Source organism: Syngnathus typhle, linkage group LG8 (genome assembly GCF_033458585.1).
Source record: "Syngnathus typhle isolate RoL2023-S1 ecotype Sweden linkage group LG8, RoL_Styp_1.0, whole genome shotgun sequence".
In the NCBI taxonomy this organism is placed as follows: Eukaryota; Metazoa; Chordata; class Actinopteri; order Syngnathiformes; family Syngnathidae; genus Syngnathus; species Syngnathus typhle.
The window spans coordinates 9817-131712 of NC_083745.1; the positions used below are offsets into that span (position 1 = coordinate 9817).

The following is a 121896-nucleotide window of genomic DNA, read 5'->3' on the forward strand; positions in this document are numbered from 1 at the left end:
ATTTTAGACGTCTACGTTAGGTCTATAAATCAACCTAAGGGTCTATAAATCAACCTAATTTAGGCGTCTATTTTAAGTCTATATATCAACCTATTTTAGATCTAAAAAATCAACCTATTTTAAACGTCTACTTTAGGTCTATAAATCAACCTAAGGGGTCTATAAATCAACCTAATTTAGGCGTCTATTTTAGGTCTATATATCAACCTATTTTAGATCTAAAAATCAACCTATTTTAGACGTCTATTTCTGGTCTATAAATCAACCTATTTTATATCTAGTTTAAACGTCTACTTTAGGTCTATAAATCAACCTAAGGGTCTATAAATCAACCTAATTTAGGCGTCTATTTTAGGTCTATATATCAACCTATTTTAGATCTAAAAATCAACCTATTTTAAACGTCTACTTTAGGTCTATAAATCAACCTAAGGGTCTATAAATCAACCTAATTTAGGTGTCTATTTTAGGTCTATATATCAACCTATTTTAGATCTAAAAATCAACCTATTTTAGACGTCTATTTCTGGTCTATAAATCAACCTATTTTAGATCTATAAATAAACCTATTTTAAACGTCTACGTTAGGTCTATAAATCAACCTAAGGGTCTATAAATCAACCTAATCTAGCCGTCTATTTTAGGTCTATATATAAACCTATTTTAGATCTAAAAAATCAACCTATTTTAGACGTCTATTTCTGGTCTATAAATCAACCTATTTTAGATCTATAAATAAACCTATTTTAAACGTCTACTTTAGGTCTATAAATCAACCTAAGGGTCTATAAATCAACCTAATTTAGGAGTCTATTTTAGGTCTATATATCAACCTATTTTAGATCTAACAATCAACCTATTTTAGACGTCTATTTCTGGTCTATTTTAGATCTATAAATAAACCTATTTTAAACGTCTAGTAAATTGAGCCAAGATCAAGATTTTGCAAATTAATAAAGGTTGGGAAACTTTTTTGAATGACCCTACCTCGACAGTTTAGTTTTGACTATTTTAGGTCTATAAATCAACTTATTTTAGGTCTATAAATCAACCTATTTTAGATCTATAAATGAACCTATTTTAAACGTCTACTTTAGGTCTATAAATCAACCTAAGGGTCTATAAATCAACCTAATTTAGGCGTCTATTTTAGGTCTATATATCAACCTATTTTAGATCTAAAAATCAACCTATTTTAAACGTCTACTTTAGGTCTATAAATCAACCTAAGGGTCTATAAATCAACCTAATTTAGGCGTCTATTTTAGGTCTATATATCAACCTATTTTAGATCTAAAAATCAACCTATTTTAGACGTCTATTTCTGGTCTATAAATCAACCTATTTTAGATCTATAGATAAACCTATTTTAAACGTCTACGTTAGGTCTATAAATCAACCTAAGGGTTTATAAATCAACCTAATCTAGGCGTCTATTTTAGGTCTATATATCAACCTATTTTAGATCTAAAAAATCAACCTATTTTAGACGTCTATTTCTGGTCTATAAATCAACCTATTTTAGATCTATAAATAAACCTATTTTAAACGTCTACTTTAGGTCTATAAATCAACCTAAGGGTCTATAAATCAACCTAATTTAGGTGTCTATTTTAGGTCTATATATCAACCTATTTTAGATCTAACAATCAACCTATTTTAGACGTCTATTTCTGGTCTATTTTAGATCTATAAATAAACCTATTTTAAACGTCTAGTAAATTGAGCCAAGATCAAGATTTTGCAAATTAATAAGGGTTGGGAAACTTTGTTGAATGACCCTACCTCGACAGTTTAGTTTTGACTATTTTAGGTCTATAAATCAACTTATTTTAGGTCTATAAATCAACCTATTTTAGATCTATAAATAAACCTATTTTAAACGTCTACTTTAGGTCTATAAATCAACCTAAGGGTCTATAAATCAACCTAATTTAGGCGTCTATTTTAGGTCTATATATCAACCTATTTTAGATCTAAAAATCAACCTATTTTAAACGTCTACTTTAGGTCTATAAATCAACCTAAGGGTCTATAAATCAACCTAATTTAGGCGTCTATTTTAGGTCTATATATCAACCTATTTTAGATCTAAAAATCAACCTATTTTAGACGTCTATTTCTGGTCTATAAATCAACCTATTTTAGATCTATAAATAAACCTATTTTAAACGTCTACGTTAGGTCTATAAATCAACCTAAGGGTCTATAAATCAACCTAATCTAGGGGTCTATTTTAGGTCTATATATCAACCTATTTTAGATCTAAAAAATCAACCTATTTTAGACGTCTATTTCTGGTCTATAAATCAACCTATTTTAGATCTATAAATAAACCTATTTTAAACGTCTACTTTAGGTCTATAAATCAACCTAAGGGTCTATAAATCAACCTAATTTAGGTGTCTATTTTAGGTCTATATATCAACCTATTTTAGATCTAACAATCAACCTATTTTAGACGTCTATTTCTGGTCTATTTTAGATCTATAAATAAACCTATTTTAAACGTCTAGTAAATTGAGCCAAGATCAAGATTTTGCAAATTAATAAGGGTTGGGAAACTTTGTTGAATGACCCTACCTCGACAGTTTAGTTTTGACTATTTTAGGTCTATAAATCAACTTATTTTAGGTCTGTAAATCAACCTATTTTAGATCTATAAATAAACCTATTTTAAACGTCTACTTTAGGTCTATAAATCAACCTAAGGGTCTATAAATCAACCTAATTTAGGCGTCTATTTTAGGTCTATATATCAACCTATTTTAGATCTAAAAATCAACCTATTTTAAACGTCTACTTTAGGTCTATAAATCAACCTAAGGGTCTATAAATCAACCTAATTTAGGCGTCTATTTTAGGTCTATATATCAACCTATTTTAGATCTAAAAATCAACCTATTTTAGACGTCTATTTCTGGTCTATAAATCAACCTATTTTAGATCTATAAATAAACCTATTTTAAACGTCTACGTTAGGTCTATAAATCAACCTAAGGGTCTATAAATCAACCTAATCTAGGCGTCTATTTTAGGTCTATATATCAACCTATTTTAGATCTAAAAAATCAACCTATTTTAGACGTCTATTTCTGGTCTATAAATCAACCTATTTTATATCTAGTTTAAACGTCTACTTTAGGTCTATAAATCAACCTAAGGGTCTATAAATCAACCTAATTTAGGCGTCTATTTTAGGTCTATATATCAACCTATTTTAGATCTAAAAATCAACCTATTTTAGACGTCTATTTCTGGTCTATAAATCAACCTATTTTAGATCTATAGATAAACCTATTTTAAACGTCTACGTTAGGTCTATAAATCAACCTAAGGGTTTATAAATCAACCTAATCTAGGCGTCTATTTTAGGTCTATATATCAACCTATTTTAGATCTAAAAAATCAACCTATTTTAGACGTCTATTTCTGGTCTATAAATCAACCTATTTTAGATCTATAAATAAACCTATTTTAAACGTCTACTTTAGGTCTATAAATCAACCTAAGGGTCTATAAATCAACCTAATCTAGCCGTCTATTTTAGGTCTATATATAAACCTATTTTAGATCTAAAAAATCAACCTATTTTAGACGTCTATTTCTGGTCTATAAATCAACCTATTTTAGATCTATAAATAAACCTATTTTAAACGTCTACTTTAGGTCTATAAATCAACCTAAGGGTCTATAAATCAACCTAATTTAGGAGTCTATTTTAGGTCTATATATCAACCTATTTTAGATCTAACAATCAACCTATTTTAGACGTCTATTTCTGGTCTATTTTAGATCTATAAATAAACCTATTTTAAACGTCTAGTAAATTGAGCCAAGATCAAGATTTTGCAAATTAATAAAGGTTGGGAAACTTTTTTGAATGACCCTACCTCGACAGTTTAGTTTTGACTATTTTAGGTCTATAAATCAACTTATTTTAGGTCTATAAATCAACCTATTTTAGATCTATAAATGAACCTATTTTAAACGTCTACTTTAGGTCTATAAATCAACCTAAGGGTCTATAAATCAACCTAATTTAGGCGTCTATTTTAGGTCTATATATCAACCTATTTTAGATCTAAAAATCAACCTATTTTAAACGTCTACTTTAGGTCTATAAATCAACCTAAGGGTCTATAAATCAACCTAATTTAGGCGTCTATTTTAGGTCTATATATCAACCTATTTTAGATCTAAAAATCAACCTATTTTAGACGTCTATTTCTGGTCTATAAATCAACCTATTTTAGATCTATAGATAAACCTATTTTAAACGTCTACGTTAGGTCTATAAATCAACCTAAGGGTTTATAAATCAACCTAATCTAGGCGTCTATTTTAGGTCTATATATCAACCTATTTTAGATCTAAAAAATCAACCTATTTTAGACGTCTATTTCTGGTCTATAAATCAACCTATTTTAGATCTATAAATAAACCTATTTTAAACGTCTACTTTAGGTCTATAAATCAACCTAAGGGTCTATAAATCAACCTAATTTAGGTGTCTATTTTAGGTCTATATATCAACCTATTTTAGATCTAACAATCAACCTATTTTAGACGTCTATTTCTGGTCTATTTTAGATCTATAAATAAACCTATTTTAAACGTCTAGTAAATTGAGCCAAGATCAAGATTTTGCAAATTAATAAGGGTTGGGAAACTTTGTTGAATGACCCTACCTCGACAGTTTAGTTTTGACTATTTTAGGTCTATAAATCAACTTATTTTAGGTCTATAAATCAACCTATTTTAGATCTATAAATAAACCTATTTTAAACGTCTACTTTAGGTCTATAAATCAACCTAAGGGTCTATAAATCAACCTAATTTAGGCGTCTATTTTAGGTCTATATATCAACCTATTTTAGATCTAAAAATCAACCTATTTTAAACGTCTACTTTAGGTCTATAAATCAACCTAAGGGTCTATAAATCAACCTAATTTAGGCGTCTATTTTAGGTCTATATATCAACCTATTTTAGATCTAAAAATCAACCTATTTTAGACGTCTATTTCTGGTCTATAAATCAACCTATTTTAGATCTATAAATAAACCTATTTTAAACGTCTACGTTAGGTCTATAAATCAACCTAAGGGTCTATAAATCAACCTAATCTAGGGGTCTATTTTAGGTCTATATATCAACCTATTTTAGATCTAAAAAATCAACCTATTTTAGACGTCTATTTCTGGTCTATAAATCAACCTATTTTAGATCTATAAATAAACCTATTTTAAACGTCTACTTTAGGTCTATAAATCAACCTAAGGGTCTATAAATCAACCTAATTTAGGTGTCTATTTTAGGTCTATATATCAACCTATTTTAGATCTAACAATCAACCTATTTTAGACGTCTATTTCTGGTCTATTTTAGATCTATAAATAAACCTATTTTAAACGTCTAGTAAATTGAGCCAAGATCAAGATTTTGCAAATTAATAAGGGTTGGGAAACTTTGTTGAATGACCCTACCTCGACAGTTTAGTTTTGACTATTTTAGGTCTATAAATCAACTTATTTTAGGTCTGTAAATCAACCTATTTTAGATCTATAAATAAACCTATTTTAAACGTCTACTTTAGGTCTATAAATCAACCTAAGGGTCTATAAATCAACCTAATTTAGGCGTCTATTTTAGGTCTATATATCAACCTATTTTAGATCTAAAAATCAACCTATTTTAAACGTCTACTTTAGGTCTATAAATCAACCTAAGGGTCTATAAATCAACCTAATTTAGGCGTCTATTTTAGGTCTATATATCAACCTATTTTAGATCTAAAAATCAACCTATTTTAGACGTCTATTTCTGGTCTATAAATCAACCTATTTTAGATCTATAAATAAACCTATTTTAAACGTCTACGTTAGGTCTATAAATCAACCTAAGGGTCTATAAATCAACCTAATCTAGGCGTCTATTTTAGGTCTATATATCAACCTATTTTAGATCTAAAAAATCAACCTATTTTAGACGTCTATTTCTGGTCTATAAATCAACCTATTTTATATCTAGTTTAAACGTCTACTTTAGGTCTATAAATCAACCTAAGGGTCTATAAATCAACCTAATTTAGGCGTCTATTTTAGGTCTATATATCAACCTATTTTAGATCTAAAAATCAACCTATTTTAGACGTCTATTTCTGGTCTATAAATCAACCTATTTTAGATCTATAGATAAACCTATTTTAAACGTCTACGTTAGGTCTATAAATCAACCTAAGGGTTTATAAATCAACCTAATCTAGGCGTCTATTTTAGGTCTATATATCAACCTATTTTAGATCTAAAAAATCAACCTATTTTAGACGTCTATTTCTGGTCTATAAATCAACCTATTTTAGATCTATAAATAAACCTATTTTAAACGTCTACTTTAGGTCTATAAATCAACCTAAGGGTCTATAAATCAACCTAATTTAGGTGTCTATTTTAGGTCTATATATCAACCTATTTTAGATCTAACAATCAACCTATTTTAGACGTCTATTTCTGGTCTATTTTAGATCTATAAATAAACCTATTTTAAACGTCTAGTAAATTGAGCCAAGATCAAGATTTTGCAAATTAATAAGGGTTGGGAAACTTTGTTGAATGACCCTACCTCGACAGTTTAGTTTTGACTATTTTAGGTCTATAAATCAACTTATTTTAGGTCTATAAATCAACCTATTTTAGATCTATAAATAAACCTATTTTAAACGTCTACTTTAGGTCTATAAATCAACCTAAGGGTCTATAAATCAACCTAATTTAGGCGTCTATTTTAGGTCTATATATCAACCTATTTTAGATCTAAAAATCAACCTATTTTAAACGTCTACTTTAGGTCTATAAATCAACCTAAGGGTCTATAAATCAACCTAATTTAGGCGTCTATTTTAGGTCTATATATCAACCTATTTTAGATCTAAAAATCAACCTATTTTAGACGTCTATTTCTGGTCTATAAATCAACCTATTTTAGATCTATAAATAAACCTATTTTAAACGTCTACGTTAGGTCTATAAATCAACCTAAGGGTCTATAAATCAACCTAATCTAGGCGTCTATTTTAGGTCTATATATCAACCTATTTTAGATCTAAAAAATCAACCTATTTTAGACGTCTATTTCTGGTCTATAAATCAACCTATTTTATATCTAGTTTAAACGTCTACTTTAGGTCTATAAATCAACCTAAGGGTCTATAAATCAACCTAATTTAGGCGTCTATTTTAGGTCTATATATCAACCTATTTTAGATCTAAAAATCAACCTATTTTAGACGTCTATTTCTGGTCTATAAATCAACCTATTTTAGATCTATAGATAAACCTATTTTAAACGTCTACGTTAGGTCTATAAATCAACCTAAGGGTTTATAAATCAACCTAATCTAGGCGTCTATTTTAGGTCTATATATCAACCTATTTTAGATCTAAAAAATCAACCTATTTTAGACGTCTATTTCTGGTCTATAAATCAACCTATTTTAGATCTATAAATAAACCTATGTTAAACGTCTACTTTAGGTCTATAAATCAACCTAAGGGTCTATAAATCAACCTAATTTAGGTGTCTATTTTAGGTCTATATATCAACCTATTTTAGATCTAACAATCAACCTATTTTAGACGTCTATTTCTGGTCTATTTTAGATCTATAAATAAACCTATTTTAAACGTCTAGTAAATTGAGCCAAGATCAAGATTTTGCAAATTAATAAGGGTTGGGAAACTTTGTTGAATGACCCTACCTCGACAGTTTAGTTTTGACTATTTTAGGTCTATAAATCAACTTATTTTAGGTCTATAAATCAACCTATTTTAGATCTATAAATAAACCTATTTTAAACGTCTACTTTAGGTCTATAAATCAACCTAAGGGTCTATAAATCAACCTAATTTAGGCGTCTATTTTAGGTCTATATATCAACCTATTTTAGATCTAAAAATCAACCTATTTTAAACGTCTACTTTAGGTCTATAAATCAACCTAAGGGTCTATAAATCAACCTAATTTAGGCGTCTATTTTAGGTCTATATATCAACCTATTTTAGATCTAAAAATCAACCTATTTTAGACGTCTATTTCTGGTCTATAAATCAACCTATTTTAGATCTATAAATAAACCTATTTTAAACGTCTACGTTAGGTCTATAAATCAACCTAAGGGTCTATAAATCAACCTAATCTAGGCGTCTATTTTAGGTCTATATATCAACCTATTTTAGATCTAAAAAATCAACCTATTTTAGACGTCTATTTCTGGTCTATAAATCAACCTATTTTAGATCTATAAATAAACCTATTTTAAACGTCTACTTTAGGTCTATAAATCAACCTAAGGGTCTATAAATCAACCTAATTTAGGTGTCTATTTTAGGTCTATATATCAACCTATTTTAGATCTAACAATCAACCTATTTTAGACGTCTATTTCTGGTCTATTTTAGATCTATAAATAAACCTATTTTAAACGTCTAGTAAATTGAGCCAAGATCAAGATTTTGCAAATTAATAAGGGTTGGGAAACTTTGTTGAATGACCCTACTTCGACAGTTTAGTTTTGACTATTTTAGGTCTATAAATCGACTTATTTTAGGTCTATAAATCAACCTATTTTAGATCTATAAATAAACCTATTTTAAACGTCTACTTTAGGTCTATAAATCAACCTAAGGGTCTATAAATCAACCTAATTTAGGCGTCTATTTTAGGTCTATATATCAACCTATTTTAGATCTAAAAATCAACCTATTTTAAACGTCTACTTTAGGTCTATAAATCAACCTAAGGGTCTATAAATCAACCTAATTTAGGCGTCTATTTTAGGTCTATATATCAACCTATTTTAGATCTAAAAATCAACCTATTTTAGACGTCTATTTCTGGTCTATAAATCAACCTATTTTAGATCTATAAATAAACCTATTTTAAACGTCTACGTTAGGTCTATAAATCAACCTAAGGGTCTATAAATCAACCTAATCTAGCCGTCTATTTTAGGTCTATATATAAACCTATTTTAGATCTAAAAAATCAACCTATTTTAGACGTCTATTTCTGGTCTATAAATCAACCTATTTTAGATCTATAAATAAACCTATTTTAAACGTCTACTTTAGGTCTATAAATCAACCTAAGGGTCTATAAATCAACCTAATTTAGGAGTCTATTTTAGGTCTATATATCAACCTATTTTAGATCTAACAATCAACCTATTTTAGACGTCTATTTCTGGTCTATTTTAGATCTATAAATAAACCTATTTTAAACGTCTAGTAAATTGAGCCAAGATCAAGATTTTGCAAATTAATAAAGGTTGGGAAACTTTTTTGAATGACCCTACCTCGACAGTTTAGTTTTGACTATTTTAGGTCTATAAATCAACTTATTTTAGGTCTATAAATCAACCTATTTTAGATCTATAAATGAACCTATTTTAAACGTCTACTTTAGGTCTATAAATCAACCTAAGGGTCTATAAATCAACCTAATTTAGGCGTCTATTTTAGGTCTATATATCAACCTATTTTAGATCTAAAAATCAACCTATTTTAAACGTCTACTTTAGGTCTATAAATCAACCTAAGGGTCTATAAATCAACCTAATTTAGGCGTCTATTTTAGGTCTATATATCAACCTATTTTAGATCTAAAAATCAACCTATTTTAGACGTCTATTTCTGGTCTATAAATCAACCTATTTTAGATCTATAGATAAACCTATTTTAAACGTCTACGTTAGGTCTATAAATCAACCTAAGGGTTTATAAATCAACCTAATCTAGGCGTCTATTTTAGGTCTATATATCAACCTATTTTAGATCTAAAAAATCAACCTATTTTAGACGTCTATTTCTGGTCTATAAATCAACCTATTTTAGATCTATAAATAAACCTATTTTAAACGTCTACTTTAGGTCTATAAATCAACCTAAGGGTCTATAAATCAACCTAATTTAGGTGTCTATTTTAGGTCTATATATCAACCTATTTTAGATCTAACAATCAACCTATTTTAGACGTCTATTTCTGGTCTATTTTAGATCTATAAATAAACCTATTTTAAACGTCTAGTAAATTGAGCCAAGATCAAGATTTTGCAAATTAATAAGGGTTGGGAAACTTTGTTGAATGACCCTACCTCGACAGTTTAGTTTTGACTATTTTAGGTCTATAAATCAACTTATTTTAGGTCTATAAATCAACCTATTTTAGATCTATAAATAAACCTATTTTAAACGTCTACTTTAGGTCTATAAATCAACCTAAGGGTCTATAAATCAACCTAATTTAGGCGTCTATTTTAGGTCTATATATCAACCTATTTTAGATCTAAAAATCAACCTATTTTAAACGTCTACTTTAGGTCTATAAATCAACCTAAGGGTCTATAAATCAACCTAATTTAGGCGTCTATTTTAGGTCTATATATCAACCTATTTTAGATCTAAAAATCAACCTATTTTAGACGTCTATTTCTGGTCTATAAATCAACCTATTTTAGATCTATAAATAAACCTATTTTAAACGTCTACGTTAGGTCTATAAATCAACCTAAGGGTCTATAAATCAACCTAATCTAGGGGTCTATTTTAGGTCTATATATCAACCTATTTTAGATCTAAAAAATCAACCTATTTTAGACGTCTATTTCTGGTCTATAAATCAACCTATTTTAGATCTATAAATAAACCTATTTTAAACGTCTACGTTAGGTCTATAAATCAACCTAAGGGTCTATAAATCAACCTAATCTAGGCGTCTATTTTAGGTCTATATATCAACCTATTTTAGATCTAAAAAATCAACCTATTTTAGATCTATAAATAAACCTATTTTAAACGTCTACTTTAGGTCTATAAATCAACCTAAGGGTCTATAAATCAACCTAATTCAGGTGTCCATTTTAGGTCTATATATCAACCTATTTTGGATCTAAAAATCAACCTATTTTAGACGTCTATTTCTGGTTTAAAAATCAACCTATTTTAGACGTCTAGATTTGGTTTAAAAATCAACCTATTTTAGACGTCTATTTTTTGTTTAAAAATCAACCTATTTTAGACGTCTACGTTAGGTCTATAAATCAACCTAAGGGTCTATAAATCAACCTAATCTAGGCGTCTATTTTAGGTCTATATATCAACCTATTTTAGATCTAAAAAATCAACCGATTTTAGACGTCTATTTCTGGTCTATAAATCAACCTATTTTAGATCTATAAATAAACCTATTTTAAACGTCTACTATAGGTCTATAAATCAACCTAAGGGTCTATAAATCAACCTAATTTAGGTGTCTATTTTAGGTCTATATATCAACCTATTTTAGATCTAAAAATCAACCTATTTTAGACGTCTATTTCTGGTTTTAAAATTAACGTATTTTAGACGTCTAGTTTTGGTTTAAAAATCAACCTTTTTTACACGTCTATTTTTGGTTTAAAAATCAACCTATTTAAGACGTCTATTTTTGGTTTAAAAATCAACCTATTTTAGACGTCTATTTTTGGTTTAAAAATCAACCTTTTTTAGACGTCTATTTTTGGTCTAAAAATCAACCTATTTTAGACGTCTATTTTTGGTTTAAAAATCAACCTTTTTTAGACGTCTATTTTTGATTTACAAATCAACCTTTTTTAGACGTCTATTTTTGGTTTAAAAATCAATCTATTTTAGACGTCTATTTTTGGTTTAAAAATCAACCTTTTTCAGACGTCTATTTTTGGTTTAAAAATCAACCTTGTTTAGTCAATTTTTGGTTTAAAAATCAACCTTTTTTAAACGTCTATTTTTGGTCTGAAAATCAACTTAATTTTATCTTTATCAGTGGTACAGGAATAACCAATTCACATGTACGGATCAATATGCTTGTTAAACGCAAACAACTTCTGTGCATTATTTATACAACTTACGGCTTGTTCAGACTTCAAAATTCCAAAATATGATCATATTTAATGTTTAATTATTTTAAACCTATTTTAAAAGTCTACTTTAGGTCTATAAATCAACCTAAGGGTCTATAAATCAACCTAATTTAGGCGTCTATTTTAGGTCTATATATCAACCTATTTTAGATCTAAAAAAATAAACCTATTTTAAACGTCTACTTTAGGTCTATAAATCAACCTAATTTAGGCGTCTATTTTAGGTCTATATATCAACCTATTTTAGATCTAAAAATCAACCTATTTTAGACGTCTATTTCTGGTCTATAAATCAACCTATTTTAGATCTATTTTAAACGTCTACTTTAGGTCTATAAATCAACCTAAGGGTCTATAAATCAACCTATTTTAGGCGTCTATTTTAGGTCTATATATCAACCTATTTTAGATCTAAAAATCAACCTATTTTAGACGTCTATTTCTGGTCTATAAATCAACCTATTTTAGATCTATTTTAAACGTCTACTTTAGGTCTATAAATCAACCTAAGGGTCTATAAATCAACCTAATTTAGGCGTCTATTTTAGGTCTATATATCAACCTATTTTAGACGTCTATTTCTGGTCTATTTTAGATCTATAAATAAACCTATTTTAAACGTCTACTTTAGGTCTATAAATCAACCTAAGGGTCTATAAATCAACCTAATTTAGGCGTCTATTTTAGGTCTATATATCAACCTATTTTAGATCTAAAAATCAACCTATTTTAGACGTCTATTTCTGGTCTATAAATCAACCTATTTTAGATCTATTTTAAACGTCTACTTTAGGTCTATAAATCAACCTAAGGGTCTATAAATCAACCTAATTTAGGCGTCTATTTTAGGTCTATATATCATCCTATTTTAGACGTCTATTTCTGGTCTATTTTAGATCTATAAATAAACCTATTTTAAACGTCTACTTTAGGTCTATAAATCAACCTAAGGGTCTATAAATCAACCTAATTTAGGCGTCTATTTTAGGTCTATATATCAACCTATTTTAGATCTAAAAATCAACCTATTTTAGACGTCTATTTCTGGTCTATAAATCAACCTATTTTAGATCTATTTTAAACGTCTACTTTAGGTCTATAAATCAACCTAAGGGTCTATAAATCAACCTAATTTAGGCGTCTATTTTAGGTCTATATATCAACCTATTTTAGACGTCTATTTCTGGTCTATTTTAGATCTATAAATAAACCTATTTTAAACGTCTACTTTAGGTCTATAAATCAACCTAAGGGTCTATAAATCAACCTAATTTAGGCGTCTATTTTAGGTCTATATATCAACCTATTTTAGATCTAAAAATCAACCTATTTTAGACGTCTATTTCTGGTCTATAAATCAACCTATTTTAGATCTATTTTAAACGTCTACTTTAGGTCTATAAATCAACCTAAGGGTCTATAAATCAACCTAATTTAGGCGTCTATTTTAGGTCTATATATCAACCTATTTTAGACGTCTATTTCTGGTCTATTTTAGACCTATAAATAAACCTATTTTAAACGTCTACTTTAGGTCTATAAATCAACCTAAGGTTCTATAAATCAACCTAATTTAGGCGTCTATTTTAGGTCTATATATCAACCTCTTTTAGATCTAAAAATCAACCTATTTTAGACGTCTATTTCTGGTCTATAAATCAACCTATTTTAGATCTATAAATAAACCTATTTTAAACATCAACTTTAGGTCTATAAATCAACCTAAGGGTCTATAAATCAACCTAATTTAGGTGTCCATTTTAGGTCTATATATCAACCTATTTTAGATCTAAAAATCAACCTATTTTAGACGTCTATTTCTGGTTTAAAAATCAACCTATTTTAGACGTCTATTTTTTGTTTAAAAATCAACCTTTTTTAGACGTCTATTTTTGGTTTAAAAATTAACCTATTTTAGACGTCTATTTTTTGTTTAAAAATCAACCTTTTTTAGACGTCTATTTTTGGTTTAAAATTCAACCTATTTAATACATCTATGTTTGGTTTAATAATCAACCTTGTTTAGTCAATTTTTGGTTTAAAAATCAACCTTTTTTAAACGTCTAATTTTGGTCTGAAAATCAACTTAATTTTATCTTCATCAGTGGTACAGGAATAACCAATTCACATGTACGGATCAATATGCTTGTTAAACCCAAACAACTTCTGTGCATTATTTATACAACTTACGGCTTGTTCAGACTTCAAAATTCCAAAATATGATCATATTTAATGTTTTTAATTTAGACGTCTAGTAAATTGAGCCAAGATCAAGATTTTGCAAATTAATAAGGGTTGGGAAACTTTGTTGAATGACCCTACCTCGACAGTTTAGTTTTGACTATTTTAGGTCTATAAATCAACCTATTTTAGGTCTATAAATCAACCTATTTTAGATCTATAAATAAACCTATTTTAAACGTCTACTTTAGGTCTATAAATCAACCTAAGGGTCTATAAATCAACCTAATTTAGGCGTCTATTTTAGGTCTATATATCAACCGATTTTAGATCTAAAAATCAACCTATTTTAGACGTCTATTTCTGGTCTATAAATCAACCTATTTTAGATCTATTTTAAACGTCTACTTTAGGTCTATAAATCGACCTAAGGGTCTATAAATCAACCTAATTTAGGCGTCTATTTTAGGTCTATATATCAACTTATTTTAGATATAAAAATCAACCTATTTTAGACGTCTATTTCTGGTCTATTTTAGATCTATAAATGAACCTATTTTAAACGTCTACTTTAGGTCTATAAATCAACCTAAGGGTCTATAAATCAACCTAATTTAGGCGTCTATTTTAGGTCTATATATCAACCTATTTTAGATCTAAAAATCAACCTATTTTAGACGTCTATTTCTGGTCTATAAATCAACCTATTTTAGATCTATTTTAAACGTCTACTTTAGGTCTATAAATCAACCTAAGGGTCTATAAATCAACCTAATTTAGGCGTCTATTTTAGGTCTATATATCAACCTATTTTAGACGTCTATTTCTGGTCTATTTTAGATCTATAAATAAACCTATTTTAAACGTCTACTTTAGGTCTATAAATCAACCTAAGGGTCTATAAATCAACCTAATTTAGGCGTCTATTTTAGGTCTATATATCAACCTATTTTAGATCTAAAAATCAACCTATTTTAGACGTCTATTTCTGGTCTATAAATCAACCTATTTTAGATCTATTTTAAACGTCTACTTTAGGTCTATAAATCAACCTAAGGGTCTATAAATCAACCTAATTTAGGCGTCTATTTTAGGTCTATATATCATCCTATTTTAGACGTCTATTTCTGGTCTATTTTAGATCTATAAATAAACCTATTTTAAACGTCTACTTTAGGTCTATAAATCAACCTAAGGGTCTATAAATCAACCTAATTTAGGCGTCTATTTTAGGTCTATATATCAACCTATTTTAGATCTAAAAATCAACCTATTTTAGACGTCTATTTCTGGTCTATAAATCAACCTATTTTAGATCTATTTTAAACGTCTACTTTAGGTCTATAAATCAACCTAAGGGTCTATAAATCAACCTAATTTAGGCGTCTATTTTAGGTCTATATATCAACCTATTTTAGACGTCTATTTCTGGTCTATTTTAGATCTATAAATAAACCTATTTTAAACGTCTACTTTAGGTCTATAAATCAACCTAAGGGTCTATAAATCAACCTAATTTAGGCGTCTATTTTAGGTCTATATATCAACCTATTTTAGATCTAAAAATCAACCTATTTTAGACGTCTATTTCTGGTCTATAAATCAACCTATTTTAGATCTATTTTAAACGTCTACTTTAGGTCTATAAATCAACCTAAGGGTCTATAAATCAACCTAATTTAGGCGTCTATTTTAGGTCTATATATCAACCTATTTTAGACGTCTATTTCTGGTCTATTTTAGATCTATAAATAAACCTATTTTAAACGTCTACTTTAGGTCTATAAATCAACCTAAGGGTCTATAAATCAACCTAATTTAGGCGTCTATTTTAGGTCTATATATCAACCTATTTTAGATCTAAAAATCAACCTATTTTAGACGTCTATTTCTGGTCTATAAATCAACCTATTTTAGATCTATTTTAAACGTCTACTTTAGGTCTATAAATCAACCTAAGGGTCTATAAATCAACCTAATTTAGGCGTCTATTTTAGGTCTATATATCATCCTATTTTAGACGTCTATTTCTGGTCTATTTTAGATCTATAAATAAACCTATTTTAAACGTCTACTTTAGGTCTATAAATCAACCTAAGGGTCTATAAATCAACCTAATTTAGGCGTCTATTTTAGGTCTATATATCAACCTATTTTAGATCTAAAAATCAACCTATTTTAGACGTCTATTTCTGGTCTATAAATCAACCTATTTTAGATCTATTTTAAACGTCTACTTTAGGTCTATAAATCAACCTAAGGGTCTATAAATCAACCTAATTTAGGCGTCTATTTTAGGTCTATATATCAACCTATTTTAGACGTCTATTTCTGGTCTATTTTAGATCTATAAATAAACCTATTTTAAACGTCTACTTTAGGTCTATAAATCAACCTAAGGGTCTATAAATCAACCTAATTTAGGCGTCTATTTTAGGTCTATATATCAACCTATTTTAGATCTAAAAATCAACCTATTTTAGACGTCTATTTCTGGTCTATAAATCAACCTATTTTAGATCTATTTTAAACGTCTACTTTAGGTCTATAAATCAACCTAAGGGTCTATAAATCAACCTAATTTAGGCGTCTATTTTAGGTCTATATATCAACCTATTTTAGACGTCTATTTCTGGTCTATTTTAGACCTATAAATAAACCTATTTTAAACGTCTACTTTAGGTCTATAAATCAACCTAAGGTTCTATAAATCAACCTAATTTAGGCGTCTATTTTAGGTCTATATATCAACCTCTTTTAGATCTAAAAATCAACCTATTTTAGACGTCTATTTCTGGTCTATAAATCAACCTATTTTAGATCTATAAATAAACCTATTTTAAACATCAACTTTAGGTCTATAAATCAACCTAAGGGTCTATAAATCAACCTAATTTAGGTGTCCATTTTAGGTCTATATATCAACCTATTTTAGATCTAAAAATCAACCTATTTTAGACGTCTATTTCTGGTTTAAAAATCAACCTATTTTAGACGTCTATTTTTTGTTTAAAAATCAACCTTTTTTAGACGTCTATTTTTGGTTTAAAAATTAACCTATTTTAGACGTCTATTTTTTGTTTAAAAATCAACCTTTTTTAGACGTCTATTTTTGGTTTAAAATTCAACCTATTTAATACATCTATGTTTGGTTTAATAATCAACCTTGTTTAGTCAATTTTTGGTTTAAAAATCAACCTTTTTTAAACGTCTAATTTTGGTCTGAAAATCAACTTAATTTTATCTTCATCAGTGGTACAGGAATAACCAATTCACATGTACGGATCAATATGCTTGTTAAACCCAAACAACTTCTGTGCATTATTTATACAACTTACGGCTTGTTCAGACTTCAAAATTCCAAAATATGATCATATTTAATGTTTTTAATTTAGACGTCTAGTAAATTGAGCCAAGATCAAGATTTTGCAAATTAATAAGGGTTGGGAAACTTTGTTGAATGACCCTACCTCGACAGTTTAGTTTTGACTATTTTAGGTCTATAAATCAACCTATTTTAGGTCTATAAATCAACCTATTTTAGATCTATAAATAAACCTATTTTAAACGTCTACTTTAGGTCTATAAATCAACCTAAGGGTCTATAAATCAACCTAATTTAGGCGTCTATTTTAGGTCTATATATCAACCGATTTTAGATCTAAAAATCAACCTATTTTAGACGTCTATTTCTGGTCTATAAATCAACCTATTTTAGATCTATTTTAAACGTCTACTTTAGGTCTATAAATCGACCTAAGGGTCTATAAATCAACCTAATTTAGGCGTCTATTTTAGGTCTATATATCAACTTATTTTAGATATAAAAATCAACCTATTTTAGACGTCTATTTCTGGTCTATTTTAGATCTATAAATGAACCTATTTTAAACGTCTACTTTAGGTCTATAAATCAACCTAAGGGTCTATAAATCAACCTAATTTAGGCGTCTATTTTAGGTCTATATATCAACCTATTTTAGATCTAAAAATCAACCTATTTTAGACGTCTATTTCTGGTCTATAAATCAACCTATTTTAGATCTATTTTAAACGTCTACTTTAGGTCTATAAATCAACCTAAGGGTCTATAAATCAACCTAATTTAGGCGTCTATTTTAGGTCTATATATCAACCTATTTTAGACGTCTATTTCTGGTCTATTTTAGATCTATAAATAAACCTATTTTAAACGTCTACTTTAGGTCTATAAATCAACCTAAGGGTCTATAAATCAACCTAATTTAGGCGTCTATTTTAGGTCTATATATCAACCTATTTTAGATCTAAAAATCAACCTATTTTAGACGTCTATTTCTGGTCTATAAATCAACCTATTTTAGATCTATTTTAAACGTCTACTTTAGGTCTATAAATCAACCTAAGGGTCTATAAATCAACCTAATTTAGGCGTCTATTTTAGGTCTATATATCATCCTATTTTAGACGTCTATTTCTGGTCTATTTTAGATCTATAAATAAACCTATTTTAAACGTCTACTTTAGGTCTATAAATCAACCTAAGGGTCTATAAATCAACCTAATTTAGGCGTCTATTTTAGGTCTATATATCAACCTATTTTAGATCTAAAAATCAACCTATTTTAGACGTCTATTTCTGGTCTATAAATCAACCTATTTTAGATCTATTTTAAACGTCTACTTTAGGTCTATAAATCAACCTAAGGGTCTATAAATCAACCTAATTTAGGCGTCTATTTTAGGTCTATATATCAACCTATTTTAGACGTCTATTTCTGGTCTATTTTAGATCTATAAATAAACCTATTTTAAACGTCTACTTTAGGTCTATAAATCAACCTAAGGGTCTATAAATCAACCTAATTTAGGCGTCTATTTTAGGTCTATATATCAACCTATTTTAGATCTAAAAATCAACCTATTTTAGACGTCTATTTCTGGTCTATAAATCAACCTATTTTAGATCTATTTTAAACGTCTACTTTAGGTCTATAAATCAACCTAAGGGTCTATAAATCAACCTAATTTAGGCGTCTATTTTAGGTCTATATATCAACCTATTTTAGACGTCTATTTCTGGTCTATTTTAGACCTATAAATAAACCTATTTTAAACGTCTACTTTAGGTCTATAAATCAACCTAAGGTTCTATAAATCAACCTAATTTAGGCGTCTATTTTAGGTCTATATATCAACCTCTTTTAGATCTAAAAATCAACCTATTTTAGACGTCTATTTCTGGTCTATAAATCAACCTATTTTAGATCTATAAATAAACCTATTTTAAACATCAACTTTAGGTCTATAAATCAACCTAAGGGTCTATAAATCAACCTAATTTAGGTGTCCATTTTAGGTCTATATATCAACCTATTTTAGATCTAAAAATCAACCTATTTTAGACGTCTATTTCTGGTTTAAAAATCAACCTATTTTAGACGTCTATTTTTTGTTTAAAAATCAACCTTTTTTAGACGTCTATTTTTGGTTTAAAAATTAACCTATTTTAGACGTCTATTTTTTGTTTAAAAATCAACCTTTTTTAGACGTCTATTTTTGGTTTAAAATTCAACCTATTTAATACATCTATGTTTGGTTTAATAATCAACCTTGTTTAGTCAATTTTTGGTTTAAAAATCAACCTTTTTTAAACGTCTAATTTTGGTCTGAAAATCAACTTAATTTTATCTTCATCAGTGGTACAGGAATAACCAATTCACATGTACGGATCAATATGCTTGTTAAACCCAAACAACTTCTGTGCATTATTTATACAACTTACGGCTTGTTCAGACTTCAAAATTCCAAAATATGATCATATTTAATGTTTTTAATTTAGACGTCTAGTAAATTGAGCCAAGATCAAGATTTTGCAAATTAATAAGGGTTGGGAAACTTTGTTGAATGACCCTACCTCGACAGTTTAGTTTTGACTATTTTAGGTCTATAAATCAACCTATTTTAGGTCTATAAATCAACCTATTTTAGATCTATAAATAAACCTATTTTAAACGTCTACTTTAGGTCTATAAATCAACCTAAGGGTCTATAAATCAACCTAATTTAGGCGTCTATTTTAGGTCTATATATCAACCGATTTTAGATCTAAAAATCAACCTATTTTAGACGTCTATTTCTGGTCTATAAATCAACCTATTTTAGATCTATTTTAAACGTCTACTTTAGGTCTATAAATCGACCTAAGGGTCTATAAATCAACCTAATTTAGGCGTCTATTTTAGGTCTATATATCAACTTATTTTAGATATAAAAATCAACCTATTTTAGACGTCTATTTCTGGTCTATTTTAGATCTATAAATGAACCTATTTTAAACGTCTACTTTAGGTCTATAAATCAACCTAAGGGTCTATAAATCAACCTAATTTAGGCGTCTATTTTAGGTCTATATATCAACCTATTTTAGATCTAAAAATCAACCTATTTTAGACGTCTATTTCTGGTCTATAAATCAACCTATTTTAGATCTATTTTAAACGTCTACTTTAGGTCTATAAATCAACCTAAGGGTCTATAAATCAACCTAATTTAGGCGTCTATTTTAGGTCTATATATCAACCTATTTTAGACGTCTATTTCTGGTCTATTTTAGATCTATAAATAAACCTATTTTAAACGTCTACTTTAGGTCTATAAATCAACCTAAGGGTCTATAAATCAACCTAATTTAGGCGTCTATTTTAGGTCTATATATCAACCTATTTTAGATCTAAAAATCAACCTATTTTAGACGTCTATTTCTGGTCTATAAATCAACCTATTTTAGATCTATTTTAAACGTCTACTTTAGGTCTATAAATCAACCTAAGGGTCTATAAATCAACCTAATTTAGGCGTCTATTTTAGGTCTATATATCATCCTATTTTAGACGTCTATTTCTGGTCTATTTTAGATCTATAAATAAACCTATTTTAAACGTCTACTTTAGGTCTATAAATCAACCTAAGGGTCTATAAATCAACCTAATTTAGGCGTCTATTTTAGGTCTATATATCAACCTATTTTAGATCTAAAAATCAACCTATTTTAGACGTCTATTTCTGGTCTATAAATCAACCTATTTTAGATCTATTTTAAACGTCTACTTTAGGTCTATAAATCAACCTAAGGGTCTATAAATCAACCTAATTTAGGCGTCTATTTTAGGTCTATATATCAACCTATTTTAGACGTCTATTTCTGGTCTATTTTAGATCTATAAATAAACCTATTTTAAACGTCTACTTTAGGTCTATAAATCAACCTAAGGGTCTATAAATCAACCTAATTTAGGCGTCTATTTTAGGTCTATATATCAACCTATTTTAGATCTAAAAATCAACCTATTTTAGACGTCTATTTCTGGTCTATAAATCAACCTATTTTAGATCTATTTTAAACGTCTACTTTAGGTCTATAAATCAACCTAAGGGTCTATAAATCAACCTAATTTAGGCGTCTATTTTAGGTCTATATATCAACCTATTTTAGACGTCTATTTCTGGTCTATTTTAGACCTATAAATAAACCTATTTTAAACGTCTACTTTAGGTCTATAAATCAACCTAAGGTTCTATAAATCAACCTAATTTAGGCGTCTATTTTAGGTCTATATATCAACCTCTTTTAGATCTAAAATTCAACCTATTTTAGACGTCTATTTCTGGTCTATAAATCAACCTATTTTAGATCTATAAATAAACCTATTTTAAACATCAACTTTAGGTCTATAAATCAACCTAAGGGTCTATAAATCAACCTAATTTAGGTGTCCATTTTAGGTCTATGTATCAACCTATTTTAGATCTAAAAATCAACCTATTTTAGACGTCTATTTCTGGTTTAAAAATCAACCTATTTTAGACGTCTATTTTTTGTTTAAAAATCAACCTTTTTTAGACGTCTATTTTTGGTTTAAAAATTAACCTATTTTAGACGTCTATTTTTTGTTTAAAAATCAACCTTTTTTAGACGTCTATTTTTGGTTTAAAATTCAACCTATTTAATACATCTATGTTTGGTTTAATAATCAACCTTGTTTAGTGAATTTTTGGTTTAAAAATCAACCTTTTTTAAACGTCTAATTTTGGTCTGAAAATCAACTTAATTTTATCTTCATCAGTGGTACAGGAATAACCAATTCACATGTACGGATCAATATGCTTGTTAAACCCAAACAACTTCTGTGCATTATTTATACAACTTACGGCTTGTTCAGACTTCAAAATTCCAAAATATGATCATATTTAATGTTTAACTATTTTAAACCTATTTTAAACGTCTACTTTAGGTCTATAAATCAACCTAAGGGTCTATAAATCAACCTAATTTAGGCGTCTATTTTAGGTCTATATATCAACCTATTTTAGATCTAAAAATCAACCTATTTTAAACGTCTACTTTAGGTCTATAAATCAACCTAAGGGTCTATAAATTAACCTAATTTAGGCGTCTATTTTAGGTCTATATATCAACCTATTTTAGATCTAAAAATCAACCTATTTTAGACGTCTATTTCTGGTCTATTTTAGATCTATAAATAAACCTATTTTAAACGTCTACTTTAGGTCTATAAATCAACCTAAGGGTCTATAAATCAACCTAATTTAGGCGTCTATTTTAGGTCTATATATCAACTTATTTTAGATATAAAAATCAACCTATTTTAGACGTCTATTTCTGGTCTATTTTAGATCTATAAATAAACCTATTTTAAACGTCTAGTAAATTGAGCCAAGATCAAGATTTTGCAAATTAATAAGGGTTGGGAAACTTTGTTGAATGACCCTACCTCGACAGTTTAGTTTTGACTATTTTAGGTCTATAAATCAACTTATTTTAGGTCTATAAATCAACCTATTTTAGATCTATAAATAAACCTATTTTAAACGTCTACTTTAGGTCTATAAATCAACCTAAGGGTCTATAAATCAACCTAATTTAGGCGTCTATTTTAGGTCTATATATCAACCTATTTTAGATCTAAAAATCAACCTATTTTAGACGTCTATTTCTGGTCTATAAATCAACCTATTTTAGATCTATAAATAAACCTATTTTAAACGTCTACGTTAGGTCTATAAATCAACCTAAGGGTCTATAAATCAACCTAATCTAGGTGTCTATTTTAGGTCTATATATCAACCTATTTTAGATCTAAAAAATCAACCTATTTTAGACGTCTATTTCTGGTCTATAAATCAACCTATTTTAGATCTATAAATAAACCTATTTTAAACGTCTACTTTAGGTCTATAAATCAACCTAAGGGTCTATAAATCAACCTAATTTAGGTGTCTATTTTAGGTCTATATATCAACCTATTTTAGATCTAACAATCAACCTATTTTAGACGTCTATTTCTGGTCTATTTTAGATCTATAAATAAACCTATTTTAAACGTCTAGTAAATTGAGCCAAGATCAAGATTTTGCAAATTAATAAGGGTTGGGAAACTTTGTTGAATGACCCTACCTCGACAGTTTAGTTTTGACTATTTTAGGTCTATAAATCAACTTATTTTAGGTCTATAAATCAACCTATTTTAGATCTATAAATAAACCTATTTTAAACGTCTACTTTAGGTCTATAAATCAACCTAAGGGTCTATAAATCAACCTAATTTAGGCGTCTATTTTAGGTCTATATATCAACCTATTTTAGATCTAAAAATCAACCTATTTTAAACGTCTACTTTAGGTCTATAAATTAACCTAAGGGTCTATAAATCAACCTAATTTAGGCGTCTATTTTAGGTCTATATATCAACCTATTTTAGATCTAAAAATCAACCTATTTTAGACGTCTATTTCCGGTCTATAAATCAACCTATTTTAGATCTATAAATAAACCTATTTTAAACGTCTACGTTAGGTCTATAAATCAACCTAAGGGTCTATAAATCAACCTAATCTAGGGGTCTATTTTAGGTCTATATATCAACCTATTTTAGATCTATAAATAAACCTATTTTAAACGTCTAGTAAATTGAGCCAAGATCAAGATTTTGCAAATTAATAAGGGTTGGGAAACTTTGTTGAATGACCCTACCTCGACAGTTTAGTTTTGACTATTTTAGGTCTATAAATCAACTTATTTTAGGTCTGTAAATCAACCTATTTTAGATCTATAAATAAACCTATTTTAAACGTCTACTTTAGGTCTATAAATCAACCTAAGGGTCTATAAATCAACCTAATTTAGGCGTCTATTTTAGGTCTATATATCAACCTATTTTAGATCTAAAAATCAACCTATTTTAAACGTCTACTTTAGGTCTATAAATCAACCTAAGGGTCTATAAATCAACCTAATTTAGGCGTCTATTTTAGGTCTATATATCAACCTATTTTAGATCTAAAAATCAACCTATTTTAGACGTCTATTTCTGGTCTATAAATCAACCTATTTTAGATCTATAAATAAACCTATTTTAAACGTCTACGTTAGGTCTATAAATCAACCTAAGGGTCTATAAATCAACCTAATCTAGGCGTCTATTTTAGGTCTATATATCAACCTATTTTAGATCTAAAAAATCAACCTATTTTAGACGTCTATTTCTGGTCTATAAATCAACCTATTTTATATCTAGTTTAAACGTCTACTTTAGGTCTATAAATCAACCTAAGGGTCTATAAATCAACCTAATTTAGGCGTCTATTTTAGGTCTATATATCAACCTATTTTAGATCTAAAAATCAACCTATTTTAGACGTCTATTTCTGGTCTATAAATCAACCTATTTTAGATCTATAGATAAACCTATTTTAAACGTCTACGTTAGGTCTATAAATCAACCTAAGGGTTTATAAATCAACCTAATCTAGGCGTCTATTTTAGGTCTATATATCAACCTATTTTAGATCTAAAAAATCAACCTATTTTAGACGTCTATTTCTGGTCTATAAATCAACCTATTTTAGATCTATAAATAAACCTATTTTAAACGTCTACTTTAGGTCTATAAATCAACCTAAGGGTCTATAAATCAACCTAATTTAGGTGTCTATTTTAGGTCTATATATCAACCTATTTTAGATCTAACAATCAACCTATTTTAGACGTCTATTTCTGGTCTATTTTAGATCTATAAATAAACCTATTTTAAACGTCTAGTAAATTGAGCCAAGATCAAGATTTTGCAAATTAATAAGGGTTGGGAAACTTTGTTGAATGACCCCACCTCGACAGTTTAGTTTTGACTATTTTAGGTCTATAAATCAACTTATTTTAGGTCTATAAATCAACCTATTTTAGATCTATAAATAAACCTATTTTAAACGTCTACTTTAGGTCTATAAATCAACCTAAGGGTCTATAAATCAACCTAATTTAGGCGTCTATTTTAGGTCTATATATCAACCTATTTTAGATCTAAAAATCAACCTATTTTAAACGTCTACTTTAGGTCTATAAATCAACCTAAGGGTCTATAAATCAACCTAATTTAGGCGTCTATTTTAGGTCTATATATCAACCTATTTTAGATCTAAAAATCAACCTATTTTAGACGTCTATTTCTGGTCTATAAATCAACCTATTTTAGATCTATAAATAAACCTATTTTAAACGTCTACGTTAGGTCTATAAATCAACCTAAGGGTCTATAAATCAACCTAATCTAGGCGTCTATTTTAGGTCTATATATCAACCTATTTTAGATCTAAAAAATCAACCTATTTTAGACGTCTATTTCTGGTCTATAAATCAACCTATTTTATATCTAGTTTAAACGTCTACTTTAGGTCTATAAATCAACCTAAGGGTCTATAAATCAACCTAATTTAGGCGTCTATTTTAGGTCTATATATCAACCTATTTTAGATCTAAAAATCAACCTATTTTAGACGTCTATTTCTGGTCTATAAATCAACCTATTTTAGATCTATAGATAAACCTATTTTAAACGTCTACGTTAGGTCTATAAATCAACCTAAGGGTTTATAAATCAACCTAATCTAGGCGTCTATTTTAGGTCTATATATCAACCTATTTTAGATCTAAAAAATCAACCTATTTTAGACGTCTATTTCTGGTCTATAAATCAACCTATTTTAGATCTATAAATAAACCTATTTTAAACGTCTACTTTAGGTCTATAAATCAACCTAAGGGTCTATAAATCAACCTAATTTAGGTGTCTATTTTAGGTCTATATATCAACCTATTTTAGATCTAACAATCAACCTATTTTAGACGTCTATTTCTGGTCTATTTTAGATCTATAAATAAACCTATTTTAAACGTCTAGTAAATTGAGCCAAGATCAAGATTTTGCAAATTAATAAGGGTTGGGAAACTTTGTTGAATGACCCTACCTCGACAGTTTAGTTTTGACTATTTTAGGTCTATAAATCAACTTATTTTAGGTCTATAAATCAACCTATTTTAGATCTATAAATAAACCTATTTTAAACGTCTACTTTAGGTCTATAAATCAACCTAAGGGTCTATAAATCAACCTAATTTAGGCGTCTATTTTAGGTCTATATATCAACCTATTTTAGATCTATAAATAAACCTATTTTAAACGTCTAGTAAATTGAGCCAAGATCAAGATTTTGCAAATTAATAAGGGTTGGGAAACTTTGTTGAATGACCCTACCTCGACAGTTTAGTTTTGACTATTTTAGGTCTATAAATCAACTTATTTTAGGTCTGTAAATCAACCTATTTTAGATCTATAAATAAACCTATTTTAAACGTCTACTTTAGGTCTATAAATCAACCTAAGGGTCTATAAATCAACCTAATTTAGGCGTCTATTTTAGGTCTATATATCAACCTATTTTAGATCTAAAAATCAACCTATTTTAAACGTCTACTTTAGGTCTATAAATCAACCTAAGGGTCTATAAATCAACCTAATTTAGGCGTCTATTTTAGGTCTATATATCAACCTATTTTAGATCTAAAAATCAACCTATTTTAGACGTCTATTTCTGGTCTATAAATCAACCCATTTTAGATCTATAAATAAACCTATTTTAAACGTCTACGTTAGGTCTATAAATCAACCTAAGGGTCTATAAATCAACCTAATCTAGGCGTCTATTTTAGGTCTATATATCAACCTATTTTAGATCTAAAAAATCAACCTATTTTAGACGTCTATTTCTGGTCTATAAATCAACCTATTTTAGATCTAGTTTAAACGTCTACTTTAGGTCTATAAATCAACCTAAGGGTCTATAAATCAACCTAATTTAGGCGTCTATTTTAGGTCTATATATCAACCTATTTTAGATCTAAAAATCAACCTATTTTAGACGTCTATTTCTGGTCTATAAATCAACCTATTTTAGATCTATAGATAAACCTATTTTAAACGTCTACGTTAGGTCTATAAATCAACCTAAGGGTTTATAAATCAACCTAATCTAGGCGTCTATTTTAGGTCTATATATCAACCTATTTTAGATCTAAAAAATCAACCTATTTTAGACGTCTATTTCTGGTCTATAAATCAACCTATTTTAGATCTATAAATAAACCTATTTTAAACGTCTACTTTAGGTCTATAAATCAACCTAAGGGTCTATAAATCAACCTAATTTAGGTGTCTATTTTAGGTCTATATATCAACCAATTTTAGATCTAACAATCAACCTATTTTAGACGTCTATTTCTGGTCTATTTTAGATCTATAAATAAACCTATTTTAAACGTCTAGTAAATTGAGCCAAGATCAAGATTTTGCAAATTAATAAGGGTTGGGAAACTTTGTTGAATGACCCTACCTCGACAGTTTAGTTTTGACTATTTTAGGTCTATAAATCAACTTATTTTAGGTCTATAAATCAACCTATTTTAGATCTATAAATAAACCTATTTTAAACGTCTACTTTAGGTCTATAAATCAACCTAAGGGTCTATAAATCAACCTAATTTAGGCGTCTATTTTAGGTCTATATATCAACCTATTTTAGATCTAAAAATCAACCTATTTTAAACGTCTACTTTAGGTCTATAAATCAACCTAAGGGTCTATAAATCAACCTAATTTAGGCGTCTATTTTAGGTCTATATATCAACCTATTTTAGATCTAAAAATCAACCTATTTTAGACGTCTATTTCTGGTCTATAAATCAACCTATTTTAGATCTATAAATAAACCTATTTTAAACGTCTACGTTAGGTCTATAAATCAACCTAAGGGTCTATAAATCAACCTAATCTAGGCGTCTATTTTAGGTCTATATATCAACCTATTTTAGATCTAAAAAATCAACCTATTTTAGACGTCTATTTCTGGTCTATAAATCAACCTATTTTATATCTAGTTTAAACGTCTACTTTAGGTCTATAAATCAACCTAAGGGTCTATAAATCAACCTAATTTAGGCGTCTATTTTAGGTCTATATATCAACCTATTTTAGATCTAAAAATCAACCTATTTTAGACGTCTATTTCTGGTCTATAAATCAACCTATTTTAGATCTATAGATAAACCTATTTTAAACGTCTACGTTAGGTCTATAAATCAACCTAAGGGTTTATAAATCAACCTAATCTAGGCGTCTATTTTAGGTCTATATATCAACCTATTTTAGATCTAAAAAATCAACCTATTTTAGACGTCTATTTCTGGTCTATAAATCAACCTATTTTAGATCTATAAATAAACCTATTTTAAACGTCTACTTTAGGTCTATAAATCAACCTAAGGGTCTATAAATCAACCTAATTTAGGTGTCTATTTTAGGTCTATATATCAACCTATTTTAGATCTAACAATCAACCTATTTTAGACGTCTATTTCTGGTCTATTTTAGATCTATAAATAAACCTATTTTAAACGTCTAGTAAATTGAGCCAAGATCAAGATTTTGCAAATTAATAAGGGTTGGGAAACTTTGTTGAATGACCCTACCTCGACAGTTTAGTTTTGACTATTTTAGGTCTATAAATCAACTTATTTTAGGTCTATAAATCAACCTATTTTAGATCTATAAATAAACCTATTTTAAACGTCTACTTTAGGTCTATAAATCAACCTAAGGGTCTATAAATCAACCTAATTTAGGCGTCTATTTTAGGTCTATATATCAACCTATTTTAGATCTAAAAATCAACCTATTTTAAACGTCTACTTTAGGTCTATAAATCAACCTAAGGGTCTATAAATCAACCTAATTTAGGCGTCTATTTTAGGTCTATATATCAACCTATTTTAGATCTAAAAATCAACCTATTTTAGACGTCTATTTCTGGTCTATAAATCAACCTATTTTAGATCTATAAATAAACCTATTTTAAACGTCTACGTTAGGTCTATAAATCAACCTAAGGGTCTATAAATCAACCTAATCTAGGCGTCTATTTTAGGTCTATATATCAACCTATTTTAGATCTAAAAAATCAACCTATTTTAGACGTCTATTTCTGGTCTATAAATCAACCTATTTTATATCTAGTTTAAACGTCTACTTTAGGTCTATAAATCAACCTAAGGGTCTATAAATCAACCTAATTTAGGCGTCTATTTTAGGTCTATATATCAACCTATTTTAGATCTAAAAATCAACCTATTTTAGACGTCTATTTCTGGTGTATAAATCAACCTATTTTAGATCTATAGATAAACCTATTTTAAACGTCTACGTTAGGTCTATAAATCAACCTAAGGGTTTATAAATCAACCTAATCTAGGCGTCTATTTTAGGTCTATATATCAACCTATTTTAGATCTAAAAAATCAACCTATTTTAGACGTCTATTTCTGGTCTATAAATCAACCTATTTTAGATCTATAAATAAACCTATTTTAAACGTCTACTTTAGGTCTATAAATCAACCTAAGGGTCTATAAATCAACCTAATTTAGGTGTCTATTTTAGGTCTATATATCAACCTATTTTAGATCTAACAATCAACCTATTTTAGACGTCTATTTCTGGTCTATTTTAGATCTATAAATAAACCTATTTTAAACGTCTAGTAAATTGAGCCAAGATCAAGATTTTGCAAATTAATAAGGGTTGGGAAACTTTGTTGAATGACCCTACCTCGACAGTTTAGTTTTGACTATTTTAGGTCTATAAATCAACTTATTTTAGGTCTATAAATCAACCTATTTTAGATCTATAAATAAACCTATTTTAAACGTCTACTTTAGGTCTATAAATCAACCTAAGGGTCTATAAATCAACCTAATTTAGGCGTCTATTTTAGGTCTATATATCAACCTATTTTAGATCTATAAATAAACCTATTTTAAACGTCTAGTAAATTGAGCCAAGATCAAGATTTTGCAAATTAATAAGGGTTGGGAAACTTTGTTGAATGACCCTACCTCGACAGTTTAGTTTTGACTATTTTAGGTCTATAAATCAACTTATTTTAGGTCTGTAAATCAACCTATTTTAGATCTATAAATAAACCTATTTTAAACGTCTACTTTAGGTCTATAAATCAACCTAAGGGTCTATAAATCAACCTAATTTAGGCGTCTATTTTAGGTCTATATATCAACCTATTTTAGATCTAAAAATCAACCTATTTTAAACGTCTACTTTAGGTCTATAAATCAACCTAAGGGTCTATAAATCAACCTAATTTAGGCGTCTATTTTAGGTCTATATATCAACCTATTTTAGATCTAAAAATCAACCTATTTTAGACGTCTATTTCTGGTCTATAAATCAACCTATTTTAGATCTATAAATAAACCTATTTTAAACGTCTACGTTAGGTCTATAAATCAACCTAAGGGTCTATAAATCAACCTAATCTAGTTGTCTATTTTAGGTCTATATATCAACCTATTTTAGATCTAAAAAATCAACCTATTTTAGACGTCTATTTCTGGTCTATAAATCAACCTATTTTATATCTAGTTTAAACGTCTACTTTAGGTCTATAAATCAACCTAAGGGTCTATAAATCAACCTAATTTAGGCGTCTATTTTAGGTCTATATATCAACCTATTTTAGATCTAAAAATCAACCTATTTTAGACGTCTATTTCTGGTCTATAAATCAACCTATTTTAGATCTATAGATAAACCTATTTTAAACGTCTACGTTAGGTCTATAAATCAACCTAAGAGTTTATAAATCAACCTAATCTAGGCGTCTATTTTAGGTCTATATATCAACCTATTTTAGATCTAAAAAATCAACCTATTTTAGACGTCTATTTCTGGTCTATAAATCAACCTATTTTAGATCTATAAATAAACCTATTTTAAACGTCTACTTTAGGTCTATAAATCAACCTAAGGGTCTATAAATCAACCTAATTTAGGTGTCTATTTTAGGTCTATATATCAACCTATTTTAGATCTAACAATCAACCTATTTTAGACGTCTATTTCTGGTCTATTTTAGATCTATAAATAAACCTATTTTAAACGTCTAGTAAATTGAGCCAAGATCAAGATTTTGCAAATTAATAAGGGTTGGGAAACTTTGTTGAATGACCCTACCTCGACAGTTTAGTTTTGACTATTTTAGGTCTATAAATCAACTTATTTTAGGTCTATAAATCAACCTATTTTAGATCTATAAATAAACCTATTTTAAACGTCTACTTTAGGTCTATAAATCAACCTAAGGGTCTATAAATCAACCTAATTTAGGCGTCTATTCTAGGTCTATATATCAACCTATTTTAGATCTAAAAATCAACCTATTTTAAACGTCTACTTTAGGTCTATAAATTAACCTAAGGGTCTATAAATCAACCTAATTTAGGCGTCTATTTTAGGTCTATATATCAACCTATTTTAGATCTAAAAATCAACCTATTTTAGACGTCTATTTCTGGTCTATAAATCAACCTATTTTAGATCTATAAATAAACCTATTTTAAACGTCTACGTTAGGTCTATAAATCAACCTAAGGGTCTATAAATCAACCTAATCTAGGGGTCTATTTTAGGTCTATATATCAACCTATTTTAGATCTAAAAAATCAACCTATTTTAGACGTCTATTTCTGGTCTATAAATCAACCTATTTTAGATCTATAAATAAACCTATTTTAAACGTCTACTTTAGGTCTATAAATCAACCTAAGGGTCTATAAATCAACCTAATTTAGGTGTCTATTTTAGGTCTATATATCAACCTATTTTAGATCTAAAAATCAACCTATTTTAGACGTCTATTTCTGGTCTATTTTAGATCTATAAATAAACCTATTTTAAACGTCTAGTAAATTGAGCCAAGATCAAGATTTTGCAAATTAATAAGGGTTGGGAAACTTTGTTGAATGACCCTACCTCGACAGTTTAGTTTTGACTATTTTAGGTCTATAAATCAACTTATTTTAGGTCTGTAAATCAACCTATTTTAGATCTATAAATAAACCTATTTTAAACGTCTACTTTAGGTCTATAAATCAACCTAAGGGTCTATAAATCAACCTAATTTAGGCGTCTATTTTAGGTCTATATATCAACCTATTTTAGATCTAAAAATCAACCTATTTTAAACGTCTACTTTAGGTCTATAAATCAACCTAAGGGTCTATAAATCAACCTAATTTAGGCGTCTATTTTAGGTCTATATATCAACCTATTTTAGATCTAAAAATCAACCTATTTTAGACGTCTATTTCTGGTCTATAAATCAACCTATTTTAGATCTATAAATAAACCTATTTTAAACGTCTACGTTAGGTCTATAAATCAACCTAAGGGTCTATAAATCAACCTAATCTAGGCGTCTATTTTAGGTCTATATATCAACCTATTTTAGATCTAAAAAATCAACCTATTTTAGACGTCTATTTCTGGTCTATAAATCAACCTATTTTATATCTAGTTTAAACGTCTACTTTAGGTCTATAAATCAACCTAAGGGTCTATAAATCAACCTAATTTAGGCGTCTATTTTAGGTCTATATATCAACCTATTTTAGATCTAAAAATCAACCTATTTTAGACATCTATTTCTGGTCTATAAATCAACCTATTTTAGATCTATAGATAAACCTATTTTAAACGTCTACGTTAGGTCTATAAATCAACCTAAGGGTTTATAAATCAACCTAATCTAGGCGTCTATTTTAGGTCTATATATCAACCTATTTTAGATCTAAAAAATCAACCTATTTTAGACGTCTATTTCTGGTCTATAAATCAACCTATTTTAGATCTATAAATAAACCTATTTTAAACGTCTACTTTAGGTCTATAAATCAACCTAAGGGTCTATAAATCAACCTAATTTAGGTGTCTATTTTAGGTCTATATATCAACCTATTTTAGATCTAACAATCAACCTATTTTAGACGTCTATTTCTGGTCTATTTTAGATCTATAAATAAACCTATTTTAAACGTCTAGTAAATTGAGCCAAGATCAAGATTTTGCAAATTAATAAGGGTTGGGAAACTTTGTTGAATGACCCTACCTCGACAGTTTAGTTTTGACTATTTTAGGTCTATAAATCATTTTATTTTAGGTCTATAAATCAACCTATTTTAGATCTATAAATAAACCTATTTTAAACGTCTACTTTAGGTCTATAAATCAACCTAAGGGTCTATAAATCAACCTAATTTAGGCGTCTATTTTAGGTCTATATATCAACCTATTTTAGATCTAAAAATCAACCTATTTTAAACGTCTACTTTAGGTCTATAAATCAACCTAAGGGTCTATAAATCAACCTAATTTAGGCGTCTATTTTAGGTCTATATATCAACTTTTAGATCTAAAAATCAACCTATTTTAGACGTCTATTTCTGGTCTATAAATCAACCTATTTTAGATCTATAAATAAACCTAATCTTAAACGTCTATGCGTTAGGTCTATAAATCAACCTAGAAGGGTCTATAAATCAACCTAATCTAGGCGTCTATTTTAGGTCTATATATCAACCCTTTTTAGATCTAAAAAATCAACCTATTTTAGATCTATAAATAAACCTATTTTAAACGTCTACTTTAGGTCTATAAATCAACCTAAGGGTCTATAAATCAACCTAATTCAGGTGTCCATTTTAGGTCTTATATATCACCTATTTTAGATCTAAAAATCAACCTATTTTAGACGTCTATTCTTGGTTTAAAACTTCATCCTATTTAGACGTCTAGATTTGTTTAAAAACTCTAACCTATTTTAGACATCTTATTTTTGTTTAAAAATCAACCTATTTTAGACGTCTACGTTAGGTCATAAATCAACCTAAGGGGTCTATAAATCAACCTAATTTAGGCGTCTATTTTAAGTCTATATATCAACCTATTTTAGATCTACTAAAAATCAACCTATTTTAAACGTCTACTTTAGGTCTATAAATCAACCTAAGGGTCTATAAATCAACCTAATTTAGGCGTCTATTTTAGGTCTATATATCAACCTATTTTAGATCTAAAAATCACCTATTTTAGACGTCTATTTCTGGTCTATAAATCAACCTATTTTAGATCTATTTTAAACGTCTACTTTAGGGTCTATAAATCAACCTAAGGGTCTATAAATCAACCTAATTTAGGCTGTCTATTTTAGGTCTATATATCACCTATTTTAGATCTAAAAATCAACCTATTTTAGACGTCTATTTCTGGTCTATAAATCAACCCTATTTTTAGATCTATTTTAAACGTCTACTTTAGGTCTATAAATCAACCTAAGGGTCTATAAATCAACCTAATTTAGCGTGACTATTTTAGGTCTATATATCAACCTATTTTTAGATCTAAAAATCACCTATTTTAGACGTCTATTTCTGGTCTATAAATCAACCTATTTTAGATCTATAGATAAACCTATTTTAAACGTCTACGTTAGGTCTAGAAATCAACCTAAGGTTTATAAATCAACCTAATCTAGGCGTCTATTTTAGGTCTATATATCAACCTATTTTAGATCTAAAAAATCAACCTATTTAGACGTCTATTTCTGTCTATAATCAACCTATTTTAGATCTATAAATAAACCTATTATTAAAGTCTACTTTAGGTCTATAAATCAACCTAAGGGTCTATAAATCAACCTAATTTAGGTGTCTATTTTAGGTCTATATATCTAACCTATTTAGATCTAACAATCACCTATTTTAGACGTCTATTTCTGGTCTTATTTTAGATCTATAAATAAACCTATTTTAAACGTCTAGTAAATTGAGCCAAGATCAAGATTTTGCAAATTAATAAGGGTTGGGAAACTTTGTTGAATGACCCTACCTCGACAGTTTAGTTTTGACTATTTTAGTCTATAAATCAACTTATTTAGGTCTATAAATCAACCTATTTAGATCTATAAAAAACCTATTTTAAACGTCTACTTTAGTCTATAATCAACCTAAGGGTCTATAAATCAACCTAATTTAGGCGTCTATTTTAGGTCTATATATCAACCTATTTAGATCTAAAATCAACCTATTTTAAACGTCTACTTTAGGTCTATAAATCAACCTAAGTGTCTATAAATCAACCTAATTTAGGCGTCTATTTTAGGTCTATATATCAACCTATTTTTAGATCTAAAAATCAACTCTATTTTAGACGTCTATTTCTGGTCTATAAATCAACACTATTTTAGATCTATAAATAAACCTATTTTAAACGTCTACGTTAGGTCTATAAATCAACCTAAGGGTTCTTAAATCAACCCTAATCTAGGGGTCTATTTTAGGTCTATATATCAACCTATTTTAAGATCTAAAAAATCAACCTATTTTAGACGTCTATTCTTGGTCTATAAATCAACCTATTATAGATCTATAAATTAAACCTATTTTAAACGTCTACTTTAGGTCTATAAATCAACCTAAGGGTCTATAAATCAACCTAATTTAGGTGTCTATTTTAGGTCTATATATCAACCTATTTTAGATCTAACAATCAACCTATTTTAGACGTCTATTTCTGGTCTATTTTAGATCTATAAATAAACCTATTTTAAACGTTTGTAAATTGAGCCAAGAATCAAATTTGCAAATTAATAAGGGTTAGGAAACTTTGTTGAATGACCCTACCTCGACAGTTTAGTTTTGACTATTTTAGGTCTATAAATCAACTTATTTTAGTCTGTAAATCAACCTATTTAAGATCTATAAATAAACCTATTTTAAACGTCTACTTTAGGTCTATAAATCAACCTAGAGGGGGTCTATAAATCAACCTAATTTAGGCGTCTATTTTAGGGTCTATATATCAATCACCTATTTAGATCTAAAAATCAACCTATTTTAAACGTCTACTTTAGGTCTATAAATCAACCTAAGGGTCTATAAATCAACCTAATATAGGGCTCTATTTTAGGTCTATATATCAACCTATTTTAGATCTAAAAATCAAACCTATTTTAGACGGTCTATTTCTGGTCTATAAATCAACCCTATTTTAGATCTATAAATAAACCTATTTTAAACGTCTACGTTAGTCTAAAAATCAACCTAAGGGTCTATAAATCACCTAATCTAGGCGTCTATTTTAGGTCTATAATATCAACCTATTTTAGATCTAAAAAATCAACCTATTTAGACGTCAATTTCTGGTCTATAAATCAACCTATTTTAGATCTATAAATAAACCTATTTTAACGTCTACTTTAGGTCTATAAATCAACTAAGGGTCTATAAATCAACCTAATTTAGGTGTCTATTTTAGTCTATATATCAACCTATTTTAAGATCTAACAATCACCTATTTTAGACGTCTATTTCTGGTCTATTTAGATCTATAAATAAACCTATTTTAAACGTTTGGTAAATTGAGCAAGATCAAGATTTTGCAAATTAATAGGGTTGGGAACTTTGTTCAATGACCCTACCGCGACAGTTTAGTTTTGACTATTTTGGTCTTAAATCTACTTATTTTAGGTCTATAAATCAACCTAATTTAGGCGTCTATTTTAGGTCTATATATCAAACTATTTTAGAGATCTAAAAATCAACCTATTTTAAACGTCTACTTTAGGTCTATAAATCAACCTAAGGGTCTATAAATCAACCTAAGTTTAGGCGTCTAATTTTAGGTCTATATATCAACCTATTTTAGATCTAAAAATCAACCTATTTTAAACGTCTACTTTAGGTCTATAAATCAACCTAAGGGGTCTATAAATCAACCTATTTTAGATCTATAAATAAACCTATTTTAAACGTCTACGTTAGGGTCTATTAAATCAACCTAAGGGTCTATAAATCAACCTAATCTAGGCGTCTATTTTAGGTCTATATATCAACCTATTTTAGATCTAAAAAATCAACCTATTTTTAGACGTCTATTTCTGGTCTATAAATCACCTATTTTAAGATCTATTTTAAACGTCTACTTTAGGTCTATAAATCAACCTAAGGGTCCTATAAAATCAACCTAATTTAGGCGTCTATTTTAGGTCTATATATAAACCTATTTTAGATCTAAAAATCATCCTATTTTAGACGTTATTTCTGTCTATAAATCAACCTATTTTAGATCTATAAATAAACCTATTTTAAACATCTACGTTAGGTCTATAAATCAACCTAATCTAGCGTCCTATTTTAGGTCTATATATCAACCTATTTTAGATCTAAAAAAATCAACCTATTTTAGACGTCTATTCTTGGTCTATAAATCAACCTATTTTAGATCTATAAATAAACCTATTTTAAAACGTCTACTTTAGGTCTATAAATCAACCTAAGGTTCTATAAATCAACCCTACTTCAGGTGTCCATTTTAGGGTCTATATAGCAACCTATTTTAGAATCTAAAAGACAACCTATTTTAGACGTCTATTTCTGGTTTAAAAATCAACCTATTTTAGACGTCTAGATTTGGTTTAAAAATCAACATTTTTTAGACGTCTATTTTTGGTTTAAAAAATCAACCTATTTTAGACGTCTATTTTGGTTTAAAATCAACATATTTTAGACGTCTATTTTTGGTTTAAAAAGATCAACCTTGTTTAGTCAATTTTTGGTTTAAAAATCAACGCTTTTTAAACGTCTATTATTGGTCTGAAAATCAACTTAATTTTTATCTTTATCCAGTGGTACAGGAATAACCAATTCACATGTACGGATCATATGCTGTTAAACCCAAACAACTTCTGTGCATTATTTATACAACTTACGGCTTGTTCAGACTTCAAAATTCCAAAATATGATCATATTTAATGTTTAACTATTTTAAACCTATTTTAAACGTCTACTTTAGGTCTATAATCAACCTAAGAGGGCTATAAATCAACCTAATTAGGCGTCTATTTTAGGTCTATATATACCTATTTTAGATCTAAAAATCAACCTATTTAGACGTCTATTTCTGGTCTATAGAAATCAACCTATTTTAGATCTAAAAATCAACCTATTTTAGACGTCTACGTTAGGTCTATAAATCAACCTAAGGGTCTATAAATCAACCTAATCTAGGCGTCTATTTTAGTCTATATATCAACCTATTTTAGATCTAAAAAATCAACCTATTTTAGACGTCTAGTTTCGGGTCTATAAAATCAACCTATTTTAGATCTAGTTTAAACGTCTACTCTTAGGTCTATAAACAACCTAAGGTCTATTAAATCAACCTAATTTAGGCGTCTATTTTAGGTCTATATATCAACCTATTTTAGATCTAAAAATCACCTATTTTAGACGTCTATTTCTGAGTCTATAAATCAACCTATTTTAGATCTATAGATAAACCTATTTTAAACGTCTACGTTAGGTCTATAAATCAAACTAAGGGTTTATAAATCAACCTAATCTAGGCGATCTATTTTAGGTCCTATATATCAACCTATTTTAGATCTAAAAAATCAACCTATTTTAGACGTCTATTTCTGGTCTATAATCAACCTATTTTAGATCTATAAATAAACCTATTTTAAACGTCTACTTTAGGTCTATAAATCAACCTAAGGGTCTATAAATCAACCTAATTTAGGTGTCTATTTTAGTCTATATATCAACCTATTTTAGATCTAACAATCTAACCTATTTTAGACGTCTAATTCTGGTCTATTTTAGATCTATAAATAAACCTATTTTAAACGTCTAGTAAATTGAGCTAAGATAAAGATTTTGCAAATTATAAGGGTTGGAAACTTTGTTGAATGACCCTACCCTCGACAGTTTAGTTTTGACTATTTTAGGTCTATAAATCAACTTATTTTAGGTCTATAAATCAACCTATTTTAGATCTATAAATAAACCTATTTTAAACGTCTACTTTAGGTTCTATAAATCAACCTAAGGGTCTATAAATCATCCTAATTTAGGCGTCTATTTAGGTCTATATATCAACCTATTTAGATACTAAAAATCAACCTATTTTAGACGTCTATTTTCTGGTCTATAAATCAACCTATTTTAGATCTATAAATAAACCTATTTTAAACGTCTACGTTAGGTCTATAAATCAACCTAAGGGTCTATAAATCAACCTAATCTAGGCGTCTATTTTAGGTCTATATATCAACCTATTTTAGATCTAAAAAAATCAACCTATTTTAGATCTATAAATAAACCTATTTTAAACGTCTACTTTAGGTCTATAAATCAACCTAAGGGTCTATAAATCAACCTAATTCAGGTGTCCATTTTAGGTCTATATATCAACCTATTTTAGATCTAAAAATCAACCTATTTTAGACGTCTATTTCTGGTTTAAAAATCAACCTATTTTAGACGTCTAGATTTGGTTTAAAAATCAACCTATTTTAGACGTCTATTTTTGGTTTAAAAATCAACCTATTTTAGACGTCTACGTTAGGTCTATAAATCAACCTAAGGGTCTATAAATCAACCTAATTTAGGCGTCTATTTTAAGTCTATATATCAACCTATTTTAGATCTAAAAATCAACCTATTTTAGACGTCTATTTCTGGTCTATTTTAGATCTATAAATAAACCTATTTTAAACGTCTACTTTAGGTCTATAAATCAACCTAAGGGTATATAAATCAACCTAATTTAGGCGTCTATTTTAGGTCTATATATCAACCTATTTTAGACGTCTATTTCTGGTCTATAAATCAACCTATTTTAGATCTATTTTAAACGTCTACTTTAGGTCTATAAATCAACCTAAGGGTCTATAAATCAACCTAATTTAGGCGTCTATTTTAGGTCTATATATCAACCTATTTTAGATCTAAAAATCAACCTATTTTAGACGTCTATTTCTGGTCTATAAATCAACCTATTTTAGATCTATAAATAAACCTATTTTAAACGTCTACGTTAGGTCTATAAATCAACCTAAGGGTCTATAAATCAACCTAATCTAGGTGTCTATTTTAGGTCTATATATCAACCTATTTTAGATCTAAAAAATCAACCTATTTTAGACGTCTATTTCTGGTCTATAAATCAACCTATTTTAGATCTATTTTAAACGTCTACTTTAGGTCTATAAATCAACCTAAGGGTCTATAAATCAACCTAATTTAGGCGTCTATTTTAGGTCTATATATGAACCTATTTTAGATCTGAAAATCAACCTATTTTAGACGTCTATTTCTGGTCTATAAATCAACCTATTTTAGATCTATTTTAAACGTCTACTTTAGGTCTATAAATCAACCTAAGGGTCTATAAATCAACCTAATTTAGGCGTCTATTTTAGGTCTATATATCAACCTATTTTAGATCTAAAAATCAACCTATTTTAGACGTCTATTTCTGGTCTATAAATCAACCTATTTTAGATCTATAAATAAACCTATTTTAAACGTCTACGTTAGGTCTATAAATCATCCTAAGGGTCTATAAATCAACCTAATCTAGGCGTCTATTTTAGGTCTATATATCAACCTATTTTAGATCTAAAAAATCAACCTATTTTAGACGTCTATTTCTGGTCTATAAATCAACCTATTTTAGATCTATAAATAAACCTATTTTAAACGTCTACTTTAGGTCTATAAATCAACCTAAGGGTCTATAAATCAACCTAATTTAGGTGTCTATTTTAGGTCTATATATCAACCTATTTTAGATCTAACAATCAACCTATTTTAGACGTCTATTTCTGGTCTATTTTAGATCTATAAATAAACCTATTTTAAACGTCTAGTAAATTGAGCCAAGATCAAGATTTTGCAAATTAATAAGTGTTGGGAAACTTTGTTGAATGACCCTACCTCGACAGTTTAGTTTTGACTATTTTAGGTCTATAAATCAACTTATTTTAGGTCTATAAATCAACCTATTTTAGATCTATAAATAAACCTATTTTAAGCGTCTACTTTAGGTCTATAAATCAACCTAAGGGTCTATAAATCAACCTAATTTAGGCGTCTATTTTAGGTCTATATATCAACCTATTTTAGATCTAAAAATCAACCTATTTTAAACGTCTACTTTAGGTCTATAAATCAACCTAAGGGTCTATAAATCAACCTAATTTAGGCGTCTATTTTAGGTCTATATATCAACCTATTTTAGATCTAAAAATCAACCTATTTTAGACGTCTATTTCTGGTCTATAAATCAACCTATTTTAGATCTATTTTAAACGTCTACTTTAGGTCTATAAATCAACCTAAGGGTCTATAAATCAACCTAATTTAGGCGTCTATTTTAGGTCTATATATCAACCTATTTTAGATCTAAAAATCAACCTATTTTAGACGTCTATTTCTGGTCTATAAATCAACCTATTTTAGATCTATTTTAAACGTCTACTTTAGGTCTATAAATCAACCTAAGGGTCTATAAATCAACCTAATTTAGGCGTCTATTTTAGGTCTATATATCAACCTATTTTAGATCTAAAAATCAACCTATTTTAGACGTCTATTTCTGGTCTATAAATCAACCTATTTTAGATCTATAAATAAACCTATTTTAAACGTCTACTTTAGGTCTATAAATCAACCTAAGGGTCTATAAATCAACCTAATTTAGGTGTCTATTTTAGGTCTATATATCAACCTATTTTAGATCTAACAATCAACCTATTTTAGACGTCTATTTCTGGTCTATTTTAGATCTATAAATAAACCTATTTTAAACGTCTAGTAAATTGAGCCAAGATCAAGATTTTGCAAATTAATAAGGGTTGGGAAACTTTGTTGAATGACCCTACCTCGACAGTTTAGTTTTGACTATTTTAGGTCTATAAATCGACTTATTTTAGGTCTATAAATCAACCTATTTTAGATCTATAAATAAACCTATTTTAAACGTCTACTTTAGGTCTATAAATCAACCTAAGGGTCTATAAATCAACCTAATTTAGGCGTCTATTTTAGGTCTATATATCAACCTATTTTAGATCTAAAAATCAACCTATTTTAAACGTCTACTTTAGGTCTATAAATCAACCTAAGGGTCTATAAATCAACCTAATTTAGGCGTCTATTTTAGGTCTATATATCAACCTATTTTAGATCTAAAAATCAACCTATTTTAGACGTCTATTTCTGGTCTATAAATCAACCTATTTTAGATCTATAAATAAACCTATTTTAAACGTCTACGTTAGGTCTATAAATCAACCTAAGGGTCTATAAATCAACCTAATCTAGCCGTCTATTTTAGGTCTATATATAAACCTATTTTAGATCTAAAAAATCAACCTATTTTAGACGTCTATTTCTGGTCTATAAATCAACCTATTTTAGATCTAGTTTAAACGTCTACTTTAGGTCTATAAATCAACCTAAGGGTCTATAAATCAACCTAATTTAGGCGTCTATTTTAGGTCTATATATCAACCTATTTTAGATCTAAAAATCAACCTATTTTAGACGTCTATTTCTGGTCTATAAATCAACCTATTTTAGATCTATAGATAAACCTATTTTAAACGTCTACGTTAGGTCTATAAATCAACCTAAGGGTTTATAAATCAACCTAATCTAGGCGTCTATTTTAGGTCTATATATCAACCTATTTTAGATCTAAAAAATCAACCTATTTTAGACGTCTATTTCTGGTCTATAAATCAACCTATTTTAGATCTATTTTAAACGTCTACTTTAGGTCTATAAATCAACCTAAGGGTCTATAAATCAACCTAATTTAGGCGTCTATTTTAGGTCTATATATCAACCTATTTTAGATCTAAAAATCATCCTATTTTAGACGTCTATTTCTGGTCTATAAATCAACCTATTTTAGATCTATAAATAAACCTATTTTAAACATCTACGTTAGGTCTATAAATCAACCTAATCTAGGCGTCTATTTTAGGTCTATATATCAACCTATTTTAGATCTAAAAAAATCAACCTATTTTAGACGTCTATTTCTGGTCTATAAATCCACCTATTTTAGATCTATAAATAAACCTATTTTAAACGTCTACTTTAGGTCTATAAATCAACCTAAGGGTCTATAAATCAACCTAATTTAGGCGTCTATTTTAGGTCTATATATCAACCTCTTTTAGATCTAAAAATCAACCTATTTTAGACGTCTATTTCTGGTTTAAAAATTAACCTATTTTAGACGTCTAGTTTTGGTTTAAAAATCAACCTATTTTAGATGTCTATTTTTGGTTTAAAAATCAACCTTTTTTAGACGTCTAGATTTGGTTTAAAAATCAACCTTTTTTAGACGTCTATTTTTGGTTTAAAATTCAACCTATTTTAGACGTCTATTTTTGGTTTAAAAATCAACCTATTTTAGACGTCTATTTTTGGTTTAAAAATCAACCTTTTTAGACGTCTATTTTTGGTCTAAAAATCAACCTACTTTAGACGTCTATTTCTGGTCTATAAATCAACCTATTTTAGATCTATAAATAAACCTATTTTAAACGTCTACTTTAGGTCTATAAATCAACCTAAGGGTCTATAAATCAACCTAATTTAGGTGTCTATTTTAGGTCTATATATCAACCTATTTTAGATCTAAAAATCAACCTATTTTAGACGTCTATTTCTGGTTTAAGAATTAACCTATTTTAGACGTCTAGTTTTGATTTAAAAATCAACCTTTTTTAGACGTCTATTTTTGGTTTAAAAATCAACCTATTTTAGACGTCTATTTTTGGTTTAAAAATCAACCTATTTTAGACGTCTATTTTTGGTTTAAAAATCAACCTTTTTTAGACGTCTATTTTTGGTCTAAAAATCAACCTATTTTAGACGTCTATTTTTGGTTTAAAAATCAACCTTTTTTAGACGTCTATTTTTGGTTTAAAAATCAACCTTTTTTAGACGTCTATTTTTGGTTTAAAAATCAACCTATTTTAGACGTCTATTTTTGGTTTAAAAATCAACCTATTTTAGACGTATATTTTTGGTTTAAAAAATCAACCTTTTTTAGACGTCTATTTTTGGTTTAAAATTCAACCTATTTAATACAGCTATGTTTGGTTTAAAAATCAACCTTGTTTAGTCAATTTTTGGTTTAAAAATCAACCTCTTTTAAACGTCTATTTTTGGTCTGAAAATCAACTTAATTTTATCTTTATCAGTGGTACAGGAATAACCAGTTCACATGTACGGATCAATATGCTTGTTAAACCCAAACAACTTCTGTGCATTATTTATACAACTTACGGCTTGTTCAGACTTCAAAATTCCAAAATATGATCATATTTAATGTTTTTAATTTAGACGTCTAGTAAATTGAGCCAAGATCAAGATTTTGCAAATTAATATAAATCAACCTAATTTAGGCGTCTATTTTAGGTCTATATATCAACCTATTTTAGATCTAAAAATCAACCTATTTTAGACGTCTATTTCTGGTCTATAAATCGTCTATTTTAGGTCTATATATCAACCTATTTTAGATCTAAAAAAATAAACCTATTTTAAACGTCTACTTTAGGTCTATAAATCAACCTAAGGGTCTATAAATCAACCTAATTTAGGCGTCTATTTTAGGTCTATATATCAACCTATTTTAGATCTAAAAATCAACCTATTTTAGACGTCTTTTTCTGGTCTATAAATCGTCTATTTTAGGTCTATATATCAACCTATTTTAAAACGACAATATTAGGGTCAGGGCTTCCAGGTGGACAACTGCGACTACCACCTGGACAACAGTTGGAGTCCTTATCACCAGAAATTTGTCTTACAATTGGTATTATACGTACGTGTCCATACATGTTGACATGCATGTCGGACTTATAGGCCAACATCAAAAGCCTGTGTAGTTAAAGACAAATTAAAAACGTATTTTCTCTATCAGGCTACATAAAAAGAAAAGAAAAGTCCGAATGTCTCCTCTTTGTTGCTGTCCGATGTCAACATCTTGAATCCAGCAGGGAAGCCTGCACGAGAGGAAAACCACTGGCGCCACAAAGTACACCATAGGAAGAGCAATTTTTCCTGGTTTAACCAGTGTCCTCAACTGCATTTCATCTTACTGTCATAAAGTGACCAAATGCAGCTTGGACCAGCTTGCTTTCTTGGAGAACTCCAAAGACAGACAGACTATAAGAAGCTCGACTAGGGACGAACGAGAAGAACTGAACAAAAAGACAAGGACGACGAGAGACGAGAGCAATCTTACAGGGGTGTGACACGCAGACAGGTAAGGAGAGAGAGAGAGAGAGAGAGAGAGAGGGAGAGAGAGAGGCAGGTGACTGGGATTAGCACATAGATTGAGAGGGGAAGGGAGGGGCGAGCACACAGACACACACAACCAATGACAACCTCCACATGATGGACTGACCGGGGGCGAGTCGTGACACTTACAGACAGTTTGGACCAAGTCGGTGCGAAGAAGGTCTTCGCCCCCCTATAGCAAGGAGGAATCATTTGGAATGTGCCCTTACATTTATTTCACGTTGTACAATATTTTATCCACTAAATCTGCACGTGTTGTTCTCCAAGCAATTTCTTTCTTTCTTTCTTTCTTTCTTTCCTTCTTTCCTTCTTTCCTTCTTTCCTTCTTTCCTTCTTTCCTTCTTTCCTTCTTTCCTTCTTTCCTTCCTTCCTTCCTTCCTTCCTTCCTTCCTTCCTTCCTTCCTTCCTTCCTTCCTTCCTTCCTTCCTTCCTTCCTTCCTTCCTTCCTCCAAAGTTGCACTGGTGATCAATAACCTGCAGGATATACAATACCTGGTGCTGGGTCACCCCCCAGAACTGAACTGAGAGTGACCTGGTTGGCAGAAGCACAGATCCGACGGAAGGAATGTACCCCCTCCCCCCCTCCCTTCTGATAATAGTCGTCCCCCCCCCCCCCCTCCTCATCCATCCGGCAGTCTTCTCGCCCAGCTGGACCGAAATGGTGGCGTGCAAAGGATGCCTTTTATCTCTGGAAACCCATCCCGACTTTCAGCTGGAACTCGGGACAACAAATAGCGAGAAAAAGAGCAGCAAGAAGGGAAAATGATTCCCGTTGAAAGCTCCCATATCCATAATAATCATTCATCGGTGTCTCGCCGCCATCCATTTGAACGAAAGTGAGCGAGTGGCCTGCTATTTTGGTGTAATCCTGCTAATTGCAGCAGTGATGTGATGACATAACTTCCCGGGCAAAGGTTCAAATAACTGAGCGCAGTCCCAAAGTGGGAGGGAGGTCTCAAGCTGGATTTACTCGACAGGTCCAATGCCAATAGCCTTTGACTGTCTATTTCCACGTTGATTTCCAAGGACATCCATCCGATACGTCTGTATTCAATTCACATTTGGAATCATCACAACCATTTTAGACCAATGGATTCTATTCCAATGAGCTTTTCTTTGATATTGTGCAATTTGGGGACTTCTCATCACTACTCTACTCTGAGACTCTCATCTTTCAAGGATAAAAGAAGAAGAACTTTGGACACGTTTGCATATGAAAACTGCAACTCAGCTTTAATTGGACAGTTTGACCGGAAATAGTAGCACCGGCTTATATGGCTATATCGTTAAAGAAACGTAAGCACGATGGTCTCCGTTGCTCTTCCACGAAAATGTCAGCTTGATTGCAGAATGACATACTGTAGCTAATGCTAGCATGTGGCAACGTGCCCTGCCCTGCGAGAGGTTTTCGAGGTTCAGCTGTTTGGCCGGCCCGTGGATTTGCAGAGCTGTCGTCTGGATGCCTCCTGCCCCAGACTCCCTCGACGGTGTCCCCTTTCTTTCCCGGCAGCCTTTTATTGGCTTCCTGTGATCCTCAAAGGCGCTCCATGAGCTCATCCCTGCCACCCTGACTTCCAACCTATGTGCTACCATAGGAAAGAAAAAGCCTGAAGCTGCGAGACACTGCCAAAGTATTCATCTCATTTCTTCTGGAAATCACACAGGTGAATCTTTCGGGTTCCATGTTTGCCTGACTAATTCCAATTGCCCCTTACATTCAATGATCAAATAAAATCATTCTCGACATTCGTTATAATTAGACATGTTCCGTCTTTGCTTGAAGCCTGGCATGCAAAGTGTCTCAAGACTCCAGAGCGTGCCAAAATCCAGCACGTAGCTCTCGGGGAAAACCCCACATGCTTTCTGTACGCCGACGTTTCGATTTTTTTTGAGTCTCTTGTGTGTCGATCGGCAGATGAGCAGCGGCATTTCCATGTGACTGCATCACAAATAAAGTCGTGATACAAATACTTTTCGCAGAAGAACATTTGTGAAGTTTCGGTTTAATTAACTGGGGACAGTCGTATTGAAAGTAAAAGCGACATTTTCCTTCCAATGCTTTCTTCGCAAAGAGATGTTCGAAATGGCCGTCATTCTACTAGTGGGTTCAATTGACTCACTCGTGAGAATGATCCATTTAGATTTCTTGTGAATCAGCTAATTCTCCATTTGAATTCTTCAGCTCTCTGTATTTCCATTGTGCATTGATGTTGATGCGCGCCCCATGTCTAATGTCTACGTGTCTACTGTAAGTTACATCATCGGTCAGTGGTGCTAACCCTGCTCTGATCCCCAGCGTGCCAACCCTGACCTTCCACCCAGCAGATGCCTGGACATCACTCATCTGACGTGCCTCCACCTGTCTGCGTCCGCAACTTAACACATATGTTGTACGGCTGTACTTCAAATTGATTTGCTTTCAATACAATTAGCACACTTTGGTTTGGGCTTTAGAGTTGTAAAAAGTATCACGATATCTCCATATCCCGTTTTTGCACAGAATTCCTCTCCAGTGGAGCCAAAGCTCAAGTTCCTGATGGTGCCAGCAGCAGCATCCACACCCAGAACAGCTGGAATGGGGACAGAAGCGCACAGATGGGAGGGAGGGAGGGAGGGAGGGAGGGGGGTAAAGAGCGTCAACACAGCTTGCACAGAAAGAGGGAGAGCTTTGAGAACATGCAGAGGATACATTGTTAATGCTTGAAAAGAAATTGGAGGCCACATTCCAAATGATTCATATTTGTTATATAAAAAAAAAAAAAAAAAGTTACAATGTGATGTGAATGGAAACAATGCAGCCATTTATGGAGCAGATAGGGAAGCCTTTAATGCGTGGGACTCACTTCAAATCGGAGAATGCACTGGGACAACTCAACGAAGCTTTCCTGTGATCCGCCCTTAGTCAATAAAATTCTCCTTTGTACATGCAAGTTTCATTAACTTTCTGCTGCAATATTTGGTTTACTCACATCCGCGACTTGTGAGTCATCCCGCCTGACAACAAGGCCTTCTTTATAGCTCACGCCAAAATCACATAATGGCTATGAAGGTTGGACTTATGATTTATTTTTATAACATTTGTCCAACTTCCTCACGCTTTCATCTATGTGTCTGACGTATGTGCACTCGTTGCCAGCAATGAGGCACTCGAAATTAGTACTGTCACAGGACCTTTAGCTGCTGCCTCGCTTTGCCCTGTTTTAGCCGAGCCCCAAAATGCAGAGAACTGAAATGGCAAAGTTCACAAATGTCTTATTAAAATAAAATCATAAATATGTCAATAATAATGAAATAAATAATTATAAATAAATAAAAATGTAATAATAAAATACTCGGAAATAAATAACTGGATGCTATTCACTGCCACATAGTTTAAATATCCCATTCAAATGTTTTTAATCTTCAAGTGAATGATTGACACACAGGTCTTACATGTGAAAATTGGGAGCAGTCGTGACCTCTGACCTATTGCGAACGTTCTGTATCAGGCTGCCCAATTGAGGCTGTGATGTCACCCTAAGTACACAATGGGAGAAAAAAGGCTGAAAAAAGAACTGCCTAGAAGAATAATTATAGGAGGGAGGGAGGGAGGGGGTCAGGAAATAGCTTCTGGGTTGGGAAAGTCAAGAGTTCGAAGGAGCACTGAAAACAGAATTTGGAGAAAGGGAATGCAAATAACACACACACACCTTTAAAAAAAGGCTGGCATTTTCGCCAGTGGTCAGCAAAGAAAGCATGCACTCCCCCTCTTGTGCTTTTCTTTCTTTAACTTTCCTCCACTAAACTCATTTCCATCCACTCCTCCGCCTTCTTTTCTTTTCTTTTCCTTTCCTCATTATTCCGTGCATGTGTGTGTGCAGAAACGCTGGTGTCTTTCCTCTTCCCTCACACATTTGAATGGGTATCTTCTCAATAACCTTTTCAGAGCAGGAAATTTCAGCACACCACATTGCGTGAGCAGAGCTGGAGGAGTGCTCCATTCTTAGCTCGGCGCTGGCTGCTGAGTGCCAGGGTGTGTGAGCGACTTGGACTTTGAAAAGGGGGAGGTGAAGTGGAGTGGGTGGCAGCGGTGTCAGTTTGGGTTCCACAGTTACAGCCCTTCTTTCGGCTTTTGCTCAGGGTGGTAACGCCCAAGCGCTGTACCGTAACTTGAGGAATCTTCCCCCCACCCCGCATTCCACTCCATTGGCAAGAATTGAAAGTCCTCTCCATCTCCACATTTCTCTTCCTTCTCGTCTTTGAAATAACAAACCTCGGTTTTAGGCCTGCGGTTTCATTGCAATCCTATTTGCTGTTCTCCACTGGCACCATTCTCTCTTAACAAGGCCCATTCTTTTTAGCCACTGTGAGCTGACTTGTGTCATTTCCTGTTGTTCTGGTACTGGTGGGCGCAAGTTCAGACTCAAACACTCAGTGCCTCCATGCTTTGCTTCAGGACGTTCTTAAAACGTTCTCGTTTCGCAAAGTCGCGTTAAATAAGAGGTTTTGAACAGGCCCTGGCAACTCCATACAATTCCTCCTCTTTGGCTGGATTGGAGCCATCTCAACAAAGACCCCAAACTAAAACAGGACCACCCACCCGCAGGCAGGCAGGAGGCAGGCAGACAATTTTTGTACAGTAGACTATACAGCTCCTTCTACAAATATACATTGTACAGGGAGCAGAATGTGTGTATGCATCATGGCAGCAGCTGCGTATGAGATCTTCAATGAAATAAAAATGCTGGGCTGTGATCCAAAGTTGGACCCATGGGGAATTTGGTGACTAGGTCTCTTTTTAGATCTTCTTATGTCGTCATGATTTTAACTTAGCACCGAAACACGGAGCTTATTTAGCAACTTCCTTCTGTTGCTATTGTTGTTGGCAAAAGACTGGATCCAACCACCCAATGGCCAACCTTAGTTTGGTTGATTTCTTCCACATTTTAAAAGGACTACAAACATAACAGAATTAGACCCGCTGAATTTTGCAGCTGACTGAATTAGGAAAAGGTCTGTTAGTAAATGCATGAAATGATTCTGGAGTCAATGGAAGGGTCAGTTGACCAGATTCAAAACTTCATTTGTGTCACGAGCCAAGGTTGGCCTAGTCTAAACCAGTGACCCAGGCAAAGTCAACAGAAAGCTCAATCATCCTTCCACCGCATGACAAATGGGAAGAGCGCAGCCTGGTCGCATCCGCCACAGAAGGTACAGGTCCGGCTGCGAGACCCGGAGAGGCTCCACCGCACGGCCTCTACGTGCACTGGCAACCAGGGATTAAATATAATGCTCGCATGTCAAGTCTGCAACTCAAGAAAGGGAGCGAGGAGGAAGGAATTTGTCAGAGCTCCATAAACACATGCATGGATTCAGATGGTGGTGCCAGCCAGCCAGCCAGCCAGCCAGCACTCTGCTCTGAGTGGTGAGGAGAACTTTCCAGGGGGTGAGAGTAGAAGCAGGGCTGCTGGGCAGACTGAGGGTTTATCCAAAGGCCAGCCAAGCGCCAATGATAACCTCGGCTGAAGGAGAAGGACACAAGGCTGTGTATTTGTGTCAAAGTGAGAGAGGGAGGACGCAGCTTGCAATCTACCCTGGAGATTTTCAAAATGACTTGCCACAACTGCAGGTTCCACTTCATTCAAAACGGAGATACAATTTAAAAAAAGAAAAAGAGAGAGATTTGGATTGGTTTAGGGAAGTCAAAACATGAGTGTATGACATTTTATTTGAAACAGAGCCTGAACTATTTTGCCTGGAAGATGTTGAACAGCTGGGAGGTGGAAGAATTTGGAGGAGATAACGCTGGAACTCAACCACTGCTAAGCAAAGAAGACCAACCCCCTTTTGTTTCTATGGTTCTAAATCAGATGATTGTACCGTTAGTCACTATCTCTGGCAGAATAAAAAACGAGTTCCAAGAACAGCAGGAGAACAGCATACAATAGCATCATTTCATTTAAGTGGCACAGAATTGGATGACGTCAGACGTGTACCTCAAGGGGTCGGCAAACCCCGAAAAGTGCTGAAAAAACAAGAAAAGGAAAATGTGAAAAACACTTTACAGTGACAGTCATGTTGATAAACTCATTTTTACATGTCTAGGGAACCGAATCGATCATTTCAAGTATGAAAGAACGGATTAGCTTCAACCATAAATGTATCAAGCAAATCTAATTCTGCTCTGCACTTTGCAAGCGGGCTGATCTTGTGCATTCATAAGCAGGTCAAGCAAAGGTCAAAGGCTCACATGGCTGTGAGCCACAGACTTGGAGGCTCTCCAACACGAGAGGAACTAATGGATGGCACTGTCTCATTGCTTTTCCTCCCTCTTGTCTCCTTTTCAACAGAGGACTGCAGGTTGCAGCTAAAATGCAAGCAAGGTGTGCATGTGAGCTCAGGGCCCGACTTTACTGCTGCTGAAGAAACTGTGAAAAGAGGAATACAAAAAGAAATAAAACATCTGTTGATTAGCAGGCCAGACGAGCAAAGAGGATGCATATTGGAAATAGCATTTGAAAAGGACAGCTCAATACATGGTGGAGAATTTATCAGGTCACTATCAAGTTCATTTAGAAAAGTGACTTAGTGCAGAGAGGTAAGCGCGACACCGTAAAGGACTTTCAATATGGAAAGTAGTGTCACGGAACGGATGGAGCAGGACGACCAAATGCAGCTTGGACCGGCTTAGTTTATCGAAGGGAACTCAAAAGGCAAACTGACATGACTTCAACAATAACTTGACTGACCTGGACGTGAAACAAGAAGACAGCAAGACAGAACGACAACAACAGGAAGCATCAAGACAACAATGACCCGACAGGCGTGAGGGGCCCACAGGACTTATATACACGAGAGGTAACAAGAGGCAGGTTAGAATCATCAAACTAATCATGGGCACACAGGAGGGGAGGGGCTAGCACACAGACAGAAAACATGACAACGGACACAGTGGAACGGTTGGGGACGAGACGTGACAACTAGCTTGGAATGGACCTTCTCAAAGATGATTTGGTTTGTTTGTTTAATAAAGTGAACTGATGAAATAAAAGAACTTGATGATTTTGTCTTTGTTGTAAAAAGTACTTGGATGTTGTTCAACAGGTCTTGTCAGAGTCTCGAGTTTACCAAATGCCTGAACTTCAACTTGACCCCCAAAAAAATGGCTTTCAACATCTCACTTTTTAGTCCTCCCACACTTTGCACCCCTCACAATAAAACAAAACAGTGTGGACACCGAGCTGAGGACAACTGGACGCGTGCATCCTCATGACACAAAGACAAAGAGCTTCTCTATTTGTTGCAGTTGCTGAGAAACAAGACATCTGACATCTTCTTCGAAGAAAACGCCCAAAATGGAAGCTGATATGCAGCAATATTTTCCATGCTTTTCTGAAGATGACCAGAGGGGGTGTATTGTAAAATGGCAATGTGGGCAAAAAAAAAAAAAAAAGACGTGCTTGGACCAACATCATGTTCATTGCTTCGTGAGTCAGGGCAGGTGAGTGAATACTTTTGGTCAAGCTACAAAAAAAAGAAAGCTAATCTGAATAACAGCATGCCGGTTCTCACTCTTGCCCTGCTTTTTGATGCTGCTGCCAAAAAGAACTTGCCGCAGGCCAATGTGGCGAGCAGAGATAGAGCAACACGTTTGCTGAAGACAAGCAGACAAGGCCCATTGGGCTGCGTGGAGATGAAATGGGATGGGCTTGGTCTGCTGATCCAACACAAGCCTTATCTTCTTCTCGCATCCAACTCAACGTTCGACATCTGATGACGTCCGACACGGTGGTGAAGGTTATGACTTTGTGACTCTTGTTTTCTTTTGACCTCACCCACCCACCCTCCTGTGTGCGCATCAATTATTCATAATCCTCGGGTAGCTCACTTGAAACTGATAACCCGACTTCTATTTATACGACTGCACAGCTGCTTCTGGCCACACCACAGTCGAGGAAGGAGTCTTTGGATGGCTGCTCTGCAGGCATGCAGGGGCAACTTTTGGACCATGCTCAGAAGGCTTGCTTATCTTATTTGGCTATGAGAAGGTCTGTTAAGGCAGAAAAGGGACTTTGTGCAGGTGGGGGGTGGGGGGGGGGAGACTAAATCACTCATTGCATCACAGGTCAGTGTGGTTTACACTTAACAGTTTTATTGGAATATTAAGACAATGAAGCAGAAGCCAAGCACCAAGAGTGACAGCTACATGTACTGTATGTAGAGCATTATGACTCTTCCAAATGAACAGGTTACATTGGAAAACCTTCTCACCTACACACACTCTCTCGCAAACACAGAACAAACTGCGAAAGGTGATTATCCCATTGACACACATCGAATCCTACCTTAGTGAAAAAGAAAACAGGTGGGTGGGGCTATGGGATCGAGGTAAATGAAACGGCCGTATTCGCTTGACATCAGCGTGTGGCAGCGGCTGCTGTACCGGCATAAATTCATTCACTGCTAGCCCAGGTAAAATGGATCTTTGACGTGTCGAGTCGTCACTGGCAGTGAATGAGTTATAAGGGCAGCACTGGTCAGAACGAACAAGGCAGTCTGGGGGAATGCACGGCCGAATGAATAGCATCAGTTGGCATCGTTGTCAAGTGCCGTTGCCTCATCCATCCATCCATCCATCCATCCATCCATCCATCCATCCATCCATCCATCCCTCCCTCCCTCCCTCCCTCCCTCCCTCCCTCCCTCCCTCCCTCCCTCAGAACCCTCCCTCGCTCCCCAAACTAATGTGCACATACAGCATTAAAGTGACAGGATTGCAAGCATTGTTCCATTCGACTCTGTTGCATATCACCGAGATGTAAAAGAAAAATTGTTCCTCAATCATTCATACATAGATTTGTGTTTGCATACAGCCTTTAAATCAACTTTCTAAAATATATGTATCATTTGGTGGGAACTTGTTTTAAATATTCTTTTCTTCTCACCTGGTGGTGTCTGGCCACAAACAAGGTTCCTTATAGTGCATCTTTTCTTTTGTAAATCATATAAATGTCGACACCCATCTTGTTGTCAAGCTTTTTTCTTTTGAAATCACACAAACATGGTGCTGGCTAAATGTGGTCCATGTGTGCGCTTGAGCCGAGCAAATGTCTTATCAGGTGTCATTACTTTGCAGTAGATCCTATTAACAATGGTTTATCTCTCCTCACGTCACTTGTGATAATATTGGACTTCCCATGGGGAAAACACGACATTCAGAAGGTCCTGGGACCATCCTTGAAATGGACCGGCTTCAATTTTAACGGAGTGGAATAGGGACAGAGGTGTTGTTCACAGGAGTCAACACCCCTCACAGGCATCTCTGCATCTTTTCCATAGGGGCTCCACACACTCACACACACATACACCCACACACACACAAACGGGCTTGGCTGCATGGTGGTACTCCTGCAGCTCATGTTGCCTGAAGGTAAATGAATAAGTTCTGGAATTTCAGGCAATGTTTTGTATGAACACATACATTAGTTGAGTGCAGTTGGTGGATATTATGACAATGCTTCTCCATTTTTTTTGTTTTGTTCAGTAGACATTTTAAAAACAGAAACTGCCATTGGCTTTCAAGTTAGTGTAGGTTGAAACAAGGATGGCGCTCTTGCTGAGTTCATATTGAAATATGCAATACCTACATGAAATAGTCATTATTTGCCAACCTCAATGTTAACCATCTATCGGACGGGCACTACCTGAAATAGGAACGTTGTACACACCCAATACTAATGTAATCAATGTCCTATTTTCTTTTTTCAACACTATTTGAACGTTCACCATCTATCTGCGACGATTGTCCCGAAACTTGGTTTCGTGTATGGATGGGCATTTGAAAACTGATTTGATCGTTAACAATTGAGATGATTTGACAGAATTCATTATTGTGTATTACTCTGGCAACATACAGTGCACTACCTGCTGCAACCAGCAGGGGCACTGTTTATTTCGTCTCAACGACAGGTAGTTTGCAGTACAAAACAAATGGAGCTACATTCAGAGATTCCTACTTCATTCATTTTCTTGAGGAAATGTTAGTCCAATTCAAATTTCTAGTTCCTTGCCATATAATTGGTAAAGTTGGAATAATCCAGAAACTGATTTGGATGTCTATGCCTATTACTAAAAAAAAAACCAGACAGTTGCACTGTATAACACAAAATCCACAATTAAAGTGCTATTAATTTAAAAAACAAAAAATACATTGTAGTCTGAATGGGCAAGGGCACTCGAGGGACAGAAGCCATCTTTGACTAGCGACAGGCCTTCAGCCTATTTGTTACCCTGAGAGACTAGATCGAGAGTGAAGAATGACAGAAAAGAGGGGGGGGGGGTGTTCTCATCCAAACAGCATCCATTTTTTAAAATTTGCCCGTGATAGGTGCTACTCAGTGAAAAGGACAATGTTATTTCCAAGCAGTAGCATACAAGATAGTAATGATAGCAAGGATTGTACATATGATTTCATTTCTGACACCGCCGTAGCCATTCTCAAGCCAACTTTGCCCCTTTTCACAATTTTATTTTCATAGAAATGTTCTGATCAATTCACAGTGTGATGGAGACAATGTCAGGCAGACTGCCATTGCTAATCAAATCCAAATAAAATGTGAGAATTTAGAGTGAACAAAGAGTTCAGTCGTTTTCCTTATTGACAAAAGGGTTCAATTTGGTCTACAAAAAAAAAAAAAAAAAAAATCAATGTGAATTAGCACATAGAACAGTAACAATGATTACCCGGCTAGTCGACACATATTGTTACATGGCCAGGCTTTTTTCTTTTTTCTCAATGGCAACAGAAGAGTGTTTGGAAATAATAAATAAGCACTGTTTGTTCAGAATTTCTCTTCACTGATAATGACAAGAAGTAAAAAGATGACTTCAAATAATGATCACGGCTCACTATCGGGTTTAAGTTTGAATGGAACGCAAGTTCAACTTAAAAGATAACAGGGCAATTTAAAAATAAAAAAAATGCAGAATAAAATCAGTTGCTTCGGGCTTGACTGGTATACTGACTACTATAAACTACAGAAGAGATTGCATTGGACCCATATTTTTTTAATCTACCCAACAAATGTATATGGAGCAAGAAATACATGAGATTTTTTTTTTCTTTCACTACTCTCCTGGAAATTCAGCAAGAAATGTCCAATTAGCTTGAGCACATGCAGAAGAAATCCTAGTCCAGGCATAATTACAATGATGTCATTGATTTTCCATAGCTTATCCAATTTAGCACCAGAAAACTTGACAAAGATCTTATGTGCGCCGCGTGGAGCACATGCACCCATTTGTTACTTTTTGTTTTCACTGCCATTCCATGACATCAGTGGACTGAAGAAGCACAACTTGCTGCCAACTTAGAGGAAAGAAATTCAGTCGAAAAGGCACATAGGTTACACTAACGCTGTGGATGGATTGGGGGGACCTTCAGACTTGAATGGTCATCAGCACCGCCATGTTCTGAAGGCCGTATGGGTCGCTTTGCAACAAAATGTTAGCTGGGTGGCAACATCTCAACACACTACATTCCTTTTGGAGTAGTTTTTCAAAATGATGGGGAAAATAACCTTTCATTCGGTTTTCCATTGTTTGTTTTGCACCTACTGGCACCCCATTTCCTACACAATCCTGTGACCCACACAGCCAAATGAAAAACTGTGCACCAGATTGGACTGATTGTCTTTTCATCAACCTTTTGAGGAGAAAAAAAAATGCAAGCATGTTACAACTGGCTGGTAAAGAAAACCTAAGCGTAATTAACTCACCGAATGAAGATGACTGCAAGACAAGCATTGTCATGAAGATGGTTCAACCCTCTATTCATTAAATAACAGCACAATCTGACTGAATTGAGTCTGCATCTGAATTTGGAAGCGTGCATTTCTGCAGTAGCCTGAGCCCAAAGCCGATCCGCGTAGCGAGAGAATCAAGTTGACAAGTTTATCTTATACCAAGTAAGAAACAAGAGGCTGGTTTATTATCAATCACAATCAGTGTTTAGGGAGAGACACGTGTTGTTAATAATCTACCATTCTTTCAAAAGCACTTAAATTCCCTGAAGGACTTTCCTGAACGTCACGGGCCCTGTCAGAGTTCCCCCCGTCTCTTCTTAAGCTAATGCTAGCTCCTGTGCAAAGAAACGTGGCTTATGTCGCTTGATCTACGAGACAAGCCCAGAATGCAAGATGCGAGCACACACCTCTCGGAAACGTAGGTGTCTGTCTGTCTGTCCGAGTGAGCGACTGCGTGTTATGACAAGAAAGACAATTGAGTGCGTCAAAAGTGACCTGTACAAATGCGGCTACAGAATGTGGCTTTATAGCGATTTGAAATTTGGGGGATGGACAAGGATGCATGCGTGAAGGTCTACAGGCAGGGTGGTGTTTTGGGATCAGGCAGATGCACCATCTGTGCTACTCCTCCCTGCCCTCATCCAAAATATATATCTATCTTTATATACCGGTACTGTGTAGACTGTATTTATATGTACATATCATTGAACTCAATTCTTTGTGCTCTCCAGACAGCACTACAGAGATATAATCATACGCTTTTCCGTAAGTAATTACTAAAATAAAGGTTAGAATGAATCTTGTATAGGTTGTTACATTTGAAATGGCAACCTCCATTGGAAAGAGGGTCAGTCAGTCAGTCAGTCAGTAATGAGGCATTTCTCAAGTTCGGTAATCTTCCTCCACGGTTTGACAGGCAAACGGACTATTTGACTTTCAGCGGCGGCGGCGGCGGCAGCGGCGGCTCCCTTTCCAGCCAGCGAACTCGGACTTTCTGTTTATAGTGATACTCCTTGAGGAAGTCCTGCAAGGCGGGGGGCAGCGGCAGAGAGCCGATCCCGTCGTAAGTGCTCCAGCGGCAGATGGCTGCGCGCGCAAGGTGCTGCAGGCTAAAGGGAAATGTCCGATGGAGGGGCGCCGTGAGCAGAGGTTCGAAAAACATACAGGCGCTCGGGTCCTTGTAGTGCTCCAGGAGCCCCGTGACGGTGGAAGAGTGGAAAACGCAAGGATCGTGGGCGTCAAAACTGAAGTTGTGGTTCCACTGTTCGATGCGGGCGTGCAGCGAGCGGTTATAACGCCGGAAGCTGACCGAGAAAAGATAGTCCTCCTGGGCCGAATCGCGCAGCAGGAAGGTGCCCTCCGGACGGCCGTCCAGCAGCGACTCGGCCTCGTAGCGGTCCATCACGCCCCAGTAGCAGGGCAAAGAGGTGATCTGCAATAAATCGGGCACAAGGCAGTGGATGTAGTCGATTTGGGTGTGAACCTTCCAGGGCCCGGCGGCTTGCTGTCTGCTCAGGTGACCTTCCCCGGAGGCGTGCCTTTGTTTGGGTCTCCTGGCTTGGAGACACAGGGTCGTCGAGTCCTCCTCGGAGTCGGTGTCCTGGGCCGAAGCCGCCGGCCCCGACGCCTGTCCGCAAGCCCCCGACGTTGACGCTCCAAAGGAACCGGCCGTTCCCGAGGCTCGGCCGTCGCCGGGAGCGTCTCCCGTGCCGGGAGCCATCTTTGGTCCCAGTTTGTAGACAGACGAGCCCGGCACGGCCGCCTCCAGGGTGTGGATCTGGGCGTTCGGAGGTGGGTCCACGCCTTCCTCGATGCTGAGTCTGCGGCGTTCGCGCAGACGTTCCTCCTCGTCCTCGGGAGAAGGGTGTGCCGGGTCAAAGGCGTCCAACAGGGCAGTGGAGGAATGTGGGCTCACTGGCGCCGTGTGTTGTTTGATCAGATGCCACTTGTGGGCAAGGTCTGAGCCCGGTGGAAAGGGGCAGGTCTCCAGCATGAGCTCCGTCAGGTGAATCTTTCGTTTGGAAAGAACCGGGTTCTTGGCGGAGCGTCTGCCGGCCGCTAGCGGTAAGCAGAGGCCCACGGTGTCGCTCAGTCGCTGACGCAGAGAGCGACCGTTCAAACCGCGAGCTCCGGACAAAGTGTCGCTCATCTCCTGGATGGAGCAGACTCCGTAGCGCCGGTCTCGACGGTTTCCGCTTCCTCGCAGGCGGCCGGACCGTCGCTCCACCTCGAAGGAACTTTGAGTTTTTGTGGAGCACGAGTGTTTTTTCTTACCCCCCCACGGAGCGTGGCGGGAATAAGAGTCTCTGCGAGCCAGAGGGGCCGATCCCCCCCCGCCCGCATCCTCGGCGTCCTTGTCGATAGCGATCTCGACGATCTGAGGGGCGGCGTCGGAGACGCAGTTGTGATGACGACGCCCTACGGTTACCATTGGCGCTGGAAGGTGGCTGCCGGACGAGGTGGGAACGTCAGACGCCTGAAGCGAAGCCGAGGAGGCCCCTCCGTGGCTGAGATCCACCACGCAGTGGACGGCATCTGCCTCGTTCCTGCCTTCGTTGGGTCCCGGGCTGTTGCTGTGAAACAGGGTTTGGCATTTGCTTTTCAGGTTACTCCACATCTTGCCGGATTCCTTTTCAACAAGAGCCCCCGGGGACCTGCAAAAGCAAAGAAGAAGAGAAACCTTGTATTACAATGTCAATCGCTCGGATTGGAGCTGTTGGAACAGTGGAGTTAAGGGTTGCCAGGCAGACATGCAGCGACACAAGGCCAAAGCTATAAATGACCCAGGATCTGCTCACAACCGATCTGCTGGTATGCGTTGTATTACAGAGCTCGTCTAGACCTGACCCAAATATTCCTTGGAACCATGCAGACGGGGAACATGCAAACGGCGGAGTTTTTCATTCTTTGCACTCGGCGATTTGAAAAGCCATCGATAATGCGCAAACTATGATGATCAAAACAAGATAACCCACTCTGGCTTGAAGGTGGGCCACTTTTTGACCTTCATAGAAAAAGGGAGCTGACCTCACAATGCCCATCACCGGAATTGACCGGCCGACTATCACCCGAAACAAAAGTTAGTTGTTTGGAAGCCGATATAACTGATTATGTTTTGCCAGTCACATGAATCATTTCCTGTGTGTGCAATCACAACACTAAGAAATATTTCAAAATGGCTTGAAATTGTTAGTGCAGTTGAATTGGTAATTACATTTGAAGAAAAATAGAGGAAATCCAAAACGGTGGGGTAAATTTGCCTTGGAATTAGCCTCCAATTTGTCATCAAATGAGACCTTTTTTTGTTTTTGGAGACACATCTAGAAAGTGTTCCAAACTTTTAAGGCAGATGTCAGGAGATGTTCACCCCTTCCTTGTCCAGACTGCGAGCGAATGAATCATGCTGGCTGGTCCCAAGTGAAACTATGGGGAAAAGCACAAGCAGAGTCTACGACTGCTCGCTCCTGCCAACTCGGGAAAACTGCAAATGATCCCTTAAGTCCCGGTGTCAGTGTTTAGAGCCCTTGAGTGACAGACTAAGTCGGTCTGGCCGAGGGGTGCACACTTTAAACACCGCATTTAATAGGAAGGTATGAATTTGCACAAAGGGAGAGATTTGGACCTTAGCAAGGCGTGAAATAAAGTTTCAGTCATTTTTTAGGGGAATGACTGAACATTATATCATGACATCAGCATCACCTGGCTCTTTTCCACACAATAGTGCACACTATTTTGCAGCGCCCCTGCTCTGTCGTGATGGGAAGTGGAGACGGTGAAAGTTGGCTGTGCACCTAGTCCGCTAGAATATAGCATAAGCCAGGAATCGAGGCCTCTAACGCGACTTTATTCATTTCACAATTCAAATTCAGCGTTGCCACTCAATAGCCAAATGCTGCCGAAAGCAAAGCGTCACTTTTCTGCAATATTACATGGTCGTGTTTATTCAGCAAGTATGAATCCAACAACTGCTACTTGAGCTTGATGGCAGGCCAACACACCCATTCTCCTGGGATCAAAAGGGATCTCTGAGATGCCTCTTGGCAAGGCATGATGAAGGAAGAAGCAGAGCGGAGAAGATATTTGCCCATTTGTTCTGATCCCGGCAATTCAATTAGAGGGCGGGGCGACAATCTTTCAACGCAGGTTTGAAAAAAATCATGACTCATTGCCATGGCTGTATTTTTGACAGGGCAGTGTTTTGTGTAAAGATGAATTATAGGCATGCGTTTGATTGTGCATCTTGAGTGACATCGGAACCGCCGTTTCCATAGAAACCACTCGACAATGATACAAAAGAGGAATTTGACAACCCGCCCTCAGAAACATTTATAGGGAGGTTCTTCAAATTCAAATACCAATACTTATTACAGTATAACTGCCAAATTTAAAGTAATAGTAGTCAATTGGTGCATTTACAGACTTGTTTTGGGGCTTACACTTTGCCAGGTCCCAATGGTGAAATTGCTTTGACCCGCCATGATGGCTCATTTTCTGCAACACTCCTTTGATGAACTACAATTTCAAAAACTAATTGTGATATGTGATCCTTATGCTATAGATTCACAAATTGTAGAGCATTTGTTCAATCTCAACTTTTTTGTTTGTTATTTGTATGCATGGTACCAATTTGAAAAGTGATGTGTGGCAATTGTGCACAGTGCCCACATACCTGGTAGTAAAGGGGAAACCAGCAGCTGAGACACAATTCAAACAGGTTTCATTAAAAATAAAAAAAATGGAGTAAGTAAAGTCATTACACAACCTGATTGTAGTTTTTAATACTTTTGGGGTATTTGACAGTGTGCCGGTGTTCCTGTCTAGATGACATTAAGGTTGCACATCATACGAGTTGCCTCGATCGTGACAATATCATGAGCGATCACGCGATTGATACATTATATCAGTTGCTAGACCCTTTAATATCAGCAGGACCTTTTTTCCCCTAATCCCAGCCAAGATAGCTTCCTTGCTAACATTCCCCCCATTTACAACGTAAAACGCACCTACAAAAATGGTAACAATCACATGGATCTGCCAAACAGACACGAAGATGTCGCTCACACAAAGTCGATGTTCAACATCTAGTCAATATTTGCAATTAGAGGGGGGAATTAATGCTAACCGTTAGCATTCTATTGACAGGGACGCTACAGCTAGCGTTCTAGCTAGCCACGCAGCTAATGAAGCTAGCATGGTTTGCGATCGGGAAAAAAAATCATCCAGACTAAATGGGGTCAATTGAAGCGTGTAGCTGTAACCGTACGGACAGATGGAATACGTTACGTGTGTAACGGGGTGTCTTGTCAAAAGAGATCTTACCCTTGTGCCTTTTCGAGAGCCCTATTCAACAGCCCCCTTTGTCTGCAGAAAATGGCTATTGAGCGAGAGCAGGCATATATCCGCGGTGTCGGACGTAGGCGCAAAAGGTCCGACGATCCTTGATGGTGTCATCCCTAGCTTTCAAAACATTTGCCAGCTACCGTGCAGAACATTTCCAAAGGCAAATCAAATGACGGACGGCCATCGGCTCCCGTTCTCTGTGCACGAGCTGCAGCCTCCAGCAGCCAATATGACGGACGGCGCTTTCGGAGAACCGACGGCCGGGGAACGTTCGTTCCGACTCGCAGCTCGACTGACGTCGTGCTGGCCCAATGGAGAGCTGGAGAATCAATTGCACTTCCGACCGGGAACGCGGATAGGGAAAGCCCTGGAGCTGCATCCCACTGATGGGCGTCCCTTGCCACCAATGAGCGCACAGCCCTGGATGGAGCAAGTCGCTGGCACCGACTTGGAAACGTGGACCGTCGCGAGACCCTAGCAGGCCGCACTCACGATGACGTCACCCAGGTAAGAACAAAAAACGAAAAAAAGCCATTTCTCAAGTGCGTGAGGAAAGTAAAATGTTAGAATGATGGGAATGATTTCAATCTGCTGGGAAAAGTGGACTGACTGATGACTCATTAAAGAATGTCTGGTTTGGGAATTTCGTTGTGCTTAATTGAAAGAGGTGATTGACTTGTTTTCAGTAAGAATGGTTTCAATTGGTCAAGAACTATGGACAGAGAGGTAAATCATTTCTCTAAATTTGAGAATTTGAGTGTGATAAATAGCCAGTTGACTGTTATTCTTTTGTGATAGCTGCCAATTAATTTCTGCAAGCTACAAGTTCCACTTCCAATGTTTTGTGGTCTTTGTTGTTTGGATTTATGAAGCACTAGTTACTAAGTATATGATCAACTTGTTTGCTTAGTTGGACTATTCAGCCGCCACGCTCACTCATTTGAAGTCGAAGCGCTCTTTTGCCCTCTTGTGGCAGCAAAACAGAAAGAAAGCCGCATCACCAATGGACTTGTCCCAAGAGCTGTCACTGGGGTACAGAGCCATTTCAGCATTAGATGCACATGAAATGGTTCGTATATATATATATTTTTTTTTGATCATTGGCCTCTGAAAGTCTAACTTTGGTAATGCAAAAGTATTTTATCGATTGTAATACCATGGCAAACTAGTGCTGCCAAAAAGAGGCTTTCGGTGGTTGCTGCCCGAGCACAAAAACAATTTTTATTTACAGGTATGACTCAGGGCAGGAAAATGATGTTCACATTGCACTGCCAATAGTCTGATTCAAATGCAAAATAGTTTGAGTCCAATAAACAAAATATTGGTTCCAGGGCGTGTTGAGAGTTTGGCTAGATGGAAGAGTAACATCCTTCTCGTGGCATCAGGTGGTTTCCGCTCACTCCTCACAATGACACCCTTGGAGTTCCTGTAGACACAAGAAAATCGGTGATCATCCGTAACGCACACACACAAGGAGCTGTTAGGAAAGCAAATCCTGCTGCCAGTGTTACCCCAGTGGGATCTCACATGGCTAGGCAGAGATGTTCATCCATGGGCTGAGGTGGGAACTTGGCGGGAAGTCACTAAGACACCATTCCAACTCAAAAGCATGCAAAAAGACAACAAACGGCTCAAAATATACACGATGAAGTCAAAGACAGTAGTTTCAAAACAAGATGGTAGAAGGAATATTCCAATGTTTTCTGTTATGCACGGGCTTTACTCGTTCCCTGTCCATCCAAAGAACCCGTGCAGGTCCTTCCCTTGTCGGAGGATCGCTGAGAGTATCTTTCCACGGCTGTTTGGGTTTTATTTTGCTTTCCGCTCCAGCCGTCTTGGGCCTTTCTGCTCCGTATAAGCGGTGAAGACTCAACTTTGTTCTCCTCGCCTCAGGCAAAGATGACATTGGTCCTAATTTTGAGCGCTTCGGTCCACATAGCCGAGAGGCTACCCGAGAGACCACACCGGCGTTCTCGAGAATGGCGAGACCGCTTTGTGATCGATCCGATTTCCTCGGTCCAGATGCCTGACTGAAACCCAGCCTGGGTAATTTGGTCTCTTTTGATGATCTGGTCGGCGGTTCCGATTTGGTGGATCTTGGTCGTTGAGGTGACGTGAAAGACGGCGGCCTGGTTTTCTTGGGCTCGTTTTGTTTGGGCCTGGTATCTGGCGCTGACTTTCTGGGTCCAAAGGACTCTCCCTTGGACTTATCAGAAATTCCCCTGCTCGCACTCCTAGTCTTCTCAGGTTCTGATGTTTTATTCTTTGAGATCCTTCCGTGGGCCCCATCCGGTGCTTTTGTCCGACCTTCGTCGATGGAGACTTTCCTTGGTGGACTAGGTGTGAGAACAGGTTCTTTCCTTGGTGGACTAGGTGTGAGAACAGGTTCTTTCCTTGGTGGACTAGGTGTGAGAACAGGTTCTTTCCTTGGTGGATTAGGTGTGAGAACAGGTTCTTTCCTTGGTGGACTAGGTGTGAGAACAGGTTCTTTCCTTGGTGGACTAGGTGTGAGAACAGGTTCTTTCCTTGGTGGACTAGGTGTGAGAACAAGTTCTTGCCTTGGTGACGTGGGTGAAAGAAGACTCTTTTGCCTAGGTGAACTAGGCACACCTGGTTTTGCACTAGGCAGCGTTTCTTCATCTTCTTTGGACACTAGATCCGTTTGGAAAATCACTACGCATTTATCGTTTTCCGACTTCCTTCTGGTCTTCTGGTTTTGTTCATTTGTATGTACTACCTCATTTGGTAATACATTTGCCATTGCCAAATCCATGTAGAGCTTCTGCAAAAGGTCTTCAATTTCTGTCTCAGATATGTTTTGTAAGGATGGGACAGAGTCCAAGCGTTTTATTGCGTCTTTACTAGCGAGAAACTTCATCTCTGTTGAGAGCCATTTACAAAACCACACATATGAGTCAAGAATAGGTGCAACATTTTCAAATCCTTTCACTTCATGCTACCTACCACCAAATACAGTGCTTGTGTGTCATTATTTTTTTAGGGGATACGAAAGAATTTGGCAAAAATGAGAGCTGTGAAGAAATGTTACGGGCTACGATGAATAAGCTCGAAAACAACGGGGTCTTGTGTTTCCTATCGCTAGCTTCTTCTACACTATCCGCGTGCAATGCTGTTACCGTATTTTCCGGACTATAAGGCGCACCTAAAAACCTAAAATTTTCTCAAAAACCAACAGTGCGCCTTATAGTCCGGTGCGCCTTATATATGGACTAAATTCCTCAATTTAAACTGTCCCGAAGCATTGTGTCATGAAATCAATCATAAGTGGCCCGCTGAAGACTTCGAATCATGAATCAAAAAGACTATGGATCATTATTTTGTGATTATAAAGTCACTTGTTGCGCCTGAAGTTGAAATAAAGATCAAATGGAGAATGATTTGATTTGGATTAAAAATCTGACATGATGCAATAATGGTGCGCGCCTTTTAGTCCGGTGCGCCTTATATAAGGACAAAGTTTTAAAATGGGCCATTCATTGAAGGTGCGCCTTATAGTCCGGTGCGCCTTATAGTCCGGAAAATACGGTACATCATTTTTCGTGCTAGCCAACCAAATGTTACTAAAGTAACCTGATTTGATGTATCGATTTTTTTTTCAGGACCTGGCCCTGAATCAAACCTATACCAGCTGTGTGAAAGGTAGAAGCATTCATCCGGACACATGAGCAGTTGCGGCGATAGTACGGGCCAAACTTGAGGAAATTCATTTTCTATGTATATGTCCTATTTGCATCATCATCAACAACACAAATGCTGCGCTCCAAGTGAAACAAATAATGACGTGTTGTCGTTGTAGCCTGAATGAAGTCAATTGGGATGTACAAATTGACATTATTTGATGACAGACGTGTTTCTTACCCCATTGTTCTTGGAAGACCACAAAAAGAAGCTTGAGACTCTTTTCTTGGTGCAATCCGATGTAGTCCATCAGATCCGTTATGTACTGGTGGATGAAATCACCCATGTCATTCGGTTGGGAAAAATAGATTGCTCGGAAAATACAGTCCACTAAACTCGTCAGTCCAAATGGATCAGATGAGGGATCCATTTCCATCTTTGCCTTTCTGTCTGGACTTGGCCCGTAAATTCTCACTTAAGTGAACGTCACAAATCAAGAATCGGTCGTCATTTTTTTAACGTCAGCTCACGTGCGGTGTATGAGCTGACCGACCACCAGGTAGGCGCCCCAAGTCCGAGACAAATGTGGCCCAATTAAAGCTCTCAGGTCCCGGATTAAATTGTTGAGCCAACAGCATCCCATGTAGAGTAAAGCTTACGCTGCTCAAAACCATGGAGGCCAAGTTCTAATCATGAGAGAGGTGACCCTATATTAAAGCTTTGAGATGATGTCACATGGGCTTATCAACCTAACATTTGGGAATGGAACAATCTATGTGACGCAAAGTTAGAGCTATAAAATATAATACAGTTTGTTTGTTTGTAGAAATTTTATAGAGCAAATGTGTGAGAGTGTTACGAGGTATCTGTATCTGTGACTACTCAAGAAGTAAGCGTACTGGTATCGGTCTGGAAAAAAAAAGTGGTATCGGACCTCATTTTTAGCGACAACCTCGATTCTAGGCAATTCACCTATCAACTCCAAAGTTAACTAGTAAAGACAACGGTAAGCACTTTTATTAAGTTGCAGGCGCATCAATGCACGAGTGGCGTCAGAGTTCAGGGTGGACTTACCCAGCACAGCAAACTGTTTGACCGACCCCCCCGCCCATACACCCTGCCTGCCACTCAAAGCCACAATACAGTCAGTCAGTCAGTCGGTCGTGCAAGCAGGGCTAGAGAAAAGGAGCACCATTTACATCAAAGCAATCAGTCAGGCATCCGATTGGAGTCCAAACAGAACAACAGTACTTAAGCAACAGTTTGCAAAACATACATAAAGCCAACAACAAATAAACAAAACATAATATATATAGGTCATTTGGCTTGCAGGAAAAGTAAGAGCCCAGTGGCCTTGGAAACCTGACATTAACAGTAGCTCATTTTAAATAGGCTTTATATGACTTCATGAAAAGGAGTACAAATACAAATTCATAAACCGTATCAAATCTTGGATTTCTTTGACATATTTGATTGAAGGCCAAGATTTTTACCACTTGCAGTCTAAAACTAGCAAGGTCAACTGTCAACTGTCCAAATATATTCCAGCACTAAATGGGCATTTAAAAAAGGAGAAAGAAAACTGCGTACATATTCACTTCACTCACATCGCATGTTTTATTTGGTGCTGTCTTAGTAAAAAGAGGTTTTATTATCCAACTCCAATAATTGTGCACCATACCCAGTTATTTTCACCTCATTTTTCCTACATTTACTGAAGAAAGGGGCGAGTCCATCATAAATGGGGTCAGTGTGTCATTTTGCTGTATAAAAATGAATTCGTAGCCTCCAAACTTTATCCAAATGAGGTGAGTCACTGAATAACTAAGTAGCAAAGGCTCATGTAAGTTCATCATCTATCTCCTGTTTACTCGTGTCATTTTTATGTCTTAACCTCCTCCCTCCCTCACCCAGCCAGCAGCAATAGAGAAAATGGCACAGTCAATAAGCCTTTATAAGTTCATATTGTAGCAGAATAAAGAAGCAACAGTGGTGTCATTCCTTCATGGAGTATTTCCCTCGCTTTTAGCAGACACCCAAATATAGAAATGCGCTACCTTTCTGATTCTTAGTATATAATATGAAGGTTCTGTTTGCTTTAAAATCCATCTAAAAAATCGACTTCATCTATTGGCATTGAGTCATTGGAAGGATATTAAAAGGCTTACTTTGCCTTCATGAGCCTGAATGATTTCTTTCATATTGTCAACGTGGTTGTGGCTATCAGTCACAATCCTACTCAACAAAAATGGTGCTGAACTCAAAATGCAAAACACAAAGTTTGACCGTACTGAATATACGACTGATAAATAGACCATACTTTGCTCTCTCTAGTATTATTTAGCACACGAAAAATGAGAGAAAGTTGATATTAGGAAGCTTTCATAAGCCTATTAGCCTCTCAGTTGATGCTTAATATAGGTATGGATGTCACTCATCTAATGACACATATTGTAATTCCATATCCTTTTTCCCATCTATTTCATTGATTGACCCTGTATCGTCTGAAAAAATAATTGACATCTAATACATAAAGACGGCATTTTGGACTTTGATTTAGTATTCCAAATTTGCATGATGATAAACTGCTCAAGCTTGTGCATCCTCAGTGCTGGAAGATGGGCAAAGAGGAATGTGCTTCATTTGTTGAGCCTTTCATATAAAGCGTACGGTGGTTTGCGATGTGCACTTGTTTGACTTGTACTCCCACTTCTAAAAGATCAACTGTCTAGCATGACAGAATAGGAAAAAATAGCTCTAGGATGAAAATATTTTGGCTTTACTAATCCCCCATACACACATTGTCAAATAATGAGGAGACGGGAAAAAAAAAAGCAATCCGTCCAAAAAACGGCACGTCGCGCTTTTTGCTTTGAGAGATCATCAAAAGTGAATATATAGTCTGAAAACATTTTACAAATCAAGCAGCTCCCTTTTGTAAAGCAAACATTTCTTTGATTCATGTTTGTTTGCTATGTAAAACACCTGACAAGAGCTTTCTTGGTGTTTGTGCTCCTTTGGAGTTGATTGCAGCATTAAAAACTCACTTCTTTGTATCTGCGTCAGTCTTTGCGGAAGTGCTGAGCATGTTGCCCATCATGTGATCAGACAGCAGTTCATGCAACGGGGTCCCATTCTTCTTTTTAAAGCTCCCTTCTTTCGCTTGGGAGTCAAAATGGCTATGATGGCCTCATCGAACACCGTCTTCAGACCTTTCTGGGTTAGGGCTGAGCACTCCACGTAGCAACATGCTCCAATCTGACGAGGAGAAAAGAGGAGGAGGAGTGCCGTTAGTGATCGTCACAAAAAGCAACGTAGTCATCGTTTTGCTACAAAAAAATGTAAAAAAAAAATATTAAGTTGGTGCAGCTTGTTAAGGCTGTTCACTCATGAAAAAAAAAAAAAGAAAATCAATGATTCAAACGATCAAGAAAACGTGTCCACGAAAAAGAATATGACGTCAAATTAAATAGTTATTTCCTTTTATAATCATACTTTTTCCCTATGCTGCCAATTTTGTAATTGTGGAGTGTAACAATCGTAATCAAATTGGAATTTTGGAATGGAATCTGAGCTTTAGTGTTTGAATCTGACGATCAGCGTTTGGAAGATTTTCTTTTATTTCTGGATCCAAGGACTGAACAATCTTCAGGCGTATAATTTCAGCTCTAAAAACGGAATTTAGCTTGGCAGGTTCTCTGCACGGAACGTAAAAGCTTTGGGGTTGGCTTCAAAACACGCAACTGACCTCCTTTGCCAGTTTCAAGCCTTGCTCACTCACGATAGGTTTCTCCTTCATATCGTTCAGTTTGGCAATGGTCTTTGGGTCATCGCGTAGATCAATCTGAGGATGAACACGGCAGCTTTTATTTCTCTTTATTGGATCTTATTCAATACCATAGCAAAATCGTGAAGGCTGATCCTCACCTGAGTACCAATGAGCAAGTAGGGAACATTAGGTGCGTACTCCCGCAACTCGGGCACCCATTCTTCACGCACGTTCTGGAAACTGGCAGGGTTCACCACCGAGAAGCAGATGAGGAAAACGTCCGTCATCGGGTAGGACAGCGGCCTGAGTCGGTCATAATCCTCCTGGGAAAAGATTCGATTTTTGTCATTCTTTACTGAAATGAATCATGAAATATTTAGCCGCATACAATTGAGACTTTTTCTCTTCGCTGAAGCCAGGTTGTGGAAGAAGAACTTATTCTTAGCCTATCAAGTGGTTTGTTCCATACACACCGCCAAGCTCCTTCTGCTTTTCACATACGATGTGTCATTTTATGACAGGCTCGGTGCTCGTAAAACCGTCAAGTGGATTTGAGTTACGAAGAGGAAGGAATGTGAAGACCTTCGCGTGGGCTTGACTTTCTCCTTTGTCTTCTCAACGACAGAGGCAATTAGGATTTTTGTTTTCCCCTACCTGCTGTCCTTCAACGCAAGCTGAGGCATTAAATGCCATGCCGTGCCCTCAAGCAAACTTAATCACCAATCTATCAATTACCGACTCGACCGAGCCAAGTGACCAAATGTTCTGACAGCAATGTACAAGTAACAATCCAAACCAGGTGTAGACTTTTTATATCTTCCATTTCGGAAAAAATACTTCAAGTATTTCTTTTCCTGTGACTTTTACGAGCAAAATCCAATCTTCCACAGAACTATCCAAACATAGTGGGATCCATTCAGCAATTTCCTCCTTCTCACATTTCCTCGGACACTGAAAGCAATATGTCCTCTGGCCACAAGTGAGGCGCTTTAGACGTTAGCTCGGCTCTTATACTCAATGGCTGTGCAGCGCTCGTTGGCCCGGTTACGTCCACTGTCCTGCTGCTGCTGCTCCGAGGCCACTTGAGTGTTTCCATGCCACCGTTTTATTAGGTCACCATTTGTGACATTGCAGCAACACGGCATCCATCGCAAGCTTTCTGCCACCAAGCAGTATTCCAACATATTCTAACATGATGAAAAGATGAAGAGAATATGCATGCTGATCTTCACCGTGTGACTCAGTGACATATGAGCACAATTCCAGTGAGTCATCACCATATCCCTCTTTCCATTATCTTTTGTTTGAGATTCTAAAGCCACCTCCGGGGTTCTATAAAGTGGATCGCTTCACAGAATGCAAGCTATTTGCCGTCGGGGAAGAATGCAACACAAAGTCGACGCTGTCTGTAAATCCCAGAGTTCTGCTAACCTGAATTTAACCTAAAACAAAAAAAAGTCCCCTTTACTTGCCCTTTCATGGTGATTAATAAGTAATGTCCATTAATATTTTTACATGATCAACATCACTTAAAGCTAATGTGTTTATTTATAGGCAGCGGAAATGAAGAAACTGCTAGCGCTTCGAAAACACTCAAATATATCAGTGCAGATGATCAATGTTATGTCGATAAATGGTAATATCCTTCTGAGAACTGCTCCACAAAGCAACGAAGCACACTTCACTCACTGGTTGACACTCCTCAATCCCATGAACACAGGGGTGTCTATTTTTACTCATCCCAATTTGTTTGAAGCGATCTGCTGACGTGAAGTCATTTATCACACGGCTCAGCCGCCCACTGAAGATTCAAGTCGAAAAAGAGATTCTTGCTGCACACCTTCAGTCAAATAAGATCTGACAAAGGTGCTGCAAACTGCAAAAAAATGCTTTTGTCAGTGCCGATCCCAACTGAACAATATCATCAGATCTGCACGATATTTCAAAACAAAACGGATTGGCTAGCATAAAGAGATTGCTGCCTTCCGATATTTTCTTCAAAGATTCCTTCACTTCCTGTTTTCCCCAGCTCCTTGAGTGGACTTTTAGAAGGTTGTCTTGAATGCAGGCGCAGCGGGGTGAGCAAATGAATAAATAAACGCTTTGCCCTCTGCTTTCCTGACACATTTCGCAATAAAGGCTTTGCCGACTTTCCCGATGGAATCGTTAAATTGGTAGCGGTCGGCATGGGCGAGAAGTGATGATTTTTTTGAGACAATGGGATGCAGCAAGATACTGTAATGAGCTGTGATGACGTGGCCCAGACACATTGTAAGTGCCTACTTGGTGACTCATTCATGACACCGGTGCACGTTTCATAAAGAGGCATCCGAGAATATCTGTCTGGATCTTCTCAAGTCCTTTTTACCATGACGGCTGGTGCCGTCTAGTTGAGGACATGTTTGGCAACAGTCCCTCTAAAGCCCTTTGTTTCACTTTGACTTTCATTTTGATGGATTATTTTGCTTGATTTCAACATACTACCGATTTCGCAGTGCAAATTCTTAACCACCGTTTCATCTTTTTTTTTTCTCATTTCTATCCCATCTTAAAACAAATAGGCATTATGAGAGCTTGCTAAGAACTACATCCATTTATCCTCATTCAAGGGCCAACCCCCCTATATAGAAGAAAAGGTTTTACAATTGACTTTTTTTATTATTATTTTCAAAAGCAAGGTTGTAATTATTTCAACATACTATGAAAGCGAGGGACTACTCGTTCCTCATAAGCAGTTTCCCCTGTCTAAAAATCCCTCCCGTCTCGTTGTTTGTCTTTGCCACATCTGTCTATCTTCCTCTTTCCAGCGCCGCAGTGGTTGTGCGCCTCGATTTGGGCCAACGCGCTTTGATGGCACTTTGAAGCTATAAACATTACCAGCTGGCCTCTCGCTCCCTGAAAGAGGTCAACAGAGTCAGGGGTTGGGTGGGGGGATTTTCAATTGTGGAAACTCGACTCTCTCTGGCTGACATCTGGGGGAACTTTGCCATGTCACAATCCGATCGAAACAAACACTCACAAGCGTAACACTTTTGCTACATGTATTCTGCAGAGCCTTGGATGGATTGTTGGGTTAAAAGATTGATTTCATGTTCCAAAATGAAGAGACCAGACTTGCCGAAATCTCTCGACCTTTACGTGCCTCCTTTATCTGTTTCCCGGTTAACGGATTTAGTTTCAGATCGTGACTCGTTCGCACTGTTAAATCCAGGCTGAGCAATGTTGACGAACATGTGGCGTGCACATTTTTAGGTCGCAGGAGAGTCAACAGGTGATGGATAGATGGGTCAAACAATGACCACTTACAGGAAATCACAATGGAATCACTCTTGTTACTTTTACAAGTGGCGGTAGATTTGGTCACATTTTATATTTAGCAGATTGCCAACAGACATTCAGTCTTTTTTTTTTCTTAGAAGGAGTTTTTCCCCTTCTGCATGGTTGCCACACTCCTTGTGTGAACTGTCCAGGCAGGACCTGTTGAGTCTCACTAGGAGTGTGGTCACAATGATGCACCAAGTCCCTGAAGAGCTAATAAATACTGTCTATCCAGGTAAGCCCTACTATTAGTCACACTTTTTTTCATCGTTTGGCTGGTCCTGTGACTTATACTCAAGTGCCAATGATAGAAATCAGGGTTCGCCATCTTCACTAAGTTGAAAAACAAACAAATTAGAATTGTGTGTCAAAAAATAACAACTGAATGGTGAACAATGGCTGCCACATGGATGAGCTAGCTTCAAGTGGGATATTTCCACTTTTACCAAACGCACCATATGGCTCTCATCACATACGTACGCCGAAGCACATATAGAATAAATGTTGCTGCGGGTTTCATTGCCAATACAAATCAAGCAGGAGCTAAACTGTGGAAACATTCCTTTGTAGGCCCCCACTGTGTGCCTCAAACTCGGAGGCGCCTTTCCTTAATCTTGACAATCGTTCACAGTGACTCATAGCGGCTATGGAATTGCTTTACAATATGGCAAATCAAAAGGACAGGAAATGGGAAATATTTACACTTGAAAGCAAGTCGGGGTTTTGTTTGTTTTTTTAGAAATAAATACGCTCTATAAGATACTGTTTTGGTAGTCGTTCATTTGTCACATCAGGAAGTTTAGACATTTCTCAACATTTAGTCATTTTCTGTTTGTATGGTTGCTTCATCCAGTGTGCGTGCGCCGACACACACAGGCCCTTATGTTGAGCGAAAATATTGCGCGTGTCTGCACGTGTAGGCTGCTGACTTTGACTGACTGAATGGCACATTGAGGGAAAACATCTCAGCAATTGGCAGTGTTATGAACAAATGGGTGACATCATTACTGGACATACATAGGACGCCTGTTGTTGACAGAATGGAACTATTGAACGCCCGTCGCTACCACCACTGTGGATGCTACACCGGACTGGCGAGTATGAAAAGCATCACCTGTTGCAGCTTACTCTGGTTGGGATATGAAGCCTGCAACCATGTCAGTCTGCGTGAGGATGATTTTTTTTCTACACTGTTGTGTTTGTTAATCTTTCACACGCTTGGCACCAGACCAAAGTAACGAAAGCGTACCTGGCCGGCAGTGTCGTACAGTCCCAACAAGTACTGCTTTCCTCCGACATTGACGCTCACTGTGAGGAAATAACAAAAAGCGGTTAGAAAGAGGAAGGCTTGTGGCTGATGAGAAGGGCTGCATGAAGAGGAGGGGAGGGGAGGGGGGGGGGGGGCTGTGGGTCCCCAACCTCTGTCTGCAATGAAGGCAGGCAAACAAGTGGTTTGGATTAGAGCAACAGATGCAGGCCAATGCAGTTGGAGTGCAGCAGGAAAACTCACTGCACTCTTGCCAATCCAACCAGGTTGGACGTAAACTCAAGCAAAACATGGCATTGTTGGAAACAAGATGACATTTGTGCACCTACCTGCATAATGATCAAAGACCGTTGGGACATATTCCTCAGGAAAGGCGTCATTGGCATAGCTCATAAGAAGACACGTTTTGCCCACTGCACCGTCTCCGACCACGACACATTTTAACATAATAGTACCGGTTCCGTTTGCCATGATCTTAAACTCATCATCACCAGCATCCTCCTCATCCTCCTCGCCCGCCGCGCTTCTGCTCTTCCTCTTTCCGCTGTTGATCACCGCACAGCGGCGGGCATCACCAGCCTTGGTGCCTGGCTGCAAGGCGCACCGAGAGGCGACGCAACTGCATCTTTTTCCTTGAACTCACCACCAGCACCAGCACCACCCGGTACTCTGCTCCCAAGTGTGACGAAAAGCACTTTTCTGTCACAATCTTCGGTGTCGCCACTCGTGCAAAGGTTTCAATTAAGGCTTTCTAATCCAGTAGGGAGCTTTTGCAGCTTTTGTGCACATATCGGGCCGAGCAGGAGTGCGCTTTCCCTGGTGAGGCTCACGCTGCTGGACGCTCTGTGGAGCAGCTGGCTCCAGAACAAGGTGTGTGCACTTGGTGGAGGGGCGGAGCTTACATTTGGAACCAAGGCACCGTGTGTAAAGTGCAACTCGAACCCACTGGCGGTGGCGGTGGAGAAGGGGGAAGAGATGCTGTGCAATTGGCCATTTTACTAACTTAAATACAGTTTTGGATAGCACATTATTTTTATCTTATATATAGGCCTACATTGAAATACTGCTCCATAGAATCTCTCCACATTCAAAACAATAATGCAGTAGACTTACCAATTTGCATTTAAAACATTTTTTTCCTTTAGGTGTGGGGTGCCAACCATAGTTTTTTTTTCTGTGGAAAACGCACATTGGCGTGTTTTTTATATTTATTTATTTATTTATTTATTTATTTATTTATTTATTTATTTATTTATTTATTTATTTATTTATTTATTTATTTATTTATTTATTTATTTATTTATTTATTTATTTATTGGGATCGTTCCAACTCCAAACTTGTCTGTGTGCGCGTACGGAATGAAATCCTGCTTGACAGTCCCTAGACTGCTGTGAGGTGTCCTATCAGCGGAAGGGGGCGCGGCCGACCGAGGATTGTCTCGCTAACATTCCATTTGACAGCTGCTGCAGCAGGTCATGTGACCAAACATGAACAATGACCTCATACATGGAGTACTCCAGCTGAAGGTGTTTCAACACTGCGCTCTCCTCTCTGTGTTGGGTGTGACGCATCAAGCCAGCCTCTGGGATTTCGGTGAGGAAGATGGATCACAAACATCAAGTGAAGCAAAGCAACAGATTACAAGCATGGATGCTGCAAGGCATATAGTGGTGGTACCCAGCCTGTTTTGTCAAACAAATATAAACAAACGAATTGAGTTTTAACGAGTGGAAGACCTATGCTTGTTTCTCATCAACAAACTGGGCCCATCTATGTCCAGTCTGCTGCATAATTCTCAAATATCAACTAGATTTGTATGTGTCCGTGGGTTTATGGGAGTTTTTTTTCTCACCATATTTTAAACATCAACTCATGACAAGATGCAAAACATGCACATAGCATAAGCATCATTTTATAGTTACATGATTTTAGTGTCTATTCTATCCATAGCTGATGAATGCCATCAGTTGATATGAGCTCTCTGCTCTGCAAGGGATTTAGCGCTCTATTTTAAGAAAGGTAAACAAGCGTATTTCCGCCTATCCACTTTCAGGTATTGTCGTACGGTTTATGCTATAGCCTATGAAGAACATATACGGGCACATGCACGTTGACGCAAACTTCCTTCCGGTCTGTGAGCAACATTAATCACAGTCTGGCACAGGCAGGAGATAAGCGAGAGTGGAGCAGTGCAATCACAAAGAGCCCAGATGAGCTCCTAAATTAGCGTGTGCGGCCAGTGTCAACTCCCTGGGAGGGTTCGCTTGAATTACAGGCTTTATTTTTAGTGAGCTTAACCTTCATTGCCCGGAACTGCAAACAGCTGAGGACCATCACTCACATATCCATCCGTCTAACCCAAGTTTGTCTTTTATACAACGTGTATACATGTAAGATGAAGGGATTGACAATAAAGCTGACTTTAGTTAACCATCATGTTTCATTTTCATACAAATGGACTGTTCACAAACAATTGCAAATAGTCAACTACTCTGCTAGTTGTTGACCACTGGAGAAGGAGAACACCTGTCCAGCATACATCAAAGTCTGCACTAGTTCCTGTGCTGAGCTATCTTTAGTGAGGAGCACGCTGAGGAGTCACGTTCCCATTGTGCGCCATTTTTCTTACTGAAGGAAGCAACACCGGAGGCAAACAAAAGGACAACTTCCTTCCACACATCTTGTGGATGAAGGCAGGAGGCCAACGTTGAGGGGAGGCTTTGAAAGAAATATTTGTTGTCAACAAAACTGGCCTGCAGGCAGAGGAGAATTGAGTTTTTTCATGGCTTTCCGTTCAATTTCAAAGTGACCTCCACCTTGAAAGCTAAGCTTTGCAGCTGAAACACAGTCCTAAAAAGCTAATCGAATTAGCTTATGCCACTAATATATTTTGATCTACTAACATAATGCCATCTTCAGATGGAAGATGATGTCATTCTGCAAAAGGCATAAAGATTTTCCCTCTAGAAAAAAGCAACCATACAAATTTGGGTCCTACTAACAGGCAGGCACCATCTAGTGGTTCTTTGTCAACTTTTATTTTATACATTCATTCATACACAGATTTCATCTGGGGTTTTTTTTCCCCCTCCAATCCTCAAACGCTTTATTTCTTTTGTTTATTTTGATTTTAATCTACACTAGTTTGACAATTCATCAAGTTCCATTCCTTACATTAGTCACTGGCAATGCCAAGGGCATTTCAATTAGATCCAGAAATAGATATGAAAATATAAAAGAATGCAAGTTGTAATACAAACATGAGAGACATTTTGGACTTGACTTGTCATACTGAAGGTGAATTAATTTCCGCAAATTTTTGGCGCCCCCTAGATTCAAACGCTCCTCTGAGCGTCTCGCCTAATGGCCAAGCCGGCCGGCCGGCCTTGCTATCAGCATGTTGCATGTATTCTAGTGTATTTCCATAAATACATCAATTGAAAGAACGTGCTGTTACCTTAAATGATTTATTCATATAAAAGTGCAGAAAAACATAAATATAGGTCATAAATAGAGGCTGAATCAATAAATACAATAGTGTTAACATGCAATGTGACCATGTGTAACACTAAGGATCTGATTTTTTTCTATATACATGCCTCGGAAGCAACACACAACAGAAAAAAAGGAAAGATTCCATATGATTTGTGATTCCTGCGAAATATTCACTTAGTATGATCAACACAGAGTCATTTTCTCATGAGTACCGTGCCTGTCCAATCCTTCTCCCCCCAGCCAGTCCTCGTTCAGCTCCCCGAGGATCTCCTGCAGGGACAACTCCGGCAAGGGAGCGTGCTGGTTCCCTGTCGGAACTCCAGACCCTCTGCAACCCTCTCCAGCACTCCACGAGTTTTCCAGCTGTGAGTAGTGACTCTCCCCTGAGGGGCTTTTGTCAAGGTTGGCATCCCAGTAACCCGAGTCAGGGGTATCGGGGCTGACGGATTGAGAGCCGGCACGGGCCGAGTAGTTGCTTTGTTCTGGGCGCATAAAAGCGACGGCGCTTAAATTGTAGCTGCGCCCCTCCGCTGGAGACCATAGTGGGGTCATGGGCTCCATTAGGGTGCTGGCCTGGGACCAGTAGCTTCTCAGGTGCGGGCTGGAGCCGTTGCCTAGCGGTGTGCTCTGATGAAGACCGTGCATAGGGTCATGTTGATACTCCTCAATAACATCGGGGTACATTGGAGGACACTGTCCATAAAAGCACGATTGGTCCATCTCTTCCTTCACCCGAGTAGGGTAGGATGGCGCGGGGGCCTGTCGCCCCATCGAGACTTGGCCACTCTGAGATGGAGCTGGACTATTTTGGATTGGACTGTCAGACTGCCACAGGGCTTTCTTGGCCCCTTTGCACTTTAGCGTTCGGGCTCTCCTGTTCTGAAACCACACCTGGGAGAAAGAAACAGGAGGTTACATCGGAAAAAAACAAAGCCCCAACAGATAATCAAAGGCATTGTGCTCGGTTAATCATTTTCTAGAAGCGGGGAGGGTTCCGATCAAGGGGCTGTCAGCTGTTTGGGGCGCTGCGCCGTTTTGAAGCTCAGACAAAATCCTGATAAGAAGTGCCTGAGTGCTATTTTCTTGAAGGAAATGAAGCAATTTGAAAAGAGGCCTTCCGGTGATAACAATATATATTACAACATGTTTACGTAGGTGCTTCATGCCATCTGTACACATTTCCAATCAGCATGCACAAACTTTGGGTCGTGAAACTTTTATGTTTTTTATTGGATTTTTCATTGTCACAGTAAAAAACCACAATCTATTTATGAAGCAGTGTGTAATGGCAGCAGTTTCCGTTCAGGGGAACAATCACATTCCCCAACTCAAAATCCTTATTCCAAGCTAACTTCAGTGCTTCCGACATTTTTGAAAAACAGAATTGATCAGTAAATTCTTCATCAAAATCTTTGTTGCAGAATGAAAGCTTTACCTGGATGCGGGACTCCGGAAGGCCCGTGGTCTGAGACAAGCTCTCTCTGAGGCTGATGCCGGGATATGGGTCGGTCTCAAAAGTGACTCGCAGGAGCTCCACGTGCTCTTTGGAGAAGCTGGTCCTCTTCCTGCGACTGGCGCTGCGAGACGAGGAGCCGCCCGTGGAGGAGCCGCCGCTGGAGGCGCCGCTGGAGGCTGTGGCTCCGGCGTCATCTGAGGTGAAAACAAAAAAACGGACAAAATTCAAGACAGACCTTCATGGTTCTGATATTGACACAGCGTTGTTATAAACTGTGGCAAAAATTGCAAAAGGTCTATTCATGTCAGCAGAAACGACGGCAGCAAACAATTCAACATATTGTCTACCTGTCCCTCATCCTTATTGATCAGCTGTTGTAATTCAAAACTCTGGCCTATCAACTCATCATTTCCAAACAAATGGGCCAAAAGGAACCCAATGTACTGTCTTTGCGCTTACCGTGATTTGAGTCCTTCCACATGGCAGGGCTTGAATGGATTTCTAACGGCCGTCTGATGTGACAGAGGTCAGTGTGCTTGTGTGTTCCTTGGCTGTGTGTCCACAGCCTATGTCAGGATACCTTATATATTGATCAGCTGAGGACTTGGTAAAGCAGCGACACAGTGTTGGGGTGGGGTTTATTCTTTGAGGTCAGCAGAAGAAGTGTGATCATCGTTACCGCTCCATCTTTATCCGAGTGTTTCCAAGGCCAATAGCAAATGTCACATAAAAGAAGTTTGAAAGATAGCCTCGTCGATACCACTTAACAAGTGGAGTACTCCTTGCAGCTGTTGCCTTTCTTTTTTGCTAAGACTCTTTTGGATGCTCTGAACAGATCGGAAAATACTTATACGTGCAACGCACTTTGGAGAATTCATTCTTATGAATGATGAGTATTTCATTTGTTTTAAGTCAGTTTGTCTGCTTACGTTTGTAATATTTAGCAAAAAATGGGAAGGTAAATTGCAGGTTGTCACTTCAAATTGTGCAAATGATACAAAAGTGAAAAGTTGATATTATCCTCATAATTAATTTGCTAACTTCATTATTTTTCATGAACATTTTGCCAATTACCGTTACATGATCAGAGTAATTATGGACCTTTTTTTTTTTTTTACTGCTGAGGATGGCTGCATAAAATAAAAAAATAAAAAGCAGAATTAATGTTTAAAAACAATCTGTGAAATGGTAAGCTAGTGTTTTTGATATTAGCATGATTCGGATGATTTTCAGTAGTAAGCGTAGCAGTGGTAAACATTTGAACACTCATTATCTTAGTTTATCCTGTCATTTGGGGCCTTCAGGTCATCTACTATGCTCAGCCTATCACTTCACATGGGGTTACATCATAGTACATTTGCATACATTTGCACATGTACATCAAAGCAGTCCCCTAATTCCCGATATAGCTCCTGACAGTCATGTGACAATTGTTATTGCTGCATGTCAATCACCAATAATTCTTTTTTTTTTTTTATAAATATGGCAAAAAGAACAATGTGATCTAAAGCCTATCAGTGGTTACTACTGTTTTCCTTTCATATGCAAAAGAGCTTGCTGCTATCACAAGAGGAAAGACAAAGGTGGCTCATTATTCAATGATTAACTGGTTGCTTCGTCCGTCCGTGCAGCCTTTTTAAACTCAAGAAGCGCATGCAATTGAGTGGCAAGCTTGTCAAGAGGCTAAACGTGTCCAGGCCTCGGCCAGGGTTGTGTGCAAATGCTTTGACCTTTAGCCCCCATTTCACAAACCTACCTGAATTTGCTGAGCTAGCAGAAAAGGATTATTGTCATTCTTCAAACTTGATGCATGTTGTCAACATATTGTTGAGTAGGAAGCATGAAGAGAGCATTAGAAAATAAAAGACATGCATTCAAACATGCAGAAAAAGCACACAATGCGAAAGGTCAAAGTTGTATTTGCACAAGTGTTAGAAAACAGTGCAGTGTGAAGGTGACCCACAGTGCCTAAGCAAACCGAGGCAATCTTGAATCTTTATCTGAGTAACTACCAGAATCAATGGCTCAAAGTGGAGATGGCTCCTCAAAGTCCCACCAACTCGCTGCAGAGTCCATCCAAATCCTATCAGAGATCAGAAGACACATTTTGCCCAGTTTAGTGGCCCCACAAAATAACTCACTGCTAGGTATGATGTATTCCCTTTACCTTCCTGAAATAAAGGCCTGAGTCCTGTTTTTTTTTTTAATATAAATATATGTTTTGAATGCCAATATGAACCTGTAGTGACACATTAAGCCATCTCTGATTAAAATTAGCTGTTGACTATGTTATTAATAGATATAAGATATTTAGTGGGACTATTTGGTTCTGTTATCTTTCTCCCCAGAATAAACAAATATATTATTGATGACAAAATACTATTGCCATGATTTTCTGATTGTCTTTAAATGAGCATAGGAAAGAGCCTTATCCTTAAGTACTTGCTAAGTTTACACACAGTGATCAAGTGATCCAATATGTGACACTGGCTCGAGCATTTAACAAATGCTAAATCATTCAAACATTTATTGGGTGTTATACAACACATTTCAATGGTCCCACACTATTTGCAAACTCCTATTTTCCATTCAATTTGATTGATCATTCTTGCAGCAATCTAACAAGAAATGAGATAAATCATTTTTAAAAAATTAGCTATTTGAATTGGATGTTTGTAAACTATTTATTGTAATGGTTTGTAAAATTTGTAATGATGTATTTTGACGTCAACCTGAATCACTGCAGGGGATATTTTCGCAACCACGAGGTGGCGCTATTATATTGGATGCAATCGGAAAACCAAATCACTTTAAATGAACATTTGAATGAATCACTGTTGCAGTTCTAATCGTATAGTGTGTTCCTCCGTAGTATGAGTACGTACAGTAAATTGCGTGTCCATATTTAAACGCAATGCATAAAAGCCGACGGTGTTACACGGACGTATTTGACAGTTGCACCACAAATCAACAACAACGGCAGCGGTAGCAATGGCTAAAAGTGATGGAAGTGACTATTTTAAAAGAACCAGTCTTTTTTGGATCGTCTCCGTCACCTTCGGGTTGGCGTATTTTAGTGTAAGTAAAACTACTTGAGCATGTAAAATTAGTATTAAAACGTTATTTGCCGTTTTTGCCAACTCCAGGTCGACCGGCTTGTGTTGCGTTAAAGGTCCCTAGGATACCATACAACGTCATGCCAAGCGATCGCATATATATTATATATATATTTTTGGAAGGTGTATTTTCATTTTTTTTCTTTTTCATTTATGACATTTTTTGGTGCAAAATGCTTCCTTGTCATTGTTAATTTGTTGTTATCATGTTTTATCTTCTCAAATTCACTGTGCGTCCAAAAGAAACCAGATGTTACATTTTGCCTAAAGTCCGAACTTCAACGTCAGACGGGAGCCTTTCATTTAAATCTGGCCAAATGTCGTTCAAAACATGACTTATTTCAAGTATTGAGCGGTCGGTCGGTCAGCTATTGTGCGTCCTCGTTTAAAATTCATGACACGCGTGTTTATTTGGAATGCTCTGCTGTTCTTTAGTGCACAGTGCACATTTTGCCCCCTTTTTGTTGCCACGTTGCACGTTGTCGTGTTGAAAAAAATGTGCTTGCACTGGATCGATCAACTCTTCGGAAAAGTAGAAGTAGTTATCAACACACAAAACAATTTACCCAATCCAAAATGATGCATGTTTAACTTGATTGTGTTTAGCCAGAGGTAGCAAAAGTACTCACACCCTTGACTTGAGTACAAATGCATTAAATGATTGGACGGGCTAAATGTCCAAGTAGAATGCATTTGCAAAGATCTACTTTTACTTTGAAAAGCACTGATCCACATTTTTGCTTGTTTTGTGCGGGATATTGCAGACCCTGTTTGATAATAAATTGATTGAAAATAAAACAGCCAGTACTATGCTGGAGATCGTTTATTTCATATAGTAAATAAGATGTTTTCTACGTATAAAATAATAATGCATTTTTACCCTATATCCATGACTAATAATTTCGATTTCCCTCCTGAGGTGCATGAAATGCAATTTTCAGTGGCCTGTCTGAACCAGGGTTTGAACCTTGTTCTCCATTCAGTCGATGCAGTCATGCTCAACACCCGCAGCGAAGCTGTTTATCGCGTGTGCTAAAATGGAACAAACCGGGCGAGTGTTGCTTTGACGGGTCACAACAGAAAGCCTAAGAGAGTGAAGAGCATCACATGTTCTGTGGCTTTTCCACTTTGTCGAAAAAGAACACGGGTTCTCCACATATTCGATAGTTGCAGAGCTATTTGAAATGACTCCCATGTGAACCTCAACCTGCACTTCTTTCCCTTGCAGTGCATCGTGTTTGCGCCTGAAATAATACCATACCATCTCCTGGGCCCGTTTGGTACCTTCTGCAGATATCTTGTCGACAACCATGCGGGCGTCTTGTACAAAGGGTACGGCTTGATGTCATTTTGCACGCACTATATCTATATGAGCACCTCCTTCTCGTCTGATAATGCCATTAGCTGCTATTGTCAATGTATTAAGCTTCTGGTTTAAGAGATAATCTGGCATATTGTGTTTGATCATTGATGCCTCAAGGGTCATTATGACCACGCCCACTGGCACAATAGCTTGTCACGCGATGGCTTAATGTGGCAACAATAGATTTGCCCAGGATTCTGCTTTCATGTTGGCTCACGGCCAACACGGCAGGGCAAGCAGGCAGCTTTTGCAGGAGGCAAATTGGCCTCATGTGATGGGCAGCTTTTCACGACGCACTTCTGATCATTTTTTTTCCTGATTGATGATTTTTAAGGTGGTGGGCGACCGTGGCCATTCATGTTGTTGAGGCCCTGGTCTCCTTGAAAGTCTGCCGGTAAGAGGAGATAACGCCGGCGCCGTCGCAAGTGTCATGAAATTCTAAATGTTGCATGCGTGATCTCCCGTTTCAGCAACAAAGGCATCACCGCGCCCACAAGGTACTTGTGGTTCCTCCAGACCTTCGTGTTCGGCTTCGCCTCTCTCGGCCTGCTCATCAAATACAACCCGCAGCGGCGCAAACAGCACTGATGTGGCCTCCAAAAGCCAGACGAGAACAACCGAGGAACATGACCTTTTGAAACGGTCGAATATTGAAGTATTCTGTGAAGTAGATCAACTTGAATCCTGCATTGCTGTGATTACTCTTCTTGTATTTCTTTCGGAATAGTCTTTTATATGGAAAAGGTATTTTGAGGGGGAAATACAATTTTATCAGGTGTTTTCATACATTCATGGTGTTTACATTCCAAGAATGACAATAATCTTCCAGTTGCCGTGTTCTACTTAACTATGTTGCACTTGATGCTCTTAATGCTAACAATTGAAATGAAAACTTCTTACAAATACATTTGGGGTGTGTTTCTGCCTCCATATTCTTGCTTTTATCAGCTAATATCCAAGTAGGTCAGAAAATGGACATAGGAACTTCAGTGTCCATTTTGTGGCTTTACTGTATTGTAGTAGGGCTGCATTTCTGAATTACCCTAAAGAGCCACCAGACGGCGCTAAAACCAAGAAAATAGAAAAATACTGCTTATGCGCTGTCTTGTGGCATCTGCCGCATGTACAAGGCACAAGTCTTAAATTTGAAATATCACCACCGTCACCAGATTCTTATAAGCGTACAATGGTAAAAGCTAAGCGTGTCCTTTTCTTTTTTTTCCGCACGTCTTTCTATGCTACACGAAGAAACATTTCGATTGTATTCTCTTCATACTAGAACTTTAATATCAGTACTGCCATCTCGAATTTTCCATACAGTGCAACCCTGAAAATGGGACGTCTACTGTATCACATACCACCACCGGGTTAAGCATACATTTATTCTGTATTTTTGAATCTCTGCTTGAAGTGACTATACTACAGTATAAATAATACTGAAACATATTTACAGCAGTTGAAAATGAACAATTGCAAATAGAGGCATTTCAACATTTGTATACACTCAACTCGTGTTTATATTGTACTTTATAGTATGTACATACGCAGATAAACACAATGGAATCCAAGCACTGCTCGTATTGAGTGCAATTCCAGTGGATTGGGAGCGTCACTAAAATGGAGTCTATCGGGGAGCGTCTTTTGCGGCCCTCATTAGAGAGGAAACTACGTGAGAACCTCTAACTACTCCCATGTATCAACAAAGAGTAGACGTGATATGAATAATATTTGATCTACAATTGTGTTGCTTTTCAGCGCTCACACAGATATTAGGAACATCCATTGTTTGAATGGGATTTGAGTCCACATATGTTATCGATGTCATTTTATCGCCAGATTTCTCTTTTTTTTTTCATCTTTTCTCATCGTTCCAGCCAGCATATAGACGGATAGCGCTCACCCAGCGTCTTCCGCAGCTGAGCGCTTTGGGTCTTGTCCCTGGTTTCCACCACACACTCCACCTGGCAACGCAAAAGCATACAACTGACACAGCAGACACTTATTGATTCCACCACGCTCTGAGGAAATGATATATCGACAAGACATCACAAAGCAATCGTGGATTGCGTCTTCTTCCCATGCGACATATTCCAAAAAGACGCAGGTTGGATTCATTCAAAACTACAAATCAATGCTATAATAATACATAACATTTTACCAATGGGAGGATCTAACAATGCTGCTCAGGCTTGTGAGGGCTTATTTCAAATCGAGTCGGATCAAGGAACAAAGCCATTGCTAATATGCGTACGGTTGAAATGACACGGGCTATTACGACTGTTTCTCAAGACCCTGGGGAGAATAGCTCGACACAGACAAGCTGAAATCTAATTGGACAGCAACGTCGAACAAACACAAAGTGCAAGCAATGCAACCCCAGAAAACTGCTGTGATGTTTTACATTCTTTTTAACAAATGCTGTTTTCTTCCACGATGGAGAAAACTAAGGTGACCAAAACAATGAATATTTGACAGCTGACCTTTGCCCTGAAGAGGTTGGACCTGTCACTATGCCTCCGATGGCTGACGTCCAACAACCTGAGGGAGGCATCGGCACAGTATTCAAATGGGATGATTATTTCATGGGTTCAGCATCAAAAAATAGTGTGGGGTCAGTTCAATGGGTGGACTGACTTTACTCTCCAATAATGAAGAAAGTGTCGGTTGCCTCACCTGACGTCTTCTCTGGACAGGACGTCCAACAGCTTGGCCATGTCTCCCGGCCATTCCCCTAGCTGTACCGAGAACTTGCTGACACGATCTTCCAGCACCAGGGCTCGGTCCACGCACTGCCTCACCAGATCCAGATCCATGTTAGCGCTGCTCACCACCACTGCCACCCTACATAGACATACGGACAGATTGCCTCATCAAGCACGTTGGTAAGGAGAAAAGGCACAACTCTGCAAAACCTGCAAAAGAGAGATCATGAAAAAACTCTAGAGAAGGCAAGGGTAGCGTTTTTTCCACACTCAGGTTCACACAAAGGCTGATTAGGACTCCCTAATCACCATGCATCATTTTGGAATATCATGAATCATTATTATTGTTTGGGTCATCAAAATATGTTATTAGACACTGCTTGTAACTTGCAGAGAAAAGTTTGTGGGATGCTCTTGTAATAAAGCAGTGTCCATAAATACATGCTTGCAACAAAACATTTCTTTCTCACTTCTGTTGATAGCTAGTCATGCACTACAATATTGCCAGTCATCAAATCAATCGGAAAATTCCGCCCTATTAAAATGAGCAAAGGACGATTTTCACCAACTAAATAACCAAATAACTCATAATTATGTTCACAGACTTTCAAAGCAATGACAGGTCAGCACAATTCAATCCGTGTGAGCTGTGAGTCACAAGTGTTTGTTTACAATTCATCACGCAGCGTGACAGAAATACGTATATCATCATTTGAAGCCATCCCATGGTTTCCAAGGCCGCTCCGGGGGAATGTGCGGCAGCTCGACACCAAATATGATCATCTTTGCATGCAAATAAGCACGATAGCTCCTCGAGCACCGAGGGAAGCGTCTGACAGAAGCGCTCGCTCCAGCGCTTCCATTTGAAAGTCTTAATATATAAATCGATCAAACGCACCTTTTGCCTCTCAATTCGCTGAGTTGTCCAGCCAAGATGGCCGCCAATCCCATGGCTCCCTCTGTGTCCACAGTGGAACGCTCAAACTCTTGAAACCTCAACATTGCCACCAAAGAATCCTCCTCGCTGCCGGCCGGGGATAAACACAACTCATTCATGGCACTTCAGATCACAGAAATTCAGCAGATAAGTTTGAGCATCTTAGACATGCAACACCATCATTTAAAATTTTTCTTTCTTTTAGAAATCGCCCAATATCATTATTAAGAGAATTAAGAGAATCCAACCAGAAAATTGACCAAATAAATCCGAAATGGAAAAGAAACTTATCTGTTGGTTGAATATGAATCATTTATTTTTTGTGGTCTCCACAAGATTTATTTTTTGGGGGGCACTGCAGAGATACTGGAACAAAAATATGTCTTAAATTCAGATGATTTATTTCATGTCATTGAAGATGGCATGACAAAAATCAATCAAGACATTTTACAGTCTGCCATCTGAATCTGAGAAAAGAAAAAAAAAAACCTTAACAGTTAATGACTGCCTGAAGTTTGGAGCCTACAGGCATGCTGAAATCCCCAATTTCCTGCCAAGCTTCCTCCCAGGAGATAATTTGTCAGGGCTTCACTGCAGCCGCATTACATCAGTATTTCATTTCACTCCATTGTGGAAAGGCAAAAATCATCCAACAAACAAACCTTTGAATGTAATAACTCATTAAGCATCAACTTGAAGGTTTCTTGTGGACTACCTGACAGAGATGACTTTATCGACTAGTTCCTTTGCCAGATGGAAGGTGTTGATACCGAGCGAGCACCCCGCGAGATCTGACAACAGACAGGAGAGGAACATTTGCAAACAGGAACCACAAAGGGATTCTTCAAGCTAGCTGGGATCCATCCGCATTTCATTCATGACTACCTCCATACAGCTTGCTATGCGGCTTGCAATGAACGTCGTTGACGGGGCCATCTGTCTTTAGAGATTGCAGCAGCAAAGGGAACGCTTCGGGTTCTATTCCCTGTTGAAGATAGTCCACACACACAATTACGATGTGCACTGCAGCGTTTCTTTCCACGCTCAACCGCATCAAATAAATATTCCAAAAAGCTTTTTTCAGGCCGCCCTCCCTCGCATGCACAGCAGACACTGAGCAGGGTTCGCTGGAAGGTGCTGCGCAAAGATTCATTCGCACATCTTTAATTCTGAGATTACGGGAAATGAGTGAGAGCATTCATGCGTGTTCAACTCAAGCAGCCCCCGTCCGTCTGTGCGTTAGAATGTAAAGCACTCGCTAAAGCCACAACACTCTATTATACTATATTGAAGAGGAAAAATAAGAGGCTCATCCTCTCCCTCCAGTGTAAACAGACCTAAAGCTGTCAGACCAAGCAGGAAGAAACATCAAATACATTTATCTTGTCAAGAAATGCCCAAAACATCCTTGGATGCACACCAGAGAAATGGAGGAGGTGAGTCGCCACTTGTCTAATGTGACCTCACGCACGGTGGAAAATGGAAACGAACCGATTGATTAGAAAAGTTGATACATTTTCAACTTACTATGACGCGGATGTGCGAGTTGAGATGCTTGATGGCTGCCGCCGTGCCCGCCAGTAGACCGTACTGTCCAGCTGCGGGCACCAGCACCGCGTCAAGCTTGGGCACTTGCTCGTAGATCTCCAGGCCTACCGTGCCCAGTCCTGCCAGGTAGCTCGGATTTTCCTCTCTGAACAGCACAAAAACCTCGCCTCAGCTTTCGTTTTCTTCGTGTGTCTGTCACAAGTTCCGATAATAAATCAAATGACTCACTCTTCCAGGTAGAGATATCCGTTGTCTTCGGCCAAGTGGCGGGCGTGGTTCTGAGAGTCGGGACCGGTGCTGCCATAGGAGATGACCATGGCGCCATAATCTCTGTAGATCCTGAGACGAGGCGACGAACAACATGCCGGCATGATAGCGAAGACGGGGATCTTCAGCTCCACCGCGTGGTGGGCCACAGCCATGGAGAAGTTACAGTCGGTGGCGACGATCACTCCCTTCTTCTGCTGCTCCTGAAAATATCCACATGGAGGGATCCAGTGGTCAATATGGACTGATGAGGCCGATTCGTATGAGCTCCCAGACAGGAAGGGATGGTCTTACCTGTGTGAGGGAGGAGAGCAGGTACAACACTCCTCTCTCCTTCACTGAGCCCGTGTAGTTCAGGTGCTCCTTTTTCAGATAAATCTCCATCCCATACTGTTTGGACAGCCGGGAGTACTGAGAAACACAGGACAGCGAGAGAGAGGATTTGATGAAGCCGAAGGAAAATCCAATCTTGCAAATTGTGTTTGTTTACCGTGCAGGGCGTCTTCTGTATTCCCGTCTGGATCGTGAAGGCAGCGGCACTGATGTCCTCAAAGCGCAGGTAGTGAATGGGCGGTCTGGGGACGATCCTGAACTCGCTGACTCGTCTGGTTTTCGCCGGCTCCTTTAGCGCCATCGCAGGTGCTTCCACCACCACCGCCGCCAGCACTCTTGTGTCCAGGACCTTCACGTCACCATTGAGGAGTTCCTCCTCGCCAAAGTCCTTCAGCCTCTCTGGTTCAATGAGGGTGGGTCTGCGGCCGACGACGGTGCCATTGCTGAGGAGCGCTCCTTTGTAAAGGTCTTCTGGCTCTGCGGGGCCCAGACGCAGCTCCTCTCTAGAAGGTACAAGTCCTTACATCTTTAGCCAGTTTTTTCACATCTGGACTATGATATGAAGATAAATGACTACAGAATAAAAGGTTTGCCAAAACCCAAGATGGGAACAATCAAATGACAAAAAAAAAAAAATGTATATATATATATATATATATATATATACACACCGTATTTATATATATATATATATATATATATATATATATATATATATATATATATATATATATATATATATATATATATATACACACCGTATTTTCCGGACTATAAGGCGCACCGGACTATAAGGCGCACTTTCAATGAATGGCCCATTTTAAAACTTTGTCCTTATACAAGGCGCACCGGACTATAAGGCGCACCATTAATGCATCATGTCAGATTTTTAATCCAAATCAAATCATTCTCCATTTCATCTTTTTTATTTCAACTTCAGATGCAACAAATTACTTTATAATCATAAAATAATGATCCATAGTCTTTTTGAGTCATGATTCATAGTCTTCAGCGGGCCACTTATGATTGATTTCATGACACAATGCTTTGGGCCAGTTTAAATTTAAGAATTTGGTCCATATATAAGGCGCACCGGACTATAAGGCGCACTGTTGGTTTTTGAGAAAATTTTAGGATTTAAGGTGCGCCTTATAGTCCGGGAAATACGGTATATTTTTTTTTTCTTGAATGCAAAGCATACATTAGTCTGGGATTCCATTTCAAGTCCTTTGCAAATTGCGCCAAAGCTCCCCCGCAAAACATTGGGGCCTCGGTAAGTCTACTGTCAACAATTTGGTCCATCAGATGGCTACAACATGACTAAGCGGGATGCATTATGGATTGGAGATTGAAAAAAGGATGCAATCTGGACACCATCTATATAATAAAAATACTTGTTCAAAATTTCAGAAGGTCTAAGTTTCAAACAGACTGGATTTTTAAAGATAACAGGAAAGTACATTTCCAGAAGCCTGATAATAAAACTGACATTGAGACATAAAACCGCAGCCAATTAAATGTTTGAAAGTGAACGTCAGAACATTCCCAAAGTTTGAAACAATTATCACCTCACGCCTGAAAACGATATGAACGAGAACGCCCACTTCTGTCCAAGATAAATGGATTCACCTTTCATGTCAACATTTGACTCACTATGACAGATTGCATCTAGGAACTCATTTATGATTCATTAGTTGTCCACTTTTACTTTTCATGGTTCACACTAAGAATTAAAGTGGCAATTAGGCAGGCCACTTTGATTCATAGCAGCTTGGGAAATAGCTTTCCAACATTTCAACAGTTTCATTTCATATTATCTGACGACAATGCAAAGAAAAAAAAAACTTTCCGAAAAAAATTACGTGGTGGAGCTGCTTTTGCCACCGCCTGATTAGTTAGGAGGCCTTTCATAAAGTACAAACAAAATAATAGGCTTATCGCCATTGGAGATTAACCCCGTCACCTAGACGCAAGAGAAGATCACATTTGGTTTGGGTTTTTGGAGAGCCTGTCCATTGACTGACAATGACTTGAACCCGTCCGCAGAGGTTGTGCTTGTCAGAAAGTGTGCTATGATTTGATCTTTGGGGCCTTTTAGTTGTATTTCATGACTGCTGACCATGTGAGTCATCTTGAGTGCATTTCATTCAGACGTGCTTCTATTTCAACCACAACTCTTTGGCCTTTTCCCGTCATCAACTCTATGATTGCCCTCTGCCCCACTTCTCAGAGTCCATTATTCAGCCACACGCTCTACTTGTAAACTAAAGAGTGAATGGAAAAGCCCAAGGCTGGATGGAGCTCTGTTTACACAGGCTGCACAGCTAACATTAGCATGTGTGGTTATTTTTTATTTTGAAATTTCTACCTTGACAGACCAGAGTTAGGTCTGTAATAATGAACAGCTAACGAAATGATTGTTCAGTGATATAGTGTTACCTTGTTTGGCTGATCAGAGAGGGCAGTTAATATAACATTGGGTTCATGTCAGAACCAAAACCAAACATAGGTACCAGGCATGAAGGCTTTCTTTCAAGATGTTGGCATGACCTGGCAACAAAGAGGAGAAGAAGACAAAGTGCTAACCGAAGGAGAATGTCTACTGGGGCATCCAGGGAAGGAAGCAATACAAAACAGGGACTGAAGCCTTAGAAGGTAGGCAGACACAAGAGGTTCGGGGAGATCCTGTGAAACTTTGGAGACAGAAGCAGTCAAATCTTTGGAAGACAAGCTGATTGTTTTGTCTCTATGAGGGAGATCTTTTAGCGAGAGGTGTCAAAGGGAAGAACAAACAGGACCAGTGACTGAGGCTGGAACTGAGCTTACACTTGAAGTCTAGTCTTTGTTTTGGACTGGAGGTGGACTTTTGGCAATACTGCAGGATTAATGCGGGTCGAGGGGAGCTCTGAAGGGTATGAGGGGGTTTTGCTAGAGGAACAAACAGCAAGAGGGACTGAGGTAGGAAGGAACTGGACTAACACCTGAAGTCTTTGTTTTGAGGTTGCTTTTTGTCACAAAGACAGATGATGTGTTGGCTCTGGCTCACTACACGTTTCCCACCTTTGCCAAAAAGGGTCCTTTTCTTCCATGCCTTTAAGCGCAGGCTTTGGGGAAAACAATCGTTCCAGTCGCTCACTCAAGTAGCTCGAATAGAATAACTGGGCAGCAAAGTTCATCCTGGTTGAAGAAGAGAATCCAAAGAGTTCTGTATGTGTACGGGAATCCTCCTCAGCTGTCCGACACCGCCCAGTACAGCTCCCACGGTCTAAGCCTGAGTTCCCAAACTTGTACCCAGCTGAGAAGCTGTTTAAGAAGGGATTATCAAGGGACACATGTACAGCGACTCTGCGGTGAGTTGGCCACTCCCAACTTTCTATTCTCAGCCCAGACCGGGATTACGTCCCCTTTCTGTGACGTCGACCAAATCAGACGGTCTTAGGGGATAGATGCAGACTTAGGGTTTATCTAAGGAGCAGTGATCCAGAGGCTAAACCAGACAGGGGAGACCAGTATGAATGGGGCTGGATCAGAAATGATTAACCTACACCAACAATGGATGTATCTGCCTGTGCAAATTAGTCTTAACATTTGTGGAGGCAACTTCAGATCCCTGCTTTGGAATGTTGCCGCTGGGTTCAAGTGCACGTTCTCCGCGTAAAGAACAAAAACTGCACACGGTCGATCCTACCCTGCTTCGGCCCGGATGGATTCCGGTTTTGAACGATCCAGCCAAACCAAACGGGGAAATGATTCGAAACAGATCTCAGACATACTCCAATCGATCCGAGCCTACAGTTGAAACCATTGTTGTCACCAGAGCACGCAAGCTATCCGTTGCATTGGGCCTTGTGTACGGAAACCAGACGGACCCTTTCCCCGTCCTCACAGATTACGTTATCCTCCCGTTAAAGCCCAAGTTAACTTGAAGCAACCTCTAGTATGACCCACACTTCCAGGTAATCCTTTTCTTAATCTTCCCCCCCAAACACATTGAACTGTAACACTATGTCCTTCCCAGCGGGTGGGATGTTTTGTCATGATGACACAAGTGGAAAAATGCACCGAAATAGACGGAGAAGGTGACCCCGCCTCCAGCAGCGTGTCACATGAGCGCAACCAGGTGCCGTCACCTTCTCCCTTTGCGGGCACATTTCCTTTAACTTTCATTGCATTGCTACGTATATCACAGCCTGACTCGTGTCACACTCTCACTTTTCCTCCACTTTTCAGTTTCTGCTACTTAACCTGTAGATCAACTTAAGAGGGCAGACAAGTGAGCGGAACATGAGGATGAAGACAGTCTGGCTTAGAGAAGATAACCATGCTGACAGCAAGCAGCTTGTGCGCGCTTGCACATGTGCATGTGTGGGAGGCACAACCAAGAAAGCTGGCTAAAAGGAAGCAATCAAAAAAACTACATATAGACGACCAACTGATTTAATTTCACTGCGCTCCTGCTGGAAACGGAGAATTTTAGAAGCGGCCTAAAGATTTGATTCTCTTGATTCTAAGAAGGAAACAAACCGGTAAAGTCCAATCGAAAAGCACCGCCGAACCAACAACGTGGGTTGATCAACTATGAATTCATTGCAAGTGTATTGGTGTTTAGTTTGACTGAGATGTCGACCCCCCTCACCCTCCCCCCTGTCCAAACATCCCACCCCTTCCCAGAAACGGAGCTTTCTGCTCTGCATTCCATGTTTTCATTCAGAATCTGGGCGCAAGCACTCCAGAGGAAACAGCAAAGTGTGATAGAGGAAGCATTGCACTCCAAACTAATTGCTCACCTTGCTCTTTTTAAAAGACACCATGGTCCGCCCCTTCACCTTCACAATTGGACTCGTCATCCTCTTGATTGGCTACACCGTGGCAGGTAAGAAAAGGAGCAGAGGTTGAGACTTTCTTTTTACGGAGCCACACATTGGTGTGACTTTTACAGAGATATATGTGAAGTATGAAGCTGAAGCTGCACCATGTAGGTCGAGGAACATATGGTTGTAATCCACTGTAGTTCCATCCAATCAAATTGAGTGTGAGCACAAGGACAACTCTTTTTTGGTTCTGATCAGATGTCGTTGCTTTGTTTGAGGAAAGCACAATTAAACGGGGAAAGTACTTGAGGCGTTTGGCGCGTGCACTCCGATGACTTCATACGGCAAGAATGGTGGGTCGGCTGTACACAACGTGAGATCAAAACAACCCGGTGCCTTCTTTTGCACCAAATTCTCAAAAAAGTGAATTGCTCTGCGCTTGCAGGCGAGGACGCGACGTACGCACTCAAGCTTATTGACCTTTACCTTCTGGCACAGTCACTACGTTACATCACCACGTCCGTTTGCTTTGCTTGTAGCTCGTTTCCTCTGACAGTATTTGCGTGCATCTTATGTGATTTTTCTGGCAGTAAAAAAACAGCCAGCAGCTCTTCATCTAGCATCGGCCAAGGCAAAGAGGAATGAATGCATCTTTGGAAACAGCTAGCTATGGCTACGGACCTAACTAGTCCAGCTACTTTGCAGCAAAGCACATTTTTACTCATCTTGAATATCAGCATGTTGCTCTCAGTGGCTTTTTTTCCCCTCCCTCAGTTCCAAATTGCATGTGTGCACGCTGATGTAATAGCACAGCTGTGGTTTGGGGAGGTTTTTCAATTGGAGGCCCAGCAGCATGTTTTGTTAGAAAAAGCGTCCACTTTGCCAAGCTCAAATCTAATTGTACCGCCCGACCCAAAGAAAAAGATCTCATTTGTGCCACTGTCTGTCACTAACTTACTATGTTATAGAAACGATGAGATAGATTTGCCACAGCAGATGAGATTGAAGGTGAAAATAACGACAATGAGCATAAGAAACGTTACGCCTCTATTTCAGGAAAAGCATGTTTTGGGCTTGTTTTTTTAGAAAGCGATCTCGATATGTTGGCCTCCTTCCTCTCGGTCCACTGCCAGTTGGACGTGAATAGGAAATGGGTTTTCCACAAGTGAGCAATAAGTGAGTGTCTCCGTTTTTCAGCCTCTCTTGTCTGGTGGGCCACAGCAGGCAAGCTGCCTAGTACGAATGTAATGATGGAGGCGAGAGTCATTCTCAGCGCCTCCACGTTCAATATCAGAAAAGGCAGTTTGGCGTCAGCGGGGCGCTGCAGTTTCATCCAAGTCGCAATGAAAAAGAAACTCCCATTGTCATCTGTAAGAGAGCATATTTGTATTTTGTCGACTCTATTGAGAAGCAGCAAATTGAAAACGGACTGATTTGCAAGACTTTTTGGAGACTATTCCATGGACGGATAAGACAAAACTTCAATCGATGCGATGGCCTGGGGCTGCTTTGCTCATTCAGGACTTGACGGATTTCTTCGACTTCTCCGAAACATTTTGTTCTCAGTTTACAGTGCGACTTTACTCACGTGTGCACTTTCAGAGGTGGATGCCGAGCGGTCGCCTCGAGCCGTGTCTTCGAGTGCGTGTCAGGAACACGCAAGTCGTCATCATCGCTTGGACGAAGTGGAGAAGGTGATTCTTTACTGTCCGTCTCAAAAACCCATCAAGAAGTTGTATACTTCCTCTGACCTTCCCTTAGTAACTGCTTTGGGCAACTATATTATTCATACAAATCAAAGTATTGTATAATTCATGACCGCTGATTCCATTATTCATACTACAGCTTATTAATGCATTATTTAGTCTCTAAGGACACAAACATACCGTCTGTATTTTGCAGAAAGTGGAGGACACTGTTGGCAAGTTGGAGGTTGAGCTGGCAGCTCTCCTGGAGGCCATCGAAGATCCAAAGCGGCGCCCCCGACTGGACAATACAGGAACACCTGTGGACATTCTGGAAGACCCGGCCGGCCGGTGAACGTTAAATGAGAGGGATTTTGCAGTATCGCATATGATATCATGAGTTGAGTGACTCACCAGCGCTCCACTTGGCAACAAATTGCTTCACAAGACAAAAACAGCCCAATGACACCTTCTGGGAAGGAGTTTTATTTCTTTATGAAAGTAGCATGTTGAGAACACAAAAGCAGTTTACAGAAGAAGGCTTTTTCATCAAATCCCCTCATAAAATGGCATCGTCCGAATTAAATGGGAACAGGGCAGCGACTTTCAAAGTGTAAAGGACAGACATTCATTGAGGGCATCCAGTGGACCACTGCTGATTAGGAGACATGCTTTGCTGCTCAAAAACAAGCACAGAGCGCTTTAAAAACACCAAAGAGCATCCAAACGACCACTTGAGGAACACGCCAGTAAAGTGAGCAAGCAATGTCCATCTGGGAATGATCACTGCTATCGAAAAAAACAAAACAAAAACAAAGGGACTGGCATTCAAAGCTACAATCATCAAAACAGTTCTTCATTGAGCAATAATTGGCATAATGCACACACTGTATTTGAAATGATGTGTACACAGTTTCCATCCATTTCCCCAAATATGGAAGATTTTCTTCCTTTTTTGGAACCCCTTCTTCCACTCACTAGTTCCGCTAGAGTAACAACTTGAAAGTGTGGTGTTTTTGTGTAGTACTGTCAGGTTGTCAAGTTTCTTTCTGTACTGTGTTGAAAAGAAATACCCATATTGCAATTCGAGAAATATGTACCGCCTATGAAGCAATATCAGTGGATTTCCGGCCGCGATCGGCTGCTGGTAACGTCTGGATACTTTTTAGCTCTACGATGGCAACATTTTGGAGAGGAAGATCCTGACCATACAGGAGAAAACAAACCTCCTTGATATGCTTTATGAAGGACGCTTGTTACTTAGCAGTTGTTTGAAGACGTTCCGAATTGACACTCAACCGACCTGGCTATGGAACTACAAACATGACTGCCCTCTATTGACAGCATGCAGCACTTTTCAATACTGTACAGTATTCCCCCCCCCCAAAAAAAATTCAATGTACAAATTGTATTCAAATGCATGTTTGAATTTGCTAAAAGCGCATGGTAGGCGTGAAATCAATGATACCAAATCATTTTTTTTTTTGATGCTCCCACTAGAATGGCAGATTTCAGATCATTGGGGTTCACTGTAATACAAGGGGATTTGCGTTGAGCGCTTTGCTTTCTTTCATTTCGTACAACTTGGGAACAAATGTTTACTGTCCAATTGTATTCACCGTAATGACAAGTCATCGACCGTCGGGGGAAAAAAACACCAGAACATTCTCACGGCCATAGGAACATTAAAACTATCAAGACAACTAACAGGATCCCAGACGCTAATTCATACATGACATTAATATCATGCCGTCCATAGAAGACCCAATTCAATACGGATAAAAGAGGCAGGCCAGTTGCACTCCGAGTCAACAATGGTGTGAAAATTGAGGTATGCTATTATCAATAGCTTGAGCATGCACAAATCAGCCGTGAAGCTCCAGGCTTTGGCCAAATCAGCCTTATACTGTACTCCGCATGCATAATAAAAAATAATACGTGGGGGAAAAAATAGACGGTATAGGACAGACTTGGCTGATGCTACATTTGATGTCTCATTCATTCATTTTAATAACCCAATCACGCTAATTAAACAGTGCGGGGACTAAGGTCAGTATTTTAAAGAGACAATATTTGAGTCAGACCTCAAAATTCAAAGATCCCAAAGACAGACTTTTTTTTTTTTTTTAAATGACAAGACATGGGTGCACGAGCTCAGTGTAGAAAGCATCAAAGGATTACATAACTTGAATGTTTGGCTTTTTTGGTGGCAAGACAGAAGTGGGCTGTAAAAGTCTTTTCTTCCTCAGATAGTATTACAGTAAACATTTGTTTGAATACATTCAGTCATGCATCCAAATGACTTCATTGTGCGCATTCATGACTGTCGTGAAACGTCCTAACTCGGATTAGTTATAAAATGGAACTAATTCGGTGCGATGGATTGTGTTGGCCCGAAAGATATCGAAAAGTACTGTTTTCTGTCATTTAGCCAGATAACGCTTTCTTTCAGCTCTTTTGCAGGTCATTCAGTTCCCTTCTGACCCCAATACTGAGCGTGGGCAATAGGATTGGACAGCGGACTGTTTAGTTTTACACAAAGAAGAAAAACAAACCCATTCATTCACATACTTGCTTAGAAATGGTTATGCAAATGGTAGAAAAGCTTTGGCCTATGTTGCCTACAAGATGTGCCTGCACACTTGGAGCCAAGAGCAGAACGAAGCCATGCGAAGGATTGACTCCTCCACAAGCTTCCTTCTTTAGTTGACTTGAAATATGTTGACTTTGCAGCGCCACATAAAACTGTGGTGATTTTTCTTTTGGTACCTACAATTGAGGCTATTTACATGCTTTTCAGTTTGGAACGGGCTCGAAAGTGGATCATTGCTACGTTTTCCCGCGCGTTTCAACCGAACAACTATCGTGATGGCAATACTGGAGTTGATTGTGAAAATAGTTGGAAGAACTGACAGCTAGTTGATTTTCCCAATCTTAACTCTACCTTACGTCTTAAGTATACGAGGTCTGAACGACGGCATCTTTCGATGTCAACCGTGTAAATTCGATTTCATAAAGGCCGATGATTCGAGGAAGGTGTGGCAATACAACTCCACCAGGCAGGACATCCAAAATACAATTGCTCTGAATTAGGGCATTCATGACATAAGAGAGAGAGGCTGAGGGGAGGAGTGAAGCAGAGACGAGCTAAAACTGTAAAAGCGCCTGTGTGTTGAATAATTCAGACATCCTCGGCTCATTTTGAATAGGAGGCAGGAAAATGCATCTGGACTAAAACCAGCAAAGCCACCAAAATATCACCAAGAGCAATTGCTCAGGCAGGATGTCGTCATCATCCTTATACTGTGTGATACTCTTTGCAATGCTGTGAATGAAGCGCAACCTTGCATAGAAGTTGGAGCATATTGAGGGGCGGACAAGGAGGTGGACAATCTGCTTGGTTCTTGCCTTACCGGCCGGGGAAGGGAGCTACGGAATGAAACTAATTGGGTCCAACAGTGAGTCAGTCCCGCTGTGTGCTTCCTCCTCCCCTCCTGGCAACTGCAAAGGAGAGAGGAGAGAATATATCTACGGGCATGGCACTGAGAGAGAGACCTTCATCCTGGATCGTGCGCAGAGAGCTGATGTGCCACTAGCAGCTGCCAGGGGACGAGCACACCGAGCCACACATGCTCAGTTTGGAAGAGGATTCGGGCTCGGGTTCCGGGTCGGGATCGGCCGCCGCCGCGTCGTCGTCCGTGCCGCCGGCCTCGGCGTCTCCCCCGGCGTCGTCGTCTCCCCCGGCCTCGCTATGCGCCTCTTCTTGACGCTTTTTCAATCTACAGTCCGCACAGTTCAAATCATCAAGTCGGATTCATATTCGACACGAGTATTTTTAGTTCCCAGAAACCAATATAGATTTTGGAAAACGTAAGAGACAATGTTGAAAGTTTAATGAGAGCACTTGGGTGATATGAAATAGGATTCATCAATAATCACCCAATTGTGTCATAAAGAAGGATTTTGGTCATGCTGCAGTGTCACAACTGGACCAAAAACACCAACTACAATTTGCATGACGTCGAATATCCGTTTGGAGTACGGAGGCAACCGACAGCCTAAACCGTTTTCCTATCCGTCTGAATATGTAAGCAGGTAGAGCAAAGACCAAAAACGCCAAACACTGGTTGATGAACAGAACAGACAGGTGGTGCCATTACCATTCTGGAGCGGATGCTTCTCCTTGCTTCAGTGAGTCAACCGTGAAAATAAATTGCTTTTTTCTCTCCGCGCGCCTTTATCGAGCTACTCATCCATTTAATGGCTTCTTACTTACCCTTAACACGCATGTGGAGCGATGCAATACCTTCGACTGCTGCTAAGCAGAACAGCTAAGTGTAACAACAATATTCATGAACTGTTACATGCACTTGGAACCTTGACATTATTACAATGGCTGTCGTATTTTTGTGTCTCGGCTTCTTGCTGTGGTTTTATTTGACATTTGTATCTCCATTTGGAAGAGGCCTACTTGCCATCTGATGGTTTCAATCTCAGGATTGTGTCACTTGCATCGTGTAAAGTCAAGGCAGTCTCAATTGGTTGCGCACTTACTTCTCTCGGTTGAAAATCATGAACTCCTGCTGCACTGCTTCAAGGCACTCCTGTAGATAGTCATTCTCCTGCACAAACACACACACAGAAAAATAATAATAACAAGAGTCCAACACATGGAGTGCTAGAGGATTAGTAGCATAAATAAACGTCAATGTCGATTTGCATCACGTGATGATGTAACCTGTGAGATCAGCTTCACGATCAGTTCTCCCTCCACAATAAGTCATCGAGTGTCTTCTTCAAAATTGGATGTTTTGCGCAGGACAAAAATAGAAGCTGAAATTTCTGGAAGCTCTTGAGGGCATGACAACGGCTATTGACGCAATTACCTTACAAATAAGGTGAACGTTTGACAATTGGGGGAATGTGATAAATAATTCCACAGACTTGCTAAATGACTTGATTATTTTAGAGTTGCAATTGTTTTAATCAGGCAGGACATGGCAAAGGAGGAGATAAATGTCGCTCTTAAACTTACTTGAGGATTCGATCATCCAAATTGGTGTCATTTATTGAAGTTTGCAAAGTTGAACAAAGAATACTGGTGGAATAATCATCTTTTTACAATCAAGGACATAATTGGACTTACAGATTGTGAATCTTTGCTGTTGTCTCGAGACCGGTTCTTCGCCAGTCTTTTCTTCTTCTTATGAAGGGGGCGAGATTCCAAAATCATCTCCTCCAGCTCAAAAGTGGGATCGCAGTGGAGACGACCTTTCTGTATGACCAAAGGAGGAATCCAAAGAAGAGTCGGTTTTGATTTTTTTCATGAAAGTATTGTGCGTGAGTGTGTGTGTGTGTGTGTGCATGCAGGTGTCGTGTTGCTTGAGACTAACATTTGGAACAAATCCAGCGTCAGTTTTCTTTTCGTAAATGGCGTCCCAGTTGATGTCAGCGAGGTAGGGAGAGGTCTGCATGTCAGACAGGCTGGAGAAACGATGCTCAGGGTTCACTGTAAGTAGCTGGTGGACACAAAACACATACACAAATCATTTTCGCTACAGACATTCAACATTATTATTCATCACACGTGCAAATTTAGTTAGTTTGTTAATAGTTAATTAATAGTTAATTTTTTGGCCGGCCCCTTGTGTCTTTCACTATTGTGCAGTTTCCTCCTGTAGGGCAAGATAGACGTATCTCACTGGAGAGCAGACAGAGTAATCGATTAGCAGCCGAGTGGAAAAGTCCAACACTTCATCCAGAATGTGCACACCAGGAGTGCCAAATAGAATCAATGTCTAATCTTAAAATGGCAAAAACAACTCAAGTAAAAGAATAAAAAAATAACAAGTAGTCTTGATTCAGTAAGTATTGAACAGATAGAGGCTGACTTGGAAGCATTTTTTTAAGCCTCTGATTCGAAAAATCCACGATTTGTAGCCTCGTGTCTCTTCTCCCGAGTCGTAAGGGTCTCCTCTCATCCAGCTGTAGCCAAGCCATTTCCCATCGACCTCCCACCCGACCACGACGTGACCTCTGATGTAACCCTTTTATCCGTCTGTCTGTCCGTTCCGCTCTGCTCTTCCTTTCAGCTTGCCCCTTGAATTGATTTTGATTTCATTATGTTTCGATTTAACAAAGCTTAATGTCATCCATTGACGCTGTTTATGATAGGGAGGCCTGTACAAAATTAAAATCATAAAAAAATATACTCAATCAAAAGGAAACCAAGTTAGATGGTTATAAATGAGAAATATTGTTTGTCGGTGTAATACGATTGTGTTCGTCGTGGATTTTCAACAAGGTCCATAATAATCCATGACATCTTAACAAAAATAGAGGCTGATGTTTGGAATTGTTCTATTTGGTTGAAGTCAGGCAAGTGCACCACAATACTGTCACTGACAAATCAAATACGTATACATGAGCTACCTCCTCCTATCATGGGGTCAAATGACATCATGTAGGCAAATCAATTTGTAACATCAATAACAAACAGCATCTGCTGTCCCCCACTCACCTTCCTCAAGAGAGAAACCAGGTTTTTGGGCCAGGCCGGGCTGTACTGGACACTGACTGTGCTGAAGAGCTGGATTAAAGACTCCAGTGAGTTACTGGCATGAATGTCATAGGGCCTCTGGAAAGAAATATGAAAGAAGCATTCAGGAGATAAATACTTTGTATCGAAATGCCTAATGATCATGTGTGACATTAAACGAGTAGGGATATGAAGCATGTCATAGTCATCAAGTGATAGAGGTTGTGGGAAAAAAAATAAAAATACAAGTTGAGTTTGAGTGTAACGCCTTACCCATCCCCGTAGCACTTCGAAAATGGTCACGCCTAATGACCACCAGTCTACGTCAAAGGCATAGCCCATCCCTCCATTCATGAAAGACTGAAAGATCTCAGGAGCTGAGAGGGGAACACAGTGTACAGATAGTTCACCTTTCAAATCGACACACAAGTGCCATGATGAAATCAGCAGACATCTGACTTAGACACCTTTTACCGCAGCTTCTAGTCGCACAGAGCAAGTACATAATCTTTGTGACACATTCTTATGATTTGAGCCTTTTATGTCGGCAATCCAACAGTTTGTATCTGCCAATCGGAATGCTTTCATTGTAAGATCCCGACATTTGTAAGGTCCAAGATCGGGGCTCTGAAGTGCAAACAAAACCAAATCAAACCATGTATTTAAGGACCTTTTTGTGCAATCATGCTAGAAAAGAAAAGGCTCAACTGGCACATGAAGTTAGTTGAAAGCACAGACGTGTCCAACATCTTTTTGAAAACGGAAGAACAAAGAGGTAGCAAATTCAAAGGCCCAAATTCTGATCGAGGTTGATGTTCACCAGACAGTGTGCAAAATAAATAAATAAATAAAAGGATGCAAATTGTATAATAAAGGTGAAGAGTTACTTACCCATGTACGGCTTGGTTCCAGCTAAGGCCGTTGCTCGCTCTCCATCCTTTATTATGGTGGCTATGTTGAAGTCTGTCAGATGAGCATGGCCTGAAAGGAAATAATCAGACAATACTCACTCATTTAGAATCCTTCATGAATTATCGAGATGAGCAAAATGACAAAAGGAGAACATCATTAGACATCCTCCCGTGGTGCAGTTCCCACTCAACATGAAACATCTTCAAAATCCTTACCTTGCTCATCCAAAAGAATGTTGTCTGGTTTGACGTCTCTAAAGGAACACAATTCAACACATTCAGAACATAAAGTCAGTCATGTCATTTTTCATAGTGTAACCACTGGAATGAAATGTGAATGAATATGTTGTGTATATAAAAACCTGTGGGAGTTGATTCAAGATCTATGGACAATAAGTGTGAAATACATTTTGCAAGTGTGAGCATGACCATCAGATGATGTTTTCATCCTTCGTTAAAAAGAATGCACCAGAAGACCCCAGGGAGACTGCTGCTGATTTGTCAGCACATGGCTCAATATTAGTCAAGCGTGCTAGTGATGCGTCATATTTGAGCAGTTCCCGGGCAAACCAAATGATTAATGCGGTGTGGGATGCCAAACTAATTATACGACACGCACTACTTTGCATAACACAAACATTTGTGGAGCCATTACGCCCAATGTTCTAAGACCCAAATGTTAATAAAAAAAATTTTAAAAAATGGAAGGGATGCTGTTATGATCTTGCAAACTGGAGGGGCATACATGCATATTCATAGGAGAACTGCTCAAGTTCAGCTACACCAATAACCCTTGTAGCGAGATAAAAAATAAAAAAAAAAATCAGGATTTCTTCATTGTTAACCAGAAATGCCTTTAGTGAGCAGAAATCAAGTGAGATAAGATGTTGCTGCATTAAAATCCTGATGGAAACTACACAAAAGGGACTCATCCCTTTGCTTTCTTCACCAAAAGAAGACATTTTGCCTCCTTGGGCATAGCAGCAGCAGCAGCTGACTGTTGCTAGGAGACCAGAGACCTTCTTCCTTCAGCTAGCGCAGTAAAATAATTGTACGGTATTCTCCTGTCAAAAACTTGCAGGGTGGAACAAAACGGAGAAGCTATGGTTTGGATTAGGGCTGCGAGAGCAGACGGTGACAAAAAATGCAAAAGGACTTTTCAGGCTCAGTGTGCCACCTATCGTGTAGCAAAGGGAAGAAGCTCAACAGTAAATATATAGCGATTTTTCTTCAAATGTATATATCGGTCTTAAAAGCTTCCCTTGCAGATGGAGCCACACAAGTGCACTGTTGCGTCGCTGCACACACTCGGATGGTACGCCGCAGCTCCAATGAGTGTTCTGAACAAGGTTCAAACTCTTTTTCTACCTCCCGTGGTTCTCAATCTGGGTCTGCAGGGAACTCGCTCTTTCACCAGCTAACAATTAACGGTGTGCTCAGCATATTTGAAAACAAAGGCTGCAGACCGAAAGGCCACCGTGGCTGCATGCAACGAAATGATCTGGAAATCTAACATATAGGGCACCTTTCAATAAAAATGATTAAGGATCGGAAAGACATACTGCCTATGAATTATGAGTGAACAATATGACGGTAAGTCTTTCAGGTTATCTGTTCAGACACTCGGACGTCAATCACACCAACTGTCGATATCATCTAAAACCAAACTAGACATAACAGCAGAAAATAGATTTGGGATTGATACAGTCAGTTGAGAAAAACTGTTTTATCCCCGAGCCAAAGTTTCCCTCATACAACTTTAAACTGCCTCATCCAGACAACATCCTGATATGAAACATATCGTCATTGGGTTCTAACTTGACAGTGAAAAATCCCAGGCAGGCTACTGAGATAGCGAGAGCACGTGTTCTCCACCTCCATTGGTCGCTTAAAGCTGGGATTAGTTTCGCTCCATGCCTGCCCAACTCAGTTTGCCAGCAGTTGTTTTGAACGTTATCGCCCTTTTCATTCCACTGACATTCCTGTCAACACGTTCTTCCTGGCTGCCATCTGGGACGCCGCGCAACGCGAGCATCCAAAGCTGCTGCTCGCCGATGGAATTCACATCAACGTATGGAAAATGCAGGGATGAAAATAAGAGGCTAACTTTGGACCTGTGGATGATGTGCTGGCTCTGCAGGTAGTCGAGCGCAAGTGTCATCTCGCAGAGGTAAAGTTTAACGGCATCTTCACTGAAGGGGACACTCTGCTGCAAATGGTAACGAAGGTCTCCTCCGAGCAGGAGATCCACCACCATAAACATGTCCTCCTCATCCTGGAATGAGTACCTAGGGATGGAAAGGGAGATGGACACAGGACAAAGTCACCACTGTTTTTTTTTAAGATCTACGCAAAGAGCAAAGACGGACTCCATGCACTTACAGAAAACATGCATCACTCCCTTAAATGTATTTGTTGACATTTTTCAAAACCCCTAATGGGTTTGTTGGCCTTTGTGGATAAAACGCACCTTACATCTGAAAGAGTAATGGTTAAATCTTTGCTTGACGTGACTTCATTGGAAACGGCTTTTGCTCCAAAGTTGACACTTTGGTTGATCAGGCTTACTTAAGCATGCACATCAAATTAAAACACAGGCTTTCAGAGAGAGGCTGGGGATTTGAAATGCTTCACGTCATGATTTCTGCTCCATAAACGGAACAATCCATTAAGCACATGAGCGAACAAACTGGATCCAAGCCAATTCAAGCTATCATTTTTCCAGAAATGGATGCTATTTTGTTTGAAATTTCGAGTGAAAATGAATCCAAAGACAAACTGCACATGACCTTGCTCCAACGAGAGCGCAACATTTCAAGCAGTGTTTGGTGCCACTTCTGAAAGCCTTTGACTTGTTCTTGACTTTTATGTGATAGGAGCGATAATGGGTTGTTCGGCTTTGTGTTGCTACTAAATAATTCAAAATGACATTTCCTACTGCATATAAATGGCTGGCCAGTGATACAGAAGCAAAGATGCAAAGATCATCTTCAGTGTTGTCGCAGATGGCTGGCCCCAGGATGCACAATGGCTCACTGTCACCCATTTATCACCTCATGGGCACTACGTATCTAACTCACTGGAGCCGCTTGACAAGATAACTTCCTCTGCTCTGGCACTCATTATTTAAACAGAAAGCGAGTTATTAAAAGTTCTTCGAACGATCCTGAATCAAACTCGGTCAAGAGCCAATGTATTGCGGGAAAAAGAAAATGCTGTCACCTAATCACAATGTTATTTTTTTGTGTGCGTGCTACACAATCAAAGGCTGTTGTGAATGATTGTCAGCAATCTGAGGTGGGAGATGTGTTCAAAAGCAGTAAGAGGCCACTTGGAAACAATTCTGGCCTGCTTTAGTCACACTGACGAAAAGTGGAAGGTTCTGGCAAGAAGGCGACCGGGGAAAGGGCTGAAATAATCAGGCCGCACTGACAAATGAGCACGGGGAGGCAGGGGATGAGAAGGAGAGTTTGGCGCCAAAGAAAAATGACCACTTGCTATCCCGTTGCCTGTGTTTGGTCTGCAAAGTTAAGGCGGCCCACATAAAATTGACGATGTGAATGAGCACTCTTCCCGCTTTCAAACAACTAGTGTACAGCTGCAGGTGCCCTACTTTTTCCTATTTGTATTACGGCCGACGAATACAGCAGTTGTCGAAAAGTAGCGGCGGGCGACGTGTGGCCTAAAAGCGGCCATGTGCGTTTCAACATGGCGTGCCAATTTTCAGGCGGGCGTTCATGTCCAAATGTCAGCTTGTTACGAAATCTGACTGAGGCTCCACTTTGTTCCACGATTGCAAAAAGGACTTGTTTCACCCAAGCTTGAAATCAATATTCCTAATGGAGTCTGAGCAGGACGCAGCACATTTATCCACTACACTCCTCTTGTGCCATTGGATCGTGATGACGGGGGTGAATAAACAAGGGGAAAAACACCATCCTTCTGCACATCACACACACACACACTCACTGTCAACGCTCTATCAATGGTTCAACGAAGCAAAGGCAGCATACTTTGGACCATGAGTCTGTCGGGGGGAAAAAAATAACAATGCTCTTTGAGCTATTTGCTGTCGTGCTCAAGGCAAAATGCTGTTTTCTTCAAGGGCCACAGAAGGGACAAAGGTGACCTCTAAACTCTAGGTTTGAAACACGTGAGAGAAAGAAAGAGTCAGTCATGTTGTAATCCTTGGAAAGATCTGACACGTGTAGTACATCATATTCAATAGTCACCCCTCCAAGGTAATCCGGTTAACGCCGCCGACAGAGCAATTATTACAGTGTGTTGTAAAGTCAACATCGGCTCCGCTTAAGGCAGCTGACGGGATTCACAGGGTATCCATCCTTTCAATGATTTGGCTCTGCAGCAACAGATGCCAGTACAAAACACAACTGGATGTCTCAAAGCTGCGTGCGGGTCGACGATGGAGGAAAGAAACCCGATTGAGTCTGTAGATCCTAAAAATACGAGCCCAGCACTCGGTTCTGTTTGCTCTCTCCATTACTGGAGGAATCATTATTTCCTGTGACAGCTGGCTGGTGTGTTCCTGCACATGTGTATTTGGCTGTCTCCTGGCACGCTCTCAAGAAAGCACATCTAAAACCATATCAAGGCTGGAGCTTCTTACATGTTTGCTTTTGAGACGAGCGAGATCCCCGATTCCCCGGCGGCTCTATTGCACATGCATTCAAAATGGCGAAGCAAGAGAAATTGCAACACCAAAGGGGTAAGCCCGTGAACACGGGACGTGTCGGATCTAGAGCGTTTTTACGCTCGCACGACATCTCCAGTCATTACAAAAGAAGAAGGAGAAGATTCAATGCAATGCAATGCAGGTCATTGAGCATCTTAATAAATGATCTCTCCACTAAATGAAAGTGGGGCAGATAACCTTGGAATAAAACAGCTGCCAACATTCAGCGCTTGTGAACGTCAACAAAATACAGCGCACTTCGGAACAGCTGTGCTCGGACTCCATCACCCAGCAGCGCAAGTCCCATTTGATTTTGGTGAGAGCCAGCCAAATACCGCTGAGCACTTCTGTTTGATGGCGCTACCTTGAAGGGTGACGTGATTTTGCCACTCTCCAAACATCATTTCAATCCTCTCCAATTTTCACGAGCGGGCTGGATCTGCCCATCACTCGGCGGCCGGATTTTTGCTTTTACGTGTCGAAACTGAGCGCAAAGTGTGGAAAACAAGCAAGAGTCCAAGAAAACGAAAAGCCATTTTTAGCGCTTTGACACCCCCAGCAATCACGTCAACGTTGTTCTCAAGGAGATTACATTAGGAGTAATGGGGTGGGGGCTTTGTACATGCTTGTCACCATTACGGATTCAAAATGAGAAAGAAAGTGTCGGATTGTCAGTTGCTCCAAATTCTGGAGGTATGATTGTCATCATCATCGGCGGTCACTCGGGACGAGTATGACGGTCTTCTTCTCAGGGTCGTCTACTTGTGGGTCCGCAGGTGGGCGTAGAGGCCGATCCGGGATCCACATATTTTGTATGATTGTGTGCGAGTAGCGGCAGTAAGCAAAACACCACGGCCGGCACATGGCAAAGTAGAACGCGGAGGGCTTTGGCAGCCAAACTCCCGTGGTGGGAATTGAAATATAAAAAAAAGCTCATACTGTACACTGATTAAAATGGCTTCGTCTCCTCAAGGTGGCTCCAAGCATTCACAATTAGACTAAAACGCTTTGTCACTAACTGCGTATGATGAGGGCGTCGTGCATGATGACGTGTGAGAGAGCAAATATCCTTGCGGAGTGTCTGCAAAAGATGGATGCACGCAATATCATGCTAGCAATTACAAGAGAGTTAAGTGCTTTGTGCAATATGCCATGAATGCCGTGCCAGGTCCCCAATTACATTTAGAAGCGTGTCCCGCTCGGAGATGAGCGTTGAATAATGAAAGCGGCCGCCGTTCGTTCATTTACCCAACTCGAGGGAGAAGCGAGGTCAATTCAAAGCACACTTATTACCAACGGTATTTGCATGAGTCCTAAATATCTTTTGTAAATGAGCAAATTTAATCATTGTGATCTTTGTAAAGCTTTTGCACAAGTTTTTTTTTTTCTTCCCCTCCTGGTACCAAATCAAGTTTTTGCAGGTGCATTCGATCCACAAATGTATTTCAGGTTTTAAGCAAACACGCATCCCACGAGTATCTTTTGGCTAGACGAGCATGCAGACAAGAGACAAAGCATTGCATTCCACATGAAAAAGGGTCAAAAGAGAAGATAGTCACCAGAGATTGACTAAAAAAAGATGTTCAATTTCCTGTAGAATCTCAAGCTCTCTAAAGACGTTTCGGACCTCATCTCTTTCGATACATTGTTGTTTGTTCATGTACTTCATGGCGTACATCTTCTCTGTGTCCCTCTTTTGCACGATGCATACCTGCAATTGAAGTGACACGAGCGGTGACACAACGGAGAGAAAAATGCAAAGGTAAGTCATCCATTTCAAGCACGAGAACGGAACACAGTATTGGATCAATATAGCGTCGACTTCCTCTTTAAAGACTACCGTATTTTCCGCCCTATAAGGCGCACCTAAAAACCTAAAATTTTCTCAAAAACCAACAGTGCGCCTTATAGTCCGGTGCGGCTTATATATGGACCAAATTCCTAAATTTAAACTGGCCCAAAGCATTGTGTCATGAAATCAATCATAAGTGGCCCGCTGAAGACTATGAATCATGAATCAAAAAGACTATGGATCATTATTTTATGATTATAAAGTAATTTGTTCCGTCTGAAGTTGAAATAAAAAAGATAAAATGGAGAATGATTTGATTTGGATTAAAAATCTGACATGATGCATTAATGGTGCGCCTTATAGTCCGGTGCGCCTTATATAAGGATAAAGTTTTAAAATGGGCCATTCATTGAAGGTGCGCCTTATAGTCCGGTGCGCCTTATAGGCCGGAAAATACGGTACGTTGCGAGTGACATCATCGCTTCACGCGCCAGATGGATTGAGGCTGCATTACATAAGTCATATGAACAATCACGCACAGAAAAATCCAAAATGAGCATTAAGACCTGCATTCTGAACATCGCCGATCAGTTGATTGGCTTTTTTTCTTTTGGACAACCATCACCATTACAATACACAGCTCCAGGTCAGCCCTGATCATCTCGCTCATCACGGACCCAGTTTCTCTTTGCCCAAAGCGAGGCCATCTGCACTTCATGGTAAATACACCCTTTAAACTCTTGCAAACCAAATGGTGAAGAGCTTTCCTCTTTTATGCTAACTCAAAGAAATCTCGAGACATAAGCAATAAACTATTTATGTTGAAACCATTTTCCATGTTAGCGTCATGTACTTGGTTGGAAAGATGTTTCACCGGCTCAAAACAAAATGGGAGGAAAATCAAGGATTTGGAAATTCAATTTGATCGGCTCTCCGTATTCTTTTTAACGGGATTACGGTCAAGGATCGTTATTAGGTCGGAACCTATCGAGCGTGTACCGATAGCTCTTTCCTGCCTGTCTGGAATCATTGAGATTTGGTCAGCGCGGTAAAATGCTAAAAGTTCAAAAGGATTTATTCATATATTCATGGAGACTATACGAAATCCCGTGCATTAAACTGGCTTATTGTGGAGAAGGCAAAATCAATAGTCCAGAAATATACCACACCAATGTCTTCAAGGCTATTTGCATATAAATGGAGACATTTTCACCTGAAGTGGAAACTGTACGAAAAACACATTGAAGCAATTGTCTGCCAAGTCTCGGTTTGGGGACAAACGAGACCACCGTAGTTCTTTGCTCGTTCAGCAATAGTAGACTCAAAAGTTAAGTTGCTGTTTGCTAGTTTTCCCACCTTCATTAACGCAAAGGACATAGTAGATAGATACGTATAGGGGGAATACTGGAAATCTGCTTTGAGCAGCTGTGTTTACAAACAGGAAGTTGCAGTCCAGGTGGTTGAGCGCTGCTGCTGCTGCTGCTGCTGCTGCAGCTGATGCATAATGAAAGCAAAATTGCTTGATTGTTTTTGTTCAATCAATAGTGTAGTGTAGTGTAGTGTATGGCGCGGAGTGAGATGCTGTCACACTGTAATCTTTGACCGGCAGCTGCACACAGCACCTGTTTAACTCTCCCAAATAGCTTTTTCGAGGTGGCCAGATAGACAGCCATGTGCACGCACGCACACAAAAACAAATTGATTTCACTCGGGACCCAACAATGTCTGTCTCATCGCTATCCTCAAAGACAGGCGGCCCAAATAGATTCAATTTGACATCATAAAAGCTTCATTAGTCACATTTAATGGTTTGGATGGCTGGAGCATGACAGTAACTTTTGCTTTGTCTGAGGGCATTGATTCCTAATTCGCATGAAGGAAGGAGAATCACACTAATCACAGCAGGTTCCTTCCTAAAACCACAAGTCATCCAAAGTCAGCAATTAAACAAACGCTGTGCATTTAAAAATTCATAAAGAACAAAACTTAGTCAATAAAATGGCTATAAAGGAGACAGGGAATAGCTAGATTATAGATCGATTATTTCAAAATAAATCGTTTTATTCCATATTTTTTTCCAAATACAGCTGGAAATACCCGTAAACTCCTCAGTTCGGGTTGCTAGCAAATTTACATAATATTCATCGCAATCATTTCTGGCAGATTTATCTGCAATAACAATCAATTGAATAGCGAGAAGCAATATAGGAAGGATTGTGTTGAAATGACCCGTCATCAGATCTGTATATCTACCGAGTATCAGAAAATTACTTTTTTAACTCTAGTCGTATATTGAGGCTTTGAAAGCTTCATGCGGGAGCAGAACATTCAGTAAAGAAGCCCAGGTTTGAGTTACAAAGTACTACTTTTGTGTCTTGTCTATATCATAATCATGGAGTTCCAAAAGCATTGCCGGCCGGCCAGCCGGCATTACCGTTTGTTCTGCTTAGCCAATTCTCGGCGCTGCGTGTGAAATATACTGCACGGTGAGAGAAGACATCCATCATTCTCCAATTACGTTTGTGGATGGATGTTAGGACAAATATTGCCAGTGAGCAGTACAGTGATCGCTCGCCACTTTGCGCTTCAAAATGGAAACGATTTGATTGCTTTTTTCCCCCCCATTTCTGATTCTAATTCTAAAATGTTCATCATGTCCTTTTTTTAAAGGCATCAAGTGAAGGCTTGGAGAGCAAATAGAAAGAAAAAAACAAATCTAACAATGGCTTAATCATTTTCCGACCTTTGCAAAGGAACCGGTGTCTTCCGACATGACGAGGTGTTGCGGCTTCTCCCTGTCTCACTTTGTCTCTCCACTCCCACTTATTAAACATTGACTTCACACTAGGTCCTAATGAGCACTTACTACGAATGGTGAGTGGCGGGATTTGGAAGTGTCCACCAGCTGAGCTTTTCCACCACTACTGACCGTCCGTCCGTCCGTCCTTGTCTTAATGCATCAAGCTCCCTCTCTGTTCTGTTGCCCTTTCTGTGTTTGTTTTCTTTTTCCGTCTGACTCTTGGTATCAAGGAGCTGTCACTAAACTCCCTCCCGTCAGTGTCAATGACGGTGTCACGTCTCGCTGTTTTTACTCCCCCTGAGTGCTTCATCTGAAGGCCTTAATGAGCCCTGTGGATCTCCAAGTACTGAGGGGGCTGACACACATGGGGGGGAAAGGTAGAAGGTGGTGGCGCAGGCAATTATCTTTTCAGTGGCGCTGCAAGGCCATGAAACAAGGCGGGCAGGCGGGCGGGCAAGCGTGTCTTCCAATTGCGCTGGCGTCCAACCTCCGCTCCAACCTACCAATCATTTCTTGTCCAACTGGAGATACAAAGGACGAGAGAGGAGGATAGGAAGCCGGAGATCGGAAACAATGAATGTGGGCAAACATTTGTTTTCACAATTGTGAGAGTTACAAAAAAGGAAAAATAACATGAATGTGGGAATGACTGGACTGAGAAAGTCAATCCGAGCCGAGCCGAGACTGGACATGCTGTTTTATGGCTTCGGGTTATTTCTTGTCCTATTTTATTGAGTCTTTACTCCATAAAACGTATTGATTTCTCGACTGTGGGAGGAACATGGCGTGATGCTGCTTTTAACTCAACCGCCGGACTACACAGATCATATCTTATGATATATATTCATGTTTGGAAGTATCTCCCTTCCAAAGTGACAGCAGCTTGGTGGAACAAAGGAATACATCACATTAACATAATTTGGCATGCTAATGTATTCAGCACGGGGAATGACTTTCCACAAAAGAAAGACATATTTTGTTTAGAGACGAGCAAAACGGAACGAATTTGCAAAAACATGCAGAGGCTGAAAAGCGAAACAAATATTTGCCACCATATTTAGGATTCCAAATGAAGATAAACTACAATCATCTCTCGAGCCCAATTGTGTTGTCACACACACAGCATCACTTCTTAACACGGGCACATTTTTTTTTTTTTTTTTAACAAAGGTTTTTTCCTAACACCATCAAAATGGACAAAAAGAACGGCTCCAAATTGTTTTTACAACGCAGCTCACACACGCAGACAGTAGCGTAGTGCTCTGTAATTAAACGTAGATATGGGTCGAAACTCCCAGCAGGTTTGCTGGCATGGGCTGAAAAGCAAATGGACTCTCCTCTAAGTGACTTTGATTAATTAGTCTTTCAAAGTCAGAAAAGAATACATCTTGTAAGCTTAATGTAATGGGAAGTCCAATGCAATCAGAAATTGTCTGGCTTCTTGGCAGAGAAAAAGACCGCGCTGGCCAGCGGGTACACAACCCACGACTATTGGAAATCAACCGTGCACAAAATAAAATACAGGAGTACTTCAAAAGCTTACCTTTCCAAAGCTGCCCTTCCCGATTGCCCGCAATATCTGAAAGTGGTCAAAATTCACTGCAAAAAAAAAGAAGAAAAAGAAAAGGCATTTAATCCCTATTCAATTTGTCATAATACAGAGCAATAAACACATGAGCAAGAATGTCAAAGTCTCGGTTATGGCTGGACGGATAAAACGTTAATAATAATAACTTTGGATAATATACATATATAGAGAGAGACATTTGTGCAATGGAGCTAACAGAAAGACATCATTTAATATTGAAACTTCAACAGACTGCCATGAGGATAGAACAAACAGAGAGCATCCATTCATAAAAGACAATCAACCCAAAGAGTCCCCAAAGAACACGCACGCACGCACGCACACATGAGCTTCCGTCACCTTCAGTGATATATCCTTCAAGTGTTTATGGAAATGACTTCCAATCATGCATATACTACAAATGGCCTTCATAATTGAAGTCTCTCACCAGAGAATGCTAATCAAGTCATGTAAACAGACTCACACACAAAAAAAAAAAAATTGATAGTGTGTACTCTCCTTAAAGGCTAAAAATAGTATCGTACTTGGTTGGAAAAAAAAATTACAGATAATAAAATATAAAGTATAATAAAAAAAGATATTATATATATCTTCCGCAAGAAAAATAATCTTTTCCTTGGAGGAGTGCTAATAAAACGATGGCAAAGATGTTTTCCCGGGTTTGGCTAGACGCTTTCCAAAAGACTGACCATCCCTGCAGCATGCAGCGTAGCAGGATTTCATCTATCAAAGAGAAGGTGAAAGAACAACATCTTCCCCTGTTGCCTTAGGGAAGCTGCTGACACACCAGGGCGATATGCTGAGTGGGCACCCGTTGGCGTCTGCAATGGGAGATTGGCTCCTGCGGAGGAGCTGCTACTGGCAACAAGCCATGTCATGTCATGGTGGACAAAATGGAATCGGAATTAACAAATGGGGATGTCAAATTCCACAAGGTTTGCGTTAAGGAAAAATCATTCATCAAGCAAAAGTACTAGTGCGTAATCTATCAATGAAATGTCTACCCACAACATGACATTTTCCATGATTCGGCCTCCGGTTTCATCCTAAGGAAGCTAAAAAAAGAGAATCCTTACATGATCAATAAAGTGGACGAGGTATACAGTTCCCCAGTCAGCTGCTCCCCAAGTATTGAGCCGAGCTCCGACTCGACCGAGGACTGCGAAAGGGGCAAAGCATCGTCCAATGGGGGCACCCTGATATCTTTGATGTGTCTGCAATCCCATTAGGATTAAGGGTACCGCTGTCATACCGCTTCTGTATATTACAGGTCCATTTGAACGACAGTACAATGAGTCTTCTGAACGAGGCAGTTACAGAAATAAAAATGCTACATTATCAACCAGGCAATTACAAAAATAAAAGTTTCAATTTAGCATTTCTTCAAAACCCTTGGTCACGGATGAAAGAAAAACTAGATATGTTTGACACTAACCGACCGAGGCATCCCTTGGTGCACCGCTCTGACGCATTGAATGATCGGAATATCCGTAATTGTGTCCGAGCATGCACCTTCTTGGCAATAAGCCGCTCGCGAGGGTTCTCTCTGAAAGAAACGGGCGGGCGCATCAATCTTAGCTTGCCTGTTACGTCTCCGAAGTGGCAATCTTTGAGGAATGCCGCATAAAGACGCTGACGGAAGTTCATGTGAAGCCTGCGACTGAAATGCAAACCAACTGTATAGCTAAGTCGTGTGGAATGTGATCTTACCTCCCCCTGGGATGGATACCTTACTGTTCTGCCTTTTGAAAATCCACATTTGACTCAAGGCCTACCTTAGCCTCAGCCCACTTAGTATGAGACATGCATACATACAATGCAATAAAAGTAAAGCAGAAAGACACAGCCTTGTAAGAATGAGGCCGCATTACAGAGGAAAGCATTGAGGGATTTCAAGATTCAGCAGACACCCACACGGAGTGTCACGAGTAGCAACGAGGATCAACGCAAACACAAGACTAACTTCCTCCGTGTGATAACTTCAGATGTTCTGTGCAGCAGCTAGCCGTGTTTAGCAGAGCTGAGAGTCAACGTTGGATGCGTATCACCAACATGTCAACTCATTTTATTCGCTGCAGGGATTCGAAAGATGCTGAAAAAATTTGTACTGCGACCTTCCGCTGATGTTTGATCTTGAATGCATCTCCAAATACTCAGCTGAATGGTGATGAAGGATATTGCGGCTTCATTGATAGGCAAGCCCCGTTTCGGAGATGCTTCTTATGCAAGACTAAATTTGAATGGAAAAAAGTGAGACTATTTCAAAATAAAAATCTCGTGATGAACCAAAGACGTCTCAAATATACTCTCGTGGCCAAAAGCCACTTTTGATGAGTCGGTTTACTTAAATCACTATTACCACGGAGCTGCCAGAATCATTCTTTTTTTGCTTTGATCACCGCTGTAGCGTAGTCACTGAGCTCTCTAAACGGCGCTCATAAATATTCATCAGCACTACATAGCTCGTTATCAATGAGGTGCAACAGTGTCAGTAATGGCTCTCAAATGATAATTGGACAAAAATGAGGAGATTCATACGAGGGTAAAACGAACAAAATGTTCAGCACCACGTGAAGAGACGCAGGCCAGCGCGAAAAGGACTGGAGCTTTTCATGATCAAATAAAAGGATTATTAGTTGTGCTTCTGCATTACTGCGTCTCCAATAATCAAATTGGAGGCCCGGGGTTAGCAAGATATGCTTTGGGTAGGAGGCAAATGTGATTACGGACTTACAGCATGTAAACATTGCTCTTACAGCCACCCTCTTATTGCATTTTGGGTCGATGTACACGCTGATTTACATCTCCCACAAATGTAAACTCCAAAACAAAGCCCTAGGCAAGTGCAACACAAGTGAACTCAAACAAAAGGCCAAGGATGGCAGGAGGGAGAGAGGGAGGGAGGCGGAGCCTGAGACTGGACGCTCTGCCTTGTCCTCCGGCAGTGATGTGAAGAGCACAGTCACCTTCTTCCAACCTCGTTTTATATGGAGAGCCACTTTCCAAGACAAATGCTCCTATTTGGCTGACAGTGATTCATTCAAATATAGTGGTCCTTTCCAAAATAATAAAACGAAATTCAAGTATTGTAATGTTTCAAACAACTTGCCCCAATGTACTGGAAGCAGATTTGCCATTCCTCGTCTATTGCGCCGAAAAGAAAATGTTAAGTGAAAGCATTCTTATTCAATTCTTGACTCTGGAGTGGAGTGGGTGTAAGAAGCAGACGTATGCGTTTATCCTCCCTCCATCATTGTCAGACAAAAAAAAAAAAAACATTCAGGCCCATTGGGGACAAATCAGACTGGCTTATTATGTCATCTTCTAAATTCTGCAACAAAGCCTGAACAAGTCAAATGAAGACATAGTGCGGCCAACAAAGAAAAAAAAGAATACTCTTGACCTAACTGTATATGGCAGTAGTTGAGACGCAAGAAAATGATTCTTCTAAGCAAGCTGCATTAACCGTGACATGAAAACGATGCAGAAGGAGGAAAAAAAAAAAAAAAAAACGTGTGAAAAGTATAATTGGTCTCTGAGGGCGATCCTGTTTTATGTTGGACTAGCTCCACACATAAAAGAGTGTACCTAATGAATAGGACGACAATCTCCAGCATTTAGAAGTGTCACTCTTGCTCATTTAGTCATTGTTCTCTATTTGCAGCCAAAAATATCCCAACGGTTCAATTCAGGTTCCTCAACAGGAATTCTCACCATTGCTACATCGCTTTTTTTTTTTAGCATCATGAATCTAGATTGCAGCAGTAGGAATGGATTGGGGATAGCCCAAAAGAAGCAATATATTTCCCTGGGAAATAAAAGTGAGCCCAGCAGACGGTTCGCCGATGGTTTCCTAAGAGAATTGTAAAATGGCGGTACTTTTCTGCTTTTCAGTCATGTTTAGGTTTTTCACATTTTCTACAGAGAAAAGGTTACGCCCTTTCGACAATGCACTTCTACTTTGCAGTCTCTGAGCAACCTTTCAGCAAAAAGGGCCAAATGTCACCATTCTTCAACCCAAACTCCATTTTTCCAACTTTAATTTTCCTTGTTCACTTTTGTAAGCACTTTTTGTTGTTGCGGTTTACAAACTAATTCTACGTGATAATTCTGATTGTATTCCTCCCATATTGCGATGCCTACGGCCGATGCTGATGCTTTTTTGTAAGCGGTCCAATAAAAGCAGTGAAAACTGGGAGTTTGTAACACAGATGAAAGCAAGTGGGTGTCTGGGCCGGTATTCAGTGCAAGTAATCAGCCATCTCTCTGCAGCTATCTTTATCCTCAACAAAATCTGCTTTCATTGCCTCATACACTTATCCTTGACGGGAAGAGCAGTCACGCACACTTAGACATTCAGGCGGACGCACACGCGCGCAAGTGCACGAAACAAGAATGGAGGGAGGCTTATTGTCCACATAAGTGGAAATTTGCCTTGAGCGAGGAGCCTCCAAAGCACGCGACTCAATATTGATACGCACAAGAATAATCACGTGGACATTTTAAGAATGGTGTCGTCAATGCAAAAGCGGCGAGTTGTCATGGTGAGATATGATCTGGACAGACAATATTTCAAGTGACATTTTCAAGTGACATGATTCATGACATCATCAGTATCGGTGGAGCCCCGTCGGTTTGACATTGTCTTGCAAAAAGAAAAGTCAAAGAAAGCTGTTGGTACTACTTTGACAGAATAGAGAATAAACTTAGAACAGAATAAAATATAGATCAAATCATGTCAAATCAACTTTCATTTCACTGGAGAATTTTCAGAATGAATTGACCTTGTATGCGCCATTACGTTTGCGTCACTATTTATGATCATAATGATCAAACGGGGAAATGAAATTGCACAACACATTGTACCAGAGCACACACAAAGCTCAGAAGAAATACTGCCAGCCCAGTTTTCATTTCTGTAGACCACATGCTCTTCATGAGATTTCCAAGCAACAGAGCTAAAACGCTGGCAGCCACCATCAACAACCCTTGACAATGATCAGTGCACTGGATGGAAAACAATCTGCTGCTTCCCAAACTGCAGAATCTTCACTTTTCAAGGAGAGCAGACTGGCATTAGGGGTGAATAACTTGCAATGCTTTGTAATTAAAGCAAATGAATTAGAAAGAGCACTCAAGAGACACAACTCTGCCAAAGACTGATTGTTGGCCACACACACGCACAGATAACCTTGAGGCTATGGAAAAGAATCGGTTCAAAAACAGTCATTTGTGGTGTCATCTCAGGGTGATGATAAATAACAAACATCAGCCTCATGGACAAAATCTCTTCAATCTGATCTGATTGATACAACAGTTGATGCTATGACCCATATGTGAATTGGATAGTAATGGAAGAAAAAAAGAAAGAGTGAGTTCTATGATGATTAACTTTGAATGTACAGAAGTTAACTTCTTTTTACACTTGAATGGCTGAAATTCAACAATGGAATTGTTCAATATGTCGCAGTACTGTCCCACATTATCACAAGCTTCTTAGAAAATGAGATTTGAGCAAATTTACAAAGAAATTATTGGAGGGACTGCAGTTGTTTGCCAATGACTCAACTTCAGAAAAAGATCATTAGATGCATGTTGCTGTCTGCAGTTTTGTTTTTCACATTTCACGACATGTTTTTTGAAACTTTCGCAACTGTCAGGGGTGTACAAATATTTCTTCTGAATATTGCCTTACATGATGTGCAAAAAAAGATGCTTAAATTAGTTATTCCTTGCAGCCATGGAAGCCGTGGACTACTGGAGGCAACATAAGCATACCCCTGCGGTGAAATGACCTCATTTATTCCAGTTGTCCCTTGAACTGCCTTGACCACCCAAGCTCTGTACTTTATCATCAAGATTCAGCAGGGGACTTCAGAGAGAGATTTTCCACACTGACAAGCCATCATGAATTAACATTAATTCCATGCATGGCATTCATCTTGCCTTATTGATGCAATTAACTCGTTTCTGTCTCAATGGGTTCATGCCAACCAAGCATGGGCCTTTTTCAGCCACTGGCTTAGTGGGTGCTATGCAACACTTTTCATTGCAGGTACTGAAAGGCAAATAGAACAATGTTATATTAAGACAAAACAATGGGTGCGCAGTTTGTCTTCCTTCGAAATAAACTTGGTCAACTCTGCAGGCTGCAGCAACCTCTCAAGCTAATGCTAATTACCTGAAAATCCATGACAGACGATGTAAACAAAATATTGACAAGCATGCACAATTGGTAAAAACTCCGAAAGGAGTGTTGTTTGCACTTTGTCGTCACTTACCATCTTCCTTTTCGTCAAAAACGGGTCTCTTTGAAGAACTATTGGCTCCCATCCTCTTCTTCCACTTTCCCCAGTGAAACATTGATGCTCAGATAGCATTCCTCGCCTCTTGAAGAGAAACTACACCTCAGTGGGAGACTAAACGCTAAACAGGAAGAAATGGACACATTTCACGCAAACCGAACCCGTTGTTTATTGGATTTTTTTTGCATACCGCCCGGGTTTCTAATATTATTTGGTCAGAGTGATGCATGTGCAGAGCGAGTTAAAGTATTTTTTTTTTCTTAAGAGAAGCATGCAACGGCGGTGTCGTGCAAATGTGTTCCACGGGCACGATAGGCTTGTCAATCGGTCTCGATCGTGTCCGGTTGTCTTCCGTAGTCCGTGAGAGGAAACCACACGGACTTTACTCGAGCCTCTGGGGCTCCGAGTGAGAGGTGAGTTAAGCTACATGGAGTTACCAAATCGGAAGTTGTTTAATTCAGTTTTAAGAATAATATCGTATTTCACGTATTTAAAAACAGATGTTGGATTAGTATACCCAACATGGGGATTTGTCATCACATCAACATGGTCCTGTGAGTTAATATTGATTCCATTTGATTCAAAGTTAAAAAGAAAATCTCATAATACCACCGGAAAGTAATACGGGTGAGAGTTTGGATTAATATATAATGAAAACGCATTTTTCTCGTGTGAACGATGCGGTTTTACAGGACTGATAATTGGTCGTCATTACTGCAGAACGTTCCTAAAGATATTTTATGTTGAAACGTCAAACCGGAAGTTGTAGTTGTTCAAGTCTCTTGACGGCTGGCCAATGAATGAAAACGACGTCGAGCGACTGTCACGTATGACAACCACATGGAATGGTTCTCTTTTGACTAATGGCACCTCTAAAATGACATTGCTTTCTCCGAGTACTCTGTC

At 37.9% G+C, this 121896-nt stretch overlaps 6 protein-coding genes and 2 long non-coding RNA genes across 13 annotated transcripts; 3 read left to right on the forward strand and 5 right to left on the reverse strand.

Moving 5' to 3' along the window:
• The first annotated feature begins 46176 nt into the window (after positions 1–46176).
• LOC133158389 (uncharacterized) lies at positions 46177–48133 on the forward strand. Its single transcript, XR_009715207.1, has 3 exons — positions 46177–47197; positions 47830–47923; positions 48034–48133. It is a non-coding gene; the product is annotated as an uncharacterized LOC133158389 (long non-coding RNA).
• Positions 48134–52746: 4613 nt separating this feature from the next.
• On the forward strand, positions 52747–54104 carry LOC133158170 (uncharacterized). Its single transcript, XR_009715153.1, has 2 exons — positions 52747–53013; positions 53119–54104. It is a non-coding gene; the product is annotated as an uncharacterized LOC133158170 (long non-coding RNA).
• Positions 54105–57479: 3375 nt separating this feature from the next.
• socs5b (suppressor of cytokine signaling 5b) lies at positions 57480–62776 on the reverse strand. The gene is made up of 2 exons (XM_061285145.1): positions 62636–62776; positions 57480–59970 (listed from the first exon to the last, which is right to left on the reverse strand). Exon 2 carries the CDS (start codon positions 59931–59933, stop codon positions 58242–58244), a length of 1692 nt encoding a protein of 563 aa, XP_061141129.1. The 5' UTR covers positions 59934–59970; positions 62636–62776; the 3' UTR covers positions 57480–58241.
• Positions 62777–63848: 1072 nt separating this feature from the next.
• Positions 63849–75514, reverse strand: rhoq (ras homolog family member Q). Of its 5 annotated transcripts, XR_009715263.1 has the most exons (7): positions 74979–75514; positions 74632–74690; positions 70223–70387; positions 70044–70139; positions 69343–69553; positions 66536–66620; positions 63849–64082 (listed from the first exon to the last, which is right to left on the reverse strand). XR_009715263.1 is itself a non-coding variant. In XM_061285992.1 (6 exons), the coding sequence occupies exons 1-5, from the start codon at positions 75118–75120 to the stop codon at positions 69392–69394; spliced, it is 624 nt and encodes a 207-aa protein (XP_061141976.1). In that variant the 5' UTR covers positions 75121–75514; the 3' UTR covers positions 63849–64082; positions 69343–69391. The 5 variants fall into 5 exon arrangements, 2 of the variants coding, with proteins under 2 accessions (XP_061141976.1, XP_061141975.1); XM_061285992.1 differs by lacking the exon at positions 66536–66620; XM_061285991.1 differs by lacking the exons at positions 63849–64082; positions 66536–66620 and having other exon boundaries at positions 67295–69553; positions 74979–75513.
• Positions 75515–78103: 2589 nt separating this feature from the next.
• Positions 78104–80082, reverse strand: mxtx1 (mix-type homeobox gene 1). Its single transcript, XM_061285621.1, has 3 exons — positions 80061–80082; positions 79581–79795; positions 78104–79036 (listed from the first exon to the last, which is right to left on the reverse strand). Exons 1-3 carry the CDS (start codon positions 80080–80082, stop codon positions 78329–78331), a joined length of 945 nt encoding a protein of 314 aa, XP_061141605.1. The 3' UTR covers positions 78104–78328.
• Positions 80083–81395: 1313 nt separating this feature from the next.
• Positions 81396–94481, reverse strand: LOC133158657 (L-threonine ammonia-lyase). 2 transcript variants are annotated; one of them, XM_061285988.1, is made up of 12 exons: positions 92928–94481; positions 90025–90370; positions 89829–89945; positions 89496–89737; positions 89247–89412; positions 88605–88704; positions 88435–88510; positions 87681–87806; positions 86754–86921; positions 86561–86618; positions 85981–86041; positions 81396–81684 (listed from the first exon to the last, which is right to left on the reverse strand). In XM_061285988.1, exons 1-12 carry the CDS (start codon positions 93041–93043, stop codon positions 81533–81535), a joined length of 1728 nt encoding a protein of 575 aa, XP_061141972.1. In that variant the 5' UTR covers positions 93044–94481; the 3' UTR covers positions 81396–81532. The 2 variants fall into 2 exon arrangements, with proteins under 2 accessions (XP_061141972.1, XP_061141973.1); XM_061285989.1 differs by lacking the exon at positions 81396–81684 and having other exon boundaries at positions 85048–86041.
• On the forward strand, positions 82520–84987 carry tmem254 (transmembrane protein 254). The gene is made up of 4 exons (XM_061285993.1): positions 82520–82679; positions 83946–84049; positions 84415–84474; positions 84551–84987. The coding sequence occupies exons 1-4, from the start codon at positions 82593–82595 to the stop codon at positions 84666–84668; spliced, it is 369 nt and encodes a 122-aa protein (XP_061141977.1). The 5' UTR covers positions 82520–82592; the 3' UTR covers positions 84669–84987.
• Positions 94482–96833: 2352 nt separating the features above from the next.
• LOC133158659 (serine/threonine-protein kinase 32C-like) lies at positions 96834–121398 on the reverse strand. The gene is made up of 12 exons (XM_061285990.1): positions 120967–121398; positions 114641–114696; positions 110065–110216; positions 105927–106100; positions 104029–104066; positions 103793–103882; positions 103175–103278; positions 102884–103000; positions 101757–101882; positions 101510–101638; positions 100918–100985; positions 96834–100142 (listed from the first exon to the last, which is right to left on the reverse strand). Exons 1-12 carry the CDS (start codon positions 121046–121048, stop codon positions 99956–99958), a joined length of 1323 nt encoding a protein of 440 aa, XP_061141974.1. The 5' UTR covers positions 121049–121398; the 3' UTR covers positions 96834–99955.
• Between the last annotated feature and the right edge of the window lie 498 nt (positions 121399–121896).

Excerpts from the sequence above, each read along its gene's own strand:
- socs5b (XM_061285145.1), bottom strand. The coding sequence starts at position 59,933 with ATGTGGAGTAACCTGAAAAGCAAATGCCAAACCCTGTTTCACAGCAAC.
- rhoq (XM_061285992.1), bottom strand. The coding sequence starts at position 75,120 with ATGGCAAACGGAACCGGTACTATTATGTTAAAATGTGTCGTGGTCGGA. Across the intron at positions 70,140-70,222 it reads ACTTGCTCATTGGTACTCAG|ATTGATCTACGCGATGACCC; the intron begins GTGAGGATCAGC and ends GTTCATCCTCAG. Across the intron at positions 69,554-70,043 it reads GCTTGAAACTGGCAAAGGAG|ATTGGAGCATGTTGCTACGT; the intron begins GTCAGTTGCGTG and ends TCTCCTCGTCAG.
- mxtx1 (XM_061285621.1), bottom strand. The coding sequence starts at position 80,082 with ATGTGGAAGGACTCAAATCACG. Across the intron at positions 79,796-80,060 it reads GTGGAAGGACTCAAATCACG|ATGACGCCGGAGCCACAGCC; the intron begins GTAAGCGCAAAG and ends TTTTCACCTCAG. Across the intron at positions 79,037-79,580 it reads TTCCGGAGTCCCGCATCCAG|GTGTGGTTTCAGAACAGGAG; the intron begins GTAAAGCTTTCA and ends TCTTTCTCCCAG.
- tmem254 (XM_061285993.1), top strand. The coding sequence starts at position 82,593 with ATGGCTAAAAGTGATGGAAGTGACTATTTTAAAAGAACCAGTCTTTTT. Across the intron at positions 84,050-84,414 it reads GCGGGCGTCTTGTACAAAGG|GTGGTGGGCGACCGTGGCCA; the intron begins GTACGGCTTGAT and ends ATGATTTTTAAG. Across the intron at positions 84,475-84,550 it reads GTCTCCTTGAAAGTCTGCCG|CAACAAAGGCATCACCGCGC; the intron begins GTAAGAGGAGAT and ends CTCCCGTTTCAG.
- LOC133158657 (XM_061285988.1), bottom strand. The coding sequence starts at position 93,043 with ATGAACTTTGCTGCCCAGTTATTCTATTCGAGCTACTTGAGTGAGCGA. Across the intron at positions 87,807-88,434 it reads GATAAAGTCATCTCTGTCAG|CGAGGAGGATTCTTTGGTGG; the intron begins GTAGTCCACAAG and ends CCCGGCCGGCAG. Across the intron at positions 86,619-86,753 it reads CTGTCCAGAGAAGACGTCAG|GTTGTTGGACGTCAGCCATC; the intron begins GTGAGGCAACCG and ends TGCCTCCCTCAG.
- LOC133158659 (XM_061285990.1), bottom strand. The coding sequence starts at position 121,048 with ATGTTTCACTGGGGAAAGTGGAAGAAGAGGATGGGAGCCAATAGTTCT. Across the intron at positions 104,067-105,926 it reads AGCCAGCACATCATCCACAG|AGACGTCAAACCAGACAACA; the intron begins GTCCAAAGTTAG and ends GTGTTCCTTTAG. Across the intron at positions 100,143-100,917 it reads ATGATTTTCAACCGAGAGAA|ATTGAAAAAGCGTCAAGAAG; the intron begins GTAAGTGCGCAA and ends TGCGGACTGTAG.